Source organism: Eleginops maclovinus, chromosome 19 (genome assembly GCF_036324505.1).
Source record: "Eleginops maclovinus isolate JMC-PN-2008 ecotype Puerto Natales chromosome 19, JC_Emac_rtc_rv5, whole genome shotgun sequence".
Classification (NCBI taxonomy): Eukaryota; Metazoa; Chordata; class Actinopteri; order Perciformes; family Eleginopidae; genus Eleginops; species Eleginops maclovinus.
Genome location: NC_086367.1, coordinates 2,989,344 through 3,133,522, shown reverse-complemented (window position 1 = coordinate 3,133,522; position 144,179 = coordinate 2,989,344). Strand labels below are relative to the sequence as shown.

General features: G+C 40.7%; 8 protein-coding genes, 1 long non-coding RNA gene and 1 other non-coding gene across 10 annotated transcripts in view; 4 read left to right on the top strand and 6 right to left on the bottom strand.

Annotated features, from left to right (window-relative positions):
- The window catches only part of gabrg1 (gamma-aminobutyric acid type A receptor subunit gamma1), a 19,968-nt gene extending 15,450 nt beyond the window's left edge, over positions 1–4,518 (top strand). Inside the window, exon 9 of the mRNA XM_063909572.1 lies at positions 1–4,518. This exon is cut by the window's left edge and continues 2,264 nt beyond it. The gene's annotated coding sequence lies outside the window, so the exon portion shown is untranslated.
- Positions 4,519–14,428: 9,910 nt separating this feature from the next.
- LOC134881823 (uncharacterized) lies at positions 14,429–15,533 on the bottom strand. The gene is made up of 2 exons (XR_010168082.1): positions 15,290–15,533; positions 14,429–14,936 (listed from the first exon to the last, which is right to left on the bottom strand). It is a non-coding gene; the product is annotated as an uncharacterized LOC134881823 (long non-coding RNA).
- A 49,151-nt stretch (positions 15,534–64,684) lies between these two features.
- On the bottom strand, positions 64,685–73,952 carry LOC134881880 (glucosamine-6-phosphate isomerase 2). Its single transcript, XM_063909469.1, has 7 exons — positions 73,849–73,952; positions 72,082–72,217; positions 71,894–71,995; positions 70,050–70,232; positions 69,219–69,403; positions 67,997–68,171; positions 64,685–65,587 (listed from the first exon to the last, which is right to left on the bottom strand). Exons 2-7 carry the CDS (start codon positions 72,203–72,205, stop codon positions 65,529–65,531), a joined length of 828 nt encoding a protein of 275 aa, XP_063765539.1. The 5' UTR covers positions 72,206–72,217; positions 73,849–73,952; the 3' UTR covers positions 64,685–65,528.
- Positions 73,953–74,874: 922 nt separating this feature from the next.
- LOC134881929 (cytochrome c oxidase subunit 8B, mitochondrial) lies at positions 74,875–77,827 on the bottom strand. Its single transcript, XM_063909539.1, has 2 exons — positions 77,625–77,827; positions 74,875–75,193 (listed from the first exon to the last, which is right to left on the bottom strand). Exons 1-2 carry the CDS (start codon positions 77,739–77,741, stop codon positions 75,098–75,100), a joined length of 213 nt encoding a protein of 70 aa, XP_063765609.1. The 5' UTR covers positions 77,742–77,827; the 3' UTR covers positions 74,875–75,097.
- A 1,313-nt stretch (positions 77,828–79,140) lies between these two features.
- rrh (retinal pigment epithelium-derived rhodopsin homolog) lies at positions 79,141–87,669 on the top strand. The gene is made up of 7 exons (XM_063909538.1): positions 79,141–79,377; positions 80,689–80,879; positions 82,426–82,525; positions 84,026–84,179; positions 84,824–84,992; positions 86,020–86,198; positions 86,856–87,669. The coding sequence occupies exons 1-7, from the start codon at positions 79,266–79,268 to the stop codon at positions 86,959–86,961; spliced, it is 1,011 nt and encodes a 336-aa protein (XP_063765608.1). The 5' UTR covers positions 79,141–79,265; the 3' UTR covers positions 86,962–87,669.
- Positions 87,670–88,055: 386 nt separating this feature from the next.
- On the bottom strand, positions 88,056–108,245 carry enpep (glutamyl aminopeptidase). Its single transcript, XM_063909719.1, has 20 exons — positions 107,457–108,245; positions 105,115–105,256; positions 104,073–104,207; positions 103,854–103,974; positions 103,021–103,175; positions 97,854–97,967; positions 97,632–97,766; positions 97,470–97,535; positions 97,277–97,342; positions 96,084–96,244; positions 95,569–95,651; positions 94,833–94,969; positions 93,530–93,585; positions 93,300–93,447; positions 92,598–92,671; positions 92,323–92,427; positions 91,382–91,555; positions 91,004–91,144; positions 89,880–89,961; positions 88,056–89,448 (listed from the first exon to the last, which is right to left on the bottom strand). Exons 1-20 carry the CDS (start codon positions 108,092–108,094, stop codon positions 89,302–89,304), a joined length of 2,880 nt encoding a protein of 959 aa, XP_063765789.1. The 5' UTR covers positions 108,095–108,245; the 3' UTR covers positions 88,056–89,301.
- Positions 108,246–110,535: 2,290 nt separating this feature from the next.
- lrit3b (leucine-rich repeat, immunoglobulin-like and transmembrane domains 3b) lies at positions 110,536–115,419 on the bottom strand. Its single transcript, XM_063909497.1, has 6 exons — positions 115,166–115,419; positions 113,956–114,330; positions 112,666–112,751; positions 111,448–111,741; positions 111,292–111,351; positions 110,536–111,109 (listed from the first exon to the last, which is right to left on the bottom strand). Exons 1-6 carry the CDS (start codon positions 115,273–115,275, stop codon positions 110,625–110,627), a joined length of 1,410 nt encoding a protein of 469 aa, XP_063765567.1. The 5' UTR covers positions 115,276–115,419; the 3' UTR covers positions 110,536–110,624.
- Positions 115,420–116,592: 1,173 nt separating this feature from the next.
- On the top strand, positions 116,593–123,759 carry fam241a (family with sequence similarity 241 member A). Its single transcript, XM_063909240.1, has 2 exons — positions 116,593–116,808; positions 120,944–123,759. The coding sequence occupies exons 1-2, from the start codon at positions 116,659–116,661 to the stop codon at positions 121,238–121,240; spliced, it is 447 nt and encodes a 148-aa protein (XP_063765310.1). The 5' UTR covers positions 116,593–116,658; the 3' UTR covers positions 121,241–123,759.
- A 5,426-nt stretch (positions 123,760–129,185) lies between these two features.
- On the top strand, positions 129,186–129,257 carry trnad-guc (transfer RNA aspartic acid (anticodon GUC)). Its single transcript has one exon. It is a non-coding gene; the product is annotated as a tRNA-Asp (tRNA).
- A 4,826-nt stretch (positions 129,258–134,083) lies between these two features.
- jkamp (jnk1/mapk8 associated membrane protein) lies at positions 134,084–143,793 on the bottom strand. Its single transcript, XM_063909709.1, has 7 exons — positions 143,666–143,793; positions 142,864–142,943; positions 140,935–141,089; positions 138,635–138,841; positions 136,408–136,589; positions 136,248–136,324; positions 134,084–135,299 (listed from the first exon to the last, which is right to left on the bottom strand). The coding sequence occupies exons 1-7, from the start codon at positions 143,667–143,669 to the stop codon at positions 135,081–135,083; spliced, it is 924 nt and encodes a 307-aa protein (XP_063765779.1). The 5' UTR covers positions 143,670–143,793; the 3' UTR covers positions 134,084–135,080.
- Positions 143,794–144,179: the final 386 nt, after the last annotated feature.

The following is a 144,179-nucleotide window of genomic DNA, read 5'->3' as shown; positions in this document are numbered from 1 at the left end:
AACAATGATGGTTGTTTTTCAAAGAGCCAGACTTTATACTCTGATGTATCACATGTTACAAGACTGAACATTTTTCAGAGAGTTCAGGAAAATGGTCATGTACTCTTTAATTCAGTAGTCAAGTATTACTATTTTGAAATTGATATAGCAAATTGATATGGTTTCTGAAAAGGTTTGAGAAAAGATTGTCCTTTACTAATTATAAATTACTTGAATTTACTTTTATACAGTTCTGTTGCATGTAAAAGACTCACTTTGTGGACAGATATAGTTTCCACCGTGCAAACAATGAATACAAACTGACATATCTCCAGCAACATGCTCTCAGAATTACTCTACATCTAACATAGTGTGTGCACAGCCAATATCATAACGGAAGAACTAACTACGATAGACTTAAAACTGATTTTTTTACCCTCCATCTTTTTCTTTTTGGGTACCGTCTGTACAAAAACATACTACATATTATTTCCAACCTCAGTTTGCTAGATGGACATCATCAAATGAAATCATTTTTCAGATTCCAATCGGTCTGGATCAATTCAAAGTTCGCAACAGTGCTGTTTCTGACATTTAAAAAAAAAATTCAGACGCAAGTTAAGACTGTTGCTAGATCCAACTGTTCCTTCACTTTAAATCAAACCAAGCAAAGTAACCACCTTTCTGTTCCTACTGCCCTGATTGTTCCTGCGACTAACTTTCATTTAGCTTACCAGGAAGTAATTCAGCATACCATACAACAAAGCGTACAATTGCATTTTCACTTAATAACGATGGGAACTCCAAAAACAACTTATCTGTACAGTGATACAAATCTCAAGCGCACAATCCATAAGTTGTGATTAAGTAAACAGCACCAGCAGTTTTTAAGAAGACGCTAACAGTGTGTTCGTTAATATTCACAAACCAAACAGTTTGTGAACATGGAGCACTGTTCAAAGGTACGGTTTGGAAGTTCAGAATGGATCATCCCTCAGAGCTGTAGAGCGTTCTGAAAAGTTAGCCATACTATTCAATAACACATTTAGCTAGCTATATAGTTCACTTTTGCTCAAAATTCTTTAAACGTTAGCTTCCTAATTAATTTTCATAAGCATATTGTTCTCATCATCATCATCATCATCATCATCATCATCATCATCACAATCATCATCATCATCCTCACTGATAGTAAAGAGGCATCACATTATTTAATATACTTATCAAGAGATAATGAATTTATGTAGAAACTGGATGCTTGGTTTCTTTGAACAACAACATTATCATTTTAGCGTAGAGCTCCGGACAAACAAACAGAACCTAAGAAACAAGTCTCCCCTGATGGCCATTTTTTCATGCTCTGGGATAAACACTGAGGAAGGTTTCTTCAGATGGCAGGAAGCAAGCAAGGTTATGTTAGCCACTGCAGGACATACTGTAAAATTATAACCCAAAACATCATCATTATTTTATCTGCTGCTCAGTACAGAAAGTATTTGCAAAGTCAAAGATTACGTACGCTGATAGTGTTTTATGGAATACGCAAGATTGTCTGTATTTAAAATTGTTACCATTATTGGAGAATATATATACCATAACATACATTTGAAAATACAGAATCACATTTCATGGAAATGTGTAAAAAGACCCAGGTTCCAGCCCTAATACAACTGTACTCATTTTAGACTTCTAGTTACTGTAACTATACTGTAACTCAGTACATCCTGATTCCTTTACACTATGACCCAGGTGAGTTTGACTTCAGGTATTATTCTCATGCTTTAAAATATGAGAATGGAAGTGTGAGACAGGGAGAGAAACATGATACACCAACATCTGCCCTTAACAAAACAACAGACAAGAGGTTTTTGAACGTTTCACATACACCAAAGAACTGTCGTATCCAGTGGCATGTCCTGTCCAGTTCTTATTGCTGCACATGTAAAACATCAAATACAAAATAGTCTTTACGCATAAAATAGCATTTCTGCATTGTTGAGATTCCATATCTCTGACATGTTTATAGAAATTTCAAGGTGACATTATAGCTATTCATTAACTGAGATTTTGAGTTAAACGTTTTTTCAACCATGCAAAACTAACAAGGAATGTACTGAAAGCTACAGTAATCTATGCAAACATGAACTTTGTTGCAGTTGTTTTCTTAGGGTGTGATAACTCCTCATCGGGTATTCGTAGGGTAATTAATAAGAACATTTGACAGAAAAAATATCTGTATTCCGTTTTTCTACTCAGCTCAAGTAATTACTTCACTCCCAATACAATTAACCTGTTTTTAAGACACGGCATACCAAACCTATGTTGGGTTTTTTCAGATGTCCCTCTGCAGTATTGGTAGCAACTAAATTAGTCAAAATTCCAGAACACAAAAGCAAAAATATTTGGTTATATTACAGTTAAACATGTTGTCCTTGCTGTTGGTGCGTTCACACTGGACGCTAAGCTAATGCTTTGTGCTTCACGATTACATGTTAAGTCAATGCAAAGACGCAAATATTGCCGTCTCACGAAAGCCAATGTTAAGAATTCATTCTGTCTGACTGTCGTCACTGACGTATTGACGTCGTTGAATTAGGAAACAAAAGATAAGCTGCTCATGTTTTTTACTAGTCGTTATCAGTATGTTGTTATTTTGGCATCATTTGATAAATGTATTTCAATTATTATATACAATAATTCAAATAATAATTTCATTGTTGGTATCAACCATGGTATCTACATGTAGATAAGCCCCGCCTCCTTGCCAGTGCATCCGGTTTGAGTGACGCAAGCAAACAAAGAAAGCCATGGTCAAACTCGTGCAAGCAGCGTGACGCAAAAATTAGCTTCGCGTCCGGTGGGAATCAACATTTAGGGTTAGGGTTGTGTGCATTATGTACATTTCCACAGCACAATATTTCCGGTATTAATCAATCTGCTACTCTGAGTTTCTTCTTTCAACACAAACTGCCCTGATCTAAATGCAGGTACTTCTATTTCGCCAATTTCATCAATCATTTTACCAATGGGAATGTCAATAAACTTTCAATTCAAACACCAGTTTTTTCAAATCATAGCCTTCCAGTAGCTAAAAGGGTATACTGCATACTCCTGTAAATAGCTAAGTAAAAAAGCAGTTGGAATTTCAAGTTAGTTGGCACAGCAATTCTGTTTTATTGGATTTGATTAAGCATATCGTACTGACCCAATTGTCACAAAACAAAAAAGAAAACACAAAGCAGATATTGAATCCAACACTGAAAAACACTGACAAAAACACTATTTAATGCAACTCACAGCCACTGTGTCAAAAGAGAAACTGAAAGCAGCAGTGTGACAACTTTAAAATTAACTGTGGAAATTAGTGCTGTTGAAATGCCTCGTACAAAACGATCGGATAATATGACCATTATAGTGTTTGTAATTCAGATGCCTTTCAGTGTTTTTTTTATTCAACCAAGCTTCTATTTAGGATACCTTTTATTGGTTTGTAATGGCCAAACATAGCAGCTTTTAAATTGAAGAATAGGCCAGTTCAACTGTCCAAACAGTCAACTCTGTCCACACACATTAACCAGAGTATGGTTGCAAGTTCAGTCTCTACAGCCAACACACACAAAGTTCCTCTTCCCTCTGCTGCAGTCAAATCCTTTAAGAGGATGTGCTGCTTCCTGTCACATGATTCTTTTAAAGTAGCAAAAACAAAACCAGGAGCATGTGCAATTGATACATATCATTCTAATGTAGCACAGCAGGCTTGGTATTCCAGTTATACTGTGCCAAGAGGAACATATATATAGATACATGGGTTTCAAAATTCTCATAATGACAGTGCTTTTAAATATAGCATTTAATAATAAAGTGTCGGTCTTATATCTTTTTTCACTAAATGCATATGTTCATATTTGGGGAAATCAATTAAAATGTAACTGAATGTGCTTAATATTTATACCACAGATTATGTAAAGCATAAAAAAATGCAAGCACCATTTGCTTTTCAGCGCTTCTTTGCCCAAATGTTGTAGCCACGCTGCTGATTATATTAATTGCAGAGTATAATTTCAGGTAATTTTGCACGTTTTGGCAAAGCTGTGTCTTAGGGTTAGCAATGTTACTCATGGTACAGGGTCCACTTGTCTTTATAGGGCCTTTTGTTCCCCCAGTAACAAAACTCATCGGTCTTGGCTTAAAAAATATGATTGTTTTCATAATCTATGTACAAAAATAAGTTTATATGGCTTTTAATCTTTGTAAAGTGTTACTCAAATCATTTAAGTGCTTCACAGATTGCTCTGTAACTCCTGTAAATGTCCCACATCATGTTACATATTCAATCTTGTAAGTAGCTGTAGACTTCAAAAATCAAATGCTGTATTTTATCAGCCCGACAACCTCAACATGTTCAATGATCATGTGAAAGGGAGAGCAAGGTTGTCTGTTGTACTATTTGCTAATAGGCATACTGCTATGTATTGCATTCAACTCAAGCAATATAAACACATCTATCATCTGTGTACAATGTCCTTCTCTGTAAATGTTATTCATACTGTATTGTGACTAACAATTCAAAACACTGTGAAAATAAAGCAGTGCCTGGAAAAATTCATGTTGAGAGACTTGTGTTGTATGGGCCCACGGTTCCTACAACTAGAGAATCGGTTCTCTGATCCCCTGCAGAAACACGTCGATATGTCCTTCGGAAAGCCACTTAACCCCAATTGGCTCCCAACTGTGTGTGAGTGTGTGTGGATATTAGTCTTCCTGAACAGGTGGCACCTTTGTGTCAGGGTTGTAGTAAAGGACCCAAATGCAGCGAAACAGGGGGAATCAGGTATTGGAGTTTAACAAAAGGCGAGCTTTATTTAACAAATCTGTAACAACAAAACTCAAAAAACGGTGCGAGCAGGCACGATCATCAAAAGTAAAAGTAGCAAACAAAAAATCTATCAAACCAGAAAGACAGGAGGACAGCCGAGAGGAATCCAGACAGGCAGACAGGACTGGGAAACAAACAGAACTGGACCACCAGACCCAGAGACAAACATGGGAATGACGACGACCGAACAAGAGACAAAGAAGGGAACCAAGACTAAATACACAAGGCTAATCACAAAACAACAGCTGGAGAGGGGAGGAGAAACACAGGGCAACAGGTGAACACAATAACAGAATCAGGGAAACTCAGACAGGAAGTGAAGCTTAACATGACAGAAGAGGGGAAAACATAACAAAATAAAACACAAAGACATGACAGATACGAAACAAGGATCATGACAGCCTTGTATAGCAGTCTGTCTCTGTACGAATGTGTGTGAATGGTTGAATGCTGACTAAAAGCATAAAGGGGTGGCAGACTGGAAAAAAGTAATGTGCTGTAAATATCAAATGGACACTTTTCTCTTGCTTGCTTGCAAAAAAGGTACCATTTACCATAGAAAAACATTTTGGACCCAAACAAAAAAATCCAGTAAAGGTATCTGTTCCATTTATTTTTCATAACCTTTTTATTCCATGCTCTGAGGTCTACATTTGAATTTGTCTAATATTTTGGTTTATGGATTAAAGGGTTAGGGTTACCTGCATATACCTGCTAAATTATAACATTCCCATCAACACTGGGCCACTTTGTTACTGCTTATGCTACTACTACTCATAAGCCAATTTTAGCATGCTATCATATGTACCTAAGATGCTGAAGATGATTAAAATTGCACGTAGCAAAGAAATCAGCACTCTTAACTTAATGTAAGCATGTTAGCATGCTAATGTTAGCATTGAACAGGAATCACCACTGTGTCTGAATACAGCCTCGCAGAGCTGCTGGCATGACAGTAGAACTCAGGTTTGTTGATTTAAAGAATCCAGGCCCTTATAAAATGTAACAACAATTATAGTTAATGATTACATAATTATTTATTCTAATAAATGTATTCAGTGTTGGGGAGTAACGGAATACATGTACAGGCATTACGTATTTAGAATACAAATTATGAGTAACTGTATTCCATTGCTGTTACAATTTAAATAGATGGTATTCAGAATACACTTACATTGTTGAAACAATGGATTACATGACGGTACTTCTCTGTTTCATGAGTTGATTCACTCTCTAAATAAATTGAGGCAACTTGATGCATTTCTACATTGCAACGAATGAAAATGAGCTATTTGAATTTCGTGATCAGTTGCCTACAATAGAGTCGGAAGAGGAGCAGCTAGAGGTAGAGCTGGAGCCGGAGCCAGCACAACAGAGCCAGGGCAGGAATACGTTTCTGTCTTGGAAATTCAAACAGCATTTCACATTTAAGAAAGAGAAGGGAGAATTAAATATAAATGTGTAGTGCATCCTCTGCTTGCCAGCAACCAACCTCCTTTCTGCGTCCAAAGAGTCCACCTCCAACCTGAAGAAGCATCTTAAAGTAATTTTTTTTCTTTTAAGTAGCAAGGGGTAGTCATCTGTTGTAGTTTTACTGGTCACCTTGCTATTTTATAGTTGTATCAGTATCTGTATCCTATGTGCTGATTTACTAGCCCCAGAGCGGCTGAAAGACTCTGACTAGCCCTGTTTGACCTGTTAGGTAACATATGCTAAAATTAGCTCGTGTTAGCTTAGACTGCGGTTAGATTTTTGTAGTATGCAGACTTGGGTCTAACATATTTGGCCAACTGGAACAGAAGAACACACCAGAATAGGGCTGTTAAGTAAGCAGGATTTGTTGGCCACATTCCTACACTTATAAAATGCAGTTCAATGTGGAAGTAATCCAAGTACTCAGAATACGTTACTCAGATTGTGTAATGTAACGGAATATGTTACAGATTACATTTTTGGGCATGTATTCTGTATTCTGTAACGGAATACGTTTTTAAAGTATCCTTCCAAACACTGAATGTACTGTAAGTTAATCCTTCGTGGCCTTAAACACAACTCTACATCCTCATGTGAAGAAAACATACTTCAAGCTACGCTAAAGGCTTTTTATGCAGCTGAAGAGCTCTCCACTTGTCAGAAAAGCACGTTTTATTTATACAATTCAAAATTTGCAGTTAAAAATGTGTCTGAGGGGGCTTTACAGACTGTACAGCATGTAACACCTTCTATCCGTGGACCCTTGCAGCGCACAAGGAATACTCCCTAATAGCAACCCCACGATCAACACGGGGGAAAATGTTTGTGCAATTGCCATTTGATGTTGTAGTCCTCTGATATTGTGTTCCCTATGCTTTTACTTTATTCTATGTATGTATTTGATGTATAAGTATTTGATCTATTTTGATTTTTAACGATTGTACTCTTTCATTTGACATTTTTCAGTCACCTTCATGTAGTTTTAATAAGCGCTGCTGAATACAGCATATATGAAGTTTGTTATTACTCATACGGTACTTGAAAAGGGAGGGGGGGGTGGGGGGGTCAAATTTGCTGACTTGATATTTCAGTGGTATGCATCACACCCTGAGCACATCTTGTCAGCAACTGTTAACACCTAGTTATATAACTCTTTGGGATTACAGCCAGATCAGACTGGGAATAAAATGTACCAGTGACTTTAAGTACTGATGGGTCATGGACAAACGTAACATTTTGATTACATTTTCGTGCAAATACAAGATGCTTCACCATAGAAGTACAATGAAATTACAACCATACCATGGAAAAACACAGTAAAAGAGGGTATATAAAAGATCCAGTAGATAAGGATAAGGCTAGTTGCTAATGATTCCTACAATCTCAATTTATATTCACCAGGTATTAAAAACAACCAGTAGTAATATGTTATATGTTAATTTTAGTGATTCAGCTGTGTAATGTCTGTCTCTTTTCTAATCAGTGGGCAAGAAAATGCTAATTCCCACCAAACCGGTCAAAGTAACACTGCTCATTTTTTTATAGATGTGGAGAAAGTATTTTTCGTACTGATTTCTATTACCAATCCAAAACCACTGATAGAACTGTTTAAATGATGAAACCAGTACTAATAGCCTTGAGCTGTAAAAAGGTCAATGCTGGCTCCATCCCTGTACATATATTAATTCCAAAGATATTCCCAAAAGAGACGTTAATTTTATTCAAATGGAATATGGGTCTGAAGGTGAGTGGGGACCTTGTGTAGAGTACACTTTCCACATCTGGCAATCAATCAATCTACTGACACAGTTGTAAAAGAAGAAGAATAGAAAGAAACTGGTGAAATAAAAAACCGTAAGAAGACGAGCGAACTATCAAAATATCAAAGCTACAAAGGAACCATTATATCCCAAATGTCCCATTGGGCAGAAGGCCTTACTGTCCATAAACCATCAACATTGGAAGAAAATATATACTTGCTCCAAAGTCGTTTTGCTCAAAAAAAGTTGAACATATAGAAGCACACTGATAATTTTAACCAGAATAACATTTCAGACATTATCAATTTGTTCACTAAGAGCAGAGACATGACATGCTCTACTCTTCCTGGAATTAGGCCCTTCGTATCTTTTTTTCATTCAGAGATGGGCCTCTTGAAATATGGCCGTTTTGATTGTTGGATAAGGAGCTGTCGGCATACGGGCTTCCAATTAAATGGAACATTTTTGGGACAGTTGGGGTTTTGGAAAATTGGACTATTGGAGCCAAGTGTATAACAAAGAATTGCAAAACTGGCAATTAAACTCCTTCGTGATACCAATATATTCTTTAGGGGGGAGGTGAAGCCTCCAGTCCAATGAGATACACCCACTGGTGAATAAACACTGGTGGTTTCTATTCACCACTGTGAACCTCTGATAAGCTCAACCTGCACCCCTGATTACTGGAGGTGGATGGGTCGGAAGATGGCTGTAGCGCTACGCCTTAGAGAAGAGAACAGATTTAAAAGATTCCCGTGGAGATCGTGGCAAAAAAAGTTTGCAAACTGTAAGAGTGAACATCCATAATCAGCTGATTAGAAGCAGCTGGAGGAGTGAGAAACCAAATTAAAAATAAATTAAGAATTGAGGTATTCCTCCTGATCGAACGCTGAGCTTCTTTAGTGGATTCAACAGTAATTCATGCCTGTTTGGGAGTGGTTATGCACGTCTCAAGACACATTCCCATAACCCGCTTCCTTTGCTCATTGCCTTTCACCACCCATCTGGCATCATTAACTTCACTAATAAGAAAATACTTCCACAGTTTTTTGTTACTGGCCAATATACTGTAGTGAAAACTGTTGAAAAGAAACGTGTTTTGACTAAGCACTTGATTAACAGTAAATTAAATCTCCTGCACGTCTCCAGAAGGAGCAATAAACACTGTAGTTCTTCTCTGAATATTACCCTGGCTTGTTAGAATTTAGCTTCTGAGTATTTTTCCTTGATTAATTTTTATTGATATCGAATGATGAAACATTGGGATCCTAGTTGTTGTTTTTTATTCCTATGTGCAGGCATTCTCAACTACTATGTAGAATATTACAAAAGCTCTTTTAAAGCTGAGAGAAACAAAGACACTTTGAGGTTTCTTTGGTTGTTTAAGTCCCACATACCCGGAGGCGTGCCTCTTTCTCTTTTTCCTGGAAGGTAGCAATTACCATGCAGGCTCAAAGGGAGCAGTCAGTAGTGAATGAATACGGCTGCTGAGAGGGGATGAAAATAAAGCCACTGTGAGAGTTGATAATAGGGTATGAATATGTGACATGTTGAGAAGCTCCCACCTCCAGGCTGGCAAATGAAATTGCAGTGTGACACCCAGAGTGAAACATGAACTGAAACAGCGTGCTGCTATTGTAGGTTGCTACACAGAACATGGTTTCCACTGATGATTGAGATGTGACAGGTGATATAATGTTTGTGATCTTAAGCAGGGAATGACCTAAGTCCTTTAATATTGCAGACAAGACAAAATAAATTCCATGATATTACATGAAGTTTTATTTTGTAGATGCTTTCAAAAGGATGACAAAGTTTATCATTCCCCGAGGGGAAATTCAATATTCACTCCGTTGTCATTTATATTCCATCACACCCACTCCCGAAATGCACAACACACAATAAGTGTATTCAACCATGAAGATACCCAAAACAAGCAAGTGCATTAGCTTTCATAAGGCAAACCATCGGAAGTGCTATTACATCGGCTTCAAATAAGCCAAACATTTGTAAGTGCCACATAAACAATTTAGAAAAGAAATGCAAAAAAGATGGGTTTTCAGTCTGCCAAGGAAGATGGGTAGACGTTCAGCTGTCTTGATATCAATGGGGATGTCGTACAAACATTTTGGAGCCAGGATAGCAAACAGGTGTGTTTTTGTTGAGGGGTACCTGCGTAAACATTGTAGTGAGGGAGTAGCGAGCTCATTGGTCAATAAAAGTTATGGAAGATAAAGTGCACTGGAGTGTATGGTGTAACCATGTCCTGGACGTAGGAAGGGCCTGATGCATTCACAGCACAGTATAGCCACGACGCCCAGACCAGAAACTGCCCCACCTTCTGGGGGAGTTCTGTATCTCTTCCTATTGTTGAGTGTTTCGGCAGGAGCGGATTGCAGCAGTGTTGTTGGCAGCGAAGAACAGTTGAAGGTCGAGCAGCTCACCCAAATTCGCTGCAATCCAAGTATATACAGTACATCTTCTGAATCCTCTAGAGTGCCTCTATAATGTTTCTGGAGTCCTTGGGTGTTCCCGGTTCCAAACATTCTACACGCTCCTTTAGGTCACCCAACTATGGCTGGTGATAACATAGTACTGCTAGAAGCCTATATTTGACTCTGTACAGCCGACTCAAGGGTGTCTGTCTTCTCTGCAGTCCAATGGATGCACACACAGTTTTATGGAGTCTGCCAGAGCTACTGTTCAGAGCTCTTTATTTGTATTTAGAGTACAGTTTTAAAAAATGGCAGTAATGACCAACATCCAGTTATTGGAGCCAACCGGATTATTGAGACACAGATTGCCAGCAATTCGTTTTTTGCATATAAAACCAAAGATTCCTCCACAAGATGTTCAAACTGTCAGTGCTTGATGCAGATAGAAGTACAAAAATGCCCATGATTCTCAATGCCTCTAACAGGCCCATATTTAAACCATGATGTGTTTTGAGATGCAGACACAGATACACACAAGGATGAAAATGAATAGGGTGTGTCATTTTTATTAATGTCAATGTATACATGATGAATGGTAATGCATTAAAAATATGTTTTATGGTATCGTGCATGTACTATTCACCCCACGCATCGCATACTCAAGGGCGCTTCCACATTGCCTTATTTTATCATGGAGCTTCAGGTTAGAGCGTAAGTGCTGTTACTTTGTATAGCTTGCCAACTTTATTAAATAAACTGTTAATGAGCTTTGCTATTAAGTTTGAACAGTTGTTTAGGTAAGAAACTAATGGTTTAGATTACCAATATGTGATTAGTTTATTGAAATAACGCATACTTGGGAACTAATGGGAAAAATTGGAGCTGTGAGAAACTTCTTTGTAAAAGATGCCCGTCGGGTTAAATAACACGTGTCAATAATGTTTACATAATTACTCTTATTGCCAAAGCTAAACCCAGGTCTGCACTGCAATTTGAACCATTATAACATAGCGGGCTACATTGCTAGCTAACTAGTCAGGAAACGTTAGCGAACTTGTAAAGTGGAGAGCTAACTATTGTTTGACACAAGCTAGCTAACCAGTTAGATATTAAACATTATCTAGATTGTAAAGTAGATAATTTAGCTTTGCCAGCTAGCTTGTTAGATAGATAGCTAACATTTCCTTGTTGGCTTTTTAGATAGCTATACTAATCGCCAAAAAAAAAGACAAAATAGGTTTTAACCAGAAGCGGGAAAAGTTCATAACGGGAAAAATGTCCTACCATCAACTTCAAGTTAGAGGTTCAATGTTCAAGGGTTTTTATTGTCAGATGCACAGTAGCAACAATGTAGTTATTGTCCGAAGCTCCTCCAACAGTGCAGCATATTATAATGGGACAAAATAAATAGATAAAACAAAAATAACCTTTGAATACTTCTACCTGTACGTTAGCTAGAATTTTAATTGTAGGGAAATCACTGTTTCTCACAGTTTGGGCTGTAAAATACAAAAAAAAGATCATACAAATAATGAATATTAGTACAGATACACACACTGTCTTTCAATTAATTTGTAATGACCTTAGTCATCAGACTGATGTTTTCTGTGATTCCTGCCTGATAATTAGCACTAACAGTTGGAGTGTTTCCATCCAGCTCCCTCCCTGTCAGTCACATTCGAGTCAGATATGCCTGACTAATCTAAAGAGGGTCAGAGGTGCTCTTAGCTCTGCCAGCCTCTGGAGAGCTTCTGTTCACACCTGCCTGAATGAGAAGAGGACAGTGTGTTGCTATTCCCTTTGTTCATCTAAATTCTGTGAAATCACTCAGGTTTGGGGGACATGCTGTGTGAGCAGCTGTGGAAATGAGACAAAGAAAATGCTGTTCCACTAAAAGCAGGATTGTTTTTTTGTGCTACATGACACCTGATGTGCAGTCTTCAATTCTGAGTCACTTAAGCATTTTTCTCGCAGTTTTTAGCCATGCGTAACATGAGCTTTTGGAGCAGCACTTGATTAGGATCCTCTTCTTCCCATTGATGAGCGGCAGTACATGGCTGATTAGCTCAGCAGCACATCACTTGATGAAGGAACACGTTCTGCTCCTCTCCCGTGATGCCTGCTACATGCTGCACTGAAGCCTACAGGCTGCACAGTATGACTCATCACTCTCGTGCCGCGATGGTTTGCTCGTGACTGACCCAGGTTCCTTCACTGTGGATTATGCATGTTTCTGTGGGTTTCCTCTGGCTTCACATAAAAGGCTTTGATATCATAAATATGGACCATGAGGAACTGGTGGTCTGTCCATGCTGTCTTCTTGCTTTCCACCCAGTGCATGATGAGATGTGCTTAAGGGCAAACAACCAAGATATAGAAATACAAACACTAAGGAAAAGTAAAAAGAAAAAGGTCAGAATGTACTCCATTCTCTTCCGTAGAGTTAGTAGGCTGCAATATTTAACAATGACAACAAGTGACAGGCATGGTAGACTCAAAAATACCTTTTTTATAGACCCGTTTTATTTCATTCTCTTTTTTTCTTTTTCTACTAAATCTTGAGCTGATTTGTTCCGGCTCTAAGGAGCTTCAGGTCGGAGCTGTGGGAACATGCTAACCAGGACTAACAGAGTTGACTTTAATCTGATTTAATTTAGTCTGATATCGCAAAATGAAGAAGGCACTGATCATATGTAAGAACTTCATCGGAAAGTTTGGCACTTTTGTTTTTAATGAAAATATCTTAGCAACTAATGTATGTTTTGCCATTACATTTGGTTCACACATGAACGCATGTCCTCTTTGAAGATCCCTTTAGTTATACAGAGAATGCATATTAATACACATTTCTGTAAATGTGTCAGAGTTAGCCGGCCAGCTACATTTTAACTGGAGGCAATATTTGTTTGCCGTTTCACTGCACATTAACATACAACATAAGAGACAACTTTAGAATCCCTTCTGGCTGTGGCGGACTGGGACAATAAAATTCAAGCGATCTCCATCTCAGGCCAACCTGTTCATGCGACCAGAACTCTGATTCTATCGGTTAACCTGATTTGTTTTTATGTTGCAACTAACAGTCTTGTTATACATTTAGCCACTGAGTTCATCTGGGAGGAAAGTTATCTAGATAACACATACACACATTTTGGACTGACCAACAACTAGTTATTCTGATAACTAGTGCTGCGTACCGGTACGCCGAACCGGTACTGGACTTGTAAAAACTTTCGGTTCAAGTCCGGTTAAAACCGGAACGTCGGGAACCGGTACTTGGACTCGCAAAAAAACTAGCACTTACGTATATTCTCCTTTTTATTCTAAACCATCTAAAACCTTCCATAGATCGAGAAATTTGCGCTGAGAAAAGACGAAAAACATCGGTGTCGGCTTCTGATATGGCGGCCATTACTGAACTCACCAAGTCTCGCAAAATATCGCAACTGCTCGCGAGATCTGTGTGACGTCAAGGGAAGCTAGCGATGTGATTGGCTTACACATAGTGGACAGCATGGGCTGCCGTGGTTGCCATATTGGATATTTGGTAGTGTAGCTAACTCCTTTGTTTGGTCTACGGCGTCACGGGTCATGTAAACACAATGCCGCGGGGCTTTAAATCCTTACTGGATTGTGTGGGATCATGTGACAAAACTGCCACTAGCCCCTTGACGCCTGAATTTAAATGCAATTATGTTAAAAAATTTATTTTATGTGTTTTTGCTTTCAAGCAGATGCTAAATTAAGTGGAGATTATTAATTTCAATTTAGCACATAGAATAGATATAATTTTGGGTATGATGCAAATTAGCGACAACAGGCATTAATGGATAAAATAGTAATTTGGGGTATGATGCAAATTAGCGACAACAGGCATTAATGGATCAAATAGTAATTAAAACACATTTCCCATCTCAGGCATGTAATTCATTTTATTGATGCCAACATATAATTTAAATTAAAATAGTATTAATTTCATGACAATATGTCAACAGACATGCAAAACTCATGACAATGACAACAAAACAACAATAAAAAAACAGCATGTAGAACTGTGTGTAATAGAGAGAGAGTGTGTGTGTGTGTGTGTGTGTGTGTGTGTGTGTGTGTGTGTGTGTGTGTGTGTGTGTGTGTGTGTGTGTGTGAGAGAGAGAACGAGAAAGAGAAAACACTTAGAGAGAACAAAGGATGTGCCGAGCTGTCTTACTCATGAACTCAGCTGTCAAAAACTCATGACATCATTAACCATTCATTATAACAATGAAAACAATAACAATAACATGAACAAAACAGCTAAGGTTGTAGTAGGTGCTCTCGCAGCAGTAGCTGCAGAACTGGTGCTAGGGACCGCATCAGAGTCTCCATCAGTGCTGCCACTGTCATCACTGCTGCTGCTGCTGCTGCTTTCATCACCTGGTGTAAAAAAAAAAAGTCACTATTGAAAAGAGCAGACATTTTTATTTATGATTTATGAGTACAGTTGTAAGACAGAAAAGTTCTTTGAAAACAGCTTTCCATACTTCGAGGTCAAGCTAAATGAAAGAAATAAAAGGTCACTATTGAATGCAGACATCTGTATTTACATAATACAAAACATGTACTCATTGTAACCAATGTAGACAATATGGCCGAATGTAGCGAATTCGCGACACACAGAATCACTTCAAATAACTTCAGAAATATCTGTCAAAACTATTCTATTCTGCTTCGTTAGCTGCACAAACAAACAATAAACAGCAAAAATATTTTTTTTTTCAATAACTTACCTCAAATAGGACCGTATATTTCGTATTGCTTTCTCCACTCGTTAGCGTCTAACCGGATATGCCCGCCTTCGTCGACCGGGTGTAAGTTCCCACTCTTTGACCGGTCCTACGAGAAACTAGTGCTTGCAAAACGTTCCTAGGTCCGTATCGAAGAGACATGAACCGGCATTGGGGGAACACATGCACGATCTCGGCTGCATTTTTAATAGAAGCGGTTTGAGGCGAATTCGCGACAATAGGCGTTAAGGGGCTAGATACTGCGAAGTGTAACCTGTGCGGGAAAGTGATCAAGTGCGCTGGGGGAACATCGAACATAGCGAAGCACTTGAGGCGAAACCACAAAATAGAAACTACTCCACATGCAGCCTCAGCTACATTGGTGGTGATGTTTGGCGAGCAAAATAACAACGATCGAGGTAAGCTGAACAATACTTTTTAGAAAATAGGCTTTATAATTTTAAATAGGCTTGTAAAAAATAGGCATTCTTAGCTTTATATTATAAGACATACTAGTAGTAGCATTGGGACTAGCCGACCAGCGTGTTTATTCAGCGTCATCTTTTCTTGTGCAGGGAGCTTTTGGTTTGGTTACTTTAGTTTGGTAAATGAAATAAATGTTTGAACTTTGTAGTACACTAGTAGTTTACTGTAGTTGAAGTCATAAGTCATTTGTAGACTAAGTGGCAAAAAGTGTTTGTAACTTTTTTTTTACATTTGTACTTTGTAGAGAAATATAGACACAAAGGACAGTAGCAGGGAACACAATAAACCGGACGAGTTTGAATTTGAGTTGATTATGAGTTTATTTTCAATTGATAATTAGCTTACAATAAGTTCACTTTAGTTACTCACACAAGCCATGGGTTCAACCTGAACCTCTGGACTTTAGTCCAGACCTGAACCTGAATGTGAGTCCAGGTAGCAGCACTACTGATAACTGAGTTTGAAAGTATGTGTGGACCCTCAAAAACTCATCCAATCCAATCCAACTTTATTTATATAGCACATTTAAAAAAGAAAACAACAGAGTTGACAAAAGTGCTGTACATCAATAAATATATTTAAAAAGCAGCATAAATACAATTAGACAAAACCGATGAAACTAATGTGAAACCATGAGACAACGAGAAATAGCCCCAGACTGAAAACCCTCATACACAATGTAAAAACATTAAAAAACACAACAAAATAGAAAACCCCAATTTAGAAAACATAGACTGATACTTATACATAGTCTGCAAAATCACAAGAGAACAACTAGGCCTACGTCTTTAAACAAGATTTAAAAACAGGCAAAGTGGGAGCAAGTCTGATCAGGGGGGGCAGATAGTTCCAGAGCCTGGGAGCTGCTACAGCAAAGGCCCTGTCTACCTCTGTTCAACCTCGACGTCGGGACCACAAGGAGTGACTTGTCAGCAGACCTCGGTGACCGGGAGGATGTATATGGTTCTAAGAGTCCTTCAAGGTAAGGTGGGGCAAAACCATTAAGCGCTTTGTAGGCAAACAATAAGATTTTTAAATCAATTCTAAATTTTATTGGAAGCCTGTGCAAAGATTACAGAACAGGTGTAATGTGCTCACGCTTGCATGTTTTCGTGAGTAGGCGAGCAGCAGCATTTTGAACTAGCTGTAAGTGGAAGTCTAGCCAACTCCAACGTAAAGGGCATACAGTAGTCAAATTTAGTTGTGATAAAACAGTGTGTCACCCTCTCAAAGTCATTAAAAGAAAGGAAAGGCTTGACCTTTGATAACATTTGTAGTTGAAAAAAGCTGGATTTTACAACAGAATGAATCGGTTTATCCAATTTAAAATCCCGATCAATCTGTACACCAACACTTGTAACAGTGGGGTTCATACATGGGACCCGAGAATCAAGTACAAGTGGAGCATTTTGGCCACCAGTAGGTCCAAACACTATCACCTGTGTCTTATTTTCCTTGAAATTCAGGATGTCCTGCAGACAATCAGACAGTCGTTGGATAGAATCGGGGTCATTAGTTTTCAGGGGCAGCTAGATTTGGGAATCAGATACTGTATGTATGGGAAATAATGATCTTGTATTCAAGTATCAAGCATATCAAAAGTATCCAAAAATGAGTTAGAGTGTTTTTATTGAAAAGTATCCCATTATGTGCGGACAACTGGTTGACAATGGTCAATTTTTGCTGATGTTCTTTATCAAATGGTTAACACCAACATTAGTGCCAGTTTGGTTTATGTTACAACACGATATGTTGTTAAGTCTTGTTTTTCAACTATGGCTACATTACTTTCCCGTAAATAGTCTAACTTCGGGGATAGACAGTAATAAAACAAACGTTCTCATTTATTACGGGAAAAAGTCAGTAGTCAAGTGCCAGTCCAAACGGGAGAGAGCCGGAGAGACGTAGACAGCAGGTCTTGAATACTAGAGTCCTTGTGCTCCAAGTTGCAAAGATTGTTCATACCTATACCTGTGAGAGAACACACAACAGACAGACTCCCTAACAAATTCCAGAAGGGCGTTTCCCCCATGTTTCTTGGTTAAGGGGGGGGACAGGCAGAGTTTCACAGCTTGACCTCTCATCCTCCTGTATGAACAGTCCCTGTAGTCCCATTTTGGCTAAGCCATACAACAATCATTTTACTGACCACATCCTTCAAAGAGCCACTGCCAGGATGTGTGAATGTAGGAATAGTTATTACAGTAAGTGACTAGTGTACCCTAAATACCCAAAGGGAGAGCCCTGTACTTAATCATCGGTCACTAATAACAACATTTTGGCAGTTACATATATCCTGTTGACAAGTTTTTCATCTGTATGTGAAAACAGTGGGATGAATTGGCTCCTAATTTTTTGCTCCTATGCAAAAGTTGCCAAAAGTGAATTTATTTAACCAAACTGAACACCTCAAACACAAAAACACATGTGAATTGATGAAAGCTGGACTTTCCTCAGGATGTGGCATGGAGACAAACAGAGAGGAGGGGTCTGCACGACTCTTAAATACAGGTGAGTCAGCTGATACAGGTGAGCCTCATCTGCTCTGATGAGTCTGGCCTTCACTCTGCCAACACACACACACACACACACACACACACACACATGCACACAGCACACACACACACACACACACACACACACACACACACACACACACACACACACACACACACACACACACACACAAAGATTGCAAACCCCAGGGTTGTCCCAACAGATCCAGACTACATGCAAAGCTTTTCTATGTATGAAAAGCACCAGCATAACGTCTACGAAATCTTTACAAGTCTTAAATAAGTGGTATACTGTCATGAAATAAATGATAAATCTCAAGCAGATATGAGCACTTACATTTATGAAGTGGCACTTTTCCACTCATTTTGCCTGCTTTGTACAAAATATGCCACTCGTTGAGAAGCCAGATTGGTATATCCTTCAAAAACAAATATAACCTGACCTTTAGACAATTTTCCACCCAGCAATTAAAATAAGATAAGGTAAGATATACTTTATTAATCCCAGACTGGGAAATGTTTGATTAGCTCCGTCACATCCGGTCATGACTTGGTGAAATTAATGGAGAAGTAAATAACTCCAAATTCCGCTTTATGCTTATTTTTAAACATTTAGTCCAAATCATCTAAATAAGGGATATTTTACTGCTTGTCTGTGGTGGTTAGTTTACCTTAAAAGAAATCATCCGCTGATTTAGAGGCATCTCTTTACCAATGTAAGTCAATGGAAAAAGCATTATTAAGTCCCAATATCGTCACACACGAAAAGAGGAGTTTGCCTCAACGCTCTGCACACTTCTGGGGGGCCTTGATTTATACACCTGTAGCATTGACACTTCCGCATAGCCCCCCTTTCATCTGGAAGCCTCCTCTACTCTGTGCATTTTAGGAATCCGGATGTCTTTCAACATGGGTAGGGAATAGAGAAGGGACATTGGGATGAAGCTAAATAACTGGTTCTAAAACAGTAGCACATTCTGTAGGGGCCTGGGAACAGAAGGGTCGTAGTTCAAGTCCCAAATGGACCAAATAAAATTAAGTATGGACTGGTAGCTGTAGAGGTGTCAGTTCCTCCTGGGCACAGCACTTTGAGCAAGTCACCGAACACCCAAATGCTCACTGGTGCCTCAAAACCTGGCAGCCTCTTCACTCTGATCTCTCACTAACAGAAAATGTGTAAAGGACCCAAGTGTTAATTTGAGCATTGATCCTTACCCAGAAAGTAACTGAATCATTGACTTAGTACCACCTCCTGAGCACAGCAAATTTAGCTACAGGAACTCTGTGTGTGTGTGTGTGTGTGTGTGTGTGTGTGTGTGTGTGTGTGTGTGTGTGTGTGTGTGTGTGTGTGTGTGTGTGTGTGTGTGTGTGTGTGTGTGTGTGTGTGTGTGTGTGTGTGTGTGTGTGTGTGTGTGTGTCTCCGGATCAGTTTGAGTGTTAATAATGGTTGTGACAGTTCATGCCTAAATGAACCTAGAATAGGAAATCCGAGGACACACTCCCTCACCTTCTTCATTTACAAAGTGAAGTCAGCGGAAGAGACACAACTCATGTGAACAACAGATAGACGGTCATTGTCCTCCTGAAGCTCATCTCAAATATAACATTGGGAGGTGGCTGCCTTTGGATAAAAGCGTAAGCCATATGTAAAGTAATGCCTGTCACTGGAACTGTCAGTGGCGGTTCTAGACTCATTTTAGAATGGAAAACTTACCTTTGCAGAGTTGAATAAGGAGAGTTCGGTACATTGAGCTGACTTACCGTGAAACTCAAACACCATTGTTTCCTCCTTCACGTGCAAATCATGAATATGCATATCACAGCGGTAAAACAGGGCGAATTACAACAATCCCTGTGTGTGACGTCACACACTGTAGTCCAGCCCCAACATCTGCATACATCAGCTGCTGGAAACACTAACGCTAACACTTACCACTCCGTAACGTTGATCTCCAATCTCCGACCAACTGGCTGTTCTTCAAATTCATCGGTTTCCTCCTCCGATAAAGGCTCAAACATGTAAGGTTGATGCCAATAGCCTCCATGGTTCATCTCTCACACTTTCATAAACTTCCCTTACTTCTGTGGGCTCTGAGGCAGCCATGGATTGCTCCATGTAAACCAGCCAATCAGAGCAGAGCTCGTCATAATTATTTAAATGAGTTTCGTCTGTAAACTGCATCTGGACATTTTTTTTTTTATCAATGAAAGTTATATACCTTCTTTGTAGACATCAGAGAACAATTTAAAATACCAGATAGACGCATTCTATGGCACCTTAATTATTTTTATTTTAGTATAAATCATCATTGGTGTTTGATTTAGTAACAGAGTTTGTGTCAATGATTTTTTGTTCACTTACTTAGGCAAAAAAGTTAACTGTAAACTTTGGCCCAGTTGACAGCACAGTAACGTAGTATTTACATAAATTGCATTATGATAGAGTTATTCTTTTGTAGGGGGGGCCACAGGGGGGTTCAAACTTGTTGTTAGAGTGGCATTTGCCTCTGTTGTCTCCTCCTAGAACTGCACATGGGAACTGTTATATTATTCTTCACAGCTTCTGAACACCAACAACTTTAACTCCTGTACTGCTGCTTAGTCATTTACTGTTGCCTTATTACTAATCATTGAAATGTATCCCCGAATGTGATTATACCTGGTCATTCCCTTTGCAGCAAAAACATTTTCAGTCAAGTGAGAGGTCATTTGTTTCCCTTTTCCTTCACAAAAAGAAACTGTGAACAAAACAGTCCATTTACATATGAAAAGAAAATCATCTATACATGTTAGTCTTCCCCACAGGAGGCCCCGAGCATAAACAGGAGTATGAACTCCTCCACCACACTCCCATTTTACAGTTCATTTTACAGTTAACGCCCACAATATTCCAATAATCCTATTTCAAGCAAACAGCCTGGTTTAAATGAACCACAACGGGGAAATCTACTCATGTATCTGAGAGCTGCCAGCTGGTGGTTCAAGAGAAGAGAGAACCGTAAGCCTCACACGGTATCAGAGCCCGTTGTTAAATCTGAGTTCTCATTGCCAACTCAATTCAAAACTGTTAGATTTGTCTTGGGGTGTCCATGTGGACTAATCGGGTGTATGGCTGCAGTTGACGTTTTCCCAAGAGTTGCCCGTGTCTTGGTGGAGTTAAGGCAGACACTCCAAACATGACTGACTGTTAACTGACTTGAGTGGTCTACCATGCTTCTTTGTAAAAGAGACCAGTTTTAATTAGGAGTTACGACAGTAATGGCTTCAAAGTGTCTTACATTACATTACATGTCACTTATTAACACTGTTAGGGAATATTTTGCTTAGGTGTTTAACCTTTGACACAGTTCATCATTTTCTCCTTCCTCTGTCTGCTTTCCCACGGCATAGGCTAATGGCCTTGGGGGTGCTGTAACCTCCCTTAAGGAGGGGCAGCTTGGGTGCTTGATTGTTGCCAGTTTCTGACCGAGCACAAGGTGACATGAGATAGTCTATTGTTTAGGGACATCTAAACGTAGGTTCCCTGGCATACATTGTTTTGCCATGGATGACAACTTTAGTTAGATTCAGAGTCCATATTTGTTTAGTCTCGCTAGTGAGGAATGTTGATTATACACTATGAACTACTTAAAACCTCTGATCTTCAGATTTGGTCGGGCAACCGCTTTGTCAACTCGTGGCTGCAGCAAATGTCTTGTCCATTCTCCGGCCGTTAACTTCATAATAAACCTTCAGTGTTTGCCATCAAGTTCCTGCTCTCCTGTTTCTTCATTGTGTTTGGACTGCATTGCTTCAGAAGTTTCCATCACAGACACCCCCTAAAGATGTACAACCATATAAAGAAAATTGAAAAGAGTTTGAAAGCTAACAGACAAGCTGATTGGGAATTCGAGCTCATTTGCATTTAAATGAATCCTCACTTCTGAAAGCAGGGCTGAAACAGAGGGATAGTTTTGGTATTTTGAGCAAACAATTCTGAGAAATGTTGGATATATCCAAGACATATAACATTTTGTTTAAAAAACAGTATAATAAGTGACCTTTAATCATTTCTCCTCTCAAAGAGAATATCTCCTGAATTCCATCCCCTGTGTAACTCCTATGCTGCTTTTTGTTTAGAGAAATCAGTGATAATTGTTGGGCCGAAAGTGAATCTGTGAGGTTTGTTTTGCCAGTTAGGGCGATATAATGCTTTTAGAAGCTTCATAAATGTGAGTTAAAAGAGTAACACGTGCTATATTTAGCCCAGCTAAGCCATCACACAGTGAAATGTGTTCAAAAGAGAGATCCACAGTATCTGTCACCATCAGCACACTAGAAAAATAACGGTCATCATTTTGAGGGCGAGGTGACCCTGCAATACAGACAAATAACCGACTGCTTTTGCAGAGCCAACAAAATGTGTTCAGCATCTGCCACACTGAGTCCCCACCACTGGGCTGATTTAGTTGTTTAAAAAGGACATGACATTAAAAAATCACAAACCCTTCCTCACACTTTGCTTTGATGTCTTACTCTCCACACCTCCTTACCATGGAGAAGTGTTAGTCTTGGGAGGAGATAAGAGGTAAAAAATATAAATATAAGGCAACATAGAGTGGTGCAGGGATAAGTCCTTAAAGGTCACGTATTATACTGTATTTCAACAATATATTATAGGTCTCAGATGTATATAAAACATGTCTCTGAAGTGTTTTGCTGGAATACCAGACAGATCATGAATTATAGCATGCCATAATCCCCTGTTTCAGCCCTGTTCCTGAAGTGCTGATTCTGTGTCTGTAGCTTTAAATGCTAATGAGCTGCTGCTGGCCACGCCCCTTTGTGGACATGTTTGTGGCTCTCCGCCCCTCACCTGAGCAACTCCATCTTCTTCGAACATCCTGCTGAAACCAGTGGACAAAAATACACAGAAACACTGAGGTGCTGCGGGGGGGGGGGGGTGAACTTTTACCTATGAACTGAAACCTAACGCACCCATTCTTTGAGCAGCTTTCACCTACTTGGATCAGGAGGGAAAGAGAGACATCCTTTCTGCTGACACTTTCTCTTAACACACAAGGGAGACATACTGTATATATGTATTGAAGACATTCAAAATTCCCTCCAAATTCCCTTGTCTTAAGGTCAATGTTTTTTTTGTATATGCCTGTTGTGGTGTTTTAGTCTTTTCCTAAAATGAAATGCCACTTTCCTTTGTTGGGGTTGTGGGTTCTGACTCTGAACACATATCAAACCATTATAATCTTAATAAAGTCAAATGGCAATGCCAGTAAATGTATGAAGCTTCTATGTGTCTTAAAAAAGTCGGTTGCTGACAAGTTTCTATATTTGACGACTAAACATCATCATCATTAGCCGCCTTTAGCTTAGCGAGGGTGACGTGAAATCATGTGACCGTGATGTAGTTTGTTCGCAGCCTAATGTTAGCTTTTTACCTGCAATTGCATTTACGCTTCAAAAAGGAGTGAATATGAGGAAATGATCCGGCTGAACAAAACTAACACATGAAGTAATACTAACGTTTTTTCACCACAGAGATTATTTTCTGCAATATTCCCCAAAAGGAGTAGAGAAACCCCATTGCTTTTTGTTGAGGGAACCATTGTGATGCTAACTTCAGGGTCAGCCTACAAACATACATCATCACTGCACTACTGTATATGGACTTGCATTATGCAGTCTCCCGTCCCCTCAAAGCCCTTCTACAGTACATTCTAGCATTTACCCTTCACAGGCAGTCATGCACAGATGGCAGGGCTGCCATACTAGGTGGTCATCAAATCTAATGATCATCCCCACAGATTCACACAATGATGGCTGAGCCTTCTGGAGCAGCTTGGGTTCAGTTACTTACCCAAGGACACATGGGGACTCCAGGGGCTGGGAACGAACCGCCAATCTTCAGATTAGTGCAGGACCTGCTATAGAAGAAGTGAATCTAAAGATTGGAGATGTAGCTCAGCAGTGTGTCAAGGTGTTCTATTCACAAATCAGAAATTTAAAAAATCATGAAAAGAAATAACTAGTGGTAATTTGCAAGGGTTTAGACATATGATGATGATTAGTATATCATTACTATGCTTTATTATTTCTGTGCTTTGTTGTTGCTGCATTTTTTGTGATGATACCATTTGTTCCACATATTTGTTGCAATTCTTAAACCATTTTACATATACTGAGGCCAATTGGTTTGGTTCAAAGGTCAGATATCCATCCAAATAGGAACCCAAAAATGAGCCATGCTGTTAATAGCGCCAAGTATTTCCGACATTTGGAATTTTCTTAAATATGGAATTTTTAAGCACTTTTGTTCTGGTAACTGCTCAGAAACCTCCTCCCTAGGAACGCCATGCATCGTTTGTACAATTTCACAAGACTGGGATTATTCTTGAAGCCAGAACAGCACATTTTATACAATGAGGTAACATTTTAAGAACACATATTGGGCTAAATGGATCCACAAGCATTTATATCGTTGCTAATTTACGCTTGTGATGGAAACTTCTGGTGCGATGGAGATGAAACTGAGAGACACAGGGAGAGCTGGAACTTGATGGCAAACACTGAAGGTTTATTATGAAGTTAACGGCCAGAGGATTGACAAGACATTTGCTGCAGCCACGAGTTGACAGTGCGGTTGCCCGACCAATTCTGAAGATCTCTTCTGCAATCCAAGGTTTTAACTAGTTCAGAGTATATAATCAACATTCTTCATTAGCGAGACGAAACAATTATGGATCCTATATCTAACTAAAGCTGTTGTCGATGGCAAAAGAATGCCAGGGAACCTATGTTCCAGAAAAGAAGGGCTTCAAGACATCCCTGAACAATAAACTATCTCAGGTCAGCTTGTGCTCACTCATAGACTGGCATCAACAAAGCGCCCAAGCTGCCCCTCCTTAAGGGAGGTGACAGCAATCCCAAGGTCAAAGAACTCTCCCATAGGAATGCAGACAGAGGAAGGAGAAAATTATGAACTGTGTCAAAGGTTAAACACCTAAACACAATATTCCCTAACAACGCTAGCTTGTTAAAATGTCATTTTGTTCTGATAAGGTTTATTGAATGGATGGATGAAACCATTGTTTGCTGGTTTCAAGGTTTTATTGGTCATATGCACAGCATATACAACGTATATGTTGGCAATGAAAATCTTATATCCCATGCTCCTCCAACAACTCAACGTACATGGTGCAAATAAGATAAATAAAATCATGCAAAAAGAGAGAAGAATATTTACAATAACAACAATAAAGATTTGAGGATGTGAAATATATACATATGTGGAATACATTGAGAGTATTTAAATACTTTACACTGTTGAATGAGGAGGTATGGACAGATGCATATATTACGTATAACAGATGTATATGGCAGATATGTATAATACAGTGGGGCAAAAAAGTATTTAGTCAGCCACCAATTGTGCAAGTTCTCCCATTTAAAAGGATAAGAGAGGCCTGTAATTTTCATCATAGGTACACGTTAACTATGAGAGACAAAATGAGGAAAAACAATCCAGGAAATCACATTGTAGGATTTTTAATGAATTAATTGGTAAATTCCTCGGTAAAATAAGTATTTGGTCACCTACAAACAAGCAAGATTTCTGGCACTCACAGACCTGTAACTTCTTCTTTAAGAGGCTCCTCTGTCCTCCACTCGTTACCTGTATTAATGGCACCTTTTTGAACTCGTTATCAGTATAAAATACACCTGTCCACAACCTCAAACAGTCATACTCCAAACTCCACTATGGCCAAGACCAAAGAGCTGTCAAAGGAGACCAGAGACAAAATTGTAGACCTGCACCAGGCTGGGAAAACTGAATCTGCAATAGGTAAGCAGCTTGGTGTGAAGAAATCAACTGTGGGAGCAATTATTAGAAAATGGAAGACATACAAGACCACTGCTAATCCCCCTCGATCTGGGGCTCCACGCAAGATCTCACCCCATGGGGTCAAAATGATCACAAGAACGGTGAGCAAAAATCCCAGAACCACACGGGGGGACCTAGTGAATGACCTGCAGAGAGCTGGGACCAAAGTAACAGAGGCTACCATCAGTAACACACTACGCCGCCAGGGACTTCAATCCTGCAGTTCCAGACGTGTCCCCCTGCTTAAGCCAGTACATGTCCAGGCCCGTCTGAAGTTTGCTAGAGGGTATTTGGATGATCCAGAAGAGGATTGGGAGAATGTCATATGGTCAGATGAAACCAAAATAGAACTTTTTAGTAAAAACTCAACTCGTCGTGTTTGGAGGAGAAAGAATGCAGAGTTGCATCCAAAGAACACCATACCTACTGTGAAGCATGGGGGGGGAAACATCAGGCTTTGGGGCTGTTTTTCTGCAAAGGGACCAGGACGACTGATCCGTGTAAAGGAAAGAATGAATGGGGCCATGTATCGTGAGATTTTGAGTGAAAACCTCCTTCCATCAGCAAGGGCACTGAAGATGAAGCGTGGCTGGGTCTTTCAGCATGACAATGATCCCAAACACACCGCCAGGGCAACGAAGGAGTGGCTTCGTAAGAAGCATTTCAAGGTCCTGGAGTGGCCTAGCCAGTCTCCAGATCTCAACCCCATAGAAAATCTTTGGAGGGAGTTGAAAGTCCGTGTTGCCCAGCGACAGCCCCAAAACATCACTGCTTTAGAGGAGATCTGCATGGAGGAATGGGCCAAAATACCAGCAACAGTGTGTGAAAACCTTGTGAAGACTTACAGAAAACGTTGGACCTCTGTCATTGCCAACAAAGGGTATATAACAAAGTATTGAGATGAACTTTTGTTATTGACCAAATACTTATTTTCCACAATCATTTGAAAATAAATTCATTAAAAATCCTACAATGTGATTTTCTGGATTTTTTTTCTCATTCTGTCTCTCATAGTTGAGGTATACCTATGATGAAAATTACAGGCCTCTCTCATCTTTTTAAATGGGAGAACTTGCACAATTGGTGGCTGACTAAATACTTTTTTGCCCCACTGTATATAGATATGTGTACTATAAACAGATGTGTATGATATATATATATATATATATATATGTATATATATATATGTATGTGTGTACTATAAACAGATGTGAGCAGACATTCACAGAGCTCAGGAGTTCAGCAGTCTTATAGCCTGTGGTATAAAACTGTCTCTGAGTCTGGTGGTCTTGGTCCGGACGCTGCGGTACCGTCTGCCAGACGGCAGCAGACAGAACAGATTGTTGCTGGGGTGATGGGGGTCCTTTAATATCCTACCTGCCTTCTTCCTACACCGCTGGGTGTAGAGGTCTTTCATGGATGGCAGCTCCGTCCTGGTGATGTGCTGAGCAGTTTTCACCACCCTCTGTAGAGTCTTACGGTTGAGGGCGGTGCAACTGCCATACCAGGCGGTGATGCAGCCAGTCAAGATACTCTTGATGGTGCACCTGTAGAAGTTGCAGAGTATCCTGGAGTCCATGTTGAACTTACGCAGCCTGCGGAGGAAGAAGAGCCGCTGTCGAGCCGTCTTGGATATGACCCTGGTGTGATGTGTCCATGTCAGGTCCTCACTGATGTTTACCCCGAGGAACATGAAGCTGCTGAGTCTCCACAGGAGTCCCGTCGATGGTGATGGGTGTGTGTCCACAATCAGCTCCTTTGTTTTGCTGACGTTGAGATGGAGGTTGTTGTCCTGGCACCAAGATGTCAGGGCTCTGACCTCCTCTCTGTACGCCGTCTCGTCGCCGTCTGTGATCAGGCCGATGACGGTCGTGTCGTCAGCAAACTTGATGATGGTGTTGGAGCTGTGTGTGGCCACGCAGTCTGGCGTGAACAGGGAGTAGAGGAGAGGGCTGAGCACACAACCCTGAGGGGCTCCGGTGTTGAGGGTCAAGGTGGAGGACGTGATGTTCCCCATCCGCACTGCCTGGGATCTGCCCGTCAGGAAGCTCAGGATCCAGTCACAGAGGGCACTGTTGAGCCCGAGGTCCCTGAGCTTAATGATGAGCTTGGAGCGCACAATGGTGTTGAATGCTGACACACCATTGTGCCCTGGTCAGCTTGGATCTTCATGGACAACATGATAAGGATACTTTGTAGATGATACAAAATGATATTTCGTTCCAAAGCTCAATCTGCCTCACAAGTCAAGCAGAATAAGAACTCACACAGACTCTCACACACACAGAAAGATAAAGATAGATTCTGAGCATTTTCATGAAGACATTTAGAATCTATCAGCTTTAATAAATAATATAACTAATTTTAGCAGCCTTCTGAGGATTTGAAAAGAAATCTCCCTCTTCCAGTCCTGATCTTTGTGCGACCCAGAAGGAAAGTATAGCAAGCCCCATTTCTCTTAGACGCATCATAAACAATGCATGACACATACATGTCAGGGGAAGTGCTCTCTGATGCCCTTTCATTTTGAAAGCATGAAGGAAAGTGTTCCATCCATCCCATCTCCTACACCCAAAGATCTACAGCATCCTGACCTGCACTCTGGAGGGAATTTATTAAAAGTAAATGGGTGAGATGGGGGGGAAACATGCCATATTACACATGTGTGTTTCAGCATGTTAGGGACACTTTGGATAAAATATGACCCTTAGATTTTGACAGAATTCAACTTGCACTATGACATCACCCATTCAAACTTAACACAAAAAGTAAGGAAATTTGTGTTTGGTAGCTTATTTCTTTGTTGTAACAAAGGCTGTGTATGGTACTTCCACACGCTTCTCAGGCTGCTTGTTAAATTAATAAATTGTTGTCTATACTGTATGTCTTGTTTCATCAGACTTCAATCATCCAATCCACCAAACAACACCAAAAGAGTCAACAACAAACAAGCTGTTTTGTCATGGCAGAGGAAATATGTCACATTTTTAACGGGCGCAACCCACATACTCAGCTCTGCTGCTGCTCCCACAAATGCATGCAAAACAGGCTTTCCAATGGTATAAGAGTTATTGCCAAGAAGCATTGTTACATCAAATAAATATGCTACCAAATACAAATGTCCTTACTTTTTGTGTTAAGTTTAGAAGCAGTCAGTCCATCAATGAAATCCTTCTGATATTTTACTAATACTTCTATTTATTATCTCTATTCTATTGCTTTGGGTGAGGAATCACCTTAAATACAAAAGCCAGGGAACAAAACCCTCCTCTGTACTGTAATTTGTAAAATGACTGTCTGAAGACTGACTTTGCAAGATGTATGTGGATACAGTAATTCTCTTTCACTGACCTCTACGGGAAGGTTCTTACAATACAAAATATATTAGGACCACATCATCTGCAAAAAGCAGTGGTGCAATCCCTAGCCCACCAAACTGCAGACCCCCTCCCCCACGACTACGCCTCGAAATCCTGTCCATGAATACCACAAACAGGATTGGTGACAAAGCGCAGCCCTGGCGGAGGCCAACCCTCACCGGAAATCGGTCCGACGTGCTACCGAGGAGCCGGACACAGCTCTCACTTTGGGAGTACAGAGATTGGATGGCCCTGAGTAGAGACCCCCTCACCCCATACTCCCGCAGCACCTCCCACAGTATCTCCCTGGGAACCCGGTCATACGCTTTCTCCAAATCCACAAAGCACATGTAGACCGGATGAGCATACTCCCAGGCCCCCTCCAGGATCCTTGCGAGAGTAAAAAGCTGGTCCGTCGTTCCACGACCAGGACGAAAACCGCATTCTTCCTCCTCAATCTGAGTTTCGACAATCGGCCGGACCCTCCTTTCCAGCACCTTAGAGTAAACTTTCCCAGGGTGGCTGAGTAATGTGATGCCTGTGTAATTGGCAAACACCCTCTGATCCCCCTTTTTAAAAAGGGGATCCACCACCCCGGTCTGCGACTCCTTCGGTACTGTTTCCGACTTCCACGCAATGTTGATGAGATGTGTCAACCATGACAGTCCCTCCACACCCAGAGCCTTCAGCATTTCTGGGCGGATCTCATCCACCCCCGGTGCTTTGTTTCTACCTCCATGACTTCCCCCCGTGAGATTGTAGTTGATCCCCCTTCATACTCCAGCTCCGCCTCTAACATAGAGGGCGGAGTTGTCGGATTCGGGAGTTCCTTAAAGTGCTCATTCCACCGCCCTAACACCCTATCAGTTGAGGTCAACAGCGTCCCATCCTTACTGTACACAGCTTGGACGGTTCCCTGCTTCCCCCTCCTGAGGTGTCGGATGGTTTTCCAGAATAACTTTGGTGCCGACCGAAAGTCCTTCTCCATGGCTTTTCCGAACTTCTCCCACACGCTCGGCCACGGCTGAGGCTGCTGCCCTTCAGGCCCGTCGATACCTTGCAACTGCGTCAGGAGTACCCAGGGATAGCATACCCCGGAAGGCCTCCTTCTTCAGTCGGACGGCTTCCTTGACCACCGGGTTCCACCAGGAGGTTCGAGGGTTACCGCCCCTTGAGGCACTTAAGACCTTGAGACCACAGTTCCCCGCCGCAGCTTCAGCAACAGAGGTTTTGAACACCGCCCACTCAGGTTCAATGTCCCCAGCCTCCACAGGGATGCCTGAAAAGCTCCGCCAGAGGTGTGAGTTGAAGGCCTCCTGGACTTGGGATTCCTCCAGGCGTTCCCAGTTCACCCGCAATACAAGTTTGGGCTTACCAGGTCTGTCCAGAGGCTTCCCCTGCCACTCGACTCAACTCACCACCAGTTGGTGATCAGTTGACAATTCCGCCCCTCTCTTCACCCAAGTGTCCAAAACATGCGGCCTCAGGTCCGATGATACGATAACAAAATTGATCATTGACCTTCTGCCTAGGGTGCTCTGGTACCACGTACACTTAAGAGCATCCTTATGTTCGAACATGGTGTTTGTTATGGCCAATCCATGACTAGCACAGAAGTCCAGTAACAAACCACCACTCCGGTTCAGATCGGGGGAGCCGTTCCTCCCAATCACGCCCCTCCAAGTGTCTCCATCATTGCCCACGTGTGTGTTGAAGTCTCCCAGCAAGACTAAGGAGTCCCCTTCGGGAGCCCCATACAGGACTCTTTTCAGGGTCTCCAAGAAGGCCAAATACTCTGAACTGCTGTTTGGTGCATAAGCACACACAACAGTCAGAGTGTTCCCCCCCATGACCCGCAGGCGTAGGGAGGCGACCCTCTCGTCCACTGGGGTAAACTCCAACACCACACCCGCTCGGCGCCTCACACCTTGGGCAACTCCGGAGAAGAATAGAGTCCAACCCATATCGAGGAGTAAGGTTCCAGAGCCGACGCTGTGCGTAGAGGTGAGCCCCACCAGATCCAACTAGTAACGCTCCACCTCCCGCACAAGCTCCGGCTCCTTCCCCCCCAGAGAGGTGACATTCCACGTCCCCAAAGCCAGCTTCTGCCGCCCGGGTCTGGTTCGTCGAGGCCCTCTGCTTTCACTGCCACCCTTCTGGCAGCGCACCCAACCCCATTGCTGTTTCCCGTAGGTGGTGGAAGCGGAGGTGTTGCCCACGTTGCTTTTTCGGGCCGGGCTCCGTGGCAAGCCCGGCCACCATACGCTCGCTGACGAGTCCTCCTTCTGGGCCTGGCTCCAGAAGGGGAGCCCGGGCTTCCTCCGGGCCGGGTATCCTCGCTTTCATGTGTGTTTGTCATAAGGTATTTTGAACCAATCTTAGTTTGGCCCCTTACCTGAGACCAATTTGCCATGGGAGACCCTACCAGGAACACAAAGTTCCAGACAACACAGCCCCCAGGTCCATCGGGGCACACAAACCTCTCCACCACGATAAGGTGCTGGTTCTCGGAAAGGCGGTATAGAAAAAAAGGTATTTCTTGCAAATATTATTATCATCTCTGAATTGATCTCTTAACAGTCAAAGTTTCCTTGGATACACTTGAAACAGAATCATCTAATTGCGTGACGGTCGTAACAAAAACAGGACGATGAGTCATCACTACATTTGTTGCTGCAACAATAAATCATGCAGTATCAAATTTAAACCTATGGTTGTGCACAGTAACAGTGTGGATTTAAGTCAGTCGATTGTGCCTGCCCTGTAAAAACTACGGCTATCTATAGATCAGGAAATAAAGGAATGCATTCTGCAATATTTCAACAGATTTGATATAGTTCCCCAAGAACTATAACTTCAGTCCTTGGTGAACTGCATTATAGTGGAGGTTTAAGAGCAATCTCTGTTTCAGAAAATGCTTAAATGATTGATCTCCTGGCCCGCCATACAGCTCAGTTGATGACCCATATACCGGGGTTTGGTCCAACTATATGGGACCAAGCCCAGTAATATGGGTTTTTAACCCTAATTATCCTGTCATTTAACTAAGAAAGGCTTATTAGGATTACAGTATCTGCTTTGGCCCTTGGTCAAATGTAGTCGGTGAACCCTGATGTAGGGGTTAATGAAGACATGGCTTCATTATTCCCTGCCATCATAAGAGTACAGAAATGCTCTCAGATTTCTTTTTTAGCTGACAGAACAGCTGATATATGGCTACATTGATCAGTTGCTATATCGTCCTGCGTCTGCACAAAAGGCACATCCATCCCCACTGCCCTCTCTCCCACCGGCAGCTGCTGCATGACTTATTAATGCAACAGGGTCTATGGGTTCATTATTTAAAGAACACAATGGGCAGCACTGTCCCCTCACTCCTGGTGTAATAGAATCTGAGGTACTTGAATTGCATTGTGGGAGGTATGGGGGTCCTCAGGGAGATGCATACTTAAAGAAAATAACCCTCTGCAGATTTTAAAGGAACTGATATTCACAGGAAATGTATCCAGAGAGCACAGATTTATGACTGTGAACATTTTGTCCAGGTTCAGTAGACATGCTGGATAACTGATATTTAATGGTGCCTTTTTTATGAGGAACTACAGTTTGACACAACTAAATAGACGGCAATGTAACTTGGTGATGAACATGACATCATGAATAAGAGTGTAGTATAGAGGGTCACACCTTCTACATATGGTGGGCACAGCAGTGGACAGCTATTAAAAAGTGGCTTTCTTATATGCATGAGTTGAGTTGGAAAGTCGGACATCAGCTATCATACTGGACTCTAGTGCATCATCCTATAAACACATGGCAAGTGAATTTAACTGAAACTAAGATTTCATAGAACCAAGATGGCTGACGGAGGTCCACAAACATGGGTCTGCACAGTGTTACGTGCCGCGGGAGAATGTTGATGGAACTTTGTTGGGTTCCATGTCAGAAATGTGTGAGTTGCCCTCCATCATCTATTACAATTGTTCGATTGGGTTATACATATTGAGTTTTTCGTTGAGCCATCTGCAATCTGCTCAATGTAAGATTGAAGAGTTTACTGTGATTTGTCACTCCATTTGCTGTCCAGCTGAAGTGCTAACCGTGGACTAACTATTTTCTTAATGTGAAGTTTCAAAAGGAACTTTGCTAAAGCAATTTGTTGCCTGTTAATTCCAGAATATGTCAGGAATCCTGGTGACAGCGCAAGTATATCAGTTTATGCTAATATATTATGTAAATGAGATAAGTCTGTGATGTTGCTACCAAGCTAAGAAATGCTAAGAAGCTAGGCAATGCTGCTCTGCGATGCTAGCCCGCTAGCTCTGCAGTTCTGTCCATACACTTTATTCTTGCGATGAACGACAAAGTTAGTTAGTTAGCTAGTTTGGCAGGCAGGCAGGCAGGCAGCCAGCCAGGCAGGCAGGCAGGTAGGCAGGCAGTTAGTTTAAGTAAGTTAACCTAAAACGCAAAAAATGAAATGTTTTCTGTTATTGAGATAATAAATAATAATCTTAAAAATACTTCCACAATTCCAAGTGGTTAATGCAACACTTAATTTATTTCATCTATTTGTATTTGCGCAATTGATTGCCAGTTACATATAAATGTTACAAATGTTATGGTTAAATTTGATCCCAATGAAGATCAATTGAAAATGTATGCTTTGAGTCTCAGTGCAGATGCATCAGGTCAGACAGTATATCTTACATCGTAACCCCTTATACTGCTATTACACCCAGTAAACATATGTATGGCTTTATATTGTAAAAAGGTGCTTATATCTTTCAGTGCATCAATAATTTGTATGTTTTGCTCAAGAGTAATTGTTTCATAACTTCCTGTTTAATGATGCTGTGTCGGCCTCAGTGTGCTGCCAGATGTGTCAGGGGAGGAGAACAGGACTTGGTGTTCTGGTGTGTGTGCAGCAGGAAGGCCTCAGCTGGACTCTCTTTACTCTCTCTATTCAAAGCATGATTCTGCAGTCCCTGTTGGTTTGTCTGTGTCTCTGCAGATGTATCACACTTGTGTCACTGAGGTCTCAGCATGCGCTCACTCACTCAGTCACTGACAGTTAATATCACACAAGGACAGATGTCACTTCAAATACACATGGGACTCTTATACTACTACTGCAAATTAATACAACAGTCATAAATATAAGTGAAGGTGCTATTGGAGCTTTAACCTTGGAGAATATAATGCACTAGTGTTTTTCTTCTCTGTGATTCAGCATGATCTAAGGTTTTATCAGCTGGTCATTTTACTTCAAAGAAACTGTCTGGAAGAAAATCCCTAACAACGATGTCTTATTCAATGTATGCTGTTAGCTAGAGCCATTTAGGAATGAAAGCATTAAAAAACACAACTAATACATAACAAATTAATATTGTGGCTATTGTTGACCTGGTTCCCATTTTCTTTAAAAATTATACTCACAGGGTGTCATGTCTGACTTCCAGTCTTTGAGTTTTCCAGCCTTTTAAATGATCTGTCTGCCAGGACACTGATTAGTTTGTACATTATTACAGGATTGCAATTAAATACTTTACATTTCACAGGATTGGGAGATAGCAGACGAGGTCATCACTGCAGTCATTTTACAGAATCAGAAATCCTTCATTAGTCCCACAGTCGGGAAATTGGTACAGCAGGTAAAAAGTAAAGTAGTAAAGGCATGCATAACACAGAATAAGCTAACATTAATATATAGAAGAAAAGCACACCTTAGTTATTCTAGAAGTAAGTAAGAACACAATCATGGCTAAAAATGATGAGCAGTTACTTCAGAACTTAGTGACATATGTAATGTAAAGGGTTGAGACATTTTTCAAATGATTATTGCACTAGATCTCAACAGTCCGTATTGTGTGGGGGTCTACCAGGGGCTGTGGTGGTTGTAAACATGGCCATACCCAGGATTTCATAAATACTGAGGTCCAAAACATGCTCCGGGGTTTGGGGGCATGCTCATGCAATCTAAACCAAAGTTTAGCCTATAGCAGCAATTTAAGTTATTCGGAATCTTGTGGGATGTCCACTGATTAACGTAGTGCGTTCACACATGATCTGCTGGTTATATGACGTCCTGTGATGAATTGCATTGAAACACAAGCAGCACTTTGGACACAAATCTTTAGAAATGTCAATCACTCTTCCACTACTCCAATACGAAGTCCGGGCTGCAGTTGTTTGTTGATAGATTCATGTCGTCTTCTTCATTTGTTTGCTTTAATGCAGCTTACGTAGTTATGCAGCACCCCCATCATCAGTAAATGGAAGTACTACAAAGAACCTTGTTCATTATGTGCAGGTATTGTGCAGCTTTTGTTATATACACCTCGTAAAAATGACCAAGGACCGGACCTCTGTGACCTCAATAGTGTGTACGTCCATGTGTACAGTCTGACCGCTGCAGGAAGGAAGGACCTATCTCTCTGTGAGACAGAGAGGTACACAGTCACTGCAGTTGCTGCACAGTGCAGACAGTGTCCTGGAAGGGGTGGGATAAATTGTCCAATAGTGATGACAGCTTTGCAATCACCTCCACAGTATCCTCCCCAGGACAGAACTGGCCTTCTTAACCAGTCTGTTCAGCCTCTTACTGTCAGAAGCAGAGATGCTGCAGCCTCAGCAGACCACACCTTAAAAGACGGTGTCTACAGGAGGGCCCCCTGCACCCCAAAAGACCCCACTCTCCCTAGCGGGTACAGTCTGCTCTGTCCCTTCTTATAGAGAGCAGCAGAGTGATCAGAACAGTCCAGTTTATTGTTCAGATGAACACCAGAGGGTTATAGTATACTACCATACGAGTATATGCCCTGTGTAGCGCACATTATACAGGGGGTGATCACAGTGTAACAATTGTAAATATTCAGTAGTTTGAGTTTAATATTTATTTTATTATAATCACACAAGTTCTGTGTTCTGTACATAGTAAAAGTAAATACCTGACTTCAATGGGCGGAACATCCTAATTTCAATCCCTGTACCCAGACAATTATTCTTTGTGTGTCAGGGTTTTGGTGACAGGACCCAAGCGCAGAGTGAACAGAGGAGGCAGGTATGGGAGTGAAACCAAAAGCAAGCTTTATTTAAGGTAAAGCTTATAACAAAAAGGCCGGGTCACGTAAACACACAAAAAGCAAAAACTACCAACCAGGGACACGACACACGGAGCAAAACATCCAAAGGGACAGAAACAGCAGGAAACATTGACGACAACTGGACAAGGAACAAGAGGGGAACAGGGACTAAATACACAAGGGTAATCACAAGACGAGACACAGCTGGAGAGGGGAGGAGAAACACAGGGGCAACAGGTGAACACAATGACACAATCAGACACAGGAGAGCAAACACAGGAAGTAACACCAGACAAGAGACAAGAGGGAAGGTACATTTCTAAATAAAACTAAGCAAACCCCATAACCATGACATTGTGGGGACAACCCCCCTTTATATTGTGTCCCTCACGTTTTCTTTTTCCCTTTTTGTTGATGTGTTCGCGGGAGAGGTAAGTTGCACTGTTTTCGGACATTTTTGGTTTCGGCTGTGAACATGTGTGTATGCTTCATTATTCAATTCCTATTTAATTTGTGCAGGAGCCCGAATTATGAGGGCATATGACATTGAATTGTGTTCATTGGTCGTCATTGTCCGAAGAAACGGAGATCGGCTCCAACGGCATGCTGACTCGAATCTCATCTTTACGCAAGGCAGACACCGCTACACGACACCGGTTGCAACAGTATGACGACTTAAAAAAGAGCATCATCCTTTATTATCTCCTTTAGCTTAGGACACACTGGACCACACTTTACCAAAGGAAAGGAGATTGCTGTCCCACTCACAGACTCAAAATTTAGAGTGAAGCACCATCCGGCTGTAAACAACCAGTCTTCATCACCCACAAACACTGATCATGCAAGTTACTCAGCAAGAAACCCTTTATACATTTACATTTTTAAATGTCATGCAGTCTCATGTAGATCGGAACTATGGGCTTTGTTGAAATTTTCCCTGAAACATTAAGCCTCACGGATATTTTCCAGTGTTCAACAGACACCATAATCATACATAAATCATTCATAAATAATGAATATGGAATCAGAATTTTAATAAATACAGACGCAAACAAATGAATAAATAATACAAACACATTCTGTCTGTAGAGAAGGTCTCTGTTAAGCCAAGCAGGACACAGTACACACAAAAAATACAGAGCAGGGTGTTGATCATGCAGTGATAAATCTGTATTCTTCACAGTTATAGAACATTAGAGACTTTTGCAGATACAAACTCCGTCAAAAGTTTTCACAGCTCTTAAAGCTCTGATCAGCTGATGGTGACATCCGGAACTGAGGCGCGTTTGATTGTTCAGAAGAAAGGGCATCTACATGTATTTGTTTCCTCTCCTTGAAATGTGTGAGGGACTAAGCCGCAAGAAAGAGAAGGAGGGAAGTTTGGTGGATTTGATAGGAACACGATACTGTGAATTTGCATGAGAAAATGTCAATGATGTAATGATACAAACATGAAAATACCAATATGAAAACAATATGGCCCAATGTGTGTGTTTACTGAGAAACTGAGAATATAACCACATTTGTATTTTGCAGAGCAGCATTGCCTAGCTTGTTAGCCTTTCTTAGCTTGGTAGCAACATAACAGACTTTGCCCATTTGAGCAGATTGTAGAGGGTCCCCATTTTGTATTTGATTTGGATACTAACTCAGTTTCCACACTTTAAAACCTGAATAAATATTTCCCAGAAACTTTAGCTGACTGTCTGTACTGTGGGTATGATTGGGTGAAAAAAATGTGAAGTGCAGAGAATCCCTCAGTATAAAAAAGCGTGAAAAAGTTATTATCTCGGTAAGAAAATCCACATAAAGTCCCGAATTGACCAGTTACACCTGGTGAGAAAGCAGGATGTATGATGAAGAACATGGCACTGTGTTATCTTGTGTTGATTGATAGCGATACATTCAAAGACATGCTGCTGAGTGTGAAACAACGTCATACATTTCCTATGCTGAATGTGTCAGAAGCAGCAGCAGCAGCAGCAGTGTGAGTTAAGAGGCGTGGATACAGCAATGCGTGCCTGTCCTGCAGTAAACCTGGATTACTTCTTGTCACGTTCATTCTCCATTCCTCATCACAGCAGCTCAGTTTCCATGGAAGCAGACAAGACAGCCACAATGGCCATTAATAGCATATGAAAGCGCTGAGCATCATGGTCAGAGCCTGCACACATGCACTGTGAGAGGAGCTATTATGACTCACAGCAGTAGCAGAGATGAATCATGGCTGGAGTGACGCAATTTAAGACGTTAAGAAAGTCCAAATATTTCCAGGAATCGATCCACCTGACGAGTAAGGGTTGCTGGGTCCTGTGTTTTGGGTTTATCTTTGAGTAATTGAGTTGGATAAGGTGACTCCTGTAAAATGTTGTGTTTAATTACTTAAAGGGATAGTCCGGCGAAAATTGACCCCAGGGTCTTTTCTGCATGAAAACGGATCAAGTCAGCCCTCCAGAGAGTTTTTTTCGTTCATCAACCAGTATTGAGCTTGCCCGGAAAAACCGGGAGCAACGCTAATAGCCAAAATGGCTTACAGTGCATTAGATAGGGGCAGTGCGCAGAACGCTTCCAAAATGGTATTTTTTACCAACTGCCCCCCATTCCAGCTCCTGTCCAAGGAAAGTCCGCACAAGTTGATTATCGAATGCACCGGAGTTCAGTTCAGGGAGGAATGTTTTGGAATATATAATTCCCATCGAGTGTACGGAAATGAAAGGAGTTGCCTGTAACTTACATGCAACTCCTTTCATTGGAATTATGCATGTAAATGCAAGCACTTGTTCTTCTTCTTCTTCTTTTTTTCTAAGATATTTGAGGTTTTTTTACAATAAAAGGCATCTTTCTAGCTACTGATCCAAAAGTGTAGTGAAATCTAAACCTCGTGTTTTTCCTACAACCAGCCTTGTATGGTTTGGTTAAATACATCTAGTCCAATCACCTGTTGATTGTTTAGGCTCTTCTGAAGTCTTTTAATCAAACCCTGGGGAGCACAAAACAACCCAATGGCCTGTATGCAGGAGTAGGGAGATGCATGTGTGTTGGTGTGTTAGGGTACATTCAAGGAACAGAAGGCCCATGGTTGAAGGCTGATGGTTTGAGGAGTTCTGAATAAAGTTAGGAAAGAACAGCATGGCGCTAGCCATTTTTTTAACCTAAGGTGACTCCAAGTGCCAATCAACTGCACTGAAGATTAAAATGTTGTTGACAAAAACCCGTCAATTAATGTTCGAGCTATTTCCTATCTATAAGTATATTCAACCTTTCCGAGAACCAGCACCTTATCGTGGTCGAGAGGTTTGTGTGCCCCGATGAACCTGGGGACTGTGTTGTCTGGAACCTTGTGTTCCTGGTAGGGTCTCCCATGACAAATTGGTCTCAGGTAAGGGGCCAGACTAAGATTGGTTCAAAAAGACCTCATGAAAAACAAACTTGGAAGTGAGGATACCCGGCCCGGAGGGCTCCTGAAAGGGACTCCTTAGTCTTGCTAGGAGACTTCAACGCACACGTGGGCAATGATTGAGACACTTGGAGGGGCGTGATTGGGAGGAACGGCCCCCCTGATCTGAACCGGAGTGGTGGTTTGTTACTGGACTTCTGTGCTAGTCATGGATTGGCCATAACAAACACCATGTTCGAACATAAGGATGCCCTTAAGTGTACGTGGTACCAGAGCACCCTAGGCAGAAGGTCAATGATCAATTTTGTTATCGTATCATCGGACCTGAGGCCGCATGTTTTGGACACTTGGGTGAAGAGAGGGGCGGAATTGTCAACTGATCACCAACTGGTGGTGAGTTGAGTCGAGTGGCAGGGGAAGCCTCTGGACAGACCTGGTAAGCCCAAACTTGTATTGCGGGTGAACTGGGAACGCCTGGAGGAATCCCAAGTCCAGGAGGCCTTCAACTCACACCTCTGGCGGAGCTTTTCAGGCATCCCTGTGGAGGCTGGGGACATTGAACCAGAGTGGGCGGTGTTCAAAACCTCTATTGCTGAAGCTGCGGCGGGGAACTGTGGTCTCAAGGTCTTAAGTGCCTCAAGGGGCGGTAACCCTCGAACCTCCTGGTGGAACCCGGTGGTCAAGGAAGCCGTCCGACTGAAGAAGGAAGCCTTCCGGGGTATGCTATCTCTGGGTACTCCTGACGCAGTTGCAAGGTATCGACGGGCCTGAAGGGCACACAGCCTCAGCCGTGGCCGAGCGTGTGGGAGAAGTTCGGAAAAGCCATGGAGAAGGACTTTCGGTCGGCACCAAAGTTGTTCTGGAAAACCATCCGACACCTCAGGAGGGGGAAGCAGGGAACCATCCAAGCTGTGTACAGTAAGGATGGGACGCTGTTGACCTCAACTGATAGGGTGTTAGGGCGGTGGAAGGAACACTTTGAGGAACTCCTGAATCCGACAACTCCGCCCTCTATGTTAGAGGCGGAGCTGGAGTATGAAGGGGGATCAATTCCAATTTCAAAGGGGGAAGTCACTGAGGTAGTTAAACAGCTCCACAGTGGCAAAGCCCCAGGGGTGGATGAGATCCGCCCAGAAATGCTGAAGGCTCTGGGTGTTGAGGGACTGTCATGGTTGACACGTCTCATCAAGATTGCGTGGAAGTCGGAAACAGTACCGAAGGACTCGCAGACCGGGGTGATGGTTCCTCTTTTTAAAAAGGGGGATCAGAGGGTGTGTGCCAATTACAGAGGCATCACATTACTCAGCCTCCCCGGGAAAGTTTATTCTAAGGTGCTGGAAAGGAGGGTCCGGCCGATTGTCGAACCTCAGATTGAAGAGAAACAATGCGGTTTTCGTCCTGGTCGTGGAACGACGGACCAGCTTTTCACTCTCGCAAGGATCCTGGAGGGGGCCTGGGAGTACGCTCATCCGGTCTACATGTGCTTTGTGGATTTGGAGAAGGCGTATGACCGAGTTCCCAGGAAGATACTGTTGGAGGTGCTGCGGGAGTATGGGGTGAGGGGGTCTCATTGACTGTAAAAATAATGGACAAACCCTCAGTGACGTCACCCATAGGTTTCTGAAGAGCTCAAATGAAGCTCAAATGGGCGCCATCTTGTCAGCGCCATCTTGTCAGTGCCTGACTCCGCCTGCTCCCGGATAATCCATAAATGGTTAAAGGGTTGGGTTGTGAGTGAAACTGGGGCGGGGCGAATGAAGCCTGGCTGCTGGAACACGCCCACCTACCTCGAGGTTACCAAGGTAGCTAGAAGTTAGGCTACCGGTATATGCTAACCTGAACTGTAACTCGCAGCACTCACCAGACGTTGACATTTTCCTCCGGCTTAATACGTTTCTTGGGGTAAGTTAACCTGACACTATACAACAATACTTCAAACATGTATTTATTTATATGTTATGATGGTAAAGAAAAACTAGATTTGCTGACATTTTGTCAATGTTACTGTGAATATATCACGTTTAAGAACACCAAACACCAGTAATGTTAACGTTTACTTAATGCATGCACATACAGTGGTATGCAAAAGTTTGGGCACCCCTTAGGAAAACCACTGCATCAGTTTGTCACTTGCTGAGCTTTTGAAGCAGCAACTTCATTTTAACATATGTTATACCTTATGGTAACAGAAACATCTCAGTAGTGAAATAACTTTTATTGGTCAAACAGAAACATGTTTATGTGCATTCAAACAAAAATAGGCATGTGCATAAATTTGGGCACCCCTAAGAAATAATTCCATTAATATTTAGTATTGCCTCCTTTTGCTGCAATAACGGCCTGTAGACGCCTCCTGTAGCCACAGACAAGTCCCTTAAGCCTGGCAGGTGGTATTTTGGCCCATTCTTCCACACAAAACGTCTCCAGTTCAGTCAGGTTTCTTGGCCTCCGTGCATGGACAGCCTTCTTCAAATAAATCCATACATTTTCAATGATGTTAAGGTCTGGGGACTGGGATGGCCATTCCAGAACATTGTACCTGTGCTTCTGCATGAATTCCTTGGTGGATTTTGATCGGTGCTTAGGATCATTGTCCTGCTGAAAAATCCAACCCCGGCGTAGCTTCAACTTTGTGACTGACTCTAGAACATTCTTGTCAAGAATCTCCTGGTACTGTAAGGAATTCATGTGGCCCTCAACTTTAACAAGTTTTCCAGTACCTGTGCTAGCCACACAGCCCCATAACATGATAGATCCTCCACCAAATTTTACAGTGGGCAACAAGTTCTTTTCATTGAATGCAGTGTGTTTTTTTCGCCATGCATACCTGTTCATGTTATGACCAAATAACTCAATCTTGGTCTCATCTGACCACAGTATTTTGTTCCAAAATGCTTCTGGCTTGTCCAGATGTGCTTTTGCATACCTCATGCGACTCTTCTTGTGATTAACACTCAGGAAAGGCTTTTTGCACATCACCCTTCCAATGAGCTCTTCCTGGTGCAAAGTACGCTGGATTGTGGAACGGTGAACAACTACACCATCAGCAGCCAGATGTTGTTGTAGTTCTCTGGAGGTGGTCTGTGGCTTCTCTGTGACCATTTTCACCATCCTTCGCCTGTGCCTTTCCCCTATTTTTGTCGGCCTACCACATCTTTCCTTCACACGGACTGTTCCTGTGGCCTTCCATTTCACAACTACGTTTCTGACTGTGGAGACAGACAGTTTAAACCTGTCAGATAATTTTTTGTACCCTTCTCCTAATTTATAATGTTGGATTATCTTAGCTTTCAGGTCAGTGGAGAGTTGTTTTGAGGTCCCCATCTTGCCACTCCCTAAGAAAGAACCTAGGCCAGGCACAGCCAGCTATTACCTATGTTAAATAGCCTTTTTCATGATTGCTTCCACCTGTCTTTGTAATTGAAGGTCTAATGAGCTAATCAAAGCAATTTTGTGCAGCAACCTGTCAGCTATAAATCCGTACAGGTGTTGAAATGAATGCTATTTATAAGGGTGCCCAAACTTTTGCACATCCCATTTTTTGCATTTTATTTTATTATAATAAAACTATGTAATGCTACCCTAAGAATTTTGGTCTGGAAAACACTAAAACGTCTACATCTTTGTAGGAAAACAAATGTTGTTGCTGTGATCTTCTATTATAAAGGAAAAGCAAATTGTCATGAAATCTCAGAGGGGTGCCCAAACTTTTGCATACCACTGTATAACGTTAAAAAACAATTAGGAAATCAATCAAAGCGAGTTCAGTTTTTTTCACATAACTTTAACAGTTAGTTAGGAGTAAGTGTTTATTTGGATGACACTTGATTAAGATTTTCTGTGTACTTTTTGGGTAAAGACAGCCTAACGTTGCATGACAGGATGATTGCTCAATGGTCTATCCGTTGGGGTAGGGTGTTAGTTACAAAATAAGCCCTGATCGGTTTAATTCTGATCAATACAACTCAATAACAACGACGATTTCCTTGGGCTGACTTACTGTAACGTTAACTTAAGGTATCGCTGGATTTTAAATGCATGCTTTTCAATTGAAGGTCAGAAACGTCTTCCTGGCCTTATGTGGTTTTGGAATAGATTGTAAATAGTTTGTAAGTATTGCAACCATAGCAATTTTGATTCGGTTTGCCTACTTCAAATAAAATAAAGTGTGGCTGCGCTATTTAAAAAAAAAAAAAATATTGGTGCAAAGTTAATGACACTAGGATAGCAACCGATAGCAACGCTAGCCAATCTAGCTAGCGTGAGCAAGACTACTTCATCATTAAACAACATACTTTGATGGACTTCATTTAATGAACATATTTTCTTTAACATTATTCCCAATAACTATAACGTTAGCTAATTTAGCGGTCATTACTGGATTGCAGTAAAGTTAATCTACCCTACAGCATAAGGAGGTGACCTAAGGCACTCTTAAAATCGATACCTGCTAATGGTGCTAACATATATAATACACTTCAATAAAACATTTCACTCACCGAAAAAAACGAACCACATAATCCTTGGATGGTCTGTTAGCACAATTAACTGCATAGCAAGACATGTTATCCCTCAGAATTTCGTATTAAAATACTCAGAAAAGCCTAACACGACCGATAGGTCAAGTTCAACGATTTAGAGAGCTGAGTGGATGAGGTGACAGCTATCCCATGCGGCTAACCTTAATATAACAACCCCAGCTGTCACTCAAATCGGCCACGCCCCTAATTATGCAGAACTTTATGGCTTAATATCTTTTGAACTGGATTTTTTAATGAAAATTCACCCCCCTCACAGTTGTCATGAACGCGGAAACTAGCTATACAGAGAAAACCGTTTTTTGAACCAGGCTGTAAACATGTTTATTTCTGCTCCAAAGTTAGACATTTTAACATGGGGTTCTATGGGGATTTGCTCTGTTTTGCAGCCAGGCCACGCGGCCATTCGAGGAACTGCAGGTTTTTGGCACTTCCTTATGGGCTTCATTTTGGAGACTCGGAAGTTGCCCCTAGGGGGGTCTCTACTCAGGGCCATCCAATCTCTGTACTCTCAAAGCGAGAGCTGTGTCTGGCTCCTCGGCAGCACGTCGGACCGATTTCCGGTGAGGGTTGGCCTCCGCCAGGGCTGCGCTTTATCACCAATCCTGTTAGTGATATTCATGGACAGGATTTCGAGGCGTAGTCGTGGGGGAGGGGGTCTGCAGTTCGGTGGGCTAAGGATTGCACCACTGCTTTTTGCAGATGATGTGGTCCTAATGGCTTCATTGGTCTGTGACCTTCAGCACTCACTGGATCGGCATGGTTCTCAGCAGGAAACCGATGGACTGTCCACTCCAGGTAGGGAATGAAGCCTTACCCCAAGTGAAGGAGTTCAAGTATCTCGGGGTCTTGTTCTCGAGTGAGGGAACAATGGAGCGTGAGATGGGCCGGAGAATCGGAGCAGCGGGAGCGGTACTGCAGTCGCTTTACCGCACCGTTGTGACGAAAAGAGAGCTGACCAGAAGGCAAAGCTCTCTGTCTACCGGGCCATCTTCGTTCCTACTCTCACCTATGGTCATGAAGGATGGGTCATGACCGAAAGAACGAGATCGCGGATACAAGCGGCCGAAAATGGGATTTCTCCGCAGGGTGGCTGGCATCTCCCTTAGGGATAAGGTGAGAAGTTCAGTCATCCGGGAGGGACTCGGAGTAGAACCGCTGCTCCTTTGCGTTGAAAGGAGCCAGTTGAGGTGGTTCGGGCACCTAGTGAGGATGCCACCTGGGCGCCTCCCTAGGGAGGTGTTCCAGGCACGTCCAGCTGGGGAGAGACCAAGGGGTCGACCTAGGACCAGATGGAGGGATTATAGCTCTTCGCTGGCCTGGGAGCGCCTTGGAATCCCCCAGTCAGAGCTGGTTGATGTGGCCAGGGAAAGGAAAGTTTGGGGCTCTCTGCTGGAGCTGTTACCTCCGCGACCCTGACGGAAAAGCGGGAGAAGATGGATGGATGGATGGATGGAAGAATATTCAATGATAAATAAGGTAAAATTTCCAGATGCTCCTGAATACATCATCCTCTAACCAGATGCCATTGGCTGTTTCTGGTCCTTGGCATTCCCCCTTCCCCTTGGACCTCCTCTCGAGATCCAAAACCCTGCGAAGATTTCCTCTGCCGCCTCTCAAATGTTCTTGATGTTTTTTTTTCCTCTTAACTCTAGTGGTGCCCAGAGCATTAAAGGCTTTGTAGAGCAGTTTTCCACAGGAATCAGCCCACAACTTGATAGTGTTCAACTGGTATGTAATGTCGAGGAAATAGAAAGTCGAAGATAGTCAGGATGAAATGTCCTGCTCGCTTATTTTTGACTGAAGATTTCAGGAGCCATCAAAATGACTCATCTTTAGATGAAGAAGCTTACTGCAGGCACTGTGTAGGATACATTTGGGAAGAGAATGTCAGGGCTATAGAACACGTGACGGCTGCATTGTGGACTCTTTCACAGTGTCCTGTTGTATCGACGCTTTCTGTTTCTCCTTGGCCAAGCTTTTCAATAAACCTTCAGTATTGTAAGACGTCAATTCCAGCTTCCAGCAGTGTCTTTGTGTTATTGCTCAGGAAAGAATTTCCATCACACCGTCTGTTAGCAATCCTCAGACTCAATGAAACACACTGGGGTCATGCACACACATCAAGACAATAGATATACATAGAATATTGTTAGGATAGAGATTACGTCACAATTCAAATGCACAAAGTATTCAGTCACCATTCATGCTTCATGTGAGACTCTGTCTTCCCTCTAAGGCCGACGACATTGTACTCTCTTCAAGGCTAGTACGCTGTACATTTACAAGGACACGTAACAGCTCATTTCCTCCCTGTTCCGATCAGCCACAGCTGTCCTTCACTGCCACTCTCCTATGCACAAACACTCTGAAGCTGCCCTCCCATGATTGGTATAACAAATGCTCTGCCTTTGCTCTGCTGCTGTTCCTAGAGAAGAATAGGCTGCAAGCGCTACCCTTGGCATTGCGCAACACACTTTATTGTCGCCAAGCTCAAGTTTAAATTGATTTCAACTTTGGCCTCAATTGCTGCTGACCTTATAACTTGCACACAAACATCCCCCCCACCTGACGCCTCTGTTAGGCATATAAATCCATTTTCACAATAATCGAGCTCTAGAAAGCGGGCTTTTTTGCTTTGAGTGTCCGGAGGCGGGAGATTAATGTGTTTGGTTTTCGGTCGCATTAACCCAAGCGCCAGATATGCCCTCCGGCAAGCTCAGGCTCAGGATTCCACCGGAGGATGGTCTGGTGGTTCCTCCGTTATCGCTCCTCGAGCCTCGCTCCTCGCTCATCGATCCTCTTCGCTCCTCCGGGACAAATAAGTGCCACGGGACGCTCCTTAAGATTGCGCACAACAAACAACTTCTGGTGAGACCAAGGAGTGAGGACCGAGGAAATGACAAATAAGAAAAGTGAGGTCAACCCCAGATAACAGCTGGATGAAGCAGCTGAAGCTAGCAGGGGAAGTAACCAATGGCGGTTATAGACCAATTTTACTGGGGCCAGTTATTTTATGACTGGGGCACAATAAACACAGGTTAACAAACACAAAGACTGTTTAAAGTAATTACATAAAATACAGTAATTATTTTTTGGTTTCCCCCCCTACAACTGCCCCTGGAGGTAATATAGAGGAGGGTACGTTCCCATTTCGGCACAAAGCTTTTTAGGTGAAATACAGTACAGATTCTGAACTTTTGGCCAATAACATCACTTCATTTACAATCAGCCCAATTACGATGGTCAGTCAGGCAAACATTTACACATTGTTATTGGTGATTGATGATCGGTGTGGATTCATGGTTTAATTTAAATCTATAGAGGATCGCTGTCCGGTCAGTATGCCGGCGGACGAGGGCCATGCAGCAGGCTTACCCCTATAATGGGGTGTCCTTGGCTTGTCAGAAGCAGAACATATATTTACTACTTTGACTTTCAACACAACAACTGTTTACCTTGACTATTGATGTTAGCCTCATTAGCATCATAATGTAGCAGTGCTGAAGTGTTCCTGACATATGTACATGTATTGACCATACACCGTCTAGGGTATTGACTGACTGGGTCTCATTGATTCCACTTTTCGTCCTCTCTGTGGAGGCCTGAACACAAAGATAGTTTCTTTTTCTGTCCATTTTCTTAGAGGAAGTAAAGAAAATCGTAACTCTGGATTTTTGTTGTTCTTTGGTTTGATCAAAGAGCACATTGGGTATCATGTAAAGGCAGCTTCAACTATTTCTGCTTTTAGGTGAGATTCTGTTTTGCCTCCAGGGCCGACATTGATGCTCCTCTTAGGGCTAGACGTCTAGGCCCAGCAGGTGGAAGCCAGACACAAGATCTTTACTTGGCTCTTGAGTAGCGTTTAGTCAGAGACAAGCTGAAACCTACACTGCACATTTCTACCACTTGGCAACCTAACTGCTAATTTACTTTCTGTTCCAATCACCCACAGCTGTCCTCCACTGTCACTCTCACTCTAAACACACTCTGACACACACTAAGCAACGGGCTATTCTTTAAATGATCATTGGCCTATTACATTTTCCACTTACTTCCTAAACGCAGGACAGCTTTCAAGGTCTATTACCCGCTCACTGCCAGACCCTCTGATCAATTTAGATCTGTCTGGGTCGAACAATTACCCACTGATCTCAAAGCTCTCATTTTTATACAAAAATCAACTACGTTTTGGACAATTTCAGTATCCTGGATACATTACAGTCAGGTTTTAGTATCTATATAGCACCAAGTAAGCTCTTCTTAGGGTTATAGATGATTTTTTACCATCTTTAGATTCAGGAAATCACACTTTATGTTCTTTTCCTCTGCACTGCAATTTTCTCCATGTAGGATGTCAGCCCTTTCTCGCCTGCAGCCGGATTAGAATGCAAGGCTCATCATTAGTACCAGGAAGAGAGACGTTTGCCGTGTATCAATTCAGAAACTTCTATTCACACTCTGAATGTGACACATTATGAAACCTTGTTGTGATGGCCCAAATTGCACACGGCTGCTGTGCCCTCACAGGAAGTGACGATGGCCACTGTTAGCTAGCTAGTTAACTATTGTTAACTTTTTAACCGTTATGAGAATATTTCACCATTACCCCGTTAACCCAGCTCCTTTATCTTGTTGTCATGTGACCATAAATTCAGGAACCACCCATCATTTCTCTTTGGCTGTGATGGAGAGAAGCTCATGGTTAGGTGGTAAATGTGTTTTTGTGTCACAATAAACCATGTTCTGCTCGTCAAATTAAATGTTCAACATGCCAGGTATAATTACTGATCCGTCAAATGAAATGTATCCAGGTATTAAAATGTGTATCATACATGTTGGTTATTTAGCAAGGTGTAAAACCACGTGAATCCTTTAGCTAAAGTTTAGCAGGAAGGACTAAGATAGAGAGTTTTTTTAAGGGGCAAAGTGAGCCAGTGGTTCAACTTAACCCCCCATGAGGAACTGAAGTCAAGTAAAGTCTCTGTATTATAAAATGCTATTTCAATGTAGTTTTACACAACTGTTTTTTCATATTTTAAACATTGTAGTAAAGCTATCATGCCAAGAAAGTCCAAGAGAACGAATGAGAAGCCGGAGAGAGCAGCAACTGATGGCAAGGCTGGAAATCCATCAGAGCAGTGGCTAAAGACAGAGATACTGACAGGTCAACCCTGCGTAGATACATAAAGAGGAAGGAGGTGACAAAGTGAAAACAGTAGGTACAGCAGAGGAAAGAGGGTCTTCACACAGAAGAGAGAAGGAGCTTCAGACCAGATCAAAACACTGGCTGACCAGTTCCATGGCCTTACTCCAGAGATAAATGCTGTGAACAGGCTTTCAATCATTCAGCAGACATAAACAACACTTGTATACCAAACAACACAGTTCTAAACTTGAAAAAAACAATTGGTCAATTTACCCGTTGACTCGGATCAACTTACCCCTCAGATGGGGTAAGTTAAGCCACAATGCAGCTATACCACAAGTATAGCTGCATTATTTTTAGACACAAGAACTTCCTGAACTAAACGTCATTGTTCTATGTAGTTTCTTTGCCTAGAGGACAACATAAGTCAAAATTGGCTCACCTTACCCCACCCTCCCCTATGTACAGGACATAAATTGATACACAGAACAAGCAGTATCTCCCCTGTGCTGGCCTCCCTTTAAAGGCTACCAGTAAAGAGTAGAATTTATTTTGAGGATTATTTCTTATTTGTTTATTTATAAGACCTGCATTGACTGACACAGGATTACATCTCAGAACTGCTGATGACCCAAACCACCCTGTCTGACCCTCAGATCCGGTAACACCACTCTTCATTCCAAACGGACAGTTAGTAATAATTGTCCCTAAACTGTGAAATAGTCTTTCACTATAAAGTAGACCATCCACCATCATTGCTGCCTTTAAAACCTGTGTAATCCAGTTTCTTTTTTTATCGTTCATTGTTTTAACGTTTCATTTTTACGCTCCATATATCTGGAACAAACTCCCAGAACTCTGCAGGTCTGCTGGGACTTCACCTTCTTTTAATTCAAGGTTGAACTCTCTTTTTTTGCTGCTGCTTTTTTATTCAATCAAATAACTATTAATATCTTAAACCGCACTGTCACCTTTATTCACATTTTATACCTGTATTATTCTGTTTTAAATTGTACTTTCTAGTCTTTTTTAATGAATTTCAAAATATGTATTCAAATGTAATGTTATAATGTGTTTCTTTTTCTTACTGCTTTTATAGTTTCTGTAAAGCATTTGGAATTGCCTTGTGTTGAAATGTTCTTATAAATAAATTGCCTATTACATATCTTCATGAACAAATTCCTATGACGTATTTATCTGCACTATACTTCTGTGTTATGTTTTTATTTTTATATTCTTTGTGTCTAGTAATAAACTAATCTCTTATCTTATTTTGAGTTTTTTTATTGACAATTTCTGTGTTTTTTAAAAGGTCTCTCCAAAGCATGCTGGTCAACAACTGTAGTTTTAAAACATGTTCTATAAAAACATCGACATATTCCAAATCCCTGCACCTTAGTCTTCAAATTAAAGGTTAAAGGGCTTTTGAATGCTAGATTGCATTTCCCTTTGTACAGACTGTTAGTTTCCACTCACTGCATCACACAGGGATTCCACAGACCCGGCTGTAGGCAACTGCTGCCCTGCCAGTTGCCATGGTGACAGTGCCCACACAAAGGGAATTCCAATCCCCCATCCAAAGAAAAATCCTAATCACTTCCATCACCGGGATGTGAGTGATAGACTCGGGGATAGGTGTGTGTTGATGGCTGTCTATTTATGATCACATCTACATGTTCCTGCTACATCGCTTTAACACAACCAGAGTTAATGGACTGTATTTCATGGACTGTATTCAGGCCTGGCTCTGACCAATGTGCTGCCCTAGTCAAGATTTTACCTTGCGCCCCAATCATGCGCCGTCACTACTACCACCACCCCAAGGTCAAGTAGGTGAAACAAAGTGTCAATAGTATATTAGACACAAGATAGAACAGCAGTAAATATAGATTACATTGAACATACAATGAAGTGGTAAACAGATCATTAATACAGTTGTAGGCAGACCCCGTAAATTAGCATCGCCGGGTTTCCATTAATGAGATGCAATGAGGTTTTTCCATTAGACTTTGGAATATTGCAAATAATAAACTCGATGGCAAACACACATTTACAATATTAAGCATATTTTGTTCAGCTGGATAATCTCCACATGTTAGTTAACACCAATTTGTGATTTTTTTCAACATGGTCACATGACTTCACGCCACCACCGCTAAGCTAAAGGCGGCTAATGTTGGGCTATAAAGGAACTACAGCACGGTCACATGACTTCACGCCACCACTGCTAAGCTAAAGGCGGCTAATGTTGGGCTATAAAGGAACTACAGCACGGTCACATGACTTCACGTCCCCACCGCTAAGCTAAAGGCGGCTAATGTTGGGCAGGATGAAGTTTAGTTGTCTCATTTAGTCACTTGTTAGCAACCGCTGTTTTTATTAAACAAAGAAGCTTCGGATAGAAGAAGAAGAAGAAGACATACTTTATTAATCCCTTACAGGGAAATTGCTTTCTCTACTCTTGTGTTGACACACATTAAACACACAGAGGAGATACATGCACAAACACAGAGGAAATACATGCACACACAAGCACATGCAGAGGATATTCACCAGTTGGGTATTTATTGATGTAGCTTACGTTATGTCATAGAAGAAAATCTTTTAAGCTTGTGGTAACTACATTCCTTATTTCAGACATCCAACCAAAAACACTTCAAAAATGTGTTGAGTTTGAAACAAGGGAACCAGAAGTGATAAAATGCTGACTCATCTCCAGGTTTTAGTAGTCATTCCTGTATTACTCCCTAATATAATATATGAACTGCAGGGTAAACAGGTTGTGTGTAATGTGTTTTAATGTGTGAGGTTGTAATCAGATAGTGAGAGAACTCATCGGTCTCATTCGGGATTTCAAAACCTTATTGGAGAATAAATTACCAGCAGCCATCTGTAAAAGCAACCCATTCTTGCAAACCATGTATCATACAATTTGCTTTGGTGTTTGTGCTGTACTTTCCCTTGGCATGTGATATTACATTTTGTACATTAAACTCATTTTGCATAATCATAATGTTATTCCTTTTATCTGTCAAGCTTAATGAGTATTCTGTATGTTACTGCAGCATGCTGCTATGGAATCTTCTATATTTTAAAGCGTATTCTAGTCTCCCTTTGTGTGTGTGTTCATTCAGTAAATGAATATACTCTCTGTTTTCAGCAGCATTATTGAACCGGATGAGCAGTCTCTTCCTGCTCCAGTGATCAGAGCGGATGCTGACAGTATATGACATGCCAATACAACTCATTTGATCTCCCCGCCCACCCCCTGGTGCCACTGATCAATTCCTCCGGCAGCCAGACCTCTGAGACCCCCTGTGCACATGCTCAGTAAATATTCACTTCTCCAGGAGCAGTCAAGTGAGCAGTGCTGTTAACTGAGGCGTGTTCCCTGCATGCTTAAACAATATTTATGTGACTGTTTTATATCCATAACATTACCAGATTACATACAGTACATGTATACAGTATCTAAATACACTATCACTGTAGTTGTAATTAGTACTGTCAAAGGACAATGTTTTAGCAAAGTACTAATAGTACTAAACTAGTAAGATAGGACACCTTTTGAGGGATTGTTACAAAAACGACAGGGGGTAGGCATTTTATTATCGTCATTAATATTTTGTTACTGTTATCGTTTCTATTATTTAACCATGTTTCAGGTTTATAGAGTGTTGCGGTAATGATCGTTAAACACAAAATTAAGTCAGCATGTTAGCATTTCCTGTTGGTTGAGTTTTTGTTTGGATGCCTGAAATAAGGTCTGTAGTTAACACAAGCTGAAGAGTATTTCAGATTTTGCTCTAAGTCATAAAATACATCATTAAATTCTCCACTGGTGAACCTCTAAAGCTTTTGCGTGTGTTAACAAAATGATGGTTACTAACAAGCTTCTAAATGAGACCACTAAATGTCGTAACGCTGACAATTAGCGGCCTTTAGCTTAGCAGTGACATGAAGTCATGTTTGTTTTTAGCCTTACGTTAGCTTTTTACTTTCTGGCGATTGCATTTACACTCTAAAAATCATAAAGAGGTGGAGATTATTCTGCTGAACAAAACATGTAAGCATCATAAACATATTGTTACAGAGATGGTTTTTGGCAATATTCTAAAACCCAATGGAAAAATCCCATAAACTATCCCCCAAAAGCCATTGCGGTGCTAACTTCCGGGTCGGCCTATAACAATACATCATCACTGGAGCACTCTATATAAATGTGTGGCCTAACAATAGTTTCTAAAGGTGCTCTCCTATTTATTTTACCGTTAATAGATACATTTTAGTCTCTTCTATTAAGACCAGGTCAGTCACCAGGCCTAACTAAATATGATATTTCTCGAAGGCTCAGTACGTTATTCGAAAGAAGTGAGCCCAGTGGACAAAAGGGTTTGACGTTATCACTTTGTTGTTTGTTAAATAAGTATCGGGTTTTCCAAATTAATCAAATGAAAGATAAATAGTCTATCTGTACAGTGCATCTATTAACATGTATATATTTAATATTATCAGCTAATATTACCCTTGTGTTTTCCATCCATTAATTCACAATTAAAGAAATTGAAGAGAATATCCCCGCAAGACTTATTGCCAAGAACTTTCCTTATTACTGTATTTATTATTACAAATTCAATGTCATTTTTAATGAATTAATATTACTCATTCCCAAGACGTTTCTCCCTTTTCATTACTTATCTTAAATGTGTAATCTATAAAGTGCTAAAGTATTGCCATTTACAAGTGACATCACAATTAAAGCAATCCTTGCCAACCTAGGTTCCTTTTACTTCTAATCTGCAAAACATTTTCTTCCATCAAGGCAGTATGTAAGAAAGGTTTTCTGATAGAGGATTAAAAACAGCATTTGTCCCTGGATTATGATTATGTGCTGCTGCTTCCTGTGTGTCAGTCACACCTACAGACCTGCTTCCTACTGCATCACACAGCTTGTAAATACAACATGTTCCTGTGTGATGTGCGTGGAACGGCCACAGTGGAGCTGCAGGTGAGCTGCCTCATGCTGAGCAGGAGAACATTATCAGTAAGTGTGGCCCCTGATGGGGAACATATATGCTGCTGGAGGTAAATTACCTGTGGCACGCATGATAACCTCCATGCTGAAGAGCCAGAAATGTAAAGATGTTTAGTTGAGTGATTTTTATCTGGCAAATTGGCTAATATATTCATGCCCAACCCTAGCTACTATGTGATTACCCGCGTCAACTCCGGAAGAATAAAGCTGGAACTGAGTGTGGGGTTAGTGGCTACGTCATTGATGTAGGGTTAGGGTTATGGTTAACTGTGGATGCTAGAGTCATGAAATTCGGCATCTGTGATGGTTTACTCCTTCCTCTCAAGTGTACCAAGTTTGTCGCCTCTGGCTTGTTTCTTTGCTATAGCTGTCATTGATACCCATTATAGGGTCCATGGTACTCTCACCATATTTGGTGTGCATGATTGTCTTATCAGACTGCTTATGCTCACCAACGTTGGCATCTCTAGCGGCTTTCTTTCATATAACTGCCATTGGCCCTCAATTTTAATATGTGAAATAATTCAATATCTGGTTAACAGAAGGCCATAGCAACGGAGGACCAAAGACTGATGTGTTCAGGTTGGCCAAAAACCTCTCTGTGGATCATGGTTGTGGACCCTCCGTTCCAAAGTTATGAAGAGTGTCTGCTGGGGTGTTATCGGCCCGGGAAAGTGTGTGGTTGAATTCAGGCACCAGTTGATGGTAAGGGTTAGGTTATGGCGTGGTTGAAATGTCTCCAGTTTTCAAAGTTTTAGGAAGGAATGGTGTACTTTCATAATGAGGCTTACAGTTTAGCTGTTATATTTTGAGAAACACACAACCCGTGGTAGAACACACACACACACACACACACACACACTGTACACACACACACACACACACACACACACACAAACACTTTTGTCCACTATGTGCGATATTTCTCTTTTAACATTTAACATTGTGATTACTGAGTGCTACCTCACTACCTTAGACTGTAAAACATTGCTGAAATAAAAGTGCACTATACTGTAAATATATGTATCAATTTAACAGTATGTCAATGTTATTACTGTTACTTCAAGACTGTTATGTTTAAGTACTTTGATATTGCTGCTACTTGGATCTGTACTATTTGATTTTCCATTCTATATTTTTTATTGATACTTGCCCCTTTATTTATATTTATATTTGACCTTTAATGTGCGCTGTAACAATATATCTGTCCCAGTGGCGTCTGGTGAAAAATATTGTAGGTGGGACTGTTTGAGGGGGAGGTCTGGGGGTCGTCCCACAGAACATTTTGGATTTCGTCGATGTAATTTCCTGCATTCTGGTGCATTTTAGGGTGACCAGCTGGAGATCCCAAATCATTCACAGTGATAAATGTGTGTGTGGGTAAATTTCAATATTTCACACATATCGACTCATATTTGCTATTTTATGTAGGCCAATAAATTAAAAACGAGACATTGTGAGCTGTTGATGCACCTCCTCATTGTGCCTTCTTATGGCAATGCGGTGTCCCTCATCTAGCTGTGTGGCTATGCTAATTCGGCCTAGCATGGCTAGCTTCACACAGTTGTCAATATGCACTCTTGCCTGCTCATGTTTCTTAATGCGTTCTGACATATGTTTCAGATCTGTCACCTCTGTATGTGTCTACAAACTATCACAAAGCACTTGTTTTAAAAAGTAAGCAAGGGGAGCAAAAGATTGCCTTAGTGTACCCACAGCGAGTTAGCCAAGCCTTTCGATCGAACCAACCTCTCACAAAGCTTCTCTTGTAGGTTTTCTCCTTTTTTCGTGCCTTTTGAGTTATATTCACTTCTGGCTTGTCTGGTCCGAGGTCTTTTACAATTAGTTTTTCCACTAATGTTCTTCTTTCGAAGGGATACAGGCGTAGAGATTTAACTACATTTGGGGCAAGCTGAACTACATTAGTGCTACTCAACACCGCCATGCTGTCCTCTCTGAGGTAAATGTCCGTAACGTGCAGTGGTGCACTGCTCCAAGCTTGATACTACGGGCGATATTTTCAGAGCCCCCAAACCATAACATTTGACGACGCTGATTGGCGAAATATGTACTTGTTTTGCGAAGCAACCTGGGAACCATTGGCTTAAATTCCAGCACTGGTAGTCAGTGGCGGCTGGCCAATAGAGGGCGCTAGGGCGCCGCCCCACCACTCACCTCTCACCACATTTCCTTGAATAAGACATAAAAAAAATGAAATAAAAATGAAATAATAAAATAGAAATATTTCGAAATATATGTGTATATTTTTTAGATGTGCAAGATAAATATTTCATAGTTAATGATGAGTAAAGTTGTTTCGTTCGTTGACATTGTCTGATTGGTGACGTATTTCCGCCCTGGGGCGCAGGAATCTTTGCCCATAGACTCTCGTTAAAAGTTGTACATGCGCAGTAGCTCCTCTTCAATACAAGAGATAGGACGATGTTGGGGCACACCTCTCCTGCGCCCCGGGCTAAATGCAGCTGGATTTGGCTGCGGGGCTGACGTCACAGCCTTCTGTCATAAAGTATGTGTATTGTCCATGTTATATATGATATACATTATTTAAATATATAGATATAGAGATATATCTAGAGATAGATAGAGAGATAGATATAGAGATAGATATAGAGATATTTATTATATATGTATATTGGCCATCTGTATAGTAATATAGCACATCTGTATATTTGTTCATACTACATCTGTTTATACTATGCCAATTATTCCCACCTCTTTATACTGCCCTTATCTTTACATAATCACTCTTAACTGCATATACTGTACATACTCTATATCAGTGTTTCCCAACCACTGTGCCGCGGCACACTAGTGTGCCGTGACAAATCATCAGGTGTGCCGTGGAAAATTATCCAATTTCACCTGATTGGTTCTAAGTGAGCGGCATGTAGTGACAGCAAAACAATTCGATGCTCTTCCAATAGAGGGCAGTGTATCAGAGCGATATGTCGTGACGGTAATGCTAGTTGTTGCTGGTTTGGTTGCCAATGGTCTTAAAAAATACAAAGAAGAAGAGTGATATGTCCCGCAGCAGCCGGAAGTTCATAGCCATGCTTCGAGTGAGACAGTGCAGGTGATAACTATGGATAAATATTTGAAAAGAAAAAGTACTCAATCTGACCTGGGTCCTGAAGAAAATTCCGACCCAGATGAAAGCCCTAGCACGAGTGCTGGTCAGAAGAAAACAAAAAAGGTGAGCCCAAGACAGTACAGTGAAAGTTATCTTGCCTTTGGATTTACCTTTACCGGGGAACCAAGTGCTCCAACTCCGCTATGCCTGGTGTGCGGGGAAAAGTTGTCCAACAGTGCCATGGTTCCAAGTAAACTCAAACGCCATTTAGAGACAAAACACCCGTCACTTCAAAACAAGAATACAGACTATTTTGTTAAACTGCGTGAACAGACTGGGAAACAGGCAGCGTTATTGAGGAAAACCACCAAGACGGGTGAAAAAGCTCTTAAAGCTAGCTACCAAGTTGCTGAACTCATCGCCAAATCAAAACAACCACACACCGTGGCAGAGACATTAACAATGCCTGCATGCAAAATGATCTTGCAAGAGATGCTCGGCCCTGGCGCCGTTAAAGAATTAGCCCAAGTCCCTCTTTCAAATAATACAATTTCCAGACGTGTTCAAGACATGTCTGCAGACATTGAAAAGATAGTTTTGGAAAAGTTGCGCATCAGTGCTAAATTTGCATTACAACTTGATGAATCTACGGATATCAGTGGACATGCGCAACTTATGGCAAATGTGCGCTTTGTAGACGGAGACACCATCAGAGAACAGTTTCTGTTTTGCAAGGAATTGCCAGAAAGAACAACAGGAGAAGAAATGTTTCGAGTTGTGTCAGAGTACATTGAACAAGGAGGACTGAAGTGGCAAGACTGCGTAAGTGTGTGCACCGATGGAGCAGCTGCCATGGTCGGGCGCACCAAAGGATTTGTTAACAGGGTGAAAGAACAACATCCAGATGTCATCGCGACGCATTGTTTTCTGCACCGGGAAGCACTCGTTGCCAAAACATTGCCAGAAGACCTAGTTCCTGTACTGGGAGATGTTGTGCGCATGATAAATTTTGTGAAAACGAGACCTGTGAAAAGCCGCATGTTCGCATCATTGTGTGAGGAAATGGGAGCGGAGCATAAAGTGTTATTGCTGCACACGGAGGTCCGGTGGCTGTCCCGTGGCAAAATTTTAGCTCGTGTGTATGAGCTGCGGGAGGAACTTAAAGTGTTTTTGACAAATGAGAAGTATGATGACGCTAAGTTGCTCTCAAGTGATGAGTGGTGTGCAAGACTAGCAAATCTGGCAGATATATTTCAACATCTGAATGACCTGAACACACGAATGCAAGGCCGAAATGAAAACCTGCTCACAAGTACAGATAAAATACAGGGATTTCGTTCAAAGGTGCTGCTCTGGAAACAACATGTGGAAAGTGCCAATCTTGAAATGTTCCAAAACACACAGAAATGGCAAGAGAAATGGCCGAGTGTCAACAGTGCTGCACTGTGTGAGACAATAGGTAAACATCTGCAAAGTCTTGAGCAGAGGTTGTCATTTTATTTCCCTTCACTTTCCACTGATTGCCTTGACTGGGTGAGGAACCCATATAGCTCAACTGCAGTTGGAAGGGACATGACATTGCAGGAGCAGGAAGAAATAACTGAACTGAGACAGAATCGTGGTCTAAAGCTGAGCTTTGCTGATCTACCTTTGGACAGTTTTTGGCTGACTGCTGCCAAGGAGTTTCCTATTCTGGGAAACAAAGCAATTTCAGCTCTTCTCCCTTTCTCCACCACCTATCTGTGTGAGCTGGGCTTTTCAAGCATGACTACTTTAAAGACTAAGAAAAGAGAGAGACTCAGAGCTGTTGAGGAAGATCTTCGTGTTTGCCTTTCTTCAATTCCTGCAAGAATATCAGATTTGTGTTCAACTAAACAAGCCCAGGTTTCACATTGAGTAAGTAAAATGAGACCACATTTTCATTATATTTCATTATATAAACTTTTTGTGACATTTTTATTTGGTGGTGTGCCGTGGGATTTTTCTAACGTGAAATATGTGCCATGGCTCAAAAAAGGTTGGGAAACACTGCTCTATATATCGCACTTGTTTCTCTTGCACTTCTATCTATCTATCTATAATGTTGTTTTTGTTGTTTTCATTTATGTAAATACACTCGTTTGATACCTTAGTACATGTATGCATGCTTTTTTTTTTTATATACATTTTGGAGTTATAGCCCCCCCTGGAGAAAACTCCACCAGCCGCCACTGCTGGTAGTGTTGAGCGAACTGGAGCCCAGAGAAGACAGCCTATTGGCTACCAAAATGATAAACGTATAACGTGAATTCAAGTGAATGCAAATATCATTCTGGAAAGTTCTAAACACATTCTAAAGTAAAATCATTATCAGTATGTAATTAACACAGATCATTTTTCAAAATGAGAAAGATTATTAAAAAATAAATTAAAAAAGATTTTTAAAATAAAATAAAAACAGGCAGGTCGGCGCCCCCGCGCCGTCTATGGGCAAGCCGTGGCTGATTTGTCCCCACTGTTGGACCAATGAAGGATTCCAACAGGTTTACCCTTTAATACCTATAAATTCTGTTGATGATATGAGGGTGTTTTATTCACAAAAAGAACATCAGTTTTCCTCCTGGTCCACTATCTGTATGTGCGTGTTAAAATGAATGTGGTGTACCCAGTGGCGGCTCCTGAAAAAAATCTCAGGGGGGCAATTTTTTTCTGATAATGATTGAGGTGACCCATTCAATAGGTACATTAAGCAAGACCATATCAACTTGTTGTTAGATGATTAACTCAGACAGAGATCCCTCTTGTGTCCACTAGACAGCAACACACAACAGAAATATTCCCCCTCTAGCTACATAAGGTGCAGCTGGAAAGCTATGGAAGAAAGTTGCATCCAGGAGCCCCTATAAGCAGAAATGGTGAGGGTCCACCATAAATTATTCTACTTATTATTATATTCATTATTTACATGAATCCAATGATGTATGATGTAAAATAGCTAAACAGGCCAAGAGATATGTTCAGAAACCACATAAAGACAGGGGCAGCATATTAAGTCAAGTAATTATTGACTGAATACCGTAGCATGTTTTAGATGCTCATCAAAACCTATCCTATCTAACTGTGCCACGAAGTGGACCAGTCCGAGAAAAATGCCAGGGTTGGTGGAGCCCTCAGTTTCATCTTTGTCTCGCAAAGCTAGCTCAAACACCCCGCAGAATTTCACACACTGGACAAGCCGGTTGACGATGTGACCGTTCTTGCTCACCTCATCATTGAGGCGACGAACAGCTAGCCTGTATCCCTCATCCAGTTGAGTGGCAATGTGCCCCCTCCCAAAAGAAGAACATCTCAAGCAGCTATCCATGTGGATCTTCGACAGCTCATGTTTCTGTATTTTTTCAGATAGATGGTGCATATCTGTTACACCAGTCGACGTCCAAGCATTGCTGTCTGCCGTGACACCTTCAGGGTGAAAAAGTAGACAGGGATAGCAGAAGACTGCGTTGGCTACTTCACAGCCTGCTAGCCAGGTTTGTCGTTCATTCCAATTTGTAGAAAATCCTTGAGTGTAGGTCTTCCCCCCTTTGTAGAAACTTGTTGAATGGTTAAATTTGGTCTTGGAGGTGTAGGAAATGTTCTTTTATTCGAGGCCCAGGAGTCGATTAAAAAGAAACGAAGTGAAGCCCCTCATATAAGTTTCAAAAGGAGTGTTTAATAAAAGGATGCAGCAGTAGGTTTTACAAAAGTTTCACAGCTGTGGCTCAATAGCCCGCGACACGCGTCCACAGAGTGGAGCTCATCAGTAGTTACTGTCTGGCGGTCCGGAACAAAAGAGGGATCGATTTCACAATACAAACATGATTTATAGAACCATCCCTTTCCGGCCATACAATAAACAACTTCAAAATAAGACGTGCTCCGGTCTCGTGCTCTCATTGGTTGGTAGCGGGGGGCTGGATCCTGTTGGCCGCTTGTCACATGGGGTTCTCCAGGTTCTTCTATAAACTGACGTCGTCGGGGGCGGGTCCTCTTATGACGTCACCGTCGCCATCTTGTTAGTGATGTCCTGAAGCTCTCACCAAAGCCCGTCTACGGAAAGCCCCTTCACTCTCTATTCACCCCCATTGTACCGAATTTGGCTGCAGTTCACCTAGGGGGCGATCGCGGGCGAGTGCAGAATACATGGACCCCTATGGAGCTAGGCGGCTAGCTACATCATTCTCCTAGCATATCGTCTACAAAATCCAAAATACTACTGTGGTTTCCGAGAGGTCGACAGGGATTTTTCGTCAAAAGTGGAATAATCTGGGGGTCATAGCCTTTTGTTTTCTTACAGGTTGGGCAGTTGCGACCCAGGTTCTGCTAGCATCTGGCTAATGAAAGCCGATTGGTCAATGAAGAACTCACGACTGGTTACGACCGAAGAATACGCTTTGTGGTACCTGCCCACAGAACATCAACAACGCTCTTAAGGTGCCAACCGCCGTTAAAAGAGAAGAAGAAGAAAGCTCTTAAGGAGGACTCTGAAAGGACATTACAATCGAACTTTTTTATTTGATTATGGTCAACTTTGGATGTACTGATCCTACCACACACATACATTGTATTGTAAAAATAAATTTGAAAGTTAACTGATTACGAGCATGTGTTTGTTTTCTTACCTTGAGCGTATGTTCGATATTGCTATATTGCTACCTTAAGGATAAATCCAAATCAGCTGCGATCGTATGCAGCTGTTGCTGCGAGGGAAAGGAAAGGGAAGGAGAGACACAAGGTGCCGTAAAGCAATTTATCACGCATGACGTCATCCGATTTACAAAAACCTAATTTTAGTCAAAATCAAGCGAATATAAAATACTAGCTATGTGTCGTTTGTGAGGATTATCCATTCCATGTTTAAAAAACTATAGCAGTGATTTAAAAAAAAATTATATCCAAAGAAATGTAGGAATCTATGGGTGGGGCTCCATAGGACCACATTCATTCTGCACTGGCCCACCAGCGCCCCCCAGGTGCAGTACCATACCGGAACGGTTTTGAGAGTGAACATTCTCGTCAATATTAAAAGTTCTCTGCTCTCACCTACAATATTCTATTATGCAAACCTTCTGAGGTTTATCAGTTACTAAACACGCAATAGTATCATTGCAGCATCAATGAGTGAGAGGTAGAGGTGGTGTGTTTAGTATGTAACCCCACGCGTCCTTCTCCCTCTACTCATATATACAATACAATATTAGCTCTATGCTATCTGAAGCTTAACTCAACATCCGGTAATACTACCGGAAGTGGACAAATATGATCCGTCCAGAAACAGTGAATTATCTTTTAAAGTTCCGCTCCAATATATTGATTATTTCTAACACCATAAATTACAGCACAAAGCAAGCATGAGAAGAAAGTGAAAGTCATGAGCGGCTGTTGCCCTGCTGCATGTTTAATCAGGCCTCACTGCATCATAATAAAGTAATTACTCAGTATTTATACATGTCATATTTAATCAGCAACATGAACTTCAGAAGGGCAGAAGTGCTAACGCAGCACGATTTCCTGTGTCAGACTGAACCTGATTCAGGCAGGCAGCTCAGTGTGACGTGTTTAAAGCCGCTGCACTCAGAATACTCAGGGCACTGAAGGGAGCACTGTTGGATTTAATGAGACGACATTGTTTTGTAACTAGTGATTACAGATTTCCATTACATCTACAACTTTATAGACTCTGGTATAATTACGTGGTGTTTTATACTTTGGCACCCTCTGGTGGCTGTAACTGCCACAAGTGAAACCTCAGGGGTGAAGGTGTTCAGACCAATCAGACGGTCAGCAATTCGATTCCCAGCCCCTGCAGTCGTTATATGGAAGTGTCATTGGGCAAGATACTTAACCCTTAATTGGTCCTGTAGGGAGTTAGGGCTGTTTGAGGGATGGCAATATATAAAATATTATTGGTAATGACAGCTGTCCTTCAGGAAGGTCCCCTATTATGCAAAATGCACTTTTTGCTGTCTTTTATACATAAATATTTGTCCCCGGTGTGTACGGAGACTCAAAGTGTCAGAAAATACAAGCCTCTCTCTTTCCCTCCTTACCCACATCTCTAAAAACGGGTACAAACGAGCTGATCAAGATTTGCGTTGTTTATCACGTCATAAGCAGAATGTGGCCTGTCTGTACATTGAACTCCTGGTAACATCCTGTCCACGTGACATGTCCCAACCTATCGTACGCAATATACAGTCGCGAGTTGAATCCCCTCCGCAGCACATCTGTGTGTGTGTATGTGTGTTCAGCAGGATGTCTGCAGGAGGGACTTAGAGTTGTTGTATATATAATACATATAATGTCTCTGTTCTAGTGGTAAACACTGAGAAGTGTTTCAGAAATAATGCTGGATGTGGTTTGGAACATAATATGGGGTTTAATCACGGCAGTGTTTAGCTGAGTTTCTTCGTTAGAAAGGTCTCTCTTCAGAGATGCATGGTGCTCAAAAGGGGCATGGCCAGCTTCAGCTCAGCTCAAATTCAAAGCGACAGTCACAGAATCAGCACTTCAGGAATAATAATAGGGCTGAAATAGAGGGGGATGAGCTATGTTACAATGGGTGATCTATTTGGTATCTTGAGCAAAACACTTCAGTTTTGTATAGATATTGCCCTATAATATATTGTTCAAATATAGCATAATAGGAGACCTCTAAACAAAATATTTGTATTTTTTTTTTTATTTGTTGGTAGAATTCAAAAGTCATGCTGAAATGTTGAATGGGAATCAAACCCTCTCAAGGCCTCTCATGAGTACAGCTGCCATTGGTTTCCAATCTTAGGAGTGACTGCCCCACTGTGGAGAGAGGGCTTCACTACATGTTAGAATGACAGTGGACATCATTATCCATTTCAACTTTATTTCAGTACAAAGTACAAAGCAAAAACACTCAACAATGTATTGTCTTTACAATATAAAGTGTTCAAAACTAAATAGCTGAAACACTAACAAGGAGAAGCCTGCTGAACAGACGGAGTGAACAGGAAGTTAACACTAAAGATAGAAACTAATCCCTCCTTCACACTGGAAAGAAAGACTGCAGGATACTGACCATACAAGCAAAGTGTTACCAAAAAAATGCAATCCAGCTAGCAGATGCTTACCCTAGGTGCAAAAAAAAATTGGATCCTCATGTTTTGTGTTCTTCTGTAACATTTATCTGTGGTGGGCTCTGCAGATGGCTGAAAGGAGAGCACACTTCACATCCATACATTCAAAATCTCTGTTTGACCAGAGTCTAAGGTCACTTTTTAGGTTAGTAGGTGCCATAATGGCTATTTAGATATTAGCAATATTCAGAGTATTAGTTTCCTGTTCAATCATGAATTTGGTGTGTAACAAAGTCTATACTTAATCATAATAAAAAATAACCCTTCACCTGTAGAACAGAAGTAGTGTGGGTTCATGTCAAACACTTCACAAAACGAAGCTTATCTGTCATTATTTTAAAGTTTTCAAACAGAGCGAAGATGAAGACCACTAGAAGGGATAAGCAGGAGAAAACCGGTACTGTCCCTTTAAACGCAAAGGTCTGAACAAAGAACTTCTCCAGACATTTAGCTGTCATTAACTCTGTGACATCATCCAGGTGCAGTTCAGGTCTGAGCATGTGCAAAGAAGAGGGCTGTCCCTGCTCAACATTTCCTCAGGAACACAACAGCAGCAGAGGAACAAGCCGTCTGTTCTTCACTGGTCCTTTATGCTGAGCACTGGGTCCACCAGCCGATTATGGACATGCATCAAACCTATAATAAAAAGCAAGGGAGAATACAATCATATTACAAACACACATAAATCCATGCAGACAGTGACTGAAATCACACATCTCTGCAGTATTGAGCTACAACAAATGCTCCTATAGACAGGACAAGCGCTGTTTGGTGAGACTACTAGTTTGCCTTAGATATGCAGCATCAGTTATAATTATTATTAAATATCAATCTGTGCCTCCTGTCCATTTCTATCTTAATAACTGCACATTCTGCTGCTCTTAAAGAGTTCATATTGAAGAAAAAAATTGAAAAAATGTGCATCTAGGTCTGACTGTCCCATGATAAAGGATACGTAAAATATCACTTGAATTTGTGGTCAAATCAAAGTGAAATAGAATGTATTGATTGTATTATATCTGTGAAAACATCAGTTTTTTTTTCTAATTAGCATTCTGTAAGCTGCAACAAAGCAGCAGTGTAACATACTTCAGCATAAAACATTCTGAAGTTATGGTTGGATGGGATTTTACCGCATAGCATGTGCAAACTAACAGATAATATAATACAGTGGTAGTATATTGGTAGTGAACCAATAATGTATGCCACATGCAAAGTTAAAGGTCTCCTATTATGCTTTATTTGAACAATATATTGTAGGGCCATATCTATACAAAACATGTCTGAAGTGTTTTGCTCAAAATACCAAACAGATCCTCCATTGTAGCATGCCTCATCCCCCTCTATTTCAGCCCTGTTCCTGAAGTGCTGATTCTGTGACTGTAGCTTTAAATGAACTAGGTGCTGCTGGCCACGCCCCTCGGGAGCTGCTGCTGGCCACGCCCCTTTGGAGCTGCTGCTGGCCACGCCCCTTTGGAGCGTCATGATCTCTCCTCTGAAGAGAGTTTTCTACCAAGAGAAACTCAGCTAAACGCTGCCGTGATTAAACGCCATATTATGTTCCAAACCACATCCAGCATTATTTCAGAAACAGTCTGGAGCTCAAACGCCTCTCTCTCGGTTTACCACAAGGGCAGGACCTTTATATTACACATAGTCTCTCCAGTACAGCGTTAGCTCTGAGTGTTAGCGAAGCTTGCTAATTCAAACACAGACCATATTACTTCCCAAACGGAGGGAATTCAGCTCGCAGACCGTATCTGGGGGACAATAGGTTGGGACATGTCACGTGGGCGGGACGTTGCAAGGAGTTCAATGTAAAGTCAGCCCACATTTCGCTTATGACGTCATAAGGAAAGCAAATCTGGATCAGCTCGTTTGTACCCCGTTTTAGAGATGTGTATAAGGAGGAAAAGAGAGAGGGTTGTATTTTCTGACATTTTGTGAGTCTCTTTACACACCGGGGACACACATTTATGTATAAAAGACAACAAAAAGTGCATTTTGCAAAATAGCGGACCTTTAAAGGTAGATTTAGAGGGAGTTTGGGCAAATGGCAAGAGAACACTGCAGACATAGTTAACTATATAAATATTGCATTAAAAAAAACATCATTTAAAAGGTGCCATAGAAAGCATCTATCTGGTATTTTAAATTGTTCTCTGATGTCTCTGTCTCTGAATTGCCTTATTTGGGGCTCATTTAAATAATTATGACGAGGTCTGCTCTGATTGGCTGGTTTACATGGAGCAATCCATGGCTGCCTCAGAGCCCACAGAAGTAAGTGATGTTCGGAAACTGTGAGAGATGAACCATGGAGGCTATTGGCATCAACCTTACATGTTTGAGCCTTTATCAGAGGAGGAAACCGATGGATTGGAAGAACAGCCAGTTGGTCGGAGATTGGAGAGCAACGTTACGGAGTGGTAAGTGTTAGCGTTAGTGTTTCCAGCAGCTGGTGTATGCAGATGTTGGGGCTGGACTACAGTGTGTGACGTCACACACAGGGATTGTTGTAATTCGCCCGTTTTACCGCTGTGATATGCATATTCATGATTTGCACGTGAAGGAGGAAACAATGGTGTTTGAGGTTCACGGTAGGTCAGTTCAATGTACCGAACTGTCCTTATTCAACTCTGCAAAGGTAAATACAGTTTTCCATTCTATGGCACCTTTAAAATAACCATGTCATAAACAATATTCTTCCTCAGTGGCAAAATAAAGCTATGTGTGGGAAACGGTTCAATGCTTGGTTTGGTGGCATTAATGTGATGTTCTTGCTCAACAACTTTACATGTAGTAGCATTTTCATTTGGCTTAGAAATGTCCCGCCCCTTAGCCTGTCATGAACAACGTGTTGGAGCGCTAGCAAATAGGCACTCTATCTCACAGGGTAAACTAACAAAGTCGAATCAAACAGTCCTGAAGTAAATCCTCCCTCCATAACAGCTCTTCTATGTGATAATTTCTTAGTTTCACAGTACACTGAATAACCTCTTGTCTAAACACAGAGGCTTTGGGTTTGGGTTCACGTGTCGTCGGTACCTTTGAAGTACTTCACAGTTTTGACTCGCAGCTCCAGGGTGGCGTCCTCGTCACAGATGAAGTTGGTGCAGGGGTGCTGCTGGAACGCTGACACGGTCCACATGTGGTTTACCCCCTCCTCTATGGCTTTGTACAGAGCAAAGGCTTTGTGTGCCCCTGTGATCAGAATCATCACCTGAGCAGAGCAGGGGGGGAGACAACACGTCACACTGCCACAGTTGTTTAGGAGGAACACAGAGAGCACATGGTACACAGCAGACATTTACTCAAGTACTGTACTTACAGTAGGTACAATTCTCAGGTATGCACTACTTTCATTGTATACTGCTTTACACTTTATATACTACTATTAAACATTTACTCTACTACACTTTGAAAGCCAATATTGTACTCTTTACTTCACTGCATCTATCTGACAGCTTTAGGTACTTTATAGATCACATTATTGGCTAATACAAAATAAATCATCCAATAAAAGAATAGTGACAGAAGGGTTTTTCTAGAAAAATATAGTATGAGGGCACAGATCTTGTATTTTCTATTAGACATGATGTTATATTATATTACATCATCATATTTATTGAGCTAGGATAGTGTTTTTGACCAACTTGTTTTCTGGAATCACTTTAAAATCTGCATTTTGTATGATGGCGCAGCGCCCCTGTTCAGACGAAACCCTAGTGTCATATAATTATAAGAAAATATCCAGCAGCGATATATAAAGTAATAGAAATCAGCATCACATTTACCAGCTGTCACATATTAAAGAAACAATTATGATCATAAGGAAAACATTGTACTCTTTACTGCAGTGCATTTATTAGACATGAGGAGTTACTTTGCAGATTCACATTAATAACAAATATTAAATCCACTTAATATTTGCAAAATAAAAGTAATAACTACTAATTATGACAAAATGTAATTAATGTACACAATAATTGATCACTAATTATATTACAGTGATAAAATGGGCCATTATTTCAACAACTTATTTTACTTTTGGTATGTTAGGTATGTATGTATATATGGTGATTATATTTTCATGCTAATAATTTTGAATTAAGACTTTAAATTCAGGAACTTTACTTGTAGCAGAGTAATATTACTTAATATAAACATGGAGTACTTATTCCGTCCAGAGTAACATCTACTTTTGCTTACATGAGCTTATATTATAGCAGGACATTATAGGAACAGAAGCAGTGTGTGGGACACTGACCTCTTTGGCGTCCATGACAGTTCCCACGCCCACCGTCAGAGCCATGGTGGGGACCTTGGAGAGGTCGTTGCCAAAGAAACGGGCGTTAGCCACGATGGTGTCGTTAGCCAGCGTTTTCACTCTGGTCCTGGAGACTAGGCTGGAGCCCGGCTCGTTGAACGCTATGTGGCCATCAGGGCCGATACCTGCGGGGGGGTAAGGGGATAGAATCTGGAGATTAAGCTCAGAGATAATTCATAAAATAACACAATAGTATTATAAATTCTTCTTTTTTTTATTGAACATATCTGTAAGCGCAGGATAGATAAATATACGATTTAAGGTATTTTTTGACATTCATTTATCTACAGAAGAGGATTAACGTCATATGTGAATTCATTTTTAGATCTGACCAAAAGGGATTATTTTCTTAGTTCTGCATTTAAGTCATAATTCTGACTTTTTTCTCAAGTCAGATTTTTTTTTAAATACAGTTATAATTCTGAGATTAAAGTCTGACTTTTTCTCAAGTTTTTCCTCAAAAAAAAATAAATATCACTTATCGCTCAAAAAAGAAAATCATGTGACCCTAATCCTTTTCTGTACATAAGTCTGCCATCAATTATTTTTACCATAGTAGTAGTAGAAGCGTGTCATTCATTCTCAAGGAATTGTTTTTAATTGCTGAATTCCTGTTTGGCTTAACGATGGTTAAACAGAAGATCAGTTTAGTTTCACTTCCATTCTTAATTGCTTGTGATATGAGATATTTTCTTTTGTGAACCCCAGGACGAATACCTAATGCCCATGCTAACGGGGATCCTAATCAAGGTGCAGAAACATGACTCTGACCTCCTACGAACAGCTCGATTCCCCCCGCCTCGCTGATCTTCTGCTCATACGCCTGACACTCGGCCTCCAGGTCCTCCACGTTCCCGTCCAGGACGTGAGCGTTGGCAGGATCGATGTCGATGTGCTTGAAGAAGTTGTTCCACATGTATGAGTGATAGCTCTCTGGGTGACCACGAGGCAGACCTGGAGAACAAGAGGGTCGCCCTTATTAACCAAAGAGATGCAGTGCAATCATTCCTGCAGACCTACTGTTCCAAATAAAGGACAGAAGATGTGGATGTGAGGGGCTGTCAGGCTGGGGAAGCTCACAGGGGTGAGGCTGAAATTAAATACACTGCTTAATGCAAACTGGTCATCATGAGGCATCTAAATCATCACTACAGCATTAGTAGAATGTACTGCAAAAAGAAGACTGAAAATAATTCGATTAGATAAGATAGAACTCCATCATCCTGAAGGAAATTCTTTTTGCCAGGTTTCTCCAAAACATAGAATACAGATACGTGTAAAATATGCAGTATACAAAGTGTTATAGACAAGTATTAAAAACAGTGCCCCACATAGGCAATAAGCAGTGTTGGGCAAGTTACTTCCAAAATGTAATACAGTACATATTACTTATTACTGTCTTTTTAAAGTAATAAGTTACATTACATTATTAATGTCTCTGAACTGTAAAGAGACATTAATAATGTAATGTAACTCTACTTTGCGTTACTTTGCGTTACTTTCACCAAAATAACCTCTAAAGTATGGCTTTAAATGCTAACATGTAGTTTATTGCAGCTCATTAATTAAAGCTATCTATCTATCTGGCAGTACATGCTGAACATTAGGAAAAGAGCTAGAAATTAAAGTCATGCTCTGTTTAAGTGGGCTGGAATAATATGTGATACCGGTAACATGACGTCTCTGTGTGTCATTAATAACATGTTAGTGGAGCCTCTGCACGGCCCTGTAACCTGCTGTATATGAACGAGTCTCTATTCAACGTTAGCTCATCTTATCATTGGTGTGTTAACGGGGATTTGGCTGACAAGCTTTCTAAAAGCCGGCGACTCCACAGAGGACAGAGGTTGCAGATCTTCAACACTCTGCCACGAGTGTCTCGAACTTCTCGGGGTTCAAGCTGCAGACCAGAGAAAGTTACCCTCTGTTGCTTCGGCCTGCGCGCACTACTGTCTTTCTCTTCTCTTTTGTGAATCTGTTTCTGCAGCTCTCTAAATCAATAGTAAACAGGCTTACTGAGTTACTATTCTACCTGCACAATTATTTCTCTGGTGTCAAAAAGTCTCGCGATGTTTGTGAATTATAGAAACAAAACACCACATCATTTCGGGTTAAAATGTGTTGTAACTGCGTTCCTGAGAGTTGTAACGGGTATTATATTACTCACATTTCAGAAGTAATGCGTTATATTACTGCGTTACAGCAAAAAGTAATACATTACTGTAACTCTGTTACTTTTGTAACACGTTACACCCAACTCTGAGAATAAGTAGTAGCCTGTGATGGTGACAAGTCATATTGCACATTCAGTAAAAATACTAAATACTAATACTATTCGCACATCATACTGGATTAAATGATATTAAAAACTGTACATGGTATGAAATGATGACATTAACCTAATATTGCACACGGTGTTATTGTTTGAATTATCCTCCCTGCATAAGGGGGAGGGGTTATAAATGGTCACAAGAAGAAAAGACCTCCTGTGGCGTAATACGTGTATATTACGGTGGAAATCAAATTTAAAGCGTTAAAACATTTCAAAACAAACACATTTTACTTGTTTCAGTCTGAAATTGAAATAATATTGTATAAATCAGCCTTTTACTCACCTACATATTCATCCATGTTGAAGGTCTTCACATATTTGAAAGAAATATCTCCACTCCTGTAGTATTCTATTAGCTTCTGGTAGCAGCCGTAGGGCGTGCTCCCTGGAAGAAATTAGGAAACTAGTTCCAGGTTCTGCTTAGCGCTGACATAAATACAGAAATACTTTACCATCAGAAGCTGTGTTCACCTGTGGGTAAGCCCATGGTGAAGTACCTCTCGGCGGAGGGTTTGAACTGGATGATTCTGTTGCGGATGTATTTGGCCGCCCACTCACTAGCCAGGTCATAGTCCTCCAGAATCACCAGCCTCATCGTAGTGGCTTACTTAAGGAACACACAAAGCTTGCGTAAAGACGCCCTGTTCCTCTCCTGTAGAGTGTTATACAGGTGTGTGTGTGTGTGTGTGTGTGTGTGTGTGTGTGTGTGTGTGTGTGTGTGTGTGTGTGTGTGTGTGTGTGTGTGTGTGTGTGTGTGTGTGTGTGTGTGTGTGTGTGTAAATGGTCTGCAAAGGCTGAAATCCAAATTTTGTGCTTTTTGAACATTAAAGCATGGAGGCATTTCACTGAAACAAAAATATCAACCTGAACATGAGCAGACTAGAGCCCCCTTAAACATAGTATCTGATGAAGATGTTTTTTAACTGTATTGTTCAAGATTAAATGCAAACTTTAAGGGTCAATTCAGCAATACTTGCATATTTGTGGATAAAGTTTTACAAAATGTAATTATTTCCTCTCCTTATGAGTACTTCAGCATTGATTGAGATCACATTTAGAGACTGTAGCAATTATGTTTACATGAACGCAAGCTCTGAAACACAAGACAACAATCCTGAACCTGTTCAGACTGGGAGAAAATATGCTCCAGTCTCTCTCCACTATCTACCAGTAGAATTTGAGGATCATTTTTTGCTACTTCTACTCCACTACAGTTCAGAGGTAAATGGTGTACTTTTACTCCACTACATGTATTTAATCCCTTTAGTTACTTTACAGATCTGGATGAATGATGGTAAATATAATCACCCTTAAATCAGACTTTAGTTCACCTGCAGTAAATCCAGCAGCTACCCTGCAGTATACAAAGCCATTCAAACTAGCTGCGCCTTTACCAGCTCTGAGAACACTTTAATGATCAATCATTATAAAACATATCAGAGATATTATTCTGAAATGGACCAATCAAACAATGACTACTTTTACTGTCGCTACTTTAAGTACATTTAGATGAGAGTACTTTCTACTTTCACTGGAGGAACATTTTGAATACTTTTACTGTGACAGAGTATTCCTACACTCTGGTACTTCTACTTTACTCAAGAACAAGATCTGAGTACTTCTACTTTTACTCAAGAACAAGATCTGAGTACTTCTCCTTTTACTCAAGAACAAGATCTGAGTACTTCTACTTTTACTCAAGTACAAGATCTGAGTACTTCTACTTTTACTCAAGAACAAGATCTGAGTACTTCTACTTTTACTCAAGTACAAGATCTGAGTACTTCTACTTTACTCAAGTACAAGATCTGAGTACTTCTACTTTTACTCAAGTACAAGATCTGAGTACTTCTACTTTACTCAAGTACAAGATCTGAGTACTTCTACTTTTACTCAAGTACAGATTTGAGTACTTCTAATTTTACTCAAGTACAAGATCTGAGTACTTTTTCCTCCTCTGGTATCTACACCACAGAATACACATGACATTCCCAATGGAATATTTTAGGTTGCAGCAGAAATTTGCAAAAACTCCTGACCAAAACAGGTTTGTCTTTATCCGAGTGGCTTTATCCGAGTAACCCTGCTGAAAACTGTCTCCCACTTGAGGCTAAGGGCTAGTGATAGCAAGCAAAGCAACAACAGGAGCATATTCTTCACAGTGAAATGCACATATGAAACTGCTCGTTAAAAAGATATTACTACAGACTACAGAATTCAACATGAAAGCCTTTTTACCTGTTAAACCCGCTGTTTGTCAGGCGAGAATTCAGCTTTTGGAAGGCGCTTGTTATGTCACGTGAAAAACTCCCGGTCAGGTGACTTCAGTGTGGAATGTATGGATGTCCGGGAGGGACATAAAAGGCTAAAACGCATTATATTTTGTAACTCCATGTATTTTATTAAAATAAGACTATGTATCTATTAAAAACAGTCAACACCAAATGTTTATTGATAAATATATTACTCGAAATATGACCTTTGGCTTTAATCACTACTTTCCTTAAACAGTATTATTTATGTACCCACAGTGTGAATATTTGGTGGGTGTATGTTTGAAGTAGAAATATATTCTCTTGAATAAAATAAATAAAATACTATTTTAAAAACATGTGCACAAATAATAAAAAAGTGAGATTAATATAAAGCAGTGTTCTTTAAAAGCGATTGATCATAATAGAGGAACAAAACCAACCAGAAAACTGTAGTTTTTTCAAATACCATGAAGTTGAACAACGCACAAGCATTTTATAAATTCTGTTTAAAATAATATTAAAATTTTAAAATTTAAAATGTCTATATATTGAAATGAATGGTTGAAAAAACAATTTGACTGAAAAAAAAGCATTTTTGTGTGCGTTTCCTTCTTACAAAAATAGTGGACATTTTTGACATGTATATCTGGAAGTAATGCATTTTATATTGCATGACATCTAAAACATCCAGTAATATACTATACTTTTAAAGAGGATATTCTGCTCGGATATTACTTTAACAGACGACATTTGGCAGTTCTGCACAGTGGATTTTGAATTTATAGTAATTTCTACTTTACCAAAGTAAAGGATCTTCTTTCAGTGTCTTCATTTCATCTAGTGTGGTTACCCTGCAGCAGTATCATACGGTGTGTGCCCATAACTCCTTTTTTCATTCCTTTCTATCAGAGGAAATTATATTCAATTCTCCTGTTAAACAGTTCTCTAAAAATAATGCTTAAATGTATCCAAAGGAAGTACACACATGAAATATAAACAAGCATCATAGTGTTGTTTAACATTTATTCTTGTAACAGTACTGTTTAAGAGGAAAGAACTACAATACAATGTTTCATGTATCAGTCAATTTAGTAAACAGTTGCTTTCTTTAGGGTATGTGGAGTGGAATTGTGAGAGAGGTAGAGTCTAAATGTAAAACGTGTTCCATGTTCTGGTGATGGTCCCAGGTTGTCTCCGGAGACACAAGGTAAGATACTGTTAAAATGTCCATTCTACTGTTTCTTTTTGTAGTCCTCGAGGTGGGCCAGGATCCAGCCAGATGGTCCCAGAATGGCCAGGGAGAACATAGCGAGAGCAATACCAGTTTCCTGGAACACAGACAGAGATGAGACTATCAGCATCTTTACGGACACATTCAACAAAATCCAATACATTAAGTGTACGGGCTGAGTTGGACATGGGTCCCATCAGTCTGTCCTCACATAGCAGAGGAAAGACTGGAAAGACGGGAACCGTCCAATGTACCTAATATTGAGCTTTTCTTTAAAAGAAAAAAGGATTTAAAAATCAGTTTGTTGTTATGTTTAGTATTAGGTGTGTAAATTGACTGAATCTCTTCTAGTCTTGGTAAACTTTAATGACCAGGTCTAAGTCTTGAGTAATGCATTTTATGGTGGCCGACAGGTGCAAACATACTAAAACGACCCATAACATTTTCATTGGAGAAAATATTTTCATTCAGTATCAAAAACGCTCCAAATAAAAAAAAACAACATGACAAAACATGCGCAGCATTTACTAAAGTCACAGCATAAAAAAATGCTACAAATACAAAGCACTGCAAACGAAAAACTCTGCCAGAAGCTCAACAGAACCCAGGGGACGCACACAACTGGGACCGGAGCGCTTGTTGATGTTCAGGATTATAAAGTTTTCCAACTGTCAGTAAGAATGTATCTAAAATGTTTCATTGGCTTATTTTAACGATGTGATTGCATGATTCCTTCTGATAATATTGCAGATAAGTTGTTAACTAGCTACCTAACGTCCAACCTAGTCATTTAAATGATTTGGAGTTAAACTTTTTCAAAATCTGCAACAGTCGTTGGGCTCCATTACCATAACATTTGGCTTACAGGAATCTCTCCATCAAACATCAAAAACGTCGCTCTGACTACGTCACCTTCTTCATTGCTCTGATTGGTTGTAGCGCTATCCTATTGCGTGCAGAGGGAATTTGAAAGACAACCATTTATCCCGCCCCTCGGATTGAGCCCTGCCAATTGTGTGTGCCCAGACCAAACATCTTGACGTAGGGCTGGTTTGCCAGGCTAGCTAACTTTAATAAAACAATCAAAACTTTTGGTACGAAGCCGTGGGAAGAACAGAGCCATCACAACTGGAGTAGCAGGCAAAACCTTTTTCTTATAGTTTTGGATTTCATATGAATAGATTGGTAACGTCCTTACGTTACCAATCCTTAAACTCCAGAAATATGTAAGCATTTCAACACTTCCAGTTTGCTAGAATTTCTGATTAGATGCCTGAAAAAGGTATGTAAGATATATTCAAGTTTTGTTCCACAACATAAAATATGTCAGTAAAAGGACCTACTGGTGAAAAATCTGAAGCTTTTAAGCGTCTGAAAAGTGGAATGTTGCTAACAAAATAGACTTGGGACACAGGCGACATATGGGACAGACAAAAATAGCTTTGCATTTATTTTGTTTCATGGGAACATAAAAGGTTTTTCCAGGGGTTTATTGCATGTGTCCTCCTCAAATTTCCCTGAAAACTTCAGACGCATTGGCTAATAGTTTTCTGAACCGATTTAGGCACTGCTGTCCTTCAGTATGGAGTCCCAATTTCCCAACTGAGGGAGGGAAAATAAGGATCCTGTAGGTCATTTTAAAGAAACTATCATTAAGAGAAACTATCTCAAAATAATGATCTAGTCACAGGAGTGTTATTATTAAGTGATGGTGACTGAGTATCTCAAAAAATAAGAATCCTCCATCTTTGCACTGACTTCACATGTCAATTTAAGCACCAACATTTTCACATGTATTTCATTGGAAAGATTAGTATGTCATTATGTTTTACTTGGCAGTTAGTTGTTATTTTGACTTAGAATCTCAGTAAATGACCTTGAATCTCAAAGTAACGACCGAAAAATCTCATTATTTTTACTGACTTAAGTCTCATTATTATGTTTCAATATCTAATTGTTGTCTGACTTTGTATCTAATTATTATGGCTTAATTTCTCACAATAGTGACCTAATATCTCGCCATTATGACTCAGTACTTCTTCATTATGAATTAGAATCTCATTAATATGACTATTGACTTAACATCTACTTATTTTTAACCTAGTATCTTATATTATGACTTAGTGTCTCATTATTGGTCCATGACTTAGTATCTCAATATTACGAGTTAGTATCTAAAAATAACGACTCAGCATCTCATCAAATAGACACAATGTTCAAAGATGTTGACAACATTTGGTTTCCAGAATTACAGGACAGTTACCTAACTGTATTAGCTCGGGCCTGACGGTAACTGAGTGGATGAATTCCGCAAATACAAGTAGTATTTATTTTCAAATGTTAACGGACATGTAGCGATGTTATTCCACCTACTTGTGTTAATAATAAACGCTGTATTTCATAAAGAAATATCCCCGTTTAGCTCTGCCCGCTGTTATAACACACATTCTTTTGACCTCGGCATCCAAGGACGGCTAACAGCCAAGCTAATGAATGCTAGCTAGTCATGTACCTTACGAAATACTTACTACTGGGCCGATATTCTCCTTGGCCGGGGCACCGAAGACATTGGCCTTCTGAGTGATGGTGTGTCCCCTCAGTACAGGAGCAGCGCGCCTGGTGACGATCCTTAGGAGCCCTGACATGTTTTTTGCTGCGGTGAAGCGTTGCTGTGTTCTCGGTTGTGAAGAAACGGATTATGTAAGGAGGAAGTGGATCAACGCAGAGGTCGTTTCGTCATCTTGTCCCCTAGGACGTTAACCGTGAGCCACATAGCGCTCCCTACTGACCCGGATGTTAGTGTACATACTGTAGTATGATCACGGTTTAGTCTGCAGTGGTGTAAACTTACTGAGGTGGGAGAATTACTCAGATCTTGTACTTCATTAAAAGTAGAAGTACCATAGTGTAGGAATACTCTGCTACAAGTAAAAGTTATGTATTCCGAATGTAACTCAAGCAAAAGTACAACATTATTAGAATCTAAATATACTTAAAGTACCAACAATTATGTATTGATTATGCAGATTGGCCCATCTAAGAATAATATCAATTATATGTTTTGATAATAGTATTAAAGTGTTTATCAAAGCTGGTAGAGATGGAAATATTTCATTTACTGCTGGGTAGCATGTGAATTTAATCCACGTCTAACTAAAGTCTCTAACGCCCTGTAACATTGTGTAATATTAAAGCTAGAAAGATCCACTCTCCTGCTCATATTCTGCAATGTGTAAGATTTAAAAAGGCAAGCAGATCACCAACACTATTTATTGGCCACTTCTTTATCAAATGTATACTTTGACACTGAATATATCACTATTTTAAATCACGTTTTATACGGAACCTCTACTTTTTATCTGTGTTCAAAGGACATTGTGTTTTTAGGCTGTGATAAACATTTATTCCATAATGCATATGCTATAAATCTGTTGAAGAATCAGACATTTTTACTCATGGAATGATGGCCCATATGGCATCGCTACAGAAGAAAAACCAACATTGTTGTTGTGATGGATATTCACACCGGCTTTGCAGCGACGCAAACGGTGACGTCACGACTCAGCTCCTGCAGGGCTCTGGTTGGTGGCAAAGCAAACTGTTACCAACCAAACTAGCAGCATCACGGAACTACAACAGGACTCATTTCAGAGGAAAAAGGGATATCAGTGCCTCAAAGTGAACGTGGGGCCTTTAGGGACCCTGATGATTAAGGCTCTGAGCAGGTGCCTCTTTACCATTTGCTAACCCAGCCTTGGTTGTACCTACAGTATGTAACCTTTGAAGTAAAAGTCTCAGTGTGAGGCTCTGGCATTCACTTCACTTTTCTAATAACAAAGCTTACTGAACTCCACGTGAGAGCTAATCCTCTGCTGCAGCTCGCGCTCAGATTGCCTCCTGCTAACTGGGGACAAGGGGGCAGTGGTATGTAATAATCCCCCCCCCCCCCCCCCCCCCCCCCCCCCCCCAACATTCACCCCACCTCTCCACAACAATACCCTACAGACTTTAGTTGGAAGAAGCATTTTGCAACACTGACTCCCTACAACTCATTGCCCGGATTGTGGATTTTTTTCCCGTGCCTTTGTGTCATTTTCATTCCACTACTGTTTGTGTACTTCAGTTCATTTCAATTTAGGATCATTTTTCTTTTTCAAACAGCTTAAAAAATGGGAATAGAAATTGCTGTCAATATGTCAGATGAAGTTGCACTTTATGGGGGAAAAAGTGCCTTTACCCAAACGGAGCACAACATAGTGGCTGGATATCTAATAACGGCAGGTAACAAATACAATGGCTTTATGAATAGATGAATGGATAATGAGTAATGTGAATATTGTGGTGTATGCGATGTGATTTCCCTGCTTGGTGTTCTTCTCTATAACCTTGTAGTCCTTTTGTGTAACTCTGCATTCAGACCTTGTTTGAACATACTCTCAATCTCATCCTTCAAAACCATTTTCCTGTCGTGCCAACTCCTACTATTTCCTAAAGATGTTACACACACACACACACACACACACGGACAAGTCTAGGCACTCTATAGAGTCGTGCAGTGATGTTATCTAAGCAAGCCAACCCTAAAGATAGCATCGCAACTTTACCGCTCCCTTGACAAAAGTTCCATTGGAATTCTTCAATTGGATTTTGGAATATTACAGGAAACAGGATAACCTCTACATGAACACTAATTCATGATTTTTGAGGCGTAAACTGACTACATCCCTTGATATCGCATCAACACCACTAAGCTAAAGGCGGCTAATGTTTGGCGTGATGAAGTTAAGTAGTCTCATTTATTCACTTGTTAGCAGCCACTGGTTGTATAAAATATAGACGCCTCAGACATTCACCAGTGGGGTATTTAATTACGTATTTAATATCGTAAAACAAGATGTTAAAATCTCTTCAGCAAGTGTTAAGGCAATATCTTATTTAAAGCATCTAACCAAAAACATATTCAACAAATTGTTGACTTCAAGATGAGGGAATCAAAATTGCTAACTCATTTCAAGGTTTTAGGACTCATTCTTGCTCTAATTTATTCCAAATCACCTTTATTTGTTTCTAAATAACTATAAATCAACAGTAGAAATAAAGTTAAACCATTTCTATTATAACCGCCTTTTCAAGCACGAACCATTGAATTTAAAATGAGATAGGCTTCTTTATATGATTACAGTTTTTTCTGTCTTTTCTGTCAAAATCCCCTACATCAATGTACAGCCTCACTTGCATCAGATCCAAAGAAGTCTTTCAAAGCAGTGACTCTGATGAAACCCTATGTCTTTTTTTGTGTGTTAAGCATGTTGTCTGTGGTTCTGTTGGAATAACGTAGGAATTAAGATTGTCATTGCCAACAACTACACTATAGCGATTGTGCATATGACAATAACACCTTTGAATCTTTAAGCTTGAAAAGTTGATTCTCTTTTTGAAAATCACTCCTTGTGGATGACTTAGTGACTTTGAGGAAATGCTTTTGTGTCTCCTTTCTTCTCAGTCACTGTGAGTGAACAGGATTAGATTAAGCGTTTGACTGTTGCCTCCACGATGTGACACTTTACTCCAAGTCTTCTTTCCTCCTCTTAGGCGTCGTAAGTTTAGCCAGCAACATTGTGGTTCTGCTGATGTTTGTGAAGTTTAAGGAGCTGCGCACTGCCACCAACATTATCATCATTAACCTGGCTCTTACTGACATCGGAGTGGCTGGTATCGGATATCCCATGTCAGCAGCCTCTGATATTCATGGCAGCTGGAAGTTTGGCTACACTGGTTGTCAGGTAAGTGCCCTCATATGGACATCATTTAACTATGAACCAGTCTTTAAACACTGCAGAGCCCATACTGTGTTCCTGTAGTATATTCATTTTCTTCCTGTTGTTATTTTCTGCTGTTTGCTTTAGTGTTTACTCCCTGTCTGTCTTTATCTGCCTTCCCTTTAGAGTATACTTCCTGTCCCTTTTTGCTGTTCCCTTTAGTGTTTACTTCCTGTGTGTTTCCTTTTGCTGTTCCCTTATTCCCATATACAGTAAGTAAATGTTTTCTGGGCAGTATTAAGCAGAACAGTGCATTTGAACATTCTATATATTTCTCCAATATATAGAATGTAAATATGGAGGAATTATCCCTAAGACCTTGTCAGAAGTTTTACACTAAGAAGCTGGCCATGAGAATCAGCTGTAAAGCTAAAGCAGATTATGTTTTTTTCTTCTCATTTTCCACTGATTTAGTAATGCTTGTACATAAAAAATAACTAATTGCGATTATTTTGACTGATATTGCAATTGTTATATATTTTTTTTAGATATTGATCATTTAACAGTCTTATTCTCATTATCGTTGAAAGATATGTGTAAAATGGATCCTTACAAAACATTTACAATTAGTTTTGACATTTTTGCAGCCTATTTTATTTTAAGGTCAGAAACCTAAGTGTTCAAGTGAGATTTTCCATCACATTGAACACACTTTTCTGCATTTAGTTGCCAATGTTATGTATTTATGTGTTTAATTTTTGCACTTTTTGTTGGTCATTTACATGCAGTAATACCGTAACTTAACAAAATACCATAGTTAAAATAAAAGCTGAAACAATTACAAACGATTAGTCCACATAGGCTAACAAAAAATACTAAAGTCATGAATTAATGGTATGAATTTCTGTATTTGTTCAGCTGATTCTGGCTTCTCAGATGTGAGAACTTGCTATTGAAACCTTGAATTAACCTTTGTGGATTAATACAAATGTGTCTTTCTTTTGTTTGTCTCTTTCTTTTTTGGGATAAATTACTATAAATGTAATATCTCTGTGTTTGACTTTTGACTGGAGAAAACAACCCATTTCAAAATGTCACCTTTACCTTTGGAAAATTGTGATGGACATTTGAGATTTCAAACACTTTTTTACCAAGTGTGTACACGATTAATGCAAAAACAATCTGCAGATTTATCAACCACGAAAATAATTGTTCTTCATTAAAATAGTTGAAAACCAAAGGCTTTGTTTTATGGAGATAGTACACATCAGATCAAAGTCCTAGCATTTCCTTTAAATACACATCAGTTAGTTACCTGGTGTACCTCCTTACATAGACAATACCTTTAACTGGGTTTAACACATCGAAACATAACCATTAAAGTGTAATTAAAGCGTTTACATTTCAACACAATACCAGACATGATGTGTTTCTTAACAAACTTTACCACAAAGTTGCAACTATGTTTAACCAATAAAGCTTAACAAGTTAATAGTTAATTATATTTACAAGATAGGCCCAATATCATAACTGCCTGTTAAAGAACTTTTTCTGTGTTTTTTTTCCCTAGATCTATGCAGCTCTCAACATCTTCTTTGGCATGGCCAGTATCGGCCTCCTGACTGTGGTGGCCATCGACCGATACCTCACCATCTGCAGACCAGATATAGGTATTCAATCACTGCAATGGGGGGGATTTCCATATTTATGTTCCTATTGATATGCTTGTTTGGGCAGCAGTGGCACAGCATTTCGAAATGTTTTGGGCAAGATACTGATCCACACAATCCACCTGAATGAATGTGTGTCAACGAGAATCAGTTTGGCACATTGTATGGGATCACTATAAATGTGTGTGTGTGTGTGTGTGTGTGTGTGTGTGTGTGTGTGTGTGTGTGTGTGTGTGTGTGTGTGTGTGTGTGTGTGTGTGTGTGTGTGTGTGTGTGTGTGTGTGTGTGTGTGTGTGTGAATTTTGATATGCAGTGTAAGTGGTGGACAGACTAAAAGGTGCTTTAGTTAACCAGCTCTTGTCTCCATGCACGTGTTTAGAACTAGAATGACTACAGTATACATTCGGCACCGTTAAGCCAAGCCCAGGAAGTGCGGCAGGCGTTCAAGCTAATTTTTTAATCATGTGATGCCATTGAGTCCCAAAAGTTGTTTTTTTTCTTACATTGGGAAAGACATCTGTGAAACAGCATACTTAAAAGATTTTTTAAAATAAAGTTCACTGTCTGAACATTTGAAAAACCCTATTTTAAATGATAAGTTATAATAAATGAGTTATAAAAGAGGTTTTCTGGAAAATCTTGGGAAGATTCGGTACTTTTGCTCTTGAGGCCATTTTGGCTTCATGTACCGCTGAGCTGCGAATTAACTGTCCCTGCTTCCAACACTCTGTCCAGTTCTCTTTATACACCCATGGGTTTATCAGGCTATCTATCATGGGTTTAAAATAATCCAATAGTTTTTGCAGTAATGTCAAATTGGAATTTATGACTGTCTGTCATTCTGTCCTTAGATTTTCTGGACAACTGTTACTTTGCAAAACTTCAAACTCAGCAGTGTATTGCGGAGGATATTTTTCATTAGTAGCGTGTTAGAGTCACACTATTTAGTGTTATGAGGCGAGATCATTATTCACTGTTAGACTGGTACAGCTTTCTCTTCCTCGATATGTGTGTGGGCTTTTGAATCAAAATTATGTTATTACATTACATTTAGCACATACTTTTATCCAAAGCGACTTTCAACAATTTCAATCAACCATGATGATACAAACTTGAAGAATCATGCGAGAACATTAGCTTTCAATAAGTCAAATCTTATGTATGATTCAACCATATCCTGAATGTGGGAATGACCTGTTCCATTCACAGCGCAATGGCTCAGTACCTTGAAGTGTCTTGAAGCGGATTAAGGCAGCTACTGGTATCCAGTGAAGGGAGCAAAGAAGCTGTGTAGTGTGCGAGAACTTAGACTTAGACTAATTGGGCCACTGGGTTCTGTATGACCATGGCTAAGGGAAGCAACTCTGTCATGGTTGGACTGATACTCAAGACCAGAAGGAGCGCAACGTTGAATGTGAAGTTTTTTGGATCCGCTGTTACTCAGTTGGCAGTATCTTAGATCTATTCAACAGTCCTTGAATAAATCCTTTCTCTCTCCAGGACAGAAAATGACGATGCGATCATACAACCTTATTATTCTGGCAGCGTGGCTCAATGCTGTGTTCTGGTCCTCCATGCCGGTGGTGGGGTGGGCTTCTTATGCTCCTGACCCTACCGGAGCCACATGCACCATCAACTGGAGGAACAATGATGCGTGAGTTTCACTACACTGCACATGGTATTGAGTACTTTACACTTGACATTCTTCTTTTAAAACTACCAGGAGACTTACTCATTGACAATGAAAGCAAATCCTACTGCTGCTACTGTGGGCTAGTGTTGGGGTTAGGGTTTAACCTGTTGTAAATGTATTGTATCTCACCCATAACATGAGTGGATCCTTAGCAAATCTGATGGCCAAAAGACAGTTTATAAATATACACAAAATAAAGCTATAACTTAGAAAAGAGAACTATTATTATTACCGTACTGTTTCATAATAAATCGGTTAAACTGTTCCATCCAGACAAGGTTTACTTCTAAATATACATTACAGGTTACGTGGCTGAAATGTAAAGAATGTCTTAGCTTAAGCCCTCTGAATGTTCATCTGATTACAGCGGCCTTCATCCAAACAACACCATGAGCAAGAATAAACTCTTCTGTTATAACAGGCACATACCTATCACGCACAATTGTATATTACTTCTGTATTCAACAGTGTGGTGCCGTATACTGCAGTAAAGTGTTTTTTTTTTTGTTGCATTTGTATATTAATATATAAAAATGATTTAATATATTGTCGTTTTATATTGTTTTTCTTACATTCTGATGATACAACTAACTTTCCCTCCACAGCTCTTTCATCTCTTACACGATGGCTGTGATTGCTGTGAACTTCATATTGCCTCTGTCCATCATGTTTTACTGCTACTACAACGTGTCAGTCACTATGAAGAGATACAAAGCCAGCAACTGCCTGGACAGCGTCAACATGGACTGGGCCGATCAGATGGACGTCACCAAGGTAAGTATTGAGCCTCAGCTATCTCTTTTTTCTGCTACTCTGCTAGGTTAGCGTAAGCCTTCAGTGTTATGGTTTAAAAAGTGGTTAAAAATCAGCCAATACATTTTTTCCCTGCATATACTACTTGTAAAAGCTTCCTATACAATTTTGCAACAGCATGATGTGCTGTGACAAATTCTTATTGCATTGGGAATGTGTCCCTTGGTTTCAGGCTAATTTCACCCTTGCATCTGTGTAACTTTGTCCAAAAATCTATTCTTAGAAAGTTGATTTTATATAGATCCATCCTATACATGTTATTACATTCATTAAACATGGAGTGATGCAAGAAAGAGTCATAAAACCCAGAAATTAGTTAGCCTTTTAGCACTTCCTGTTCCCTTGTTTCAAAGTCAACGTGTTGATCGTTGGATGCGTGATTAAGGTCTGTGGTTCCCACAAGCATAAAAGAGTATTATGTTTTGTCCCACAACCTGAAATCTTTCAGTAATTACCCCACTGGTGAATATTTAACAACAATGGTGGTTCACAAGTGACTATATAAGAGTACTGATAGTCCACCAAACACTAGCCACCTTTAGCTTAGCCCTGGCAACGTGAAGTCATAACTGTGATGCAGTTGTCAGTTGCTAACAAGCGACTAAAGGACACTAATAAACTTCATCATGACAAACATTAGCCGACTTTAGCTTAGCGGTGGTGATGTGACCATGATGTAGTTTGTTTTAACCCTAGCTTTTTACTTCAGGCATTTGCATTCACGTTTCAAATATAATAAAAGCGGTGTTAATGTGTAGACTTTATCCTGCTGAACAAAATGTGTAATTAACATAAACATGTCTTGGCCACAGAGCTTTTCTGCAATATACGTTTTATCATGGGAGCGATTGCAATGCTAACCAGGGGGTCAACCTATGTGTCATCACTGCTGGCACTCTTGGACTCTCAGCATCAGATTAAATAATGTATTATATAAACTGTTCTGACTATGATATTAAGACTATGTTGGTGTGTTTTTGGTTGACAGATGTCCATAGTAATGATCATCATGTTCCTGGTGGCCTGGTCTCCGTACTCCATAGTGTGTCTATGGGCTTCATTCGGTGACCCAAAGAAAATCCCTGCCGCCATGGCTATCATCGCTCCACTCTTCGCCAAGTCCTCCACCTTTTACAACCCCTGCATTTATGTGATCGCCAACAAAAAGTAAGTTTGTGTCCTCATCATTAAACTTTGATAATGATTACATTACATTGAATTTAACTGACACTTTTATCCAAGATGAGATGGTTGATTACAATATCAACCATGAAGATACAAGCTATAAGCAGCAAGGTCTTGCAAGTGCATTTGCTTCCATGAGCCAGACTAGGTTTGTAAGTGTTTCTGCATTGACTAAGAATAAGCACAACTTTTCAGTGCTATGTTGAGTTTTTTTTTTTTAAGATGCATTGGAAACAGGTGGGGTTTTTTTAAACTTTCTTCTGGCCTGATATTGATGGGGAGCTTGTTCTACCATTTTGGAGCCAGGATAGCAAACTGTCTATTCTTGCTCCCAAAATTCAACAAAAAATGATCAGAAACTGTTGTTGATGGGGAGCAATAAAAACGGCTGCAATCTAAACTGTAATCAAGGTAACTGTGCCCTCAAAAATGAACCCTAACAGAAATAAAACATCAAGTTTTAAACACCATTATAAACAAATGTAACAACAACAACAAAACTGACGGAGCACACTCAAACTACAAAGCCTACGAAGTCAAAATTAAAATTATACTTGTGTATATGTACTTGTGAGGGGCGGTTGAGGGGGTTACTTTAATGTCTTACTGTATTGTAATAGTGCATGGATGATCTTGCAGGTTCAGGAGAGCCATCATAGGAATGGTCCGATGTCAAACCAGGCAGCGAATCACCATCAATACTCAGGTTCCCATGACAATCTCCCAACAACCTCTGACCCAGTGAGGTGAAACTCCATCAGCACCTTGTTGTATTCTTAAAAACATGTTAAGAAAACTGCTATGAATGTCAGTTTTTGTCTTTAACTAATCTGCTCTGTGTTTACTGTGTACATTTCGGTTGTGGAGACCTTGTTGTCCTTCTTGGTACTTAAATAACTGACAATAAAATGCTTTCTGTGTATGGATTGTATTCTTAAATTGCTTGACATTATCTCATTATGTGCTTGGGAAAGGTCCGAGCAAGAATAGAGAAATTTGTCTGTATTTGTCTCCCACATCTTACCTGCTGAAGATGTGGCTAATGCTAAGGCTAAGACCACCGAACTTACAACGAGTGCTAAACTGCCTTGTTTCAAGTCTGTTTTTTGTTAAAGAGGCCCTATTGTGCCTTGGGGGGGTTTTCTTTTTCCTTTAGTGTGTTCTATAGGTTTTTGTGCATGTGTTCCCTTCAGAGGAAGTTTCTTTCCCACACACCCCCCGGCCAGAAACGCCTCCATTAGACTTCTGTTTTTACTCCCATAACATAGTGTAATCACTACCTTACACTCACACTCTTATTGGCTAGCGCGCCAACCCATTGTACGTGATAGGCTTAGTGGAAGGGACATCTTTAAGTAGTTGTCCAGTCACAACAGAGCCGGCCAGCTAACCAATCAGAGCAGACTGGGCTCTGGTTTCAGACAGAGGGTGAAAAGAGGTGCTGCAGCACAGGCAGTATGAGAAAAAATAAAGAGCTTTCTGACATTAAAGCATGGAGACATGTCCCAGGAGAGACACTAAATTAAAATATGAACCTGAAAATGAGCATGATAGGGCCCCTTCAAAGACCTGCTGTCATCATACAGCAGCACGTACATGTACAGTATTGATGTTGCATCTAAAGCCTCTTACACTCAAGACTGATGCTTATCTACGGTATGCATTATTGGAATAAATATAAGCATGCAACACATGATTCTTTTTCCGGTGTGGTTTTGTATGCATACTGTGAATATAAAGATAAAAGGAAACTATAAAATACAGTAGAGGAAGAAGGCCTATCTTAAAATTGTACTCTATACGAAAATGTTACCACCAACATGAAATAAATGAAAGATGCATTGTAGTAAATATTTATTCATTAAACTCTTCATCTCCATTTCTACTCACCAATACAAAAACACACAAATGCATAGAGAGTGGTGTGTACTAAGGCAGAATGCATCATAATATATTATATGTGGGTCTGTGGGACCATAGCTGCACTCTGTGCTGGTAATGGAAAATTACAACCATTTACAAAAATATATAGAATTTATAATAAAAGTGATTCATGGACACAGAGGAGAAAAGGCTGTATCATTATCCTCTATGTGATAACCACGAGATCAGGAAGAAATTAAAAAGGACAAAGTGAGTAGAACTAGAGAGAGAAAAGGCTGCATTCAAGGTACACTGGGCGGCCAGATGATGGGAGAACACTGGTGATGTTGAACTGTAATAAAGTGGTACAGGAATGAGTTAGCACTGCTGGGTTCCCTCGCCTCGCAGTCAGTTTTTTGACTGTGTTTGTAGTTAGATGCCTGGAGTAATATCTGCAGTGAACACAAACTTACGAGATGTTCACATTTTGTTCTACGGTAGCCCACTGGTGAGGTCTTGCCGGTTGCTAAAAAGTGGCAAAATGAGACTTCTAAACATTACCATGTTGATCATTAGCTGTCTTTAGCTTAGCGTCGGTGGTGATGTGCAGTCATGCAACTGTCATGTAGTTTGTTTTTAGCATTCCGTTAGCTTTTTACCTTAGCCATTTAAGCTTCAACTTATATTAAAAAACATGTAATATGTGGAGACTATCCTGCTTAAAAAAACATGTAAACATCATAAACATGTGTTTGCCACAGAGATGTTTGTGGCAATATTCCATAATTGAAGGAAAAAAGAACTTGGCTTTATTCGAGGGAGCCCTTGCAATGCTAACTTCCGAGTCGGACTGGAAAAATATGTCATCACTATATCATAGCATCAGTATCAAAAACTCATTCAGTAAATATTAGACAGACAAGAACTCTACTTGTTTTGAACCCAAGCTTAACTCACCTTAGATGCATAAATGATTGTGACAGCAGTGAAGGGGACATTTTAAATATAATATAAAGTCTGGCAATTAGCAAAATGGGACTTGGGAACGGAAACTTGGATTGTTGGAAATTGGTTTTGATTTTCTGTTTTCAATCTTAATTCAGATCAGCAGCCCTGTCTTTGGCCCTTAAATAGAACACTAACCAATCCCAGCCTCGCTCTTCATGAAGTGAATGGTATAGGCCATATGTATGTCCCTGCAGGGTTGTACACTGGTGCAGCTTTAGAGGCTGTTATTCTGCAGCCACGCGCTGATCTCGTTCTCATTGGTCTTGATCCACTCAATGTTGTTCCTCACTGTCTCCAGCGCCTGTTGCCTGGGCATCACTCCAGCACCAGCATCCATTGTTTTGTTAAAGAAATGCTCCATCTATGAAACCAGCACAAAGAAATATTTACCAAGTCTGAAAACGAACTGTCAACCTTCACTTTCTTTGCCTTAAACACAAAAAGATCGACTTTTTCCCCATAAGAGCCAGTGGTAAATAAAACTCTATCCAAAACCTTACCAGGCTTTGATTCATGAAGCTAACTTTACATCAAGGGAAAGGTATCTATTGACCTTATGATGCAATAAAACAAGCTCACAACAAAACAATCATAGTCCTTTTTCAGGCCTATAGGAGCATTTATTAAAAGGAGAGATTTAGTAAGTTACTGGGAAGACAATTTTACGACCTACACTTCAGCAAAAAAATTAAAAAAGGGAAAGTGCCTGAAACCAAACATGTATATAAAATTCTAAAAAAAGTATTTAATGAACCAAAGTCGTAGATATTTGCACAGAAGGACAGTACCAACCTTCCACAGCTGCAGCTCTGTGTTGTAGCGGGTTGTGATTTGACCCAGAAGGCGACCAAGGTTCCGGTCATTGATGGTGTACCTGTTGAGAAAGACCAAGACCATGAATGACACAGTGCATCTCTGTGTTTCTTCTCTCCAGCAATATTCCATTTTATAATAACCAGGACCCTTCATTTCCCTTTTTCATCCATCCATCAGATGCCCTCAGACTTTCCCTTCTTTCCCGTGGACCTGAAGGCCTCTACCATTGTCTGTAATCTGCTCAAGGCTATAACAAAAAATCAGAAAAATGATATGTTGCTAAACCCATACTGGGTCCAAACACTAAATTCTGCATTGATGACATATTTTTGTAATCCTACTCAGAACGGCTACTTTAATCAAGAATCAGCAGGATATGTCCACTGGATTTAAGGTATATTGAAGAAAACAACCTTTGTGGCAAACCAACGTGAATGATATCTGCACGTTTTGTTCGACCCTGATAATCTCCAAATATTAACACCACGCTGGTTGAAGCGTAAATGCAATCACCAGAAGTCTGGCTATAAACAAACTACATTTCATGTCACCACTGAAACAATGGCCGCTTGATTCTGGTATCATGAGCATTTTCACAAAGCATCTCTGGCATATCTTCAGAACACTACCACACTACCACAGGTCCTTCCTTCCTGCAGCGGTCAGATTCTACAACTACCACAGCCCCTGATAGACCCCCCCCCTCCCAACACACACACACATTACAATAAAGACTACGACACCAATGTTGTGCAATAACACTTGTGTGCAATATGCAAATTGGACAGTTATTACGAACAATAGTTGTAAATTGAAATATTTGTAAAACGTTTTATTTTTAATTTTATATCAATCTTCATTTTTGCTGTAACAATGTAAATGTCCCCTCTGTGGGACGAATAAAGGTATTCTGATTCCGATCCATTCATCCACACTTAACTCCCAATTTTGACTTATTTCTTGCTATTCTGTCCAATGTTGTGTTTCAGATTGTTCTGCTGCTAACCAAAGAGTACTTAATGCATCTTTAAGATTTAGTTTGTGTTAATTGCTTGATAGTGTATTACTGTGTGTCATGTCATAGACCTCGTTGCACTCACCTGTTGACCAGGTAGTCCCAGTTGAGTGTGGTCCACTCCCAGGCCATGTCCTGCCCCAGTGGATTGAGGGACACATATCGCACCACAGTGAAGAGATCCTGACTCCTGACCACACTCTCATCTTTAGTGGCCTCCAGCAGCCTGGTGGACAGAACAAAGGTTATCTATATTACCCCCCTCGAAAAATGTTCTAGGTAACTGTAAATTAAGCTTTTGCTAAACTCTGTAACAATGGCCAGATTGAAAATGTTCACATTGTTGTAGTACGCAAACATTTGAATATTTCCACCATGGCTGTACAAACCAAGTCTAACCCAGCTGATGCAACATTACTCCTTGAATAGTATTGTGTAAACTCAGTCTGTGAGTTGTGATTACTTGTAGAGGAGTTCCACGTTCTCCACAGATGCCAGTCCATACAGCAGCTTGTCTTTCTCCTGAGCTAGAGTAGTGCTTTTGTACTTAATGAACATTGTGTTCCACTTGGTTGCGTCAGCAGACTTCTTCATGCCATATTTATAGACCAGTAGCCTCAGGTTCACCGCTACACTGCTGCAGGGCAAAAGGAAAAATACATTTTAATATCAGGTTAGGGATGTAAAACATTATTATAAAACAATATCGGTGTTAATAATGTGTTTCTTGTTATTACAGAAAGCTGATTATGTTGATATTTGAAACATCAAAAGTAAATATCAGGTTTGGCTGTCAGAATCGAAAAGCAACGGTTTCTAAATTCAAATATTTTGATGCTGTGTCTCAATTTGGATACTTCATTTGTACTGTGAACAACTGTATTGTTTCGAAACACACACGGCTACTGTTCCTGTCACTATAATGTACGATAGCCACTGTTACCTAGCTAGCTAGCTCCCTTATGATCTTTGGGGGTGAGAATACTTGCAGACGGCTCAATTACCCAACAAAATGAAGGCTGATTTGTTTTGGACACCAATTTACTGGTAGGTTGCTTAAAAAGTAAAAAGCAAATGTAGAACTTTTATTCATAAAGTGCTGTCATTACCAGACCAACCTCAAGTGCGGCTTGTCGTGCAATTTTTGTTACGTAGCCTAGATGGCAGTTGTTGGTCATTTCTGAACTTCATCATCCTGTACTACTACATACTTCACTTTGGGACGCACCCATGCACTCAAATCTGCAAATGTGAGTACCAACTGAGACAGCACTTGTGTGCATGTCTATTGTGCTAGTTATGAAATTGCAACAAATGACAAAAAACTATACTTTAAACTATAGCTCTGCCCATTTACAATACGTTGTTGTCTTTTATTGAGGAAAATGTGACATGTGGTGATACCTTAGACTGCCACTAATCCACTGGTCAAAAATGCGAGAGGCTTCAGTCAGAGATGCCTCATCCCCCATCTGACAGGAGATGCTGAGCACAGTCTCCCTCAGTAACCTGCCAAACAACAGTGGGTGGTAAACTGGGTTAGCACAGAAGAGCTAAGACACATTCTGTATCAGCAAAGGTGTTGTAACATTCACCAGGTTTAATTATTGTACATAGTGAAGGAGTTAAGGGAGGGTCCCTCAGTCCTGTTTGTATGTCACTGTCACTTCCTGCTGTACCTCTCCGTCTGTAATCCATTATCCTCCCATCCGAGTTGTGTTGTGATGGCTTTAACATGGTCACGGAACAGTTGCTATAGAAAATAAACAGAAATATGGATCTTAATAAATCCAGGGAACTATACAAATCCGTAGTGGACAGCTTTTCACTTGATCCATATATATATAAATACATAAATATAAATAAAAACACACATATAATATATATTATATTATATTGATATACAGTTGATTTAAAGAAAAAAGTTATATTGTCATGAAAAAAATCCAAATTTGACTAGAAAGAAAAGCAAAAAAATGTAAGATTACCAAAATAATGGTGATGGGGAATCTATAGAGCAACTTTTAAAACAGCATCTGAACAAGTGTTGTACACTTAAAAAGATTCACAAAAATCCTAAAATAAGCAGCACCAGAATAAAGTCCATGAAATAAACTTGCATACAAATATAGAAAAATGTATGGTGCAGTTATTAAACTAGTGTCTTAACTTACTATTTGGTTTTTATTTATTATAGATGTTTCTTTCATTCAAATCAAACCATTATTCCCTGAGGTTTTTGCACACGCTGCATTAAATTAATGACTTGATTTATCATTAAAGTTTAATGTTAAAAGAAAGTGTGTTAAAGACTTTTTTGCTGAGGCAGCTTATTGAAACTTGAGATAAGCTTAAAGGTTAATGAGATTTTACTCCTTTACCTGGAACTTTGGGTAGAACTCTTTGTCTGAGAGCATGTCCCGGACATATGCGATGGAGGAGGACACGCGCTCCCACACGATGTAGTCCGTCTCATTTTTCAGGTACTTCGTCAGGTTGAAGGCATTACCATAATCTATGACATTCGCCCTGAACAGGACATGAAACAGAAGTTAAAATCTCTGTATTTAACGTCATTAATGTTCCTACAGTGTTCTCGGGTTAAACTTACCTGGCAAGAGCAAAAACATCATCGATGTAGCTTGTGCGATCAGCTGCATCTAATTCCTGTTAAAGTTAGAAAACTGAGTCAAACAGTGAGCTCTCTGAGGATAATACAAAAATAAGATGTAATTGAATAAATCATGAGAAAAAAGGTCATTTTATACTCTAAAAAGTTGCTATATATTTCTCTCTCGTTATGTTTTTCCCCTCTAAATCTCGTATTCATTCGCCTTTATTAAGCATAAGTGGTAATTAAGGTGGGTTCCCAATTGATGTGACGAAACTTTTTTGCCTTGCTTTACTCTCGCAAGTTTGACTGTGCTGGACTTGCCGCAGAGTAGGGTTAGGGTTAGGGGCTTATCTCAATGTAGCTACCTACATACAAACAGTGTTTCATCAACAGTGGCTGAAATAACCTCTCTTCATGCTTTGTGCATCTCGTGAAAGCCCCAGATGTATCAGGGGAAACACATTTGTTGTGTCTAGGTCTTCACATCTTGCAAGTTACAAATAGCTATATCAAGCTTGTTTAAAATGGTATGATCCCAAATGAACACAGCAAACATACAACTTTGATAATCTTCTTAATGGACATTGGTTTGACTAGGGCTAGCTACCATTGTGGTTGATCCATCGACTTGAAATAAGGTCATGTGGAAGATATAAAGCAGTTGCTCTTTTGATCAAACCATAGACAGTCTACGGTTTGTAAATACATATAGAGACATTGATTTTTATCCGGTTTCTATGAACATCATGTCCTTTACCTCCATGTGACGCTCATGGTTCCATTGCCCACAGCCAGGCTGATTTTCCTTTTACTGATTCAACTAAATCAGGACATCAGTGACGACACGTCGAAAATCTAAATTATTATTGGATTTCATGAGACAGCCTCACTAGGATAACAAAAACTCCACATTATACTTGTCGCCTGATGCAGAATCACGGCTGTTCTCATCCTTGCATTGACCTTTAGTGTTATCCTGCTGTGCAAAAAGCTTCAGTCCATCCTGAAGCAGCATAGGTGTTTGTGAAGTTTTTGTGTGTGTACTCATCAAACAACATGTCAGCTAACTAACATTGCAATCAGTCACGTTAGCAGTAGTCAAACTGAGACATAACTGACTAGAAATACTACCAACCATGATGACAACTATTCCTGTTGCAGCTTAAACACCTGAATTTCCCTACTCAAAAAAGGTCTATCTTATCTCATCTTATTTTATCTTATTTTATCTTATCGTATCTGAACTCTTAAACATGCTGGAGAGTGTGTACGTGTGCATGTGTAGATCTCTGAGCTTTACCAGGTGGTTGTTTTGAAGCTGTTCACTGATAGCGTTCCACATAAGGTTGTCATGGTTAACTCTGTAGAATCCAATGTGATCATTGTTAACCTTCAGCAGCCCGTCCTCTGAGGCCAAATAGTTTTTGACGACCATCTCTGAAAAACAACAGTCAAAGTATTTTTATTATTTTACAATTACGCGATATACCTCAAAATGTAATATATTTTCTCTAGAAAAAAGATAGATATGTTAGAATAATCCATATATCAAATGTTACTATGTGCTTGATTATATTATTTGCCTAGCTAAAGAAGTGTTGCACAATATGTTATTTGGTTACGCCTCTCTCTCTCTGAGGGCGACTGAAAATCTGATTGGAGCCTATGCGCCAACCAGGGCCCGATACCCCCCGCCAAACAATGGGGAAAGGCAAACACCTCCAAGCGGGAGAGTAGAAAACATGATTGTAAACGAGAGATCGGGGCTTATTTCTGTGGATCTGTGAGACAGAGGAACTACTTAAATGTGGTCTTCAGAACAGTGAAATAGGAGGGGCCCTCGCCTGAGTTCCTTTGTATAAATAAATGCTGTTAACTTGACCAGAAGCTTCATGGATTCTTTTAGGCTACTGCTTCTTCAGATTTAGATACGCAACAGATACCATGTGTCAAAGGTCACTGCCAGGTTTAAAGACAGATTGCTGATGACATGTTTGCAATTATTTGAATGTTCTGAAAATGATTATACACACTACCTGTGGCGCTCTTGTAAAATATTTCCGACATATTTTTGTTGCTTTTCACAGAGTGCCATTTGACTGGAATTGTCCACTTGTACCTGTAAAAAAAACAAAAACATTAGTTGTCAATAAAGTCATATCATAGACAATTAAAATCAATTTAGGTCATGAATTTGAATAACTTGAATAATTATTTAAATGTCCTCTGCTTTTGCCCACTAAAGATACAAAAAATAAAATAAAGTACTCTTTCTTCAGCTGTGGGCCGTAAAACAATAAACGAATACTAACAATGAAAATCAGATTCAACTTAAATATCTTCACACTTTTATAATCCATGGTTCATGTTATTGTCTTTCAACATGGAGAACAGATCAATAATGAGAAAGAAAGTCTAAACAGTTTTGAGCACCATGCTGAGAAATATACATTATATGACACAGAATCTGGCATAGTCTCTTTTTTTGTCGGGTTTGATGGGAAATCTAAATCAAATTGAGACACTGCTAAAGATTCTCTGCAGCACTGACCCCAGAGGTGAAGGGGTTGTGCTGGCATTAGCATTAGGATCCAGGAGGAATCTCTTCTGGCTCAGTTTGGCGTCCGTCTCTGTGACAGTCAGATCCAGCACAGGATAACCCATTTGTTTGGTCCATGTGTCCATCACGTCTGCAACCGGCAACCCGCTCACCTGGGCACAAAGCAGACACTGGTTACTACTAAAAAAAAAGTCTAAAGGATAACGTGAGAGCAAAATGCACACTAAATGCTACTGAGCTGAACACCAGTTAGATAATAAAGCTGTGTGGATGTTGCGCTTCACTGCGGAGATGTAAGGATCATCTAGGTTCATCTCTGGTCTAAAGTCCTCAATATAAGTATTGTTGCAGTTAATGAAATGTTCAGTGATGTTTCAAACTATACATTCTAACATGTTGTAAAAAAGTAAGTAGTTAAGGACACATCAAGCGCTTGAATTGAACCCTCAAACTTCCTTTTGGTAGACAACTAGATTACAGCTGCAGTTATTGCAACTATCACAAGATAGCAAACATTGACACATTTTTACAAGTAAGTAGTATCTTAATTGTATTGCTTACAGACTAGATGATTAATACATGTCCATATTTGTATGCATTGTTTGTCAAATGTTTCCAAAGCACTTACTTTATGATAGTGTGACTCATGTTATTGCTCCACACAAATTAGATGTTATTACTTGAATTATATCACATACCAAACCTTTTTAATGATCCTGTATCAAAATAATTGAACCAGACAAGGGCTAAGGGCCTGTTTGGATTTGTGTCACCATAATCATGTCTGTCCATCGGGTGTTTTTATCAGCCTATATAATTTGCTCCTCTTCTCCTGCAGTTATCCCACCTTTCAAAACAATGCTAACGGAAGATACTAACAGAAGATGCTAACCGAATGCTTACTGCTATTTTACAGAACTTACACCCACTACAAGCTAGATGTACTTTGGAACTATTTCAGCTGGTGCAACCTTTACAATTGTAGTATTTCATAAACTCCGACCTTAGTAACAAACTACAATCAAAGTAAGGTAAGTTTGAATGCATGCATAGCTAATGCAACCAAGTGACATGACACATGATATCCGTCTGTTCGCCATTTTTTCCCAAAATATAAAAAAATGTTCTTTGGTAACTAGATATACTTGGTACAGTTTAAGATGAAATCTGATAATGGAAAATACTTCGGCCATAGATGTCCAGAAGTTTGCTGTTTTGGCATTCTGGAAGTGGTAGTCTTTCAAATATTTCTGTTGAAAGGAGAAAAAGAAAAACAGACTTTTCATTAATTAGCTGCTGGAACACTTGGAACTTGAATGAGCATTAATCAAAACAGTTAGATCCATTGTTAGATATCAACAACTATCTGTGACTTACGCGACATCCATCTCTGAACAAGTCTTTGCCCATCCAGTCCTCCAACATCCTGAGAATGGATGCTCCCTGGATAATAACAAATAGTTGTTGCATTAGGATACATTGTCAGTAACTACTATCTCATTGTTCCCATGGCAAACAAGGTTTACTGTGTAGTCGGACCTTGCTGTATGAGATGCCGTCAAACACAGAGGTGATCTCCGCTGGGGTCGACACCTCCACGATGATGGGGTGAGAGGACAGGAGGGCGTCGTCCACCATGACAGGAAGCACATCACTGATGATCATGATGTCTCGCTGTTCACCACAGGAGGAAACAAGACATGTTTCATGGGGTTCTCACAAAGACGAGGATCCATTGTTGTTCCTTTCAATGAATCTCACCATGCCCCAGTTGGGTTCAGCTTTCTCCACACCGACGTACTCAAAGAAACTGGCAAAGCCCTCGTTCAGCCAGAGGTCATCCCACCAATCCATGGTCACAATGTTCCCGAACCACTGGAGAAGACAACTGATATCAGTTTCAAAAAGGAAGTTATATGGCATTTACACTGTTCTCTCTTTTTATTAGATATATTTGATGCAATTTCAGTAAGAACCCTCCCCGTTTTCAGATTAGTTACTGATTTAATTGTTTCCTGCAAAGACATTTACAATTCAACATGTTTAAGCAGTTTAAAAGGTATAATTCCTTTCATACCCGGTAGGCTCCCAATGTGACAATGTTTGACTTTGAGAAACGCTAACAGAGAGGAGCAATGTGAGATCAATGTTAGTCCATCAACATTAAGAAATCAATGCCCTAACCCTAACCCAACCCTAATCTGTAACACACTGTCTGCTATACAGTTATCAGACGTATGAGACAACATAACCATCATTATGAATATATTTTTTTACAAAATAAAATGTCTAGTCCTAATCAATAGAGAAAAATACACTAAATAAGAATAACAGCACAATATTACAACCAACTACATTGAGACTGAAAAACCTAATTTCGCCTAAAATGCGAGTGAAGATATAAGTCTCCTAAGATGGTTTTTAGTTTGATATCCAGGAAGTACAGAGTTTAATTGACCTAGAGTAGAAGCAAGGGAGTGTTTCCACTCCAGCTTTCCACTGCTCTTAAAGGTTTCCTATTATGCTATATTTCAACATACACATATATTGTAGGGCAATATCTATACAAAACTGTGAAGTGTTTTGCTCAAAATGTCAAACAGATCACCCATTGTAGAATGCCTCATACCCCTCTATTTCAGCCCTGTTCTTGAAGTGCTGATTCTGTGACTGTCGCTTTAAATGTGAGCTGAGCTGAAGCTGGCCACGCCCCTTTGGAGCGTCAAGCAGCTCTCTGTAAAGAGAGAAGTTTCTAACGAAGAAACTCAGCTAAACGCTGCTGTAATTAAACCTCATATTATGTTCCAAACCACATCCAGCATTATTTCTGAAACACTTCTCAGCGGTTACCACTAGAACAGACACATTATATGTATTATAATATACAACAACTCTACGTCCCTCCTGCAGACAGCCTGCTGAACACACAGACACAGAGGTGCTGCGGAGGGGATTCAGATTTGTAACTGTACATGGGGGACGATAGGTTGGGACGTGTCACGTGGGCGGGACTTTTCCAAGAGTTCAATGTAAAGCCAGCGCACATCAAAAAGTGCATTTTGCATAATAGGGGACCTTAAATGCCAGGATTGGTTAAATGCAACGTCAATTATGACTTTAAGTTTTATTGGATTTTGTTATTAAAAAATTAGTAATAATAGAATAAGAACCATATTTTATCTGTTGAACACATCATTCATAAAGATTTCATTGTGCATATAAGCAAACAAAACAAACACTTTGTAATCCCTTGCTGTGGGTGACTGAAATGTTTTCATTGTACTGAATTGAAATAAATACTGCGGCTCCAAAAAAAACTAAATAAATCCATCCATCCATCTTCTCCCGCTTTTCCGTCAGGGTCGCGGAGGTAACAGCTCCAGCAGAGAGCCCCAAACTTCTCTTTCCCTGGCCACATCAACCAGCTCTGACTGGGGGATTCCAAGGCGCTCCCAGGCCAGCGAAGAGCTATAATCCCTCCACCTGGTCCTAAGTCTACCCCTCGGTCTCTTCCCAGCTGGACGTGCCTGGAACACCTCCCTAGGGAGGTGCCCAGGTGGCATCCTCACTAGGTGCCCGAACCACCTCAACTGGCTCCTTTCAACGCAAAGGAGCAGCGGTTCTACTCCGAGTCCCTCCCGGATGACTGAACTTATCACCTTATCCCTAAGGGAGATGCCAGCCACCCTGCGGAGAAATCCCATTTCGGCCGCTTGTATCCGCGATCTCGTTCTTTCGGTCATGACCCATCCTTCATGACCATAGGTGAGAGTAGGAACGAAGATGGCCCGGTAGACAGAGAGCTTTGCCTTCTGGCTCAGCTCTCTTTTCATCACAACGGTGCGGTACAGCGACTGCAGTACAGCGACTGCAGTACCGCTCCCGCTGCTCCGATTCTCCGGCCCATCTCACGCTCCATTGTTCCCTCACTTGAGAACAAGATATACTTGAATACCGAGATACTTGAACTCCTTCACTTGGGGTAAGGCTTCATTCTCTACCTGGAGTGGACAGTCCATCAGTTTCCTGCTGAGAACCATGGCCTCAGATTTGGAAGTGCTGATCCTCATCCCCGCCACTTCACGCTCGGCCGCGAACCGATCCAGTGAGTGCTGATGACTGATGAAGCCATTAGGACCACATCATCTGCAAAAAGCAGTGGTGCAATCCTTAGCCCACTGAACTGCAGACCCTCTCCCCCACGACTACGCCTCGAAATCCTGTCCATGAATATCACAAACAGGATTGGTGACAAAGCGCAGCCCTGGCAGAGGCCAACCCTCACCGGAAATCAGTCCGATGTACTACAGAGGACCCGGACACAGCTTTTGGGAGTACAGAGATTGGATTGCGCAGCACCTCCCACAGTATCTCCCTTGGAACTCGGTCATACGCCTTCTCCAAATCCACAAAGCACATGTAGATCAGATGAGCGTACTCCCAGGCCCCCTCCAGGATCCTTGCGAGAGTGAAAAGCTGGTCCGTCGTTCCACGACCAGGACGAAATCCGCATTGTTCCTCTTCAATCTGAGGTTCGACAATCGGCCGGACCCTCCTTTCCAGCACCTTAGAGTAAACTTTCCCGGGGAGGCTGAGTAATGTGATGCCTCTGTAATTGGCACACACCCTCTGATCCGGCTTTTTAAAAAGGGAAACCACCACCCCGGTCCGCCACTCCTTCGGTACTGTTTCCGACTTCCACGCAATGTTGATGAGACGTGTCAACCATGACAGTCCCTTAACACCCAGAGCCTTCAGCATTTCTGGGCGGATCTCATCCACCCCCGGGGCTTTGCCACTGTGGAGTGGTTTTAATTCCTCAGTGACTTCCCTCCATGAGATTGGAGTTGATCCCCCTTCATAGTCCAGCTCCGCCTCTAACATAGAGGGAGGAGTTTTCGGAATTCAGGAGTTCCTCAAAGTGTTCCTTCCGCTCTAACACACTATCAGTTGAGGTCAACAACGCCCCATCCTTACTATACACAGCTTGGACGGTTCCCTGCTTCCCCCTCCTGAGGTGTCAGTCGATTTTCCAGAACAACTTTGGTGCCGACCAAAAGTCCTTCTCCATGGCTTCTCCGAACTTCTCCCACACGCTCGGCCACGGCTGAGGCTGCTGCCCTTCGGGCCCGTCGATACCTTGCAACTGCGTCAGGAGTACCCAGGGATAACATATCCCAGAAGGCCTCCTTCTTCAGTCGGACGGCTTCCCTGACCACCGGTGTCCACCAGGAGGTTCGAGGGTTACCGCCCCTTGAGGCACCTAAGACCTTGTGACCACAGCTCCCCGCCGCAGGTTCAGCAATACAGGCTTTGAACACCGCCCACTCTGGTTCAATGTCCCCAGCCTCCACAGGGATGCCTGAAAAGCTCCACTGGAGGTGTGAGTTGAAGGCCTCCTGGACTTGAGATTCCTCCAGACGTTCCCAGTTCACCCACACTACAAGTTTGGGCTTACCAGGTCTGTCCAGAGCATCCCTTGCCACTCGACCCAACTCACCACCAGATGGTGATCAGTTGACAACTCCGCCCCTCTCTTCACCCGAGTGTCCAAAACATGCGGCCCAGGTTCATCGGGGCACACAAACCTCTCCACCACGATAAGGTGCTGGTTCTCGTAAAGGCAAAATAAATCATTGTTTGTAATCCCTGTAATTATCAACCACATAAAGGTTGAAGGTTTACAAGAGCATGGGCTATTAAATTCAGTTATGACAGCAAACTGACATGGAATGCCAACACCAGTGCTAGCTTTGCAAATGCTGAGCTACTAGCTTTAAATTCACTGTTGGATCATAGAAAACTCTCTTATAGGCAATATTTCTTTTCATTCATTCACTTCATTTACCTGGGAGACACAGGTAAATCACATGACACATTTTAACAGATCTTTGAACAAATAGACGACTGTCGCTATCAGATAAAATGTGCTACAGCAAGCTAGCTAGTTAATGCTTTACAGGTTCCCAGTTTATCCTTTAGAACATTGTAATGGGCCTCATTAAAAGCTTGCCAGTAAGAGGACTATTTGTACATCATCATATATGAATAAACGTAGTCTTGTGACTTGAAAGAGTTCATAAAACTTCCTTGCCTACCTCAGGTTTCTTATCTCACTTCATTGTAATATAGCTGATATCTTGGGAAGATATGTATATCATTAAAAGCTTGAATAATAGCACATGAAGCTATTTTAAACTTTTACAACTAGAACTGTGAACTCATTCTTTCCTTTGATGATACAGATCTTTCCATCCGTGAGGGAAATTAAGATAAAAGCCATCATACCTTAGCCCAAAGAGAAGTGAGCTAAAGTTTTGTTGATATATGGTTGAATTATGATACGGAAATAAAACGGTACAAAAAGAAAAGTTCTACATTTGAACACAAACACAAAATCTGAAGCATCTAAAGACCAGCTGAAGCTATAATATGACCTTCTCTATCCTCCAAGATCAACCACACTCTTGACTCTTGGACAGCATTCAGGGTTTATTGCATATAATTGAGTATTCTCTCCCAACACCTGATTTGTGTTAACTCCAATCCTATTGCCATGGCAATGTCATTGTTCAATCTCCTATTTCCTACAGCTAGCCAACACTCTTTTTTCCCCCACTGTTGTGATTTTTCACCAGTATTTTGCCTTATTATTTAAACACCTGACACATATGATTATCTAAAATGTGATGGCAATTCACATTACTGGTTATGGTATGTTGTATACTAGTGGTATCTGCGTCCACCACCCTGTTTGGCAATTTAATAGAGCAACATTTGTATTATTTTCATATTTCAGGCTTTTTTTCTGCAACTGCATTCATAGTCCAGAGATACATGCACACTTTGGGAGGAATGCAACAAAACAAAGCGGGAAAGAATACTGAAGTAAAATAAGCAGGGCAAGTATTTAACATGATAGGGGTACCTGGTGGACCAGCTCATGGGCGATGACACTGGCCACTCGCTGCTTGTTGTAGGATGACGACTGCTTATCATCATACAGAAGGTTGGTCTCCCGGTAGGTGATCAGGCCCCAGTTCTCCATGGCACCAGTACCAAAGTCAGGGATGGCTATCTTATCTGGATCAAAACAGCACAAAGCGTCCGCTGAAGTTACCCGTTATCATATGTTTTATTGCATCATTGCCTTACTAGTTCTAGTTACACAGTATCATGACGATCATGATGATGCTGGTAAAATTGTCATCTAAGTTGGAATGCTTGTTTTTTTTAAATCTCTTAATTTGGTAAAAAAAAATTGTTTAAGGCATCTGATAGTTCCTCTAGCTCGACCATACGAATACCATACTTTTGAAGAAATACTTCTCTACATTCAACATTTTGTGAGTTATGTCCATGATGCACACACTGAAAGATGTATTTCATGTGATTGGATAATGGCCCCATTGGTTCTTATTTACCTTTACTTAATTCAAGATTATGTTGAGTCATTTTCTTTTAAAACTCTGCAATTAAGTATAACAGAGAGCATTATAAATTCAACCACATATGCATAACTAACTAACTAACTAACTAAACTAACACCTTTGCTTCAGTTAGGGTTAGGGTTGGATTGTTTTGTTGTATTTACTATCTGGACACACACGTTATGTTGCATATTACTAGATACATATAAAAAGTGAATGTTTATTTTATTCGAAAGATATATTGTCCCCAAATCCAAAGAATGTGTAATTGGAACAGAGGTTATAAATTAAATGTATTGTCTGACATGTTTAACATAGTATATAAACCTACCAAGTTTTGGGATCGAGTAAGTCATGTTGAAATATTCTTCAAAGTAGTCAAAGATGACCTTGGTTGTGTTAGCTGCATACTCTGCAGTTTTTAACTGACTTGGCTGGGCGTAGATTCTCAACTATAAAGGCAGAAAAGACACAGGAAATATGCATGTATTGGCATTTTACATGAAATGAAGAGAGTTATATTAACAATGGCATGTAATGGTAAACTCACAGGAATTCCTTTGGCAGAAGTTCTTTCCAAATGGCTAAACTGGTGCACAGCAAAACACACCAAATAAGTACTCATTGGAACAGATTTCTCAAAGGAGGTCTTCACTTTATTGCCAGGCAGTTGTTCAGGGGTACCCTGGAGAGGTAAAGAAAAGACTATTGAGTAATGTCCATGTCACTCAGACTGTAGAGCCCCTGGCCCAAAACAAAAGGCATGACATCCATTCCTTTTAGTATTCGAAGTGTTCCCTCCAAGGCTGGCTTCCTCTTTCTTTGTTTTACCTGCCATGGGAACGTTTGAGTAATTATGCCCCTTTCGCCTACCATTCTGCACTCCAACTGTATTTGAAACAGTTTTATTTTATTACTTATTCAGTACATACTTTACATTCATAGCTTTACGTATACATAGGTATTAGTGGAGCTGTACATTTTGACGATTTATGTTAAGTTTCACTGATGAACCACATTCATTTGTCCAACGTTGGTGACAAAGCCCAACCAAAAGGAATGAATGCACCCAATATAAAGGCAATGCTAGATCTGTGACACACAGAAATTTGACAAAATGAACTTTTGGTTATAACAAGATAGCTTATTAATAAAGGAAGTCGGCATTGCAAGGGCTACCTCGACAAAAAGCAATGTGATTTTGAAATCGAGGTGATTTGTATTCCAGGGCCATCTTGACATTATTAATGCTACTTTTATGAGTTTTAAAGCATACATGCAAATGCCAGAAGTAGAAAGCTAACATTTAGCTAGAAACAAACCACATCACGGTCACATGACTTTACCTCACCACCGCTAAGCTAAAGGCGGCTAATGTTAAGCATGATGACGATTGGTTGTCTTATTTAGTCAGTTGTTAGCAACCACCGATTAAAATATCTTTAGCTTGATCATAAATCTTCTTACATGTGTCAGCCAAAGTCTGCAGCCTCACCAGTATACTGTCCATCATGAAGAATTTGAAATACTGTCGGCAGTTGCAGTTTAAAGCTATGCATTTACAATGTAAGAGTTACTGACTTCAATCCTACCTGAGGTGGCATGTTGGACAGAGCTCCATACTTATCATCATGAGTGATGGAGATGTTGTAGGTTGCTTTCTTGTTTGGTTCATCGAAGCAGGGAAATGACTTGCGTGCATCGGTTGGTTCATGATCAGTTGCAGCAATCTTTCTGGTGATTAAATGAGGGACAGAATATTGCAGATCTGTTTAAGACCAGGTGCTTTTCCTCTTTTTTTAAGAGACATAATCAGTAAAGATAATACCGCAAAAAAAAAGGTCATTATGTTTGTCATTTCTAATTTAATCCATCTCATTTTGCACCAGTTAGTTCCCCTACTCAAGTTATATCCCTGTAGATCTCCCCATATGTGTTGTTTTGATAAATTGATATCAAAAACCTAGTGGCAAGGAAGCTGACTGCTTTGCATGCTTTTTGACCAAAAGTCACACTAGAAAACTGTAAAACATGAAAAACCTGTAAGCTTGTATTAACCACTTACCTTATTTCAGGCACCAAACCAAAAACGTGTTAGAAAAAACATTCACTTTAAAAGAGGGAACCAGGAAGTGCTGAAATGTTAAGTCATTTGCAGTTTAAGGACTTATTCCTATACTGTAATTCTCAAAACCATAATGTAGTGTGTGATGGTCATTCCAAAAATGTTGAAACTTAGGGCTGTGGACATACTACCACCCATTGTCACCAATCACACATTAACACACAACACTGTTGATCGCCACTTCATTTCAGATGTCAATGTGAAGATAAGATCAAGAATAAAGTGAAAAGAGACTGTGTGTGTTTTTTTTCCTCACAAACACTGTGCACTGATTTGCTTAGCTGTACAGCCAATTGCACTCCACAAACTAAGGCGACAGATGCTGACTGATTGCCCAAGACTGCTGTGTCATCGCCTTGGTCATATAAAGCACTGTAGACCCAACAGATTCAAATATGGCAGAGTGAAATATAGACCTTTACCAAGACCTTGAGTTGAAAGTGACACTGTTTCCAAAATATGTCTTCTCAGTCATTTGAAAAGTTTTTACCAACCCAGGATTGACCTCTCTGCTGTCCATATATATGCTCAGTATGTATGAGGTATCATATTGAGCCAATGACTGTTTGGAACATAATAAGCATTCAGGGCTGAAGTAGATTATTTCTCTGGGGTGGTCAGGAAGGATCTTTTTTTCCTGCAGTGTAAACATGTGTCACCATTGGAATCTAATGTAACTGAATCCAAGCTGAGCCCAGCTGCTGTCCGGGGACTAGCAAAATAAACCCTTTTACGTCTACCAAGAGCTCAAGAAAATATGTTTCTCAAAAGGGATGCTAGATAGAGTGTCACTTCAACCAACAAATACCCTGTTATTAACACAAAAAAAAACAAAGCCAACAAGAAATGTGTTTTGTAGCTTGACGAAAGAATCCTAACACATTTCCTTTAGAAACATAGCTAAACTTGAGACTATTGTATCACATTGTGAGTAAGAGATGATCCTTCATGCTTTTTATTAACCCGGCGAGACTATTGCAATAAAATTAAAATAAAACACTGTAAAAAAAAAAGCATTTGCCAAAAGCCTACCTCAGAAAGTCATCCCTGAACTCAACACGTTTTGGAACATTGCTGCAAGACTCACATCACAAACATTCGATTTGCTTCACTCTAGCTTCCATCCTCGTTTTTACACACAGAGCCCTGAGTACATCATTGACATGCTACATTACTACCAGTAAGGTTTTCAGAACAAGAGGGCTGGTTGTCTGTTGAGCTTCAAAAGGAGGCCGTACCTCTGCAGTGGTGGTTCCGAGACTCCTCTTCCTTTACACATCACATCTGTGGTTCCTATTGACACCCTTACAAAGCAGCTAATAACCCACTTAATAACACTGGCCTTCGTCCTGCTTCCTACTGTCTTGTTTTTTCATTGTGGGATTTTAAAGGTTTGATGTTGCTTGAGTTTTATTTTTTATCCTTTACTGTGTGTCATTTTATTATTGAAAAACACTTGAAAAGGGTTTAGGGTTAGCGTTCTTGTTTTAGGAAAAAGTGCTCTACTAAATTAACTTTTTTTTACTTGGTTTCCAACATATCACAAAGTCTTTATCATTAGATAGAGTTTGCTCATGGAGATGGATCATTTAGGATCTCAGCGGCTGCACATCCGTGGCATCTCTATTGCAATTCAGCCAATTCCTTCTGCTGAAGAAGGCCTTTTAAATGTGATCCAGTTAAAGCTCCAGAAAAATAAACTGACTGAAGCTGTGTTGTCTGTTGTCTATCGGCAATTTCTTATATTATTTTCTGATTGATTGACACGTTTGGGATATGTTTCTTACAGAAGCAAATGGAAGAACTTACTTTGTGTCCCCATCCTCGATGTAGATGACCCGGTAGAATCCCACCACAGATCCGTTGAGAAAGCCCTGGAAGTCCAAACTGAGCACGTACACCTCTCCTGGGCCGGTGACAGGCAGCTCCTGCGTGGCCTCCACCACCACGTACTGCTGACTTACGTATTCGAAGCAGCCCTTCACTGCCATCTCCCTCTGGCCCGCCTTTCCCCCCTGCATCCTCAGTCTGGGTATAGCGCTGACAAATGTCTCCCTAATGTGAAGCCACAGATGACGGGTGGGCTTGCTGACTTCCACGTGGATGTCCACAGTGCCTGTGTAGGTGTCGTCCTCCAGGTCTGGCTCCAGGTGCAGGTCATAGTGGACCGGGTTCACATAGCTGGGCAGACGGAAGTTCTTCCAGTCCCCATTGGAATCTGTGGAAGGCAAGCAGGGCCCTCTGCCAGCTGGGGGTGGAATGGTAGGCCCTGCTGTGGGGGCTGGCGTAGAGGGAGTAGTAGTAGTGCTTGTCCCCGACTTGGTAAGACCCACCCCGAGGCCCACCGCCAAAGAGCACACCACCACTGTTGCACAGATGATGGCTACATGCTTACCGCGGATGCAGTAACGCTTCTGCTGCTGCTCCATGTCCATGCTCTCCACCATGGTGACTCCCAAACTTCCCAGGAACTTGGCTCCACAGCTAGAGCTTTTGGCTCTTACAGTATAGATTAGCTGTGTGAGCTGATCTAAAGCTTGCCCCTGTGTAGTGCAGAGGGGTGGAGAGAAGAAGAGGAAGAGAAGTGAGGAGTAAATCTGTCAGACTGGGAAGAGAATCTCACACATTGAGCGAGAGATTTATTCCGTCCTCGGTGCTGTAAAAACGCCTCCTCCTGTTAAACATCTACAATCTGCCTGTAAATCAACAGCTAAAGTCAAACTTTATGTGTGTCCTAAAAATGCTACATGTTGTTCTTTGTGTCAAAAGAATATGAAGTCAGTGCAGGCGTCCAACTTTAAAATATCTGATCAAATGTGTGTGTTTTGGATACAGTACAACCTGATGGAGGGATGGTCTTTTGTTTGGACATGACTGCACCAGAAATTGCATTTGCTCTCTGGTCAACAGGCTGGCTTGTGAACAGAAAAAAACAATGTCTGTATTGTGTTGGGTGCACCACAGTAGAGGGATTAACTATGTAGAAATATTCTTTTTCCTCTCGTTTCAGCAGCAACAGCGCCTGAGGACGATGATGCTGATCATGCAGGTGGTTAGTTATGTGTCCAACAACTTTTCAAAGTAACAAACTGAAACAGCTACAGGCAAGATTAATGTTCATGATCTCCAGAGGATGATCCCAAATACATTTACCCTGTCCTCCATCTGTAGAAGCATGATGGAAACATACTGTATAATTGTTTTGTTTGAGGTATTAACTTGAGTAATGTTAGTTTCTTTTTCGCTTTCATTAAAATCACATTTTTCATCTTCCACTCTTCTGGTCTCTCTGGTGGGAGCTTGAGTAAAGTATTTCATGATTTATAAGTCGGTTTCAAGTGCGTTTGGACACTTGTCTTGTTATATTTCAAGTCCACCCAGGTTGTTCAAGCTTTAACAGATGTAATACTCACTAAACATGGATTTAAAAGTATTTTAGCAGCAGCATTTTATCTCCATCTCAACATCATGTATCTCATTTACCCTTGTGTTTTCGTATCATGGGTTCCAAACCAACAAACATTGTTGTCACGGCATATCAATCATTTCCTTTTCTTTGCACCCATCAACATTTATTGATTATTTTCCTCTGGTAACCTGTTCAAAAGCATCTGCCTCCATAAGGTTTCTTCACTTATTGATTCAGCTTTACTTTTAATTTATCACCCATTTTTACATAATCTTAAAGGAAGATAGTAATCGACAATCATCCCGTATGATTTCATGTTTGTATAATCATCTCGAGTGCCAGTCTCAGGAAAACCCTTACATACTTTTATCGGGGCTTTAAATACTAAGGGTTTTTTTTTTAAAGCCAAAGGGTTAAAGCAGTCTGAGCAGAGTAACTTATACAACCGTTCTGACCCTGAGTTTCTTCCTCATTTTGTATCTTTATTGTTTTTCCAAGTTCCACCGAGATAAGACACTCATAAATGTTATGGCTCCTTCATCTTTGACCTTCACTAAACGTCCAACTCTGACAGCTGGCGGACCATGCAGCCAAAAATGTTTGACAACCTGGAGCGTCAGCTTAGCAAGTGCGCTAATTGTGCATGCTCCTGTATTGTTTCCACTCTGTAGTCCAGTTACTAATGCCAGTTATCAACATGAATAATATTTTAGACTAGGAGGAAACCATATTGTTAAAAAATGATTCAAAATGTGTGAAATGAAATTTGGCGCCATTGTTTGAATCCAACGGTTGAATTTAATTCCAATATTCACTCTCACCTCCTTAAAAAAAAAACTTTGCTTAACCAATATACAAATAAAATACTGAAATCTTTAGGTCACCAAGAGTCAGAACCGCTAGTATATCCAGCATACTCAAACTCAAACCACACTCCTACGATACCTTGTGTTGATCAGTGAACTTCTGAGATAGTTTTTGGTGTTTTTGTTACTTTGAAACCCAGCTAGCCATTTGCACTGCTTCCAGTTCAGCTTCCAACTCTTTATCCTTAAAAATGTGTTGTTGTGTCCACATGTTTACTTTTGTCCAAGCCAATTCATATTAGTTTTTATCAAAATCAAGCATGGCAAAACTACCAATGACTAATGCATCATTCTGCTTCATAAAATAGAAATGCCGAACGAGACTACAAACAATGCTAGCAGCTCTGTATGGCTGCTTATGCACAGTGATGCTTTGAGCTTATTGCTAACATCGTACCATGGAGCATAATTCCTGGTGAAAACCAACTCTTTTCTTACTGTACTGTCTCACACTGACATAGACATACAGCAGTTCCTGTACCCGTCTAGGGTAGAAATGTTCTTGTGGGTTATGGGACCCAAGGTTACAACTTTAAAACCATATGGATAGTGAACGTTGACCCTAGACCTAATCACAGGAATGTCAAAAGAAATGGAACACTACAACTAGAGGTTCAATAAAAATTAGGCTTTATTAGTTTTCCCTTCCACTCCACCTTTAAAGTCAACCAAGTAACAGACCAAGGCCTCCTTCAGTGTATCTCACACAAGTATTTTTGACAACAGAACAGTTGTAGAGTTCTTCGGGGGCTCATTTGGAGACTTGGAGGTCTTTGCATCTGTTAAGTTAATTTTGCGCCTTTTAATGTATTTATACACTTTGGGCGAAAGAGTAGGCACCATCCGGGTCTTGTTAATGGAAGGGGCCGTAATGTTTTGGAGTATCTGATTCTCCTTCCCCGATGGGGCGTTGGTTTGAACCGGATTCTTGTTTGTCTTTCCAATATTTAATAATGAGTTGGTTGAAATCTTTCGGGACTTTTTCTTCTTCTTCTTCTTCTTCTTCTTCTTCTTTTTTATAAGACGAGATAGTGTTGAGACTCCCACCACCTTCAGTTTAATTGGGGCTTCAGATATTCCTGCCATGTTCCGTGCCTGGCAACGATACTCACCAGCATCCTTGTACGATAGCCCGTTCAGGGTGATTATGGACCAGCGAACTCCAACTCGAGGAGATTCCTGCATAACTGGAACATAAAAAGTTGGGCAATCTTAGCTATAAGAACAATATACCAGTGTCATCCATCTAAGTAAAGCTAAAGTTCTACACAGGCAGTCTTGCAAGACCAGACCCAACCAAATCCAGGTGGTGCTCCCAATTTGACACCAGAACCCAATGAAAAAGTTTTAACAAGATGGCATCACTTACAACTTTCCAAATTCCTGGGTAGCTGGTCAGAGTCCTCAGGGATTTCTTGTCTGCAACAATCTGCACAGAAGCGAACCAAATGACTACATGTATTAACTAATGCTCAGATCTTAGTAACATCACTTATTCAGCTGAGCTTGACCCTGGATTGCTTACCAGTGTAGGCTGTGGTTTTGATCCATATCAGGGTGGGTGTTGGGTACCCGGTGGCATCACAGCGGAGGATTACGTTGCTGCCCAGTGGAGAGATGACTCTGGTGGCTGCAGGCTGGACTGAAGGCCTCATACAGAGGGACAGATCAGCCTGGGTCATCAGAATCCCAGTCTGATCCAGAGACCTGTGGCATATCAGCAGCTGGTCCATGAGAACTACAGGACTCCCCAGCGACATGGACAGTGACATCACCATGGAGATCTGGCAGTCACACAACCAGGGGTTGTCATGGAGGCCTGGAAATTAAGGACAGTTTGCCTTATTTACCAATTTCATGTTGGATATGTGTCAGAAATGTTATGGAGAAACACTTCTAATGGACATTTTTCAATGGGCTACAATAATTGGTTATAATTGGCTCATAAGTGGTGCTTTTTGTTTGACCACTAGTACAGTGGGTTGTTCATGGGGATTTCTCCCAACATTGTAAGACACACTCACCAATGCTCACTAGAATGATATTGAAATAGAGGGGAAAACCCTAATTCAATGTTGATTTGAAGAAGGAATAATGTTTATCTCTGTTTTGGATAGCAGTGGTTTTGTCAGCTGTGTAACTACAGACCATCTTCAATACTTGACTTGCCATGAGAAAAACCTGAACTCATCAGTTCCATTTGTTAACAACTTAGATGAGGAATGTTTAACCTTAAAGTAAAATACAAATGTTAAGACTTAGCTAACAGGGTTAACTTATTACATGTTACTCTATAGACTGCTACAGTGATGTATTTTTGTAGGCCAACCCGGAACTTAGCATCACAACGTGTCACTTGACAAAAATTAATGGGATTTTCTCATTGGATGATGGTATATTGCAGAAAATAATTTTTGTGGCCAACACATGTCTTTGATACTTAACACATTTTGTTCAGCAGAATAATCTCTACATCTTGGCACCGCATTGTGATTATCGAAGCGTAAATGCGATTGGCCAACATACTGTAAAAAACTAACAAAATGCCATAAACAAACTTCAGGACTGTGCATTACCACCAATAAGCTAAAGGTGGACTTGTGTTGGTCTGACAACGTTTAGTAATTTCCTTTAGTTACTTTTAGTGATCGCACATAGAAGCTTCTGACATTCATGAGTGGAGCTGAAGCAGCCTTCAAACACATTCCAAAAAAATTGAACTTTCCTCTAAAACATAGTGTACCTAAAATGATTCTCTTTACTGGTGATTCCAGTTGTCCTGGCAACGGAAACCAAAGGTCCAGCAGCTCACCAGGCAATAAAGTCAGCCTTAGGAGAGGAGAAGTGACAGCGAGATTAGAGAGAAAGAGAGGGTAGGAGATGTGAAAAAGAAACAGCTTACTCTTACCTTATCGCTTGAGGGATAAACCGTATACTCTAACTCTAACCCTAACAACAACATTACAGAAAAACAAAAACTTAACTATTGGCCCATTTAAAACCCTCCCCTGGAGGTCTGCTGTCCTCGTTTCAATGGGCAGCTTGAACAGGCATCGCCAAAAGAATCTAGACCAAAACACTCAGCCCACCTCGACTTCTTTACATCCGCCAAAGAGCTAAGGTTCAGAGTTGAGAGAATACTACTACCATACAAACCCTGAGTAAAGAAAAAATAATAGGAGTGATGCACCCTGTCTAAAGACACAATAGTGGATGGTTTGATCAGGATGTACAATTTTTTCAAGGACGCCTTTGAGTTGGTTTGATAAGGCTTAGTAAAGCACCTTTGAATCCTCATAGAGAAGAGCTGCAGGACTTCTGTCCTTTCGTAGGGCAATGTCTCCTCTTTTGGGCAGCAGGACACACGGAGATAATCTGTTCTAAAACATTACATATAACGTCATGCCAGACAGCTCCAAATCTATTAGAGAAACGCTAGATAAAATCACAGGAGAGATCATTGACGCCTGGGGCCCTTCATGATGCCACCTTCTTTGACACGTCTGTCAGCTTCTCCATCGTCAGAACGCAGTCAAGAGCAGTTTTTCCCGAAGTTTTCAGCTTCAGACAGGTCATCTGCTGCCTCTGAGCCACGGTCTCTCCAGGTTAAATAAGTAAGAGGTCGGAGCATATATGGACATGGACATCAAGCCCCCAGGAAGCAAGCTGGGCGTGGAAGCAAATGTTCTTAGTGGCCAAATGGTGGTACTACAGTTTATGTGTCAGTCACTCCTAAAATCTGTAAAATGCACTAAAATACAAACACTCACCATTCATTTGACTCAACCGAAGCCACACATTTTGGGACAGATTGGAGGCATGTTTTAGGGAAATTAAAGTGTGCATGCTCTATAGTCAGAACAAATTTAAAGCTCCCTGCTACTACTTCCATTACCTCCACTCAAGCTCACACAACAGAAACGGAAAGAATGTACGGGATAGGCGAGTAGTCTTGGGGTAAACATACTGTAATACTACTCACAGCTCTACAGCTACATTAGCATGCTACATGGCCCTGTGGTATCCGACCCACCTGTTGCTGGACAGGTCCAGGTAGGTGATATTCGGAAGAAAGACAGCAGCGTGGGCAGGAAGGCTGGACAGACGGTTGTTGTGGAGACCCAGAGTCTGAAGGAGGGGCATGTCCCTGAGCCCCTCCCAGGGGAAGGTTGACAAGAGGTTTCCATCCAGACGCAGCTCTCGCAGGGCCTTCAGGTTGACGAAGCTGCTGGGGTGGATGGATGTGATGGAGTTGTAGGTCAGCCACAAAAAACGCAGCTCTGACAGGTTGTAGAAGGCTGCCCGGGGCACCTTGGAGATGAAGGTCTTCTCTAGACGTAGTTTGACTGTATCAGCCGGGATGTTAACAGGAACAGCTGAGATTCCAGGGTCACTGCACTGCACCAACCTGTGATAGTAAACACAAACCTGTCATTTCTCAGCTTAATCATTCACACTATTTGATCATTTTAGTTTGAAATATGCAATACTCAAACACTATTTTGCCAGTCTCATGCTTTTCATTGGTTTCTTATATCACATTAGTTATAGTTAATATGGGGATATTTCATTTCAAACAAACAGATCTGTAACATTAGTATAGACTATTGACCTAAATTAATGTGCTTTTTGTCAGGCTTTACAAATATGCTGAATGGATTTTCTACAGTTGTTTTACCTTGGTCAACGAACAGCAGATGAATATTAGCTGAAACCTAAATCTTGTATGAATCTTTTTTTTTCTAAAATCAGAAATTAGAAACCCTTTATTAATCCCGGACCAAAGACATTTACAATAGTTGCAAAGGCCTTTGTTTCATATTAGAGACTAAAATATGAAATAGGGTTAGTGCCAAATCTTCTTCTCTGTTTTTAAATCACAAATATACTTATTTTCCTGCCCCTGTGATCCCCTTGGTTTTTTATCATTCAAAATTAATACAATTATAGTTACTAAAATATTACGACTGTGGCCTAGGGGGGAATTAAGCGTCTATCAATCAAAGGTTCAGCGGGTCAATCCCCTGCAACATTTTTAAGTGTCCTTAGACAAGATACTTTGTCCCCCCTTTCCAAATGTGCATAACATTCAACATCTCAGACGTGACTATGGTATTGAATAGTATGTAAAGCTGCTTTGGATAAAAGCTTAATACCATGTAATGGGATGTTTTGAGTTTTGTTCCAGGAGGATCACCTGCACACACAACACAAAGATGAGAATTAAATGAGCCTAACTCAACCTGAGCTCTGCTGCTCCAATGTTCCCATACGTGCAGGCACATAGAGCCGGACAGGACTGGACCGCCAACAGAGGAGACTGCAATATGTGAGCGAGGAGCAGCAGGAACATCCTTCACCAGACAAACAGCATACTCAGACCAACATTTTGTATCTCCATATTCCCAGCGCTCCCCAGTCTAAGGTTGTGTCCACAGTGCAGAGTGAAACTGCATCCCAGATTAGCTGGGATTACGCTACTTACGAGCGGCATTTAATCCCACGCCCCACTGTCAGTAAAACAAATCACAACATCAGAGCAAGCTAACCAAAACCTTTAATTGGCCATGAGGACAGTTCTGTCCCACCGCCCAAGCCTGTGAATGTACACAAGTCATAAGTGCGTACACCTTAAGCCATTATTAATGACAAATCAAATTAAATGGCAAATAAGCAGTAGTGGCTGAGGGTTTGAGGACACTGATTTTTAAAAAAATGAGTGAATTGTAGGCCTATTTAGTCCAGATTGAAACCCGAGGGGTGTACTATGAAGTGCAACAGAGCCAGGGTTTCTTTGATCTAGCTATAATTTTGCAGAGCAGAGAGAACAAATGTTCCCATAATGTCTTTGGTTTACATGTTCATTTTTTACTTTAGATCAGAGATCCTTTTACTTCTATAAATCTTCAAGGGCATTCTGAAGCTTCACAACTACCAATATAGGATGCATTAGCCAGGCTCTGAAACATAGTCAGATCATGGACAAAGTATAAAAGAAATCTGAAGCAAAAGGAAAAATCTAAAGAAACTTCATTAGAGAAATGTGCACTCATTTAAAGGCGTACACGAATAAAGAAAATGCTGCATCTAACATCCTTGAGGATAATGTGAGCATTTGTGGTGCAGGAATCAGTGGAGCATTCCATTTTGCACTGGCATACACACAATTTCGAACAAAATGAGTTAAAAAGAAAAACCGAGAAGGTTGGAGTGGAAAACACTTAGTCTCAAATATGTATAAGGCATTGGTTTAGGGAGACTATTTCATTATTTAAAGCTGAGTTTAATCCAATGTTCAGGTAAGTGTATTTCCTTTGTGTGTATATATATATATATATATATATATATATATATATATATATTCATATATTCATATTTTCCATCATTTAAAATAAAAATAAAATAATAATAAAACCTTTAATATATATATATATATATATATTAAAGGTTTTATTATTATTTTATTAAATTATTTTATTATTATGGTTTTATTAAAAAAAAAAATAAAACCTTTAATATATATATATATATATATTAAAGGTTTATTATTTATTATTATTTTTAATTTTTATTTTAAATGATGGAAAATATCATTTCACTCCAACTCAGTAGGTGACAGTAATGCAGTTTAACGCTAGTTGTCACCCGCCAGAAAACCACAGAAGAAGAATCAGAGGACTCACACAGCTCGTATGTTTTGTTTCCTGAAGTTACTGTCAGTGGACCAGCTGTAACAATGTCCACTGTAACGCAACCTGCGAATGACCAGTATGTATTTCGTCGGCGTGAATTGGAAGAACAGCCGCCAGAAAACCGGAGAATATGGCAAACCCCTGAACATGTTTACGCTGCACGGCAGACCGCTCTACATTACCAGCGACTACAGGTACAGCAAAGTACATTTCGCAAGCTAGCTCTAGCTGTTTACTACTCACCAGGCTAACCTGATTTACCCCCGACATTCATGGCCCTTGACCTGGGGCTAGTTCCCCGGCCTTGGAGCTAAGCGTGGTGAGGTGTTATGTTATGGAAATAGTTTTTCAGTGGCACTTTACTTACTGCGACCTCAGTTTGAACAGTTTTCAGTAAGCAGTTATCCTATGGCACGAGCCCTTATAACACCAGCGCGTGAACCAAACCATAATTAAAAAGGCCGACACTGCGATGTTTCTTTTCGAAGGCGAGTGATACATACCTTAACATGAGTTATTGATATAACGAATGCAGTTATAAATACATTATGAAACAGTAGCTAATACACACCAAACTGAAGGGTGGCTTTTCTTCTTCACCTACTAGGTGTGTCTTTATCTCTTCAGATAGCATGTGTCAGCAGGGCAGCGCGTGGGGTTTAAATTAAATGTCTGTTCAGGTTGATACATTCCTTCGATTTATTTACATGTCATTGTTATTAATGATGTAGGTCTAAAAGTTATTGTCACATCCTGGAATGGAAGTTGTGTGTGTTAGTTTTAACTTTTAATGTTTCCTTTGTCTGTGAAATGTTCTCTTCAAATCAGAAGAGAAGAAACTGAGCCTGTGGTGAAGTGGATTTGTTTTGTGATGGTTTCGTTATGGAACCTGAGCGGTAAAGAAAGCGAGTAGGTATAATATATGACATTAACTACAGTGCACTGGACATGATAATAGGGTGTGCCTCAGAATGCTGTTATTCAGTACGGAAGTAAATCATTATACAATAAATGGGATTACTGGCGCTAGGAGAACAGTGTACCCAGGAGAACAGTGTACCCAGCAGAACAGTGTACCCAGGAAAACAGTGTACCCAGGAGAGGAAGTGCTAGCAGGAGGGGCTAACAGGAGGGGCCATGCTAGCAGGAAGCAGAGGATAAAAAAAGTCTGTCCGCAGTAGCAGGAAGCCCTTTTGACCCCAAAAGTGTATCACTGTGTTTCTTTAGTTGTTGGCGGTGATGGTATTATATGAAAGTATTACAAAAATAAAGAGGATATTCTGAATCGGAATCTCTTAACATGATTCTACCTTTTGTAACTCTATTGGGTATGTAAGGGAACATATCTTTAGAAAGAAGAAGATATAAACAAATTAATGACAGTAATGAAAATATGGTATATGGGTCAGTGACAGATAACAGTTTGCATTATAAGCAATTCAAAAATGTTGTAATAAATTGTTTTAAAAGCTTGCATCAGTTTTGCAAAAATGTATAGTTTGTATTTCTGTTGGTTTCATGTAATTTCAAATAGCTTTTGAACAATTTTTTACAAAACGAAAGACTGATTGCCCCTAAAAATGTCAAGTGGTGCAACCACAACAAAAGGAGAAATATTAAGTATTTATTTCCACCTAGAGTGTATGCAAGTGTACTTATAAAAACAGTTCCTTCATTTTAATATATCACTTTTTATTAGGATTATTTGAAAATAAAATTGTATGCGTTTTTGCAATATAGAGCAGGACAAATGCTGAAAACCCTTGGCATTTTCTAAATAACATTTGACCAATTATGTATAAACTGTTACTAAATATGTTAGTACATTGCAATATAAGATTACATCTTATTCCCCATGACTTTTCCTGTAAATTATAATATTTTTATGAAAAATACTGGTTCCACCAATTGACACTGGTTTGTGTCAATTGGTGGAACCAGTATTTTTCATCTAACAATGTTGCTTTCACAGAAAAAAACTGACACTAAAAATCAAGCATGATGGTCAACAAGGTCCATTGAACTTGTGGTTTTTATTATTTTCAATTAAGAACAAACATCAAAAACAATTGTTTTTTTTCTATTTTTAAAGGGGACATATTATGCCACCAGGTGGGAGTGTGATTAACCATGGCAAGCTGTTTCACAATTGCCATGTGACTATCGTCTAGTGACATCACACGTGGGAATGTCCACCTAGATGTATGCTGACTAGATCAGCATACACCCTGTTGGTACAGTCCACCATCTAAAAAATAAATGTCAAATGGTGTAACCGGTTACACCATTTGACATTTACATTTAGAATCAAATTGAACTGGCATCATGATGGACAGCTATGTAAGCACATAGCCTTGATGTGAAGAACACATTTTTTATAATAAATACTTATTTTTACAGTTACTATGAATTATAAATGTTTTCCTAAGGTCATACCATTTGACATGTAACTCTAAGCACACCTGACCATACCCTAAAACTGTCAAATTATCAAGATTTTAAAGTAGGATACTAACCTTGGCATGCAGCAGTTAGGCTGATCAGGGGTCCTTTTTTGTGATACAGATTCCCGCCAAAAGATCTTACACAAATGAACAAAATGTTCCTTGAATATTGGTTACACCGCCTTGACAATTAAGGAAGTTGACTTGACAGACACAATTCCCCAAATAAGTTATAATATTCAGTACAATGGTGTTCCACTTATTTGATTCATTTCTAACACAACACAAATGTAGGATTATGCCAAACTAGTTGATAATGTGTTTTATTGAGAATTTCACCTTTTTTGGACAAGTTTAAGTATTTGGTACAATGTTTTTATGGTTACACCACATTGACATTTTTACCATTATTCCCTGAATATTCCTCAAAATTGATCAAATCCAGACATTTTAGACTAGATCTTCAAAAAGAGAATGTATTCAAGTAATTTGTGAGTTTATTTTCAGATTTGAACCTTTTTAAATTTAACTAAACCATAGGAACACAAAACAAATTGCGTCACGTCATTGACCCATAAGCCTGTTTAGGGCGGAGTAGTCTTATGGAGTAAAAATGTAGTAAACGTGTTTTTATTTACAGGTTACCAACAATATGTTGTGTTGATAATATTTTGCCTATTCAAGATTGTGAATACATTTTTTTTTTAAATCCTTCCGTCATACAGTATACAGAAATAATTGTATTTATGATATGTATAATTCTATTTTTTTTAAATGGAAAACAACATTATGTTAACAAACGGGTAATTAAAGGGTTGCAATTCAGAAAATGAATGAATATTTGATAGTTATGATCAGGATTGGTTAAAAAGTGTAACTGTGAAATGTAATAATAATATTAAGCATAATTTTTTTCAAGGCAGTTTATTTATCGACATGTTTGTCCTTCAGTTGACATCAGAGAAACCTCTTTAAAGGGGTAAACACGGGTAAATAGGTACAGGCATGATTTCACTTACGATTGCTAACGGGAGCTGATCTAGCTACTGGTTCTTTTCACAACTCTCTCTCCTCCCCATCAAAAGGGTCTCTTTTTATCGAGTAAAGTTTTCTCGTTTAACATTACTGCATACCCTGCACTATTTCCACTACTGGGGATCGCTAAGACAGAGATTAAGAGTAATGAGCCTTGATATGTTTTAAAATGTGCCTTGTTGGAACCTTGAATATGAAGAAGTAAGGCCTGGAAGGTCCTTTAAATGCCTTGAATTTAATGTTTAAGAACCTTAAATAAATGGCTTAATAGGTTACAATAAAGCAAAATGGGAGAAGCAGAACGATGATGATGATGATGATGATGATGATGATGATGATGATGATGATGATGAAGCAATATATACCAGAACACTCTATTATCCCAGGGAAAAATGGTTTTCATGACATAACTTTTCTATAAAAAATAGAGTACAAATATTTATATAAACATAAGAAGTTAAAGTCACCCGTCCAAAAAAAGATCAAATAGAAATGTATAAAACCATTTATAAAACATAATGTAACGTAATGTAATAATGTCCCAAAAAACAGAATAAATAATGTATCCAAAGCTTAGAATTGAAAGTAAAATATCCAATAAGATAAAATAAAATAAAGAATAAAGATGGTTATATTAATATTAGAAGACAAATGAGGACTGTGCAATAAAAACTTCAAATATAATGGATCTATGAAGATAGGAAGTCAAAATAGGCACATTGCAGCACTATAGTTATGATATATTAGATGTACATTACAATATAACAGGAACAACAGACGCTCTGGTCCGGCACTGAGTAGGACTTTGTGTCTGTGTGTGTATAACCCACTCTGAACGTTGTCTCCACAGGCTGAAAACAGGCAGCCCCGACCTGCACCCCCCAGTGACCCCAGCAGCAGATGGCCCCTTGTGGACGACCCCACCACCAGACAGCCTCAGCTGGACGACTGCGAGCGGATGGGGACTCTGTTCGGGATGCTCAACAAGGGTCTGCGGGGGATGGGCTTCAGCCAGATGTACTTTGGGGACAAGATAGTGGAGCCGGTAGTGATCCTGTTCTTCTGGCTGCTGCTCTGGTTCCTGGGGATCCAGGCCCTGGGGCTGGTGGGGACTCTGTGCATCATCATCATCTACATACAGAAGTGATGGGGGCGGGGCCTGCTGTCCGGTGTAATGCTTCCATATGTGGGACTCTTTTAATGTGAATGGATTCATAACCCTGCAGAGGACCTATGCTTTGTAGGAGAGGGTGGGGGGTGATATAGCAGCTTTCTGCAAATGGTTTGAAGCTTTTTCAGTGTTTCAGAGGGTTCGCTCTTCAGGATTGTTTTCCCCTCAGTAGCAGGAGTGGTGTTGTCCCGCTGCCTCTGCTGTTATTTTGTTTTAATGGGACAGAGCTGCAGGAAGGATTCCTAAACCAGGATACGAGTCAGCGTTTTACCACTTCCTATTCCCTTGTCTCAAACTCAATGGGTTTTTTAACATGTTTTTGGTTAGATAGCTGAAATAAGATCCGTGGTTAACACAAAATGTTCTTCTAAGACTTAAAAATGTGTCAGTAAATCCCCCACTGGTGCATGTCAGAAGCTTGTATGTGTCATAAAAACGGCAGTTGAAACATAGTGAGGAATAAGACTACTAAAATTCCTCTCGCTGAACATTAGCCACTTTTAGCTTAGCGGTGGAGACACAAAGTCATGTGAATAGGACGTTAGCATTAGCTTACGTTAGCTTTTAACTCCTGTCGCTTCAGAAATCCTAAAGTGGTGTTACTATGTGGAGATCATCTTGCTGAACAAAAGGTGTAACATATCACATCATAATAATGTGTTTACCACAGATCTTATTTTCTGCAATATTTTCGGGAATGGAAAAACCCCATTGATTTTTGTCGAGGGAGCCCTTGAGATGCTAACTTCCGGATCTGCTTACAAAAATACATCATCACAGCACCACTCTATAGATGATCTGAATATAAGGAAGACTTGTAGGAAGTAGCTTGTTTGAATGAGAGTCTCCAGAGGGAAGGACTGAGGGAACACACTGCACACAACTCTGTTTTACTTTAAAAAGACCTCGCTAACATACAGAATGTGAACGTGTTGGGTAAACATGTAACCCATCGGAAGGAAGGGTGTCTGAATGTAAATCTGACATCTTGTGAAACCTATGCTGTGAAATGTTTACTTTATGAAGGGGAAATATATATTGATGGCTGACATGTCAGGCGGTGTTTACATCCTGTTCTGGATACATTTTCTGCATCAGCTCTGGAGAGGTAGAACTAGATTCTGCATGGGGACCAGTTCTGGATAACTGTCTCCCCCCCACCCCCACCCCCCTCTGACCTGATGAAACAACAGTTCTTGTAATGAGTGATTTAAATGCACTCAGGTATGGCAGTGTATTGAACCATTGTACGCTTAACTAAATAGGGAAGGAAAAAAATACATTCACAAGAAGAACGACCAAACATTATCCTAGATTAGAGTCAAAAAAAGGGTCTTATCTTCGAGGACATTGATTCATATTTCAATGTTGGCTCAACCTCAGTACAGCACAGCTTGCCATTTATTTTTCTAATTATTCTTTACAGTTGGATTCAGCAGAAAGGAAATAACATCACTATAAGCCTCGCTCCTCCTCAATAACATGTAGGGCTGCAACAAATATTGTTTTTGAGAGGCTAAATGCCTTCAAATATGGATTAAAGAAGAATATTATAGTTAGAAATAAACATTTTGTCCATTTGGGAAATGATCTTCCTTTTTAAAATACATTTCTTGGTTCATTTTTGGACTTGGAGCTTTCGCTGTGTTTGAGAAAAAACAGGTATTAGGTTGTCATGAATTTTGGATTGCTAACTTTCTTCCCTGGCTCTGGAATTATTATTATTTACCTACAATGCTCATGATATGTCATTGTGCTTCAGTAAGTCTTTAAAATAGGAATTTATTTCAAAGGGATCTGACAGGAATGTGGCGTATGTAGTTGATTTTCCATAAAGCATGGAAAGAGAAATAGGGATAAATCTAATATATTGTATAATATGTTGCGACAAAACTACACCTTTACACTGGATGCCAAAATAAGCATGCAATTCCACTTTCTGATACTTCATATATCATTTCACTGATGCTTTTATCCAAAGCTAACACACTTTATACTGTAGACAAGCCTACAGGAGCCATTTGGTGTTAAGGATGTTGCCAAAGGACACGTCAACATATCGCCTGCAGGGGCAGGGAAACATACCACGGACCCTCTGATTGGTTAATTACCTCTGTGAGCCGCAGTCGCCCACACACTGAACACCGGAGTGTTAAGTTGACGTGCACAGAATGAAATGATGCATAGAGCTGCTCAATATAGCATATCAGTATAATATCAGCTGTTATTGTTTGTGTGAAATGCCTTCAATTTACTGTAATATCGATTTACTGACGGACGCGTAAACAGATGTTTGTAACCAAGCCGGTGCCTAAACGACTGAATAAAAGGCGGCTCTCGTTTTATGATGGTATCGTGTTTACAGCGCGTACCGTCAGAGCTCGAGGCTGACAGCATTCAGTCGGATTATATTTTACATCAGTGGGAATTATGACTTGTATAACCTCCTAACAAAAACAGTATGCAAACAGTAATTAAACGAATGTTGAAGTACACTGGACTTATGTTTTCCTTTTAGCTTTTTACCGTGGTATAAAATGACATATATCGTGGAGTTTCACTGGTATTGGCATCGACTATTATGTTTCTGGTATTGTGACATGCCTAGTAGTTACACAATTGTCTCAACCTGCCAGATTGTATAATTACCACTGCTTTTATCATCATATCAGATATGTCATCACAAGGTTTATACAGCTCTGGAAAAAATTAAGAGACCACTCCAATTGTTTCTTAAATCTTTATCCCTACTCTGTGGCAGCCATTCCAGTGTCTGTAGAATTAACACACAGAGAAATGCTGTCAGTAGTTTATAGAATACAAAAAAAAAAAAAATGTAAATCATTTAACTCAAAGACAAACCTGTAAATAATAGAGCCGGAGAAAATGATGATGCTGAAGTGGACATTTTTCCCGCGGCTGTATGTGTTGCTGAATCATTCTTAGGTGTTGCGAGTCTTTATCTAATATCCACCATCACAAAGGCAGGTCTCCTATCATTTACTAACAAATGTCTCTTGTTGTGCTTTTGTAAGCGATTTATATTAAACACTCAATCCACCACAATCACAAAGAGAAAATAGAATTTTAGACATATTTTCAAACATGTTAAAAATCTAAGTATTCAGACCCTTAAAGGTCCCCTGTTATGCAAAATGCACTTTTTGATGTCTTTTATACATACATATGTGTCCCTGGTGTGTAAGGAGACTCAAAGTGTCAGAAAATACAACCCTCTCTCTTTTCCTCCTTACCCACATCTCTAAATACCGGGGTACAAACGAGCTGATCCAGATTTTTCGGTTATGACCTCATAGCTGCTGTGATTTGTCCTTGTTTTACTAGTTATTTTGAACATAAATGATTGTTAATAAGGTGTGCACTGAGTTGTATGCATACTGAAAAGGAATATTAAGATGATTAAAAATGAGCGTTCCTAAAAATTTTCTTTGGCTCATAATCCATTTTATAAATGCTTCACATCACTGTCTCATAAGTGTTTAGTGCATATGCAACGTTAAACAGGGCCAATTAATAAGGTGCAATGCTTTATTTCCAGTTAGGTTAAGCATACAAGTAATCTGATTCAATGTGCAGTGGGGTATACATAAACACAGTATGGGTAAATAAGGATTGTTGTTATTTTTAACATAAAAAAATAAGAGTTATCACACAATACAAATAAACAGATACATGATGTACAGTAAAATAAAACACTGATTCATGTAATAAAATATAGTTTTAGTTCTTATTACAATTACATTGATCGACAAAACTAGCAAAATAAGAGCTGCCAAATAAAACACTTTGACGTAACTAATATTCAGGGGGGTTTTTAAGTTGAAAGAAAAACATAACAACAATCAAATGATACGTCTTTAAAAATTAAGAAAAGTGATCAAAATAATAATATAATAAATGACCTTAACAAAAAACGTGCATGCAGGGCTGATGCTCCCTCGCACTGTGGTCGAGCGGATCCTAAAACCCAGCCCAGGCATCCACACAGTCCTTTTTCTGCGTGTCCGTTTCCTTGGAAATCGGAGTTCGGAACCTGGAAAAGACATCTCATCCGAGTTGACTGGGTTCCAGTAGCACAAGTCGAAAAAAGTTGGATGCCCAAAGGAAAGTTGCTTATTTACAGCTTTAGCAGTCACCTCAGGAAGGTTGTTAGCAACACTGGTTAATAACAACCCTTTATTCAGTTATTTGTTAAACATGGTAGCAGAAGAGCTTCAAATGTTATAGTATCAAAGCTTTCTCTTAATGTTCATATGCGGAGACTCCATTTCGAATGATGATCTTGGGTATGGCCAGGTATCTCAGAGTTTCCAAGTATAGGAAGTATGACGTTGGGGTGTTCCAGTTCAAATGTCCAACTGGGAACTCAGACACTCCCACTTCCCAGTACAACTGGAACGCAGCATTATTTACAGCGTCCCGAATGCTACCTTAGCCGCTAGCGGTAAGCGTATATACACTCACTTGTCCACATAATCTTGGGAGCAATGTTAAGGTGAGAAACTACTACAGGGATCTACGGAAAACTCCCTTAATCACCAGGAAAACAAATCTAGTATTTCTTAGTATGTTTTGAGCTGTCTGTCCGTCTCTACGCTCTACCTTTTTGCCGCCTGTTTCTGACGTTCATCAATCATCACAGATCGAACTCTTCTTCTTCTTTGGTTTTTAAAGGTGGTTGGCAGCCAAAACTTCTACTGGATTGATAATAAAACCACATTCTCCAAAATCCTATAATAACTATTGTAAAGTAATAATTAAGGGGGAACGGCCTTACACACACTGTATTCCTAAATAATTCCAATCTGATATAAATTTGGTACTTCTCGACTCTTTCCTTTCCTAGCTACTTCTTCTTTGTGACTTATTATTCTCTTGGACCTCCTCTTGATGATTTCGATCTCCTTTTCTCTCTTTGGACAGTCTGCTCTCCCTGCCTCATCACTTAAAGGAGAAATGGTTCTGATCGAGTCCTTCCTGTATGTCTGAACTACAGTCACACTATCCCTAAAGGAGATTCCTGCCACCCTCTGAAGGAAACCCTTTCTGGCTGCTGGTTTCTTTGACTTTCCACTTTTGTAATCCGTGAGTCATTTTTGTTCTCTGTTAATATTTTACTCTACCAGGAACATTTAACAGATCTTACAGACTAGATTATGTAAAAGCCATTCTGTTAGAACAGGTTGGTGCTGACTAACCTCACCACTGTGTGATGTTGTAAATACTGAACTATTTGCTCAGTTGGTGCCTTCCTACAGAGAAACTGTGCAACCGGGATAAGTAAATCTGTCACTGGACCTCAACATCGGGGGACTAATAAGCCAACACCAAGACCAAGGCCTAAACCCAAACCTGAACCCAGGATAAAGAGGTTTAGTAAATGTGGTTCTGAAGGTGTGGAGGTGGATCAGTGTGTCAGAGGAGACTCTGTAGAAGGACAGAGAGCCAGCAGGACAATCCATATACACTGCTACTCTACCAGAGGAGTAGGAGGAGGAGATCAGAGTTGTTCTGTTATTGTGAACGACAGAGTAATGATCACCAGAGCAGCTCAGACTCCAGGACTGATCATTTCCTCCAAACCTACAGTCATCACTGCCTCCTCTCCTGCTGATGCCTCTGTAAGTCACTGCTATATAAACCCGTCCTCTCCACTGGACATCCCAGTAACAGCGACCAGTCAGAGCTTCTCTACACATCAGCTGATACCAATGGATGAATCTCTCTGGATGCTCAGGATATGGCTGCTCCTCCCCCACATATGTCACCATCCTATTGTTGTCAACAGTCCCAGGTGTGTGTGTGCTGAGTTTGTGTCCAGAGTCAGTTCACACTAAATATAACTAAATATACACCAAATATAACTAAATATAAACTAGAATAAATACAATAGGCCTGCTTACTACTCCAACAGTATATTACAAATTACAGCCTAATAATAACAGCTTTATGTGACCTTCTCTATATCGCTCGTTCACACATTAAATCAACAATACAAATACAACTACGGATTCTACAAGCATTTCGTTCACATGCGATTTAAACGGTAAATGCTGATAGATTTTACACATATGAAACATAGACTACATTTATTACTGAGTTTAGGCCTATGTCCGAGCGAACAGAGAGATACGCAAAATGCACCGCATTTAGTACGACACAAACTTCTGCTGTGTATTTTCAAAAATAAAATACAGTAAAACTATGGTTGCAGGCCCAAGTTTAACAAGAATTTAACAATAAAAACAAGGTAATTATTTACACTGTTACATTTACAAATAGCATTGTTTACTCACTCACACACTGCGTGTCTCTGTTGCTACCTAATGGGAGGAATGGTGCTGCTTGTGTTGAGACATCAGTGAAACAATGTCTGGATCCAAACTGGAGAGTTTTAGTCTCATATCACAGTCCACATTGATCCTGTTACGCTGCTTTGTTTTCAGACCAACAAGTGTAGAAAAACCAACTTCACAGTTGTAGGTGGTTGGAAACGGCATCAACAGTTTCAGAGCAGCGTCAGCCAGCTCTGGGTGCTCAGGCTGGACGTGGACCCAAAAGTCCGTCAAGCTTTTCTCTCTGAAAGTCGTCCTCAGTGTCCCATCAGATGCGATGTCCACAAGGCTGTCAACCTGTCTTGATGGGAGCTTGGAACTGACGTGTTCGATGTGCGTTTTGTCCCCAAATGGATTCCTGATCCACTCATAGCGGATGCATCTAGTTCTGGGAAATATCTTCCCAGCTGAAAGTGAAGGCCTTGCAGATGTTCCTTGAAGGCTGCAACTGTGCCGCCGTCCAGCTCTTCATCTGCAGCGAGGAGAAAATCCACAAGCGTCGGAAAACAGTCAAACTCCTGGCGATCCAGGCGGACACACCACAATTCCATCTTGATTGATTCCATCATTGAGTGCGCTAAAGACATCGGCCAGGTATGCCAATTTTGAGAGCCACTGGAAATCATGCAGTCTATCATACAGTTCATCAGTATGATGCAAGAATAACATCACCTCATCGCGCAGTTCAAATAGACGGGTGAGAACTTTCCCACGCGACAGCCAGCGAACTTCAGTATGGAAAAGCAGTTTTGTGTGTTCACTTCCCATTTCATCACACAGAGCTTTAAAAAGACGTGTGTTCAGTGCTTTGGTTTTTATTGTATTAACAATTTTCACAGACTCGTCCAGTACTGATTTGAGGTATGGTGGCATTTTTTTCACAGCCAGCTGTTCTCTGTGAATGCAACAGTGTGTTGCTGTTGCGCAAGGTGCAACTGCGCGTACGCGCGCTGCCAGTCCCTTGTGTTTCCCAGTCATTGCAGTTGCACCATCTGTGCAAATACCAACACATCGTGTCCAGTCGATATTATTCTGCAGGATGAAATCGTTGACTGAGTCGAAAATGGCTTCCCCTGTGGTGTTGGTCGGCAGGGAACGACAAACAGAAATTCCTCCTGCACACCGCCATCATAAATAGCTACTTACAAAACACAGCAGATTTGCCTCATTCACGATATCAGTTGACTCGTCCAGTTGCAGTGTGAAAAACTGGCTTTGGCGTAAATGTGTGATCAGCTGATCTTTCACATGTTCGGCCATGGCTGTTATTCGCTGCTGGACAGTATCATTGGAGAGGGGGACCCTGTTAATTTCGTCGCTTGCTTTCTCCCCAAACAATACATTAGCCATAACCTTGGCAGCTGGTTTGACTAAATTCTCACCTATCGAATGAGGTTTCCCTGTTTTTGCGATGAGAAGGGATACCCTGTATGATGCCTCTGTAGCCTTCTCATTTTCCCCCGTCGCAAAAAAATGTGAGGGCGCCTTCGTCATGTGTTTTTTAAGTTCATCACGTTTTCTCTCAAGCAATGCTAAAGGTTTCCCGATGTAATTCTTGTGTTATCTCCTCGTTAGTATAGTGGTCAGTATCCCCGCCTGTCACGCGGGAGACCGGGGTTCAATTCCCCGACGGGGAGTGTATGTTTTCCTTTCCGAGAACCAGCACCTTATCGTGGAAGAGAGGTTTGTGTGCCCCGATGAACCTGGGGGCTGTGTTGTCTGGAACCTTGTGTTCCTGGTAGGGTCTCAGGTAAGGGGCCAGACTAAGATTGGTTCAAAAAGACTTCATGAATGAACATCATTGGAAGCGAGGATACCCGGCCCGGAGGAAGCCCGGGGTCCCCTTCTGGAGCCAGGCCCAGAAGGAGGACTCGTCAGCGAGCGTCTGGTGGCCGGGCTTGCCACGGAGCCTGGCCGGGCACAGCCCAAAAAAGCAACGTGGGCAACACCTCCGCTTCTCCGTCCCGCGGGCCCACCACCTACGGGAAACAACGATGGGGTCGGGTGCGCTGCCAGAAGGGTGGCAGTGAAAGCAGAGGTTCTCGACGGACCAGACTCAGGCGACAGAAGTTGGCTTTGGGGACGTGGAATGTCACCTCTCTGGGGGGGAAGGAGCCGGAGCTTGTGCGGGAGGTGGAGCGTTACCAGTTGGATCTGGTGGGGCTCACTTCTACGCACAGCGTCGGCTCTGGAACCTTACTTCTGGATAAGGGTTGGACTCTATTCTTCTCCGGAGTTGCCCAAGGTGTGAGGCGCCGAGCGGGTGTGGGGATACTCACAAGCCCCCGGTTGAGTGCTGCTTTGTTGGAGTTTACCCCAGTGGACGAGAGGGTCGCCTCCCTACGCCTGCGGGTCATGGGGGGGAAAACTCTGACTGTGGTGTGTGCTTATGCACCAAACAGCAGTTCAGAGTATTTGGCCTTCTTGGAGACCCTGAAAGAAGTCCTGTATGGGGTTCCTGAAGGGGACTCCTTAGTCTTGCTGGGAGACTTCAACGCACACGTGGGCAATGATGGAGACACTTGGAGGGGCGTGATTGGGAGGAACGGCCCCCCTGATCTGAACCGGAGTGGTGGTTTGTTACTGGACTTCTGTGCTAGTCATGGATTGGCCATAACAAACACCATGTTTGAACATAAGGATGCTCATAAGTGTACGTGGTACCAGAGCACCCTAGGCAGAAGGTCCATGATCGATTTTGTAATCGTATCATCGGATCTGAGGCCGCATGTTTTGGACACTCGGGTGAAGAGAGGGGCGGAGTTGTCAACTGATCACCATCTGGTGGTGAGTTGGGTCGAGTGGCGGGGGAAGCCTCTGGACAGACCTGGTAAGCCCAAACGTGTAGTGCGGGTGAACTGGGAACGTCTGGAAGAGTCCCATGTCCAGGAAGCCTTCAACTCACACCTCCGGCGGAGCTTTTCAGGCATCCCTGTGGAGGCTGGGGACATTGAACCAGAGTGGGCGGTGTTCAAAGCCTCCATTGCCGAAGCTGCGGCGGGGAGCTGTGGTCTCAAGGTCTTAGGTGCCTCAAGGGGCGGTAACCCTCGAACCTCGTGGTGGACACCGGTGGTTAGGGAAGCCGTCCGACTGAAGAAGGAGGCCTTCCGGGATATGTTATCCCTGGGTACTCCTGACGCAGTTGCAAGGTATCGACAGGCCCGAAGGGCAGCAGCCTCAGCCGTGGCCGACGCAAAGCAGCGGGTGTGGGAGAAGTTTGGAGAAGCCATGGAGAAGGACTTTCGGTCGGCACCAAAGTTGTTCTGGAAAACCGTCCGGCACCTCAGGAGGGGGAAGCAGGGTACCATCCAAGCTGTGTACAGTAAGGATGGGGCGTTGTTGACCTCAACTGATAGTGTGTTAGGGCGGTGGAAGGAACACTTTGAGGAACTCCTGAATCCGACAACTCCGCACTCTATGTTAGAGGCGGAGCTGGAGTATGAAGGGGGATCAATTCCAATCTCACGGGGGGAAGTCACTGAGGTAGTTAAACAGCTCCACAGTGGCAAAGCCCCGGGGGTGGATGAGATCCGCCCAGAAATGCTGAAGGCTCTGGGTGTTGAGGGACTGTCATGGTTGACACGTCTCGTCAACATTGCGTGGAAGTCGGAAACAGTACCGAAGGAGTGGCAGACCGGGGTGGTGGTTCCTCTCTTTAAAAAGGGGGATCGGAGGGTGTGTGCCAATTACAGAGGCATCACATTACTCAGCCTCCCCGGGAAAGTTTACTCTAAGGTGCTGGAAAGGAGGGTCCGGCCGATTGTCGAACCTCAGATTGAAGAGGAACAATGCGGTTTTCGTCCTGGTCGTGGAACGACGGACCAGCTTTTCACTCTCGCAAGGATCCTGGAGGGGGCCAGGGAGTACGCTCATCCAGTCTACATGTGCTTTGTGGATTTGGAGAAGGCGTATGACCGGGTTCCCAGGGAGATACTGTGGGAGGTGCTGCGGGAGTATGGGGTGAGGGGGTCTTTGCTCAGGGCCATCCAATCTCTGTACTCCCAAAGCGAGAGCTGTGTCCGGGTCCTCGGCAGCACGTCGGACCGTTTTCCGGTGAGGGTTGGCCTCCGCCAGGGCTGCGCTTTGTCACCAATCCTGTTTGTGATACTCATGGACAGGATTTCGAGGCGTAGTCGTGGGGGAGGGGGTTTGCAGTTCGGTGGGCTAAGGATTGCACCACTGCTTTTTGCAGATGATGTGGTCCTAATGGCTTCATCGGTCTGTGACCTTCAGCACTCACTGGATCGGTTCGCAGCCGAGTGTGAAGCGGCTGGGATGAGGATCAGCACCTCCAAATCTGAGGCCATGGTTCTCAGCAGGAAACCGATGGATTGTCCACTCCAGGTAGGGAATGAAGCCTTACCCCAAGTGAAGGAGTTCAAGTATCTCGGGGTCTTGTTCTCGAGTGAGGGAACAATGGAGCGTGAGGTGGGCCGGAGAATCGGAGCAGCGGGAGCAGTACTGCAGTCGCTTTGCCGCACCGTTGTGACGAAAAGAGAGCTGAGCCAGAAGGCAAAGCTCTCTGTCTACCGGGCCATCTTCGTTCCTACCCTCACCTATGGTCATGAAGGATGGGTCATGACCGAAAGAACGAGATCGCGGATACAAGCGGCCGAAATGGGATTTCTCCGCAGGGTGGCTTGCATCTCCCTTAGGGATAAGGTGAGAAGTTCAGTCATCCGGGAGGGACTCGGAGTAGAACCGCTGCTCCTTCGCGTTGAAAGGAGCCAGTTGAGGTGGTTCGGGCACCTAGTGAGGATGCCACCTGGGCGCCTCCCTAGGGAGGTGTTCCAGGCACGTCCAGCTGGGAAGAGACCGAGGGGTAGACCTAGGACCAGGTGGAGGGATTATATCTCTTCACTGGCCTGGGAGCGCCTTGGAATCCCCCAGTCAGAGCTGGTTGATGTGGCCAGGGAAAGGAAAGTTTGGGGCTCTCTGCTGGAGCTGTTACCTCCGCGACCCTGACGGAAAAGCGGGAGAAGATGGATGGATGGATGGATGGATCCTTGTGTTTGCTCTCAAAATGACGCTTGAGCTTGGCGGGTTTCATAGCCTCGTAAGCCAACGACTGGTAGCACAAAACACAGTGTGGATTGGGATCCTCTTCATCTCCAGTCCAGAAAAATCCGAATTTTATGTAGTCGCTGTGATATTTTCTCTTCACTTTAGCGCTGGACTTTCTGCAATCAAGCCGAGTTTCACAGCTTTCAGCCGGGTGGTGGTTAGACGGCGAACCGCTCTCCTGGGACTCAGTAACGCACACAAAATCACTCGTTTCGCTGCGGCTGAACCACTTGTAGTTGCTGGATCTCCTGCATCAGGACGATGCACCTTGAATGTCACGTCAGATTTGTGATTTAATTTTCTTTTAACTGACCCTGTCTTTAGCCATCGATCCATCTTGTCAGTTGACAGCTCAAATTGACCGCGCAAATCATTTATGACGTAAGATCGTAACCTACGTAGCTACGAACCTACGTAGCTACGCTACATCTACGCTACACTCTATACTAGTCATTTTAAGACAGTTTGAGAAACACTTTAAACTTATAATATATTAATTTCAAATGTGACATTTTACCAAAATACTCACGGACCACTAGGGGTCGCTAGTAAAACTCACACGAGTTTAACCCTTAAAGCACTATTCTTCCTTTATTTATGATGTGATGACTAGATGATATTTCTTATAGTTCGTGTTTTAGTTTGAATAACATTTATAACATGTAAAAAAGTGTTTGTTTTTTTTCTATAGCAAAAGAACGTTTTACATTTCTCAACAACAAAAAGCCCCGCGGTCGCCTTTCAGTTTAATGATTAAACGACTGAAACGAAGGTTATATCTCGATGTTGCAGAAACAAAACAACGATATATAAAACCTTTTGTTAATTTGTAGATCACTGCAAGCGCGCGACAGTTGCGGAAACTGTACCAACATGCAAATATTTGTATATGCAATCATTTTTATAAGTAGGCTACACGGACCGACCTTTCTGACTTGTCAAAATTATTAAACTAGACCTGTCCTTTGGACTTCAGCAAAATTCCAAACTCAGAGTGCTGGCCCATATCACAGCAACAATAAATGTTACAATAACAAAATAAAACAAAAATCAAAACAGTTCATCTGATTTAGTTTCCTCTCCTTGTAGTAGGAGCGTTTTGTGTACACGTGATGTGTGATTCGCGCCGAATGGCGAGTGCGGACAAGAAGGTGATCTTCTGCTTCGTTCACAAAGCAAAAAAAAAACAAATAATGTGTAGCACCGGAGTGACCCTGCGTGGGAGCATCATTCTGTGCCCGCTACACATGTATCCATTATGTTTTATCTATTTATTTTGACAAAGGCTAAATGATTATTGTAGAAACATGTTCGAGTCTGTTTTCTGACCATGGTGAAGGTCATTCATATATGGTAAAGGCTCATTAAACACAGTCAATAACAGAACGTGAAGCCTTGCTCTCGGTTTATGAAACATTTATTTGTACTTTGAATGTGTGCATGTGCAAACCATACTGAAAACACTGATATTAACACGCTTACATAAATATATTTACAATAATAATTATATACAGGTCTTTCTTGTATCTCAGTGTGTTTTGTTTCAAATACAGGTTTCCCATCACCTCACCGGAGTGTGTTCATTTTGTGTGTGTGTGTGTGTATGTGTGTGTGTGTGTGTGTGTGTTAGAGCGTCGATACGAACCATTATTCAGCTTTACGTTCAGGCTCTCTTCTTATCTCTTGGCTGGTTTTGAACAAAACAGTAAAGTTCTAAAATAAAATGTAAAAAACCATTAAAAATTAAAGATCCCAGGGAAAATAAACAAATAAAAAACACGTAAATTAACAAAAAACATTTTAGGATTTTTTTTGAGAAAAGATATGAGAATGTAAAAACAAAATATTTAAATATTTTCCCAGATTAAAGAGAACCAATCTGAAAGAAAACATGGATATGTCATCTTTGCGATTAGAGTAATTAATGAAAACAATTATTTGGATACTGTCTGAAAATAATGAGATACATTTCTGAGAATAAAATAGCATATTCTGAGGTTATAGACACAAGTATCCCAGAAGAAAAGTCCCCAATTATACAAACAGAAAACTTGAAAATAAGTTTGATACAAAAGCAGGACGGTCATAGGACATTACCAGCCCAATACTGATGTTTACAAGAGTCATGAAATAAATGTTCTATAAGAAACACTTTGTTATTTACAGTTAGCTCTTCATCACGACCATCTTCAAACTACATTTACAACATACACACTATTCACAAAAAAAGGTAACAAATGCATTTCCAAGACACTTTATGAAAAAGCTAAATAAATAGAAGACAGGCAGGTAAGATGTGAAAATAGGACACGGGTCTATGAAAACTGCATCCACTGTACTGCCGGCTCCAGGTTGGGAACGTGGAAGAAACACACATTGCCTCCGTGTCGGGTGTGTCAGTGTCCGTTCCCGCCCTCGGACAGGATGCGGCTGGGCTCGGTGAACCTGGCCGTGGCGATGTAGAAGAGGGCGGGGCCGGGCACCAGGGCCAACAGCGGCAGGTCCTGCTCCAGCTTGTCCAATCGGGAGATGGAGATGATGCCGTATGCGTGGAGCAGCCAATGGCTGAACAGCACCACCAGACGCTTCTTCTTGGCAATCAGGTTCTTAAAGGACTGCACACACAGACAGATACATTAAGTTAGCATTTATCCAGAAGAGCATATTTTACTGTTCATAATAGCAGGAATGAGTCGTTAAACACAGAAGTGAATTGGTCTTAAACTACTTCCCATTCCCTTGTCTCCAAGACAAAACATTTTTCATGAGTTTTTGGTTAGACGCGCAAAATATTGTGCTGTAATCGTTTACAGCACATTGAGGTAGTGACTTCTAGCAATACAGTGGTGCAGGAATGAGTTGTAAAACAGTGAAATTACTTTGCATTTTATCAATTCCAGCTCATTTTTGTTTTCTGTTTAGAGGCCTTAAATTAGGTCTGTGGCTTTGCGCTACCTGAAGAGATTTTCTGTCTACAACAATAAAATGCATCAGTAAATACATCGATGAACATCTGATCTAAAACAGCTGCTAACAAGCTCCTGACTAAGACGACTTCAAGTCATCACGCTGAACATTCGCTTTAGCTTAGCAGTGGTGACATGAAGTTATGTGACTGTGATGTAGTTTGCTTACAGCCTAATGTTAGCTTTCTACTTGTGGCATAAAGTGGTTATAATATGTGGAGTTTAACCTGCTGAACAAAATGTAAGCACCATAAATGTGTCTTTGCCACCGAGCTTATTTTTACTACTCAATCCAATGGAATAATCCTTTGACTTTATGTTGAGAGAGCAATGCTAGCTTCATAAATACACTGCACCGCTCTAGAAACACTTATCCTGTTATGTGGAAGCTGAACTTAATGTAATTAACTTGGATAATCAGAGATTGTACTATTCTCCCTCAAAATAAGATTTCCCAGGACTCATGTAAACATCATATTCCAAATAAAGCCAGTCCCGGGTTTTCTGTGCCCATTTAAACACTCCCAATCACTTCAACAGACTGTGAAGGTATGTGCTACATATCAGACACCCCCACAGAGCAGTGAGTGTCGTTACCTGAATCTCAGAGGCGGACATGTACACAGCCAGTGTGACCAGGGACAGGACCAGTATGATGTAGGGGAAGGCGTAGTCTGAAACACACAAACTGTCACACACAGCTCCACACACACTACTGAGCTTTGGCAGTGTGTTTGGATGTTCCTTCAGTACTCACATAGCAGTCCTCCACCCACAGCCTGCAGCACGGTGAGGATGGGGAAGAAGTAGAGAGCCGCGTAGATGCTCTTGAATCGATCCGATTTGCCCAGTCCACACGCTATCTTCTTCACCAGCAGAGGGCGCAGCAGCATCATCAGCACCAAGCAGAAGGCGTAGTAGATCAGCACGATGGTGTAGCTGAGGGCGGGAAAAACACAGGACACAATAAACTAACGGGTCCATGATGGGAGGAGAAATATCAGAAAACACAAAGTAGATAAAGATAGAAGAGACAGGGTTTCTATATGAAAACTGCAAGGACTAAAGTCTATTTGAAGATAATTATAGATACGTTAAATAAATAAATAGGTCTTATGGCCAGAGGTTTACATCAACCAAACATTCAGCCTGGTCTATAAGGAGGCATACTAGGGCTGCACGATTAATCTAATTTCAATCAGAATCGTGATGGCAGCCTGTGTGATAACATCACCGCAACAGGCTGCCATTTAAAATAAAACTATGTGCGTGGTGGGATTGACTACGTGATCGCTGCATGGTTCCCTGTCAGTGTTCAGTCTGATCATTATCATTATGTACTTATAGTAGATGAACTACTTACTCAAAAGTTTACATTTACTTACTTACATTTACACGGGAGAAATAAACGGAGCCTCTCTTTTTCTCTCTCCCTCTCCTGACAGCCTGTATGTAACCGTCTCATGCAGCTCGCTGATCCAGTAATGAGTGACCCGACAGTGAAGAATAAACATATTCATAACTAGTTTAGCTAGTTCCAGATGTAGATAAGATAGCTAAGTGTGTGAGGTGTTTAACTTGAGGCAAGTGTTTTGCACCGCTGACCGGTCCGTCACCCCTGCGGCTGTGATCATGTAGCTGCGTGCTCTCCGTCAGCAGCAGCTGATCTAGATCTCTCTCGCATCCGATTATACTTCCCTCTCGTTAAGGTCCATATCTATCAGATCCGGCTAGCATTAGCTCATGATATGGCTGCCTACTTATCAAAGGGCACCTAAACAATAAGCGTTGTGTGTGGGTGCGGCGGCATAGTATAGCGCAGCACTACAATTTTGCACGAGGTCAAAAATGTCTTATTTTATGAAAATGTGTATGTTTCCTATATTTACTGTTTAGTAGTGCAGAAAGTATGCAGAAAAAACCTTTATTTTAAAGAAGATATATTTTGGTATTTATTTTATCTACGTCATTTTCAATCAGCAGCGTACTACTAACATGTCTTTTATTACTGTATTTGTTTATGATTCTTTGAGAAATACAGATTTCAATATGATCATCTGTCTGTGCTCTTTCCCGGACCAAGCAAGTACATATTATACTTTGTTGATTAAATCGCATATCGCAGAGTTGTCCACAATAATAACAATATGACTTTTTCACCAAATCGTGCAGCCCCAGTGCATACACAAACACAGTTGGAGGAATTAGGTTGTAAAAAAGGAGCAATAAAAGAACTATTATCAAACTCTAAAAAAACTTTCACAATAATTCTTTTTTTTTTACAATAAATATAAATAAACAGAAAAGTAAATACAACAGGAATAATGAAGATGTGTGCTGTACATCCAAATCTAAAGTGAGAGAGCTGTGCAGTTTATAAGGATTTGGAAAATATACAGAGGAATGTGCTAGCTTCATGATGGGGAGTATGGGGAGTGGATCACGTGATGTTTTCAAAAGAATACTTTATGTATTTTATGAGGTTGTGTTTTGAAGCATCAATCGAATTTGATCAGACTAGCCGTTAAGTGTGTAAGGTTTGATGATACAGTAAGTCTGACGAGGGGTTTCATGCTGTCAAGGGCAAATGTCACGCAATAAAAACGGCATAGAACAACTCTGAATGGTGATGATTACAGTTAGTAATTAAAATGGAAATGACATATGTGGATCTGAAGGATCACTTTTTTATCTTGTCAAAAGTCTAACACTCACCCTCCTGATCCCCAAAACAAGGCTTCCAGTGTTGTTATGTGGTGGGTATTGTACATGTTTTACTTGAATAAATGTAATTATTTCTGGTTGTTTTATTATCCTCTTTAAAAAATATTAACATATTATTTTTAAAAGTAAAATAATGTGGATGAATACATCGATGTAGTTTGTTTCCAAACACAGTTTCAAAGCCTTGTGTGCTCTTCCAGGAAGCACCTGTGGGTGTATAGTCTGTCTGTGATTGTAGGATAGAGCCGTTGACTACTCACAGCGGGTACACGGCCTCCTGTGTGCAGTGCAGAGTGTTGACGTAGTCGGGGCTGGGGTTGTACAGCATGGTGTACCAGTCGGACAGCATCTGGACCCTGCAGGAGTGGATGCTGAGCTTCCCCACCGGCTCTGTCACCAGCAGAGTGACCATGGCCGACACGCTGCACTCCAACATGGCTGTGATGTGCTGCAGCAGCGCGCTGGAACTGGACAACACACACTGCCGTTATCATGGTGGTGTTGTCTGTGTGTACTGCTGATCTGGCCTCACTATAAACTCCTCTGATGTGCTCAAACAATGACAGGCAATAGAGTGCCGAAGGAACGAGTCCTAAAACCCAGAAGTGAGTTAGCATTTTACCACTTCCGGGTCCCTCGTCTCAGAGTCAGTGGGATTTCTCCGTAGGATTTTGGAAAATAGCTCGAAATAAGGTGGAGAGACGGATCACGTTTTGTTCTACGACATTAAATACATCAGCAGTGACGCCGATGTCTCACCGATGTATCGGTGGATCCCTACTTTAAAGCAGGTGAGTATTTTGGTGGTTGGTGTAAAACTTTGGAATTCTCGACAAAATGATGTAAAGAATTGTGTAGAAATGTGTCAGTTAAAAAATGTGTATGAATTAAGAGAAATGAGAATATATGAAGTGGAAAGTGAATAACTTATCCAGTCCTGCATTGGTAAAGATATGTGATGTTCCTTTGATCATTTGATGTTGTTTTTTGTTTTTGTTTCTTTCTCTTAACTATCAATTGGGAACTAAATATGTTTGGTAAGTTTTGATGTCTCTCTTATTATCCTACGACTGTAAAGATTGGCTGTGAATAAGAACACATGAAGGACAGACCATCTATTTCTATTTTCCTTATTTTGAGAAAAGGGCAGGTGATATAAGATTCTTTTCTTCTCCCTGCTCCTTTTCAGGTATGGTGTGTTACAGAGACATGTTTTGTAAATAATTGTTATACGTTGAGTTTGTACGTATTGTGAACGGAACAAAGGAAATGAAATGTTTGTGGAACTAATAATACAGACGCTCCTCTTCCTTCTGAAGGACCTGTTATTCTCCACAGTTTGGCTTTGAATCACTCTACAGCACAAAATGCTGCAAGTCCTACTGGCTTAGTTTAGAAGCCGGTGGTGTTATGTAGTGTCTTGTGAGACCTTCAGTCAGGTACAGGTACAATGAGCCTGTATGCTCCGTGGCCTCTCTGTGAACTGGGCTTAACATGCACACCTTCACACTTAACATTGTACATTTACATTATACTGATTTAATATTCCATTTCATTGCCTTATTTGTACATTTGTATATTTCTCATTTTTATTATTATTTGTTATTTGTTTTGCTTCTTTTTGTATTTGGCTGCTGCAACACAAACATTTCCCAGTTTGGGATAAATAAAGTATTTCTGATTCTGATTCTGACTGATGAGATCAAATTTTCCCTGAGTCATGATCAACTAACTGCTTCTTCACTTCAGTGTTACTCCATGGCTTTCACGGAGCCTAGAACAGAAGGGTACGTCAATGCATCAACCCTCTGAGAATAAACCTTGTATAACGGGTCGCTGCAGAGCTCACTTGGTAAAGCTGGCAGCCCAAGGTTGGAATCAGGCCTCGGTCCCACTTTGCTTTCAATCCCCTCCATCTCCCCCTATCAAATCTATCTCTCTAATTACGGTGAAACTGGCCCAAATATAATAATTACCGATTAATCGCATGAATTTCTGACAAACTTGTCATTGTTATGCACAAAATTAACAAACAAAAGTACTGCTATACGAACAAAAGTGCAATAACATTTGGTTTGCAAACACTTTCATCAAATAAGGTGCTTTTTAACAGCAGATTCCCTACACAGTAGCAGTTTAAATATTTAATATTTTATTTGACTTTTCGTTCATGCGAGCACTGCAGCATTCTTAGGCCCGCCCCAAATGCTCTCATTGGTTGAGACACGTGATGACGCCCATCTTAGGCCAATAATGATCAACATCCCACCCCTCATGTGACCCCAGCAACGGACTTTCAAAATAATAATATTAATTAAAAAACTGTTAATGATATCACGTTAACTTGCCCAGCCCTAATAATAATAATGATCTCCTATAAAATAAATAATCTCCTATAATCCCATTCTATTTTACTATAGCTTTGCATCATCCTCCCAACCACCCAGTAAATTAAATGTCACAATGATGACCAGCTTGCTGTAAAATTATCCCTGATTCTCCTTAGATCATTAAAGCAGAGAGAGTAAGAGTGCGTGCGTGCATGCTGACGTGTCCTCACCTCTTCTTCCCAGAGTACCACTCGATGAAGAACCAGTGCAGCACTAGAGGTAACATGGCCATGAAGCCCAGATAGAGCCAGTCATAGAGCTCGGGGGCCTCGGTGCAGCGTTCACACACATTCTGGAGGTTAGCCCGCTCTCCACGGGGACACACCTGCAGGACGCAGAGAAAGGTATGCTCAGAAACAATAGGAGCCCTGCAGGCCCACAGCCACATTTACATGTTGTATCATTCCATGGTTATTCATCTTTAATCCAAACCAGATCCTAGTCTTTTTCATCACAGTGCATTTCTCTGGGTTGTGTGCCTGTAGGTCAGGGTGTCCACTCTTTGTTCACTGAGGGCACCTTAAGATGAGGTAAATAGAGTGCAGAGTCCTAAAACCCAAAAGTAAGTTAGCATTTTACAACTTCTGGTTTCCTCATCTCAGAGTCAGTGGGATTTCACTGTAGGATTTTGGAAAATAGCTGGAAATAAGGTCTGTGGTTGACACAAATGACCTAACTGGTGATTTTTGAAGAATGTACGTGTAGCATTTTGCTGCTGCAGATTAGATTTAAGCTTAGAAAATGATAAAAGTAGGGTAGACAAGTGGAGATTATCCAGCTGAACAAAACGTGCATTTATCAAACAGGTTCGTTTTCCACAGATCTTATTTTTTACAATATTCCAAAAGCCTCTGGAGAAACTGCATTGCTTTTTTGTCGAAGGAACCCATGAGTAGCTTACTTCCAGGTCAGCCTACAAAAATAGGTCATCCCTGTGGCGCGCTATTGCCTGATAAGGTAAGTTATAAGTTATCAAAATCAATCAAATGTAGGTAAATTATACTTGAAAAATCAGTCTACATCACAGCTCTCTGTAGGGTTTCATTTATTGTGTTGGCAGCTGATTCCTTAACACAGACGCCTCAGATTGCTGCTAATAAGGGGAAATATTAAGGGTAAATTTCAAGCTTGTATAATAAGGTATTGGGCTTTTTTTTTTATTAACTAAGATTGACAGAATTTATTTAAAAAGTGGGCTTGTTAACACATGAATACTGTGTAATATATTATGACATATACAGCCCCGGAAGAAATTAAGAGACCAGTTTTATCAGTTTCTCTTGTTTTCTTTTTTATAGATACGTCTTTTGAGTCAAATGTTTGTTGTATTCTATAAACTACTGACAATTCTTCTCTCTTTATTCATCAGACACTGGAATGGTTGCCATACATGTAGAGATAAAGATTTAAAAATCTTCAAACAATTGGGAGTGGTCTCTTCATTTTTTCCGCGGCTGTATGTTCAAGAAGTACAATTTAAGACAAGTTTAATGTGTGGGCTATATTCCATAATAGATTTAGAATTAGCTGGGCACCGATTCAAAATGAACCACGGGCTGCAGTTGGCCCACGGGACATAGTTTGGACACCCCTCCTCTAGATTAATTGTATAAAGTGCAATATAACAACAATATCCACAGTTTATTACATTACATTACAGCTGTGGGACCTTTGTTGCAGCTCATGTAACATACACTTTTTTTAAAGTAATAATAATAATCATTCCAGATTCTTTTCATTTTTTATGGCACTTTCTTTGTACACAAATACACTTAATAATTCAAACATTTCATACAGAAAGGTATTTCATTTTGTCGAGTGGAATGTTCAGTGCATGCATGTGTTTCTTAGTAACAAAAGGATCTCCTGCAGAGTGCTGCTGTTTTTTATATACATGCAGGGTTTATTGGCTTACTGAACTAACAAATAAATTATATACATTAAGCTAGATCTTAGACACATCATCTGAGCCGCTGGAGCCTGACACCAGCCTGAAAGTGTCACCAACAGCACCAGCTCTTTAGCTTAGCATTCATGGATGACTATCAATGCCCCACGTTACCCAGCAGCATGCAGACACTCTGATGTTCAGTACTCACTCCACACTCTCCCTCCACCGACCCATTGATCATCATCCTGCCACAGTACAGGCCTGGGCACGTGGAACTCATGGCCACAGCTGCAAGGAAACACAAACAGCCTTTTTAATACAACAGTTACAATGCCTCTGATATAGGCTGTGTAACATTCAGAGGAGGGAGAAGTACTCAGATCTTGTACTTGAGTAAAAGTAGAAGTACTCAGATCTTGTTCTTGAGTAAAAGTAGAAGTACTCAGATCTTGTACTTGAGTAAAAGTAGAAGTACCAGAGTGTAGGAATACTCTGTCACAGTAAAAGTCCTGCATTCTAAATGCTCCTCCAGTAAATTTACTCCAGGTGAACTAAAGTCTGATTTAAGGGTTGATTATATTTACCATCATTCATCCAAATATGTAAAGTAACTAAAGGGAATAAATAAATGTAGTGGAATAAAAGTACGACTTAGCATAAAATGGAAATAATCAAGTAAGAACAAGTATCTCAAAAGTGTACTTCATTACAGTACTTCTGTAAATATACTTATTTACTTTACACCACTGGTAACGTTACGGTTTCAAAAATAGTTCCAAGATAACTGTGTTAATGTCGGTGTTTAAATTAAAATGTATTTATTTGTCGGTTCATTTAAATGAAGATATCTCTGCATCTGGTGTCAGGGGAGGGGGATGTTTTTAGCTAACCTAGCTCACAGCTAGCTTAGCTAGCATTAGTAAAACCACACTATGACGCTACAGTCAAGCTACCATAACAAGCCAACTATTATCAGATAAACGGAGAAAATAAACCCAACTTTAACTTACACATTGCCTCGCCGATAATGACTCAAGAACAAGTCTTTCGTCTCAGTGCTGTCGTGTTTTCATTTAACTGCTACCCAAACCGGAAGCGGACGAAACAACTTCTTCCTCGTTGGTGTTTTGCATGTTTGTTTTGCATTGCTGCCACCCCCTGGAACTAGTGCATTTCTGCGCCATATGCATTTTGGACCCTTTTTTACTACAGGTGGAAGAACTACTCAGATTATTTATTTAAGTAAAAGTAGCAATACTGCAGTGTAGGAATACTCCCTACAAGTACAATTCCTGCATTTAAAATTGTGGTTAATTAATAGTAAAAAAGTATTAGCATTACAAATACTTAAGTAAAAAAATAATGGCAATATTATCACCATATATTTAAAAAACATTTTATAAAAATGATTGGTTACTTTATATACTACTGGATAGCTTAACCTATATATATATATATATATATATATATATATCATAATGTGTGTTGTTTCGATTTATATTTTGTGCTAATAAGCTAAATCTG

What these genes read in the sequence shown, in the direction of transcription:
- LOC134881880 (XM_063909469.1), bottom strand. Translation starts at nt 72,205, where the DNA reads ATGAGGCTGGTGATTCTGGAGGACTATGACCTGGCTAGTGAGTGGGCG. An exon ending in CAACATGGATGAATATGTAG is followed by an intron (nt 70,233 to 71,893) that starts GTGAGTAAAAGG and finishes CTTGTTCTCCAG; the next exon opens with GTCTGCCTCGTGGTCACCCA. An exon ending in AACTGTGAAGTACTTCAAAG is followed by an intron (nt 65,588 to 67,996) that starts GTACCGACGACA and finishes TTTTTATTATAG; the next exon opens with GTTTGATGCATGTCCATAAT.
- LOC134881929 (XM_063909539.1), bottom strand. Translation starts at nt 77,741, where the DNA reads ATGTCAGGGCTCCTAAGGATCGTCACCAGGCGCGCTGCTCCTGTACTG. An exon ending in AGGAGAATATCGGCCCAGTA is followed by an intron (nt 75,194 to 77,624) that starts GTAAGTATTTCG and finishes TCTGTGTTCCAG; the next exon opens with GAAACTGGTATTGCTCTCGC.
- rrh (XM_063909538.1), top strand. Translation starts at nt 79,266, where the DNA reads ATGGGAATAGAAATTGCTGTCAATATGTCAGATGAAGTTGCACTTTAT. An exon ending in CATCTGCAGACCAGATATAG is followed by an intron (nt 82,526 to 84,025) that starts GTATTCAATCAC and finishes TTCTCTCTCCAG; the next exon opens with GACAGAAAATGACGATGCGA. An exon ending in ATCAGATGGACGTCACCAAG is followed by an intron (nt 84,993 to 86,019) that starts GTAAGTATTGAG and finishes TTTGGTTGACAG; the next exon opens with ATGTCCATAGTAATGATCAT.
- enpep (XM_063909719.1), bottom strand. Translation starts at nt 108,094, where the DNA reads ATGGTGGAGAGCATGGACATGGAGCAGCAGCAGAAGCGTTACTGCATC. An exon ending in TGTCCAACATGCCACCTCAG is followed by an intron (nt 104,208 to 105,114) that starts GTAGGATTGAAG and finishes TTACCTCTCCAG; the next exon opens with GGTACCCCTGAACAACTGCC. An exon ending in ATTTTACAAGAGCGCCACAG is followed by an intron (nt 94,970 to 95,568) that starts GTAGTGTGTATA and finishes GTTGTTTTTCAG; the next exon opens with AGATGGTCGTCAAAAACTAT.
- lrit3b (XM_063909497.1), bottom strand. Translation starts at nt 115,275, where the DNA reads ATGTTCCTGCTGCTCCTCGCTCACATATTGCAGTCTCCTCTGTTGGCG. An exon ending in ATTGGAGCAGCAGAGCTCAG is followed by an intron (nt 114,331 to 115,165) that starts GTTGAGTTAGGC and finishes TTACTATCACAG; the next exon opens with GTTGGTGCAGTGCAGTGACC. An exon ending in ACCCAGGAATTTGGAAAGTT is followed by an intron (nt 111,110 to 111,291) that starts GTAAGTGATGCC and finishes TTTATGTTCCAG; the next exon opens with TTATGCAGGAATCTCCTCGA.
- fam241a (XM_063909240.1), top strand. Translation starts at nt 116,659, where the DNA reads ATGTCCACTGTAACGCAACCTGCGAATGACCAGTATGTATTTCGTCGG. An exon ending in TACATTACCAGCGACTACAG is followed by an intron (nt 116,809 to 120,943) that starts GTACAGCAAAGT and finishes TTGTCTCCACAG; the next exon opens with GCTGAAAACAGGCAGCCCCG.
- jkamp (XM_063909709.1), bottom strand. An exon ending in TGTGGGTGGAGGACTGCTAT is followed by an intron (nt 136,325 to 136,407) that starts GTGAGTACTGAA and finishes TGTGTGTTTCAG; the next exon opens with ACTACGCCTTCCCCTACATC. An exon ending in TGTCCGCCTCTGAGATTCAG is followed by an intron (nt 135,300 to 136,247) that starts GTAACGACACTC and finishes CTGTGTGTGCAG; the next exon opens with TCCTTTAAGAACCTGATTGC.